Source organism: Lutjanus erythropterus, chromosome 11 (assembly GCF_056507025.1).
Source record: "Lutjanus erythropterus isolate fLutEry1 chromosome 11, fLutEry1.hap2, whole genome shotgun sequence".
Lineage (NCBI taxonomy): Eukaryota > Metazoa > Chordata > Actinopteri > Lutjaniformes > Lutjanidae > Lutjanus > Lutjanus erythropterus.
Genome location: NC_139327.1, coordinates 15,554,665 through 15,667,789, shown reverse-complemented (window position 1 = coordinate 15,667,789; position 113,125 = coordinate 15,554,665). Strand labels below are relative to the sequence as shown.

The 113,125-nt window shown below is 37.7% G+C and overlaps 3 protein-coding genes across 4 annotated transcripts; 1 reads left to right on the top strand and 2 right to left on the bottom strand.

Annotated features, from left to right (window-relative positions):
* Window positions 1-5,343: 5,343 nt before the first annotated feature.
* brwd3 (bromodomain and WD repeat domain containing 3) lies at window positions 5,344-27,082 on the bottom strand. Its single transcript, XM_084730931.1, has 40 exons — window positions 26,627-27,082; window positions 26,405-26,463; window positions 26,274-26,303; window positions 26,030-26,089; window positions 23,857-24,007; window positions 23,583-23,681; window positions 23,295-23,455; window positions 22,329-22,550; window positions 21,913-22,013; window positions 21,760-21,830; window positions 20,483-20,583; window positions 20,336-20,376; window positions 20,140-20,244; window positions 19,902-20,052; window positions 19,663-19,797; window positions 19,431-19,559; window positions 18,090-18,315; window positions 17,845-17,985; window positions 16,665-16,845; window positions 16,393-16,486; window positions 16,135-16,305; window positions 15,194-15,267; window positions 14,329-14,521; window positions 14,096-14,206; window positions 13,902-14,009; window positions 12,564-12,688; window positions 12,385-12,467; window positions 12,184-12,295; window positions 11,941-12,002; window positions 10,912-11,067; window positions 10,708-10,828; window positions 10,484-10,609; window positions 10,306-10,381; window positions 9,530-9,580; window positions 9,275-9,418; window positions 9,022-9,174; window positions 8,751-8,920; window positions 8,296-8,384; window positions 7,188-7,322; window positions 5,344-6,691 (listed from the first exon to the last, which is right to left on the bottom strand). The coding sequence occupies exons 1-40, from the start codon at window positions 26,658-26,660 to the stop codon at window positions 5,880-5,882; spliced, it is 5,364 nt and encodes a 1,787-aa protein (XP_084587057.1). The 5' UTR covers window positions 26,661-27,082; the 3' UTR covers window positions 5,344-5,879.
* Window positions 27,083-57,180: 30,098 nt separating this feature from the next.
* npas2 (neuronal PAS domain protein 2) lies at window positions 57,181-93,626 on the top strand. Of its 2 annotated transcripts, none has more exons than XM_084730930.1 (22): window positions 57,181-57,562; window positions 68,240-68,439; window positions 70,719-70,775; window positions 72,106-72,260; window positions 72,362-72,453; window positions 73,208-73,297; window positions 74,764-74,884; window positions 76,174-76,287; window positions 77,420-77,538; window positions 78,875-78,957; window positions 79,047-79,153; window positions 79,332-79,479; window positions 80,635-80,719; window positions 80,829-80,955; window positions 83,397-83,491; window positions 83,618-83,704; window positions 84,123-84,314; window positions 86,067-86,270; window positions 86,639-86,820; window positions 87,845-87,937; window positions 88,031-88,241; window positions 90,865-93,626. In XM_084730930.1, the coding sequence occupies exons 2-22, from the start codon at window positions 68,384-68,386 to the stop codon at window positions 91,084-91,086; spliced, it is 2,640 nt and encodes an 879-aa protein (XP_084587056.1). In that variant the 5' UTR covers window positions 57,181-57,562; window positions 68,240-68,383; the 3' UTR covers window positions 91,087-93,626. The 2 variants fall into 2 exon arrangements, with proteins under 2 accessions (XP_084587056.1, XP_084587055.1); XM_084730929.1 differs by having other exon boundaries at window positions 57,182-57,562; window positions 83,394-83,491.
* Window positions 93,627-98,890: 5,264 nt separating this feature from the next.
* radx (RPA1 related single stranded DNA binding protein) lies at window positions 98,891-107,885 on the bottom strand. Its single transcript, XM_084730928.1, has 15 exons — window positions 106,851-107,885; window positions 105,766-105,908; window positions 105,445-105,637; window positions 104,537-104,645; window positions 104,228-104,328; window positions 103,998-104,117; window positions 103,821-103,916; window positions 102,912-103,079; window positions 102,206-102,363; window positions 101,998-102,125; window positions 100,925-100,972; window positions 100,746-100,846; window positions 100,420-100,659; window positions 99,431-99,613; window positions 98,891-99,246 (listed from the first exon to the last, which is right to left on the bottom strand). Exons 1-15 carry the CDS (start codon window positions 107,440-107,442, stop codon window positions 99,110-99,112), a joined length of 2,517 nt encoding a protein of 838 aa, XP_084587054.1. The 5' UTR covers window positions 107,443-107,885; the 3' UTR covers window positions 98,891-99,109.
* Window positions 107,886-113,125: the final 5,240 nt, after the last annotated feature.

Sequence of the window (113,125 nt, the reverse complement as noted above, 5' to 3'; positions counted from 1 at the left end):
GAAAGGACCACGAGTTGCTTGATGAAACACTTCAGGTAACATACCATCACAAGGGACAGCAATGCTGGTGTTGATGATGTATGTTGTACAAGACGAGAGATGTAGTTCACTGAGCAGTTTCACACAAAACTTTCTTTTTACAAGACTTTCTTGTCTTGTAAAATTATATTTTAAATCACAGTTCAAATGGTATCAAAAAAAATATTTGTCTTTATCCACTGACCACAGTTCATATGACTTTGCCTCTCTATACAATGACTTCTACTTCACTACTTCACACAACCCCAAGTCAAAAAAATCTTAACTATCCCTTTAAAAGTGTAATTATGTAAATATTAACTGCACTGTATCATCTCCCCTCTACACACCCTTTTGGGAACCACTGTCTTTAGGGAGTGTTAGTCATTAATCATTTTTGACATAGTGGTCAAAGTTATAAAACAGGAACTGGGTCATATCTCCCTGAATTCACTCTCAATTTTATCAAATCAATTATCCTATTTTACGACAAGAAACAGCACAAGGATTTGCCTCTTGATGGCACCGGGAAGAAAGCTTTGGCTGTCTTGTTTTGAATGATATTTTATCCAGAGTAAACAGCTGAAAATGCAGAGAGCATGTTGAATTTTTTTTCCATATCCATCTTCAACAGGCTGTTTATGTGTATTACATGGTGACAGTTGTTTGTTGTAGTGGACGTAGTGAATGTCTGTTCTGTCGGGGTTTTTGCCTGCCATTGTGAGCCAAAATGTTCCTGCACTTTTAAATTATTCAAGCCGTCTACGATGCAGCCAGCAGTTATTGCACTCTGTCCCTGTGTGTTTGTTCACTGTGTATGCATAGCTACCGTACATGTACTCAGTATTTCAACATAAAAAAGACAATTTAAGCACAGGTTAGGACATGTGGGCTGTTCACACTAAATTTGAGACTGAAGCACAATGTAAATGCACATAGCTGTTGTTGAGTAATAATAAAGGTGTTTCTGACATGCTAAATATTGAAGACATCCAAAATACTGTGTGCAGTAGTGCCCTATGTAGCTTTGAGGTGATGTATCTATCTTGAGACTTTGGGTATGTTGTGTATCGTTAAGGAACTGTTTCACCAGTAGAGAAATTAAAATATTCCTGTTATGATATCTAGTTGCTCAGATTGTTGTGTTATTGTGGTAATAAATATAACACAACCTCTCTGTGTCTGGACTCCATTGATGGTCTGAGTTACAGTTTTATTTTCATTAACCTGCAAGGCTTACCATTTGTATAACTGTCTTTGTATGCATTTTTAGTTAAGTTGTGGAGTAAAATCACATCTTCAGGGCTACCTTGAGCAACCTCAAGTTTTACTAGATTGTATTTCATGATCAAATGTAGGTTTGTTGGTGGCACAGCAACATGATTGGCATGTGAAGTGCGCCAACCTTTTTTCAGGCATCTTTGAAGTTATCGGCAGTTGGGAGTTGATATGTATCTCTTTATACGGATGAATTGACCTAAGGGTATAATATTATTATTATTGTTTATTCATGTTAAATTTTAAGCCACTTTCAAAAGCAGTGGTTTTGTTACATTTTCTTGCTGATTCCTGCATCACAAGTTCACTTTCAGTCACTGCAGTTTGGTTTTGAAGAACTGCTGTTTTTTTTCAGCCAATCCAGTGTGGTTAAGAGTAATTATCATTAAAGGATCAGTGTGTAGGATTTAGTAGCGTCTAAAAGTGAGCTTGCAGATTACAACCAACTGAATGCTACTTGCCTCACACACTCCTTCCAGGAATGTAGGGGGAAGTACGGTGGCCATGAAACTTATGAAAAATGTGAAAAAGCCCTCTCCAAAGCCAGTGTTTGATTGGTTTGGCTACTCTGGGATACTGTAGAAACATGTCAGAGTAACAAAGTATATTCCAACTCGAGAATGAAGTGAAACACTGGACCTTTAAAAGTTTATTTAGACTTTCAAGTTAATTTGATTTATTTAGATGCAAGTGAGTAACAAATAGTGATATCCCGTTGTTTCAAGTATTAGAGGTCTAGTTCGAAGTAAATAAAAGAAAATGTTTTCATTTTTCCAGCTTTATTGCAAAGCCTGCATGCTTTGTCAGCCTGTCCACCCACCTACCTGCTGCTGTTCCTCCTCAATACTGACATACTATGAAAATATCCTGTTTTTATACACTGAGGACACTTGAAATATTGATTTAAGAGGAAAAAAGAAGTACTGATGGCTCTTATCACAGCATGATACATCCTAAACCTCAGCTTCACCTCTTTGTTTGGTATATTTGCACAAAGATGCTACATTATTTAGACAGCTGACTATTTGGACTTTTGTGAAAGTTTATAATCCCTAAAAACTTTATATACAAATGTAGATTTTACTGACTTTTCCAGCTGGGTATTCCACTGTTGATACACAATTATCTGATGAAAACTTGAAAACAGTCTTTACCAGACAATACTATTTCCTGCCCTAACCCAGAAACTGAAAATCTACACACTGCTATTCCTACGATTATGACACTTTAATAGTATCAGCACTGAAGATTTTATACAAAGTAGGTCTGATTTCAATTATTACTTAATACATATTCATAAACATGTCATTCAGTCACCTTTTCTTCATTTGTTCAAAACAACAGAATACACACACACACAACATACTCTGCTTTGCCCCCATTGCATCCTTTAAAGTGACCTTTATGTCTTTATATGCATTGATCCCTTTTAATTCCCATGATCCTCCAGCATCTCTGCAGTTTCTAGGTGTGGCAGAGCACGGTGCGTCACAGCTCAACCTTGTTTGTTCCTCGTCTGACTCACCCAGCTTTCAGTGCATTAATGCAGTTAGGGCAGTTGCAAATATTACAGTCAGGTTTACGACTTTACATCTTATCACAGTCGATAAGACAGTACCAGTGTTCTGTAACTCGTGAATCTTTTGCCTTCGGTGCATGTTTATGACCCGATCGTAAAGACCACAGAGATGACTCAGTCACAGTGCTGGTGAACAGCTCTTGAAGCTTTGTGCTGACAGGAATCATGAAATCAGCACAGAACAAGGCCACAATCATTTGGAGAAATCAATTTTTTTTTATTAAAAAAAGAAAACACATACAACCAAAACATTGTGTATAAAAGACAGTCACATATTCCACCTACAGTAGAATCTTATTGTTGTATTCATCATCAACTAATCTGATGTTTTGAGGCAAGACTAAGCCATCTATCATATGAAAATAAGATTCCAAAATATGAATCTTAGTCGTCTTCTCACGCTCAACCAGAATAATTCCAAGACACCAGTTAATGCTGCTGCGCGGAGCACCCAAGATGTTGATTTGTGTGTTTTGTGTTTTATCTCTGAGAACCTGACACTAACCACATTCTTAATCACAAAAACGAAAAAGGGAGAAAACAGAATAACCTCCGAGGCCTTTCTCTTGTGTCGGCGACCACACAGAGGCAGAATGATGAGGAGGTGGGTTTAGATTAGAGCACCCAGTGCTGAAATGAGAATTTGAGAGTCAACTTTCCTGGTTGCACATGCTTTGAAGTAAACATTACTGGTGCAACAAAACAGGATGCATCCATTTTGATGTAAATCCACAAGGAGATTATCAGAAACACTGCCAGGACTCAGTCATTATAAAACTAAACAGTGATTCTGATTGTAGTATATTATGGATAAACAATCAATGTGCAGTTGATATTCCCCAAAAAGAAAAAAAGGAGTCCAGAGATGGTCAGATACACAGGGGGGAAAAATGGCACAACAGACTATGATCCATGGTTGCTACCTTTGCTTTAGGCCATTAGAAAGCATGATTAAGATGGCCAGAACCAGATGTTCCTTGTTCAAAGTAAAAAAAAAATCTGAATAAATGTGTGCTGGCACAGTTTAAACATTCTAACACAAAAATCATGAGCAGTTTTGTCTTATTTCTCTTTCTCTAACATCTTTATTACTCAGCTGCCACGTAGAGTAGATAAATGTGCAAATATTTCATTTTCCTCATCACTATTAAACATACAAAATAGCTAAAAAGAAACCCAAGTATAATACAAATGGAAAAATAAATATTTCTGTGAAAGAGAGCTGACCAGGGACCTCCTTTGCTTTTGCACAATGCTGGGTGGAGAAAAAGGTGTGACAGGAGCAACCATGACTGGATGCAGGTCCGATCCATCAGGGAGTACAAATACAGGATGCAGTGGCTTTTTTACCCAAGAAAAGAAAAAAGAAAAATCACCCTTACCCTTAAAAAGAAAAAGAGCACCCATTTCTAACCAAATACCAGAATCAAAGAGCTGAAAAACAATCAACACCAACAAAAGGGAAGCAGGGAAAACATTTAACATTCACGTGGACGTCAAGTTGTCTGACAGGGGCTGCAGGAGCTGGGATATTACTATGGTACTGTACTCTACTGACTGAAGTTACTCTGATTCCTCTGTATTGCTAGTGCCCATACTACACAAAATCTGACTGATGCGAGCTCTGAAAACTAAGGCTTGTGGTTGTGAGGAAAAGACCGAGTACCAAAAGAAGTTGACATCGGTAACCTGTAAGTGATACTGCACACGGTTCACAGTGGTCATGACAGAACTATTGACCACTGAATGAATAGTTTAGTTAAAGGGACAGTTTGGATTATTTGATGTGGATTATATGAGGTACTTTTTGATAAATCAGTGTACTGGCTTACAGTAGGTGGCAGCCGACACGCTCCCAGTTAGGAGGAGAAGCAGAGAGGAGTGCCAGCATGGATGCTAAGCAATGTACTGCTGTGGACAGAGTCAGTAACAAAATGCCTTTTTGCTACTTAAAAGAAAAAATCAATATCAGTTAAATGTACATTATATTTAGAATATTGTGTGCTTTACTTTGCTGTCAGATGTTTGATGAGAAACTGCCATTATACAAGCCAAATATCACTCTCACCAAACCAACTAAACTCTATACAAAACAATGAGTTGCTCGTTTCCCACTGCTGTGATCTGTTACTTTGTTTTGCGTTATTGTGTGACTTCAATGAATCAAAACTATCATTTTAAAACAGAAAAGTCACATAATAGCGCAACAAACTCACACATCGAGGCAGTGGTAGACCAGCATCTCCTGTGTTCTGCAAGCCAAAATGACTGATATTGCTCATGGCGTTTGGTTGGTTGGACAGAGTGATGGACGATGGCTTGTATAACAGCGGCTTCCAGTCTGAAAAGACCATTTGGCACAAAGTAAAGCACTTAAATTGTTTTTTTTGGTGGCTACAATACCTTTTGTTGTTGACACTGTCCATAGCAGTATATTGTTAAGCTTCTGTGCTGGTGCATCTTCTCCTTACCACCTACTGCAGTTTTCACAGTGACTACATAAGTACTTCATACATCAAATATTACAAAATATCCCTTTAAATTACTCATTGATAAAATTCAACAGAGAAATAAAATATGAGCACCATTTTTTGGCATCTCCGCGTCCTTCTTTGGTGAGCAGGAGTAGGAAAAGTTGTGGGAGGGACAGAGAGGAGTGGGAAGGAGGAGTATAGTGTTTTAGTACTGGACGTGAAAAGCACAGGATGAGGACAAGGAGGAGAAGAAGAGCAGTGCCGCATCTCAAAGGTTCCTCCTCCAGCGAGCGGTAAGGCCGAGGTGAGTTAATTCAGTTGGAGAGGGTCCATGTTGAACAGTAGCTCAAGGAAACTCCTTGGCGACACATCGTGAGCACCAGCGATCAGTGTGAGAGTCATAAGCAGTCTCAGATAAAAAGAAAACCATATATATATATATTTTATATTTACACTTGTACAAAAAGAAAGAAAAAAATCCCTGAAGTTTTACTTGCGCTTGAAAGTTTTATTTTGAGGTTTGAGACGTGTCAGTGGCTCCAGCCCATGAGGTGGCTGACACGGGCTTTCTCCGTCATGCGACGTACCCGTCCTGAGCGGGACATACCCAGGTTGAGGGGGTCCTCCTTCGACCCCTGGCCGTCGTCCTCTGAGTCGTCCCTGTACAGAACTGTCCTGCGGCCCTGGTTGCGTGTGTTCACCCGCCGAGACTTGCACTGGCTGCCTCTTGGAGCGTTAGCTGCTGCTGCTGCTGCCACTGCTGCAGCTCTCTGCACCTCAGAGTCCTCCTCATCTTCATCCTCATCCTCATCCTCTTCCTCTTCCTCGGGTTCCTCCTCCTCCTCCTCTTCTTCTTCTTCTTCCTCCTCATCATCTCCCTCATCCTCTTCTTGTCTTACATCCACCTGTTGTTGTTGCTGCACCTCCTCCTCCTCCTCCTCCTCCTCTTCCTCTTCTTCTTCATCCTCATCCTCATCTTCCTCCTCCTCCTGTACTGGCAGCTGCACACGTGCTCTTTTAGGTCTCCGTGCCATGTCCTTGCCTCCTTTGTGTCTCCGTTTCCCTGAGGCCGCCACCTTACCCTTTGCTGAGAGGCGGACTGACAGGCAGGGGGCTTTGCTGTAGTCATGGTCTCCTCCTTCCACGTACTTCTCCACCTCAGAGTCGGAGCTGTTCTCGCTATCCGACGATGACGAGGAAGAGGAGGACGATGAGGTGGAGGAGGACTCAGACGAGGAGCTGTTGGATCCGGACCCCTCTTCATTGTCCTCGTCAGACTGCTGCGCTTCTCGTCTGTGTTGCTGCCTGGAGCCATTACTTAGATGCAAATTACGCTGGTGCCCTGAACGCAACAACAGAAGATGATGGTTTAATTTCTGCACAGTCATTTTAAAGTCACATTACAATGAAATGTGTTTATTAGGGATGTAACAATACCAAAAATTCAAGGTACGATAGTACCAAAATCAAAAGTTCACAAGACAATATTTATAGCAATATTAAAAAACACAAAAAATTAAAAATTAAAAAACATGTATTTTATAAATCTGATTTGTACAGCATTTTCTAAAAAACAAAAAACAACTTTTCCACTGCCTCTGCTTTCCTTCTTTAATGAAATAAAAGTAACCAGCCATGACCTCAACATGTGCAAAAAATTGGCAGGAATTGTCTCTGATAATGTAAGTTTGAATGATATATGTTGAATTTCAAAACAAAAACAATGCAGCAGTCTGTGGCAGTCCTTTCATAAGATAAAAATCTGAAATTTACCTTCAAAATTTTGCTACATCCCTATTGTTGATACATTTTGGTCAGAATGTTTTTGTTTGTGATACCTGATTTCTTCACTGGAGTTGCTTGGCTGCGAGTGACACGATGTCGTCCTTCATTTCTGCTCTCGTTACTCGTCCCTGAACTTGGGGAGGAAGGCTGGTCGTCCTCTTCCTCTGCTACACTGCTGCTTTGCTGACCTGAAGGAACAACACATGGCTGATTACTAATCAGGGCTGTAATCACATTACTTTTCACTGTTCATCAGTGGAATAATGCATTACATTTTATCACTGAAAAATGTTTTACTACCTCACACATACTGCATAATTACGGTTTGTGATAACATGCTGAAAGCTTTTGGGAAAAAAAAGTAGGGTGGTCTAGCGAAAAAAGTTGGGTAACAGTTTTAAGCACTAATAGAGAGCCATAATGCTCTATATCAATAATCAAAACATTATAAATCACTTTATAATAACTTAGCTAAAGGTCAAATATCATAATACTTGATAATTCCTCAAACTCTGACATTTATCCACTTTATTTAGAGCAAACAATGACCTTTTATAGCGACTTACAACCAGCTTGTAATGTATTATTTCTGCCTACACCTCAAGAATTCCACTGCTTTAGTTAAAGTATCCAGTGACCATTTAGAATAACTTATAATCACATTATAATGCATTATAGGAGTGATTATAATAATTATATAATGAGAATTATAACACTATGAACCTTGCCCTCACAAATGTGTCAGTGAATCACCAGCAATGATGAGGTATTACTTTTATACTTAACCTTTCAAGTCATCATAAAATGCTCTGTTATGATTATTGCTATAATGCATTATGAATAATGAGTGCTTGTAACTATAATTATACACTGCTATAAGCACAGTCTAATGCATTCTATGTACGTCTCTAATGCATTATAGACATGGGCATGATGGAAAGTGTTACCAAGCTGCGTCAACATTTGCCGAGCTAGAAAGACTTTTACAAAAGTAATGACAACATTTTTCTCACTGGGTGGGGTGAGAAAATTAATGCAATGGCACAAGAGATGATTTTTTTTTTTTACTTCACCAACACTGACACCAACAATAATTTTCAGCAGGAACTTGCACAACACAGAGACATAAAAACACATTGAGCTGCGACAGTGCAGTCATACCCTGATATGGTCTCTGAGAATGATTCCTGGTTGAGGTCTGGGATTTTTTTGGCTTTGACACCTTCCCTGACTTGTGCTTCCCTTTGGGACTAGATGTGTGGAAACAGAAAACACACAACATGTCAGAATAATCAACTACATTTACATTAACAGCTGGGTGACTGCAACTTTTTTCAGTTTAAACTTTAAGTGAAACTTGCAGGTTAGATTTTATGAAATATATACTTATCCTTGCCTGAACATGAACATTTTATAGGTTAATGCAGGATTTTTCATGTTTAGCAAGACGCAAGGGTACGGTATTTCTAAACCTGAATGTAAAACAGGAATCTAGTTTAATGCAGCACATGCGAGATATTTTCAGGAGCTGCAGACATCACCTGTACACTAGAATGAAAAGGATCATTTGATGATGTGGAGTGTCGAGTGTTAAGTTTGGGAATGAGGCTCAGTACCTGGGGGATGGACTAACAGGCGGGGAGCTGCCTCCGTTGTGCAATCTGTTCCTGTAGCTGAGTCTCTGACGAGCTCGCCGCTCATTCTGAACAGCTGACTTGTGGTCAGAGATGATGGAGATGATGTTTTTTTCAAAGAAGGCTGACAGGCTGAGAGTCATGGTGTAGATCTGTGGCAAAAAGAACAAGAATGTTACGATGAAACTAAGAGACTGTTACTTAGACTTAACTCAGCTGTGAAGTTTTTTTAATCTCAGGGATGTTACTTCACCTGTGATTTCTTGTTAGGTGTGTATGCTTTGGAGTTGCTGAAAATGAGGCGCACATCTTTGGCAAACTCCATCGGGTTTTCATAATTCCCTGCAACCAATGTCTCTGACACTGTACCCAAGTCCATGGGCGTGTCGATGATGTCACGATAGTCCTGAACAAAACAAAGAGAGGATAGAAGTTCATGTATTTCGAAAGGTGAGGCGTTTTAATGGTATCTCAAGTGTTTCCAGTGTTCTTCCAGGATGTTCTACCGGATACTCGAAGAGATCCACAGGCTGCCTGAATGGTTCTGAATCCGGTGAGGCAATCATTCGACGAAGCAGCTCTCGGCACTGACCTCGCCAAGCTTTCACATCCAAAACTACACCACGCTTCTTAGAATTTGGGTTGGCCCCCTGGCAGAGAGGAAAAGAAATCAACTAATGAACTGGAGAACTGCAGATGATTTTAGGTCTGCGATGGTCTAAGGTGGTTTGTTGTGGTACACTGGACACTGGGCCTCTTACCCGATGTCCTGTAGATGTTCCTGGAGTGTCAGAGTCCACATCCAAGTCAGCCTGCAGATGAAAACATATAAACCCAAATTACTATTTACAACAGAGCCGAAACAATCAGTCATTAATTGACTAGTTATCAACTATTAATTAAACTTTCCATTACATCCATTACCATTATCCATTACTCTTTTTGAGTCAAATTCTCTGATTTTGGCTTCTCAGATATGAATATCATCTGGTTTCTTAACTGTTCTATGACTGTGTTTACATGCACACCAATTTTCTACTATTATTCAGGACAATAATCTGAATTTGATACAGGTCATGTAAACTGCATTTTCCATTTAGATATTCTGAACTAGGCCTTATTCTGAATATTACCTTCTTTTTTTTTAAACTATTTTGAAGCAAAGAGGCAAAAGTAGTATGCATGGCTACATGTAAACAGGAATATTAATTTTCATTAGCCATGTAAATGGATTATTAGGAATACTGTTGTTTTCTGAATAAGGTCAAATAACAGAATATTTTGTGCACATAGTCTATGACAGTAAGATCTTTGGTCTTTGATTTTAAGTTGCCACCATGGGCTTTGAGAAACACTGATTTTCTGACATTTTATGGGCAAAACGACTAATATATTCATCTGGAAAATGACCAACAGATTAATTGATAATGAAAGTAATTGTTAGCTACAGTCCTAATTTACAGCAAAAGTAATAATCAAAAGAAAAAGCAGTAGCAGCTGAATGCACAAGACCACATTTTCACATCAACTGTCTCACCTCAGCTTCTCCTCCACTGCTGATCTCGGACTTCAGTTTGTGATACAGATCCAAGATGTCTGTGCAGCTCTGGTCCCTGAAGGAGACAGAGGGTTGAGGAATCAGACATGTGTGTAGGAGTATTGATCATTGTTACTCCAGTGCTGAATGAGGTGGCTGTAACTCTGTGGAGTCTCACCCAATGTAGTGCAGGAGAACGTCAGTCACCACCTTGGCAGTTGCTACAATGGGGCTCTGGGGTTCGTTGAAAGTGCGGGCGTTGTGTTCGATGTAACGCACCTCCCACATTAGCGCAGAGATCCGCCTGCAGCAGAGCAAAAAACGTCAAGCTCAGATATGAACACTTCGGCATCAGAACTTTGAATTTAAAGAGTGTGACTGAAGTCATGTGTGCTGCCTCACCTGTAGAAGCGGTTCTCAAGTCGTTTGCGGATGGTGCTGAGGTCAGTGGGATAGGCCACCACAGTGCAGTACAGAGGGTAGTCTCGCAGATTAACTGGTGATGCAAACGCCTTGGCTACCTCTGTGGATCAACAGAGAGGAGATCAAACATGTCAGACATGAATAAGGTCAGACTATTTCCGTAACAACCCTGCGGTGGCTCACCCAGTGTAAGAAGCTGATCGATGCCGTGGATAACTCTCTCACAGTCTTCGTCTCGTGTGTGAGCCCCCCATTCTCCTTCCTGAGGACTGTAAAGAAGAGCCTTCAGCTCCTCCTCTGCCACATCCACGCCGTCACCAACCTGTTCTGGTAATGCAGCTGATGAAGCCACAAAAAATGAAGCCATATTTATTAAAATGCTCAGAACATACATAAAGAAATAACTACAATGAATAACAAATAATTATCAGAAACAATCCTGATAAAATACATCTATTCTTCTACAATAATCTAATGTTTTTTTTAAAGAAATCAATCTCTCACATGAGGATGTAATAAAAAATAATGGTTTTTCATTTTTCACCATTCTACTGCTAAAATGAAAATGGTAGAATAAATCTGTACTGACAGAGGAAAATGTCATCAATGTGATTAATTTAATTGACAGCCTGTTACATTTTAAAATATAAATGGACAGCAAGCAACAAGTGGTTTGGTGTCAGATCCTGAGGTCTTGTAACAAAGTCTTTTGTGATACAGAAGGTTCCCAACTGTTCAACAATATTTAAATGGCCAAAATTATGAGTCTGAAACCTCTTTATGGAAGGTAAAGAAGTTTATTTCAGCAATGTGCGTCCACAGTGTTTTCATCCTACCAGATGGTGTAAATGCTTAACTAGTTTTGAAACATTTTAATGTATTGCTTGAATTGTTTACTTGAAATGTTAACTCACTGTGTCACCACTATGTCTAACTACTTTACCCTGTGTTGATATAAAATGAGCCCATGGATGTGAATAAGAAAGAATTAAATAAATTCAAGTTTTCTTTAAAATAAATTAAATGATGAAATGTATCACAATTAAATGCCAATTATAGAGTAAAATCTTATGACAAATATTTAAACTATAAGAAATCTTTTTACATTTTTCTCATTTTGTCTGTACAAAATCTAACAAACATCACATATAAAAAATATATAGCATGTGTTTATAAGCAGTAATATTAATATTCTCATATTAAAATACAGACCTTCCTCAGGAATAGGCTCCATGTCCCAGGGACTCATTTTCTCCCGCTCACCATTATCCCACCTGATGAAACAAGGAAAAAAAAACATTAGTTATTAAACCACCCTGTGTGGTCTGTGTGAAAAATTGGAAAAGAAGAACATGATATTAACAATCTACTCCAACATAATACACTGCTGATGCATTATGTTGGAGTAGAGGTACTCCTCCAGCAGCCACAAACACTGCAGAGATGCCGACGTACTTCACTGCATAGCACTGAAACAGGCTGTCTGGATACTCCAGCTGCAGAGGCTCCTGGTCCTCCACAGAGCCCAACCACCAGGCATCATCAATGATGCTGCGGAACCTCATACCTGAGGGGGGCAATATTAAGACAGGATCAAACATGAGTGAAGGGCTGCCCACAACAATGATCACGAACACATCACTCCTAGAGACTGACCTGGCTGCCAGTTGCGCTCTTTAGCCTCGTTGTAAAACTGCTGCAGCACCAGAAAATCAATGACATCAGGCATGTCATGGTACCTGTACAGAGTGGAAATGAAATAAGTAGTTAAATCCATTTGCTTAAATGCACATTCATCATCTTGCAAGCTACATATAATGTATAGAAATGCTCACTTTAAGGAGAAAGAGTCATTGGTCATCTTCCCTGAGACTGGATCCAAGAAAGCCAGTTTGAGGCAGCAGAGGGTGGGAGGTCCCACTTCATACTTAATTCCAACCACCTTCACAGATTCTTGGTCCTGAAGGAGCAGAAGAAAATCCATAAAAGGTAAGACTCAGGATGAATGAACAAGATGAACTGCTCTGAAAGAAAAATCAAAACAAGTTAAAGGCACGATTAGGAATTGGTGCTGATGTGACATGCGCAATACCGAACATGATTGACCAGCATCAAGTTGACAGATGAGGTAAGTAAATTTAGGCTTGTGTTGTGGTGGGTGCCAGCTGTTTGCTAGTTTTACTAGACTCCATATATTAACCACTCATTTGGCTAGTGTTGTTGACTGTTGGCACTGTAGGGGAGGTATAGAGAAGCAAGGCACTCTGGAACACACAGATCCCTTGGATATATCCCAGGTCGTTTTCACAGAAATCAGTCCACAGGCTTAACATGTTCAATAGAATTTGTTGTTGTGGTGATTAGTGTTGAATTCAGATTCAAGATTCTCTCTGTTCTCACATTTTTTTCCCCACAGAAACACCAATGGCTTGCATTTTTCCCTTTTCATACTGTTCTGCAACAACTGTTCAAGACACCAAAGACAACAGCTGTGTGGGAGATGCTACAAGCAGCAGCAGACCTAACACCAACTATCACTCTGACCTGATGATAGCACAAGATAAAAAGTCAGGGGATCACTAAAGTTACTACAATTCATCCTGAAGATGCTTGTACCAGATTTCATAACAATCAATCCAATAGCTGGAGAGACATGTTACTCACATGTCACATGCTAACCTTATAGTCCCACAAGAAGAAAAGATTTTTGGCAAATTTCATGGTAACCCATCCTGAAGCCGTTGAGATATTTCAGTCTGGATCAATGAGGTGAACAGACAGCCTGACAGATTGATATTGCCATCCCTAGATTAGTTAGGCTGGTAAGAGGCATTGTCCAAATTACAGTACATACTATATGTTGTGTGGAGGCACCTGTTCAACCTACTGAAGCTCACAAAGCTGTGTACAGTACTGTATAGCAATATTTACTAGTCTTTAACAATACAGATGCAAACTGTGTGGTTCAGCTGTGAACAGCAGTGCAGGTAGGACTGTGAAGACTGTGGCAGAAAGAATTTGCAGAGGGTTTAGAGCTAGACGTTGGCATGACCATTGGATTACCAGTTTCAGAAGGTTAAAAAACTGTCTGCTCCTGTTTTCAGACTCTCTGAACAGCTCATCTAGAGACCAGAACAAAACAATATTGGCTTGTAAACAACACTGCTCCTTACCCTGAGGTCGAGTCTGTTCCAGGGCTGTTTCTGAGGGTTGATGCTGTAGGCCTTGGCCCTGCGGACGGCCCGAACGTAGGCTTGATGGCCCTGTTTGAAGTAAATGAGCTGGAGGACGACAGGAGAACCATGATCATAAAAATGCATGCAATGTAAAGCATTTTTCTGTTTGATATTAGAGTGACACTGTTTACCTCATCTCCCATTTGTGGAACAAAAGGAGAACGGCGTGGGATGGTCTCCATTATCCATGATGGCGGCATCCACTCCTCCGCATCAAGTCCAGCCAGAGAGGATGTGGGTTTCTAAGTGTATACAATTTGTTGGTTAGGCTACAGTGCGCACATCGCTACAAGACAGCATTTGAAACCTGGAGCACAACTAATGTTTGAGTAGAGTAGAGAAGCTGCAGGCCACGTCCGCTCACCTGTTTGGCCTCCTTGGGCTTCTTCCCCCTCTCATTATCCTTCTTCTTGGTCTCCTTTGCCTTGTCATCACCTTCTTCCTCCTCGGAGCTGCTGTAGCCTTTGGGCTGTACAGGCCTCCTGGTTGAGCGCTTCGGTGGCTGAAGGTTGATACCAGCATCGGCCGTCCAATCTGAATATTCACTGGAAGAGTCACTGGAAATGAAAGGGGGTGCTGTTACTTGGGAGCTTATAATAGATAGATGCTTTATTGATCCAAAATTGGTAAATTCTTGTGTTGCTGCAGCAGGTGAACCAGACATTTCAAGGGAACAAGAAAATATATGTAAGCAAAAGATGACAGAAACATAAATCAATAGAAAAATAACACAAGTGACAAAATAAATTAAAGAATATCTCAAAACAGACAAGTAAAAGCCTTACTCAGTAACTGATCGACTGAATGTTTGTGTGCTCTTTCTTCAAGGGTCATGATGATGAGGTGTTTGTGATAGAGGCTCACCCATTTGACTCCCGCATCATGCTATCTGCTGGCCATGATGGCAACATTTACATGTGGGATCTGACCAAAGGAGCCAAGATCCGCAACTTCTTCAACATGGTAACTGTTTAACAGCAGGAATCATTGAACTTTACTCTGTTGATAATAGGATATGTATCAATAGAATATCTACATAATAGTAACCATAACCATAACCATATAAATAATATACTAGAATACACTATAAATACACACATACATATACATATACATATATACATATGTGTGTGTGTGTGTGTGTGTGTGTAAACAAAGGATAACATACTGAATAAATTATATGAGTTAGAACTACATCTTAAAAACACTGTTCAGTCAAAGATATTCACCTGGAGCTGCTTTCACTCTGCCACTGAGTTTCACCATCAGAGGAGGCCTCACTTTGCTCCGCCTGCTCCGCCGCCTGTCAACAAAAAGATGGAAAGCAACTTTACTATTAGAAATGGTCATCTGTGTTCATATCTGGCTTCATTACATTATTTCTATTTTCTAGTAGAATATAACCACAGCTAGTAAAAATGGCAGTTTTAGTAACTTTATAAAATAATGCATCTTTTTAATAGTACAAAGCTCTCTAAAATATACAGTGAAAATATCATTCAGAAAACAGTTCCAGTCCTCAATTGTGATTGGCTGAGCCACATCCAGAAGCTGTTGTAAAATACTCACACACACACCCACTGTGACTGCATTAAATCCGTATTAATTTGTTTCAAAATGTGAGATTTTGTGAATTTTGATTTACTGGGGAGGGGCTACACATGGATGAGTGGCTGTAAGAGAGGTGGAGGAGGAAGATAAAAAAGAAATGAGAAATACTAAAAATAATGGAGGAGCACTAAAATAATTGAACAATACAATTACAGGCAATATCCAGAAAAATTATCATTATTAATAATCACCCCAATCTTCAGATGTGCTTTCCACTGTCTGTAGGTTGCTTGGCAACAGTTCTGTTTAACAATGTTGCTTGGGTGAAGAATGATTATTTGTTATCAATAAATTATTCATTTTTTTGTTGCTGTGCGTTTATTTTCTGAAATCTTGCCAGGCAATTGTAGAAACCGTTTTATGAAAACAATAAGCCACATAAGGCTGTGATTTACAGCAGCGTTTTCTTTTTTGTTTGTTTGTTTTTTAAGAAGCTTATTGCTGTAATTACACATATCTGAGTTGCTGTAACTTTCAATTCAGACTATGACAAACTTTATTCAGGACTTTAAAAATCATCCCAAATGCTACACATGTAGAATAGAAAGACAGAACAAACCTCTCCATCACTGTCTGAATCATTCTGGCTCTCAGAGTTGCGGCGGTTGCTGGGATTTCGACTCCTGGTCCCAGGGCGGCGGACCTGAGCTGAGCGGGTCTGATAGGCGTGGTGCTGCTGCTTTTTCTTAGAGGGCCGCAAGGAGCGCAGGCGTGACGTCAGAGGATCGCTCTACAAAGTTTGGAAGGACGGGGGACCAAGATGAGAACAAGAATCTGCAGTGATAATACTTCTGACTTGTGAAAACAACGAGCAAACCTTGGGTGTGTTGACTACTGGCTTCTTCCTCCTCTCAGCGTTGTACAGAGAACATTCCAGGTCGCCTTTAGCTTGTCTGCACTCCTCCAGTACTCTAGTAACAAGACATTCGCAGATGTCACTTCAGGCGTTGGGAAACAACATTGTTCTCAATTTTCTCGACCGAACAACTAAACCATTAATTGAGAAAATGACAGACGGATTAATCTATAGTGAAAAAATAATTAGTTGCAGTCCTACTGCTCACTTTAGTGTCTTTACATCCAGCTCACCTGAAATTCCCTTGCGGCACTTCATTGACCACCACTCTGCGGCTCCAGGCCAGCAGGTCCCTCTCGGTGGCCACTTGACTCCGCAGGGCATTATGCTGCATCTGCCACACCCCGTCCACCTGCCCACTTCTGCGAGGTCCGGCAGCTGGAGAGGAGGCCACAACCTCTGCTCCATCATCAGCTAAAAATAAGAGTAAATTTGTTTGTTATGATATTATGTTTCTTGGACATATATTATTTTTTGCAACATGTAGCTGATAAAAATCTCATATCCACACAATGTTTGTGCTCATTATTTTATAATGAATCTCAGAATTTTACAGGGATAATTTAAAAGGATAGTTCGGGTTATTTGAAGTGGAGTTGCATGAGATAGTAGTCAGTCTATTGCATACAGTAGATGCTTATTGGCATGCTCCTGGTTTGGAGAAGTCGAGATTATTACAAGCACAGAAGCTTAGCGATGATTTGCTGTGCACAAGATCAGTAACAAAAGGTATCTCACCACTTAAAAATGGTGCACCCAAATAAATCAACATCGGTTTCATTGTGCACTATATTTTGAATCTTTTCACAGCTTTACTTTGTCATCAGGCAGACTTTTCTGACCAGAAACCGCCATAATACAAGCCAATATTGCTTTCTCCAAGGCAACCAGAGGGAAAACATTTTACCTCACAGGACACAGGCATAGCTGGACTACTGCTGCCTTGATCGTTTAGTTTGTTTGTCTTACTGTGTGAATCTCAACTAACCTGCTTAGTTTGGAGAGAGTAATAATTACATTACATAATGGCATTCTCCTGTTAGAGAAATACTCTCTCTATATGTACATATAAATAATATAAACTGATAATGGTGATATTATGGACCTATTTTAGGTGGCTAATATGCAAATATTTTGCCGCTGACCCTGTGCACAGCAGTTTATTACTTAGCTTCCATGTGAAGTGCCCTTCTGTGCTTCTCCAAACTGGGGTCAAGATGACCGCCATTTACTGGAGCTAATAAACTGACTGTAGGTAAGTACTCCATATAATCCCACTTCAAATAATCCAAACTATCTCTTTAAGGCACAGTGAACACACTATACAAACCAAAAAACATACTGTCATACTAAAAATCACACAGAAAAATCACTGTAAAATTATCTGCTGACATGAAGTAAAGGAAAACATACCCTCTGCCTGTTCAGCCTGCTGTTCTGCGTTCTGACGCTCATCCTGCTCATTCTGCAACTGTCTGATGAGATTGTCCAATAAGCTTTCTCTGTTGTCTGCTGTTTGTTGGCCAAGTACCTGCTCAACCAACTCTCCATCACCTGAGCAACAATAAAGGAGATTATGGGTTAAACTCTGTTACTTATGTTTCATTAAATTTCAAACTGTGCAAGCTTTTCCAAGGGTATGAGGGAAGGTATTTTACTGTTAGCCATGTATCCGAGCTGAGGTACAAGCTGCTCCTCATTGCAGTTCTCTCTTCCTGGCACCAGGCGCTGGTAGTGAGGAGGGTGAGGATTCCCATCGACATCCACCAGGAAGGGCGGAGGCATGAGGTGTGGGGCTTGCTGCGTCTGCTCGTCCAGCACGTAGTTATTAGAGTCACGGATAAGAGGTCGGTAGTCCGTGTGGAAGAACATCTGGTCAGGAATCTGCAGGGAATAAAGAGTACGTTTGTGTTGATAATAAGGTAAAAAGAGGTCAAATTTACTACTTGCTTGCCCCCTTGCACAGGGCAGACCAGGACACAAAAGTAATTTACAACAGGGAGCTTCATTATGATTATTAACAGCCTTCTCTTCACTATTTCAGAAGGATCCTTGCCTACACTTTGATTAAAATAGAGTGTGTAACCACAAATCAACCGTGCTGTCTAACTGGATTAATTTTAAATGTTGTTTCTTTAACCTCCTCAGGGCTTAGAACATTGATTGAAGCATATGGTGGCCATTTCCATGAGGCGCCATTATGCCTTAAGTTTTTGCAGCCATTTTTGGGTTGACAGATTTTGTGCATAATGTAACCACTTTTTGACTACTCGAGAGTTGATTTAAACAAACAAACAAACAAAAAATCCCCTCAAAATACCACATCAAGACACCAAGACCTTGAAGAACACAACTAAAAGTCAAAACCTTTGACATTTTGGATATTTCTGCAAGAATTGTGTTTTTCAGCAACTGGATGGTGAACACTTCTGTTGTTGGGATTGCTCAGAGACCTGCGTATTGTCAAAAAAATATGAGGACTAACATCATCACACTTGAAAGGAACCAGGCTGAGTGAAACCACACGAATCTTGGCCAAATTTATGATATTCTAACACAGTTTAAGGTATGCTGTATGCAGAAATATTGAAACAACAGGAAAAAATAACACATTTATATCCTGCAACTGTGTTGTTTTTGCCCCAAAACTTCACAGAATTTGTCCAAAGTGGGCATGTCTATAAAGGGGAGACTCTCGGGAACCAATTTTCATTCCGATATCAAAGAGGCAAAAGACTCTTCTGAAAATTACCATGCCGGTTTTTCCATTTGCCAAAATGCATCCTAACTTTAGAGCGTTATTAAGCCAACTTCCTGACAAGTTAGCATGACATGGCTAATGTCAATGAAATCCTTCAGTCTTGTAGCTTTGTAAGATACTCTTTAAAATGTTGACCAGGAACATGGACATCTCTGTGGAGTTAAAGAGGTTAAAAAAAAGGAATGGACAGTGAATATTATGGGTAGATATGTTTTAACCAACAGTTCTGTGCTGTTACCTTCTCATACGGTCTGCTGCAGCCGAAGCCAAAGATGAGCAAATGGCCATGTGAGTCAGTGCAGGCAAAATGTTGCCCATCAGCTGAGAACTTGCAGTCAAAAATAGCACCGTGGCCTTGCCCTTCAATCTGAAAACAAATATTTGAACATGAAGGCAATGATAGTGTAAAAAAAACAAAAAAAACATAACAGTACTGTTGATGTCAATGATTCCTGTTGTTAAACAGTTACCATGTTGAAGAAGTTGCGGATCTTGGCTCCTTTGGTCAGATCCCACATGTAAATGTTGCCATCATGGCCAGCAGATAGCATGATGCGGGAGTCAAATGGGTGAGCCTCTATCACAAACACCTCATCATCATGACCCTTGAAGAAAGAGCACACAAACATTCAGTCGATCAGTGCGTCTGTTTTATAGCTGTTTTATTCACTTTTTAATCTAAAGCTGCTGCACAGCCTCGGCCACTCACAGATAAAACATGCAGCAGCTGTCCAGTGGTTGCACTCCACACTTTGAGCAGGTAGTTTGACACTGCTGTAATGACGGTGCTATCTGCACGGTCCCAGGCCACCATGGTCACCACCAGCTTGGTTTTATCATCACCATTGGCAACAGCACTCCTGCAGGAGAAAAGCCATCAGACATGAAACACTGAAGCAGTTCACTGAGACAGAACTGGCATTGTGTGATGCTGTTTCCTCTCTTACCCAGGCAGCCTGGCAGCCATGTCTAAAGTGACGCTCTTCCACTCTTGTTGCTGGTAATGCCAGATCCTGGCTGTGCCGTCACGACTGCCACTCACAAACCTCAGGCTGGACACATACACACATTTAACTGTAAGAGGCTCGAAAACGACACATAAAATAGTGTGAAGTCTTTGTAAATCTCAGCAAACATACTCACCTGTCACTGTTATTGCTAAACTGGACGACGACAACTTTATCCTAAAAACAGAAAAAGAAGACATGTATTTAAGTTACAAAGACCTTGTTTAAATTACTTTTTAAGAGCAAAACAATAATAACGGAGCCACTGCATTTTGTTTCTTACCGTGTGAGCATCCATCTCAGAGACCTTCATTGGAGTTTCAGAACCAAGGTAGTAGACCCTGATCATATGATCAGTGCCACCTGTAGCCATGAACATCCCACCTATTCACAGCAAAAAGAATGAAACGTAAGAATAACAACAAGAACGCATTCATCATAAAGCAATATCAGTACATCAGTATCCTCTCATGTTTTTGATATCTGCCTCGTGAATCTTAAAACAAAAAAAAAATTATCACTTCGCAACAGATAATTTGGTGTTTTTAAAAAGTTGCAGTGTTCCCAATACATTCATTCTGGGGGGTCACCATAACCGCTCCCTGTGCATTATATATACAGCCTAATTTATAAATATTTGTAGGCAGTTATTGAGTCACTCAGTCACTTGAGTTTCCTCGTGTTCATTTGTTGAGGTTAGGGGTGGGTGATCTGGTCAAATCACCCACCATTACCATCTATTTAAACTTAATCATGATGCACAATCAATATTCTTTTTTTTATTTTTCTGACTCCACTGATTTGTTCATGTAGCACAGATCCACAGTGATCCAGTGAGATTATGTGAGGTTTGGAAACAAGTAATGCCTACCTTTGAAAATACTTCTAAAAAAACTTCAGTCTGACACCCTTTCACATCTTAAGACAATTTGTCAGACTAAGATTTTGCAAAGAGTGATGATCTTATTTACAAGCTATAGGATCCTGATACAAAGCTAATGCATGAGAGAAACTTATTAGCACTTTTACAAGTTCATATATAAAGAGGGATTTGAAAAGTTTCATTGTAACTGGACTCGCTCCCGTGCAGTCAAGACTTGCTATAATATTAAAAATGTCTGATTTTATCAAAGCGTCAAAATGGGAAAAAGACTGGTTTGAGTTTTATGACCACCTTACACCAAACGATTGCAACGATGGGGCCACATCTTGACTCCATCAAGACTCTCATTAATTTACTCAGACACTATAATTTGTCTGCAACAGAGAGATTGCATCCAAAGTTGTTAGGTGTAAGGCCAGCATAAAAGGACATTAAATATTATGAATTTAATGACTCTCCTGAAACACAGACTGTAGAAGCATAAAATAATCTGCCCATTGCCCACTCCTTGCTGAGGTAAGCTAATGTTGATGCATAACACTAGTTTAAATAGTACGTCAACACTGGAGGGGGGAAAAAACAAGCAAAGAGTTATCTTGTTAGCTGTCTGGATTTGGTTTGCTCTGAGCAACTACACCTGATAAATGAAATGTTACCACGCAGGGAAATACACTCACCACTACTGAATGAGGACGTGGAGACCTGGACTCCTGGACGTGACCGCTCAACAAACTTGACTGGTTGATCACTGAGGAAAAAGAGAAGCTGTCATTATTTCCACGAAAACAGCAACTTTAGCAAAGCTAGAAATGCCTCTTTCAAACGCTTACTTGAACTTCATGGTGATCGAGTGCCACTTCCAGAAACACACCATGCCGTCTGCACCGGTGGAGCCCAGGTACCGCGTCGTCCCTCTGACGGCAGGGCAAAACTGTGGGTAATAAGTCGGTGCTGGTTAGTCACAGGAAGGGAGTGATCAACATTTACCACAATTCTGCAGCAGCAGTAGTAGTCATCAGCTTTGTAAAAGCTGCTGTGGTGAAGTAAAGGGCAGATAATCTGAGCAATAACATTAATGTCAGTGAAAGCCTACGTTATGGTGTATGATCTGCGTAGTTTTATACTTCATGGTTTATTATAGGTGTGATAAAAAAATAACAATGAAAAAAATTTCATAAACAAAGTACTTCTTCTAAACAAAGCTTTCTGTTTACATATTTGTTTAATCCTTCACAATACAACTCACCTGTATGGATGTGATGGAGGCACCATGGGCCTGCAGGACAGTGATGGGTGCACAGGTGCGTAGGCACCACACTCTGATGGCTTTGTCACAGCTCGCTGAGGCCAGGAGAGTGTTCTCATGGTTGACGGCCATGTCACAGATCTCTGCTGAGTGGCCGCGGAGTGTTGCCAGGAGCCGGCCGTCATCTGTGGCCCAGATTTTCACCAGGCAGTCATCAGAACCCTGAAACATATATTACATTGGCCATAAAAAAAATGAAGACAGTTTCAAAGGAAAATGCTGGGACTGGAAAAGCTTGCTTTCATTAACACGTTTAATGTTGTCTATTAATCAGTAAAAATGAACCTACTAGACAATGTTTGATCATTGCAAACATCAGTTAGTTTGCTAATTATGTTACTTGTCTAGCTATACACAAATTTGGAGTCTTCTGAAATGTATTTATGAAATAGATTCTGAACTATAGTAAAAAATTAATTTGTCACATAAGTGTGCTTCCCTGACAGAACTTCAGACACTGATCTACTTCCCGTACTTCAACCCTGCCAAAGGAAAGATATCCAATTAGCATTTTATCTTTTGTGTCACTTGAAGAGCTGCTTTACTGGGACTCAACAGATGGAAACTAGAGCTGAAACAATTAGTTGTTTAATCAACCAAAAGAAAACTAGTTGCTAAATATTCTGATAATCAGTTCACTGTTTCAGTATTTATGAAGCAAAAATTATGCTGGCTCCAGATTCCTAAATACAGGGATGTCACTTTGGGCTCTAGGAGACTGTTTTTATCATTTTTCACACAGTTTTTGACATTTTACTGATGAATCAATTAATCATAAAAATAATCTGCAGACTAATCGATGATGAAAATAAGTGTTAGTTACAGTCCTACTGGAAACAACACGAATGAGATACTACAAATAAAGCATTGTTGCAATAATCATCTGTTCCAGAAATCATCACTCACCGTAAATATCCGACGGCCGGTGCGGTCGAAAGCTACACAGTAGACTGAGGAGAGGTGGCCAAGGATACGCTTGTGTATCTTCATGTGTTGGTAAGAGGAAGACGGCAGGGCCTGGCTGAAGCGAGCTGTGCCTGTGGCCTGGCGAGCACCCATGATGGACACTTGATAAAAACACACACAAAAAGAATTAGTGGAAGTAACAAACTGCTAAAGCAGACTTAACGGAATTGATATAAGAACTTTGGGTCCTTTTAATTGGCATAAATCAAAATAAAAAGCTTTACCCACCAACACTGGGAGCATGTCCATTGCTGACTGGAGGTTCTGGTGGACGTCCTCGGTGGAGTGCAGCTACAGCTGAGCCACTGCATACTTTGTGGCTACAACCTAAAGTACACAAATAGTGAATTCAAAATGTTAGCGATAATAATGAATGATTATTGATTTGGACATGGATCTACTGTCAACAAACCATACAAACATAATAAATATATAAATGACAACAATATTCATCCATAAAACAAAAGCAAAGAGCTATGGTGGATGTGAGGGAAATGCTCACTTTTGGTGGTACGGAGCAAGGACTGTCGCCCCAGACCCAGAAGTGTCTGGACTCCAGGAACACTAGGTGGGATCTCCTTCTCGATGAGCGGACCTATGCGCTGGCAGACATGGAGCAGATAGTCTGCAGGAATGTGCTGGTTCAAATTCACCTGCAGGAGACACAGACAGCTGTATAACTATGCTGTTTACGTGGCATTTAAATGCAAACTATGTAATTTCTACCAGTAAGAGTCTCTCTCACATTAAAATTCTAACACAATATGTAGTTTGAGGATGAAACAAAGTAGTGCAGGGTTTGTCATCCTCATTGCTATACAACCATCATTGCCAATGAAAAGCTATCTGACATGCCTTGTGCAGAAATTATGTTCACAGATGAAGTAATGTACTAAAGTTTTATTCATTTTATTCATTCACTGATGTAACCTGTTTTCCTGGGCGCCATGAACTGGTGATCAAATAAATCGTACCATTACCTTAAATAAAATTACAGACTTCTCTGGGTTAATCAATTGTCAAATTAATCACCAACTATTTAGATAATCAATTAACTAGTTTGAGTTTTTTTTTTTTGGTTTCTTTACTCCTCTATGACAGATAACTGAATATCATTGCGTTGTGGGCAAAAAAAGACATTTTAAGACATCATTTTAGGACATCACTTTGGGTTTTGGGAAACTGATCAACATTGTTCACCAATCTATGGATTAACCGACAATGAAAATAATCATTAGTTGCAGCCCAATAAAATTCATGATATAATCTTTTTTTTTTTTTTTTTTTTTTTTTTTTTTTAAAACATTATAATGCAGAAATGTTACATATTATGCCTTTGAAATCATCAAAACATTATCATCTCAGTTACATTTTCAAAAGTTGCAAAAAACTATAAAGTTTAACAAAATTAAAGGACCTCTAGGTTTGTTAAATAGATTAAACAGCTGGTGCTTATTACAACAAACTCTACAATCATCTAACAGACCAATACTATATTTGTGAGCCTGATACCAATAGATTTTTTAGAGTTTTTAAAATCTAAAAATGACAAAATTATCAATTTTTTGTGACAATTACGTATACCAATTGGGCCATTTTATATGTGGAAAAACTTTCTACATAACCACAAACAGATCTTAGGCATTTGTGTACTCAAATTTCTTGTTATCAGTCAGTATGCAGACATATGCACACACACAGATAACAATATATCAGTAATAAGCTAATACTGTCCCATATGCTGGCCCCACCATGTAGCTCTATTTAAAAGTCATATTTATTTTCCCTTAAAGGGAAAAAACTGTCCATGACAGCCATATATAGTTTAAATATTTTCACATTTTCACTAAGTGTCTGGTTTCTTTGCATCTATATGTAGCCTCCTCTTATGTTAACCTTAACATTCTAGCTGGCATCTCAACTGGTTTCTATTCACTCTTTAATAATCTTTATTTCGTTTAAGATATCAGACTGCAATGCAACATTCTCAAAGGACTGATTTAAACTAGACACTATAATAAAAAAAAATACACCTCTGGAGACTTTCTGCAAGTAAAGTTAGTCATAATGTTAGTGAAAAACTTCATATTCACAAACTTAAATTTATTACTTATAATTTTCAGCTGTGTAGGATCACACAAACATTTAGCTATCAACGCCTTCAAAATGTAAACTATTGTTTTTGTTTCTCTCTTCCTGTTTATATTTACAATTAGCATGGTTTTGTATTGTAGCGAGATGAAAAACAAACGAGAGAAAAAGGGAGGGAGAGGGAAAGAAAGAGGAGGGGCAGATAAGCTCATGGCCAATCAAAACCCTGTCTTACAATTCTTCCTGTTCTCTCGAAAACAAAACAGAGATTTCATTGGCTCTAACAGAAGACTGGCAGTTCTCCGGATCGGGTTCAGCCTATCACCACACACTCCTGCCCCCATTCTCCTCCCATTAGCCCACACAATAGCAAAGCCTCTACAGATAGATATTCACCAATAGGCCTATACTGTTATAAATGTTTAAATGTGTTTCTGATAGATAAAGATTCATTATTACCGCGTCTAATCTGGATGGCTAATTACATTAAAAATATAGACATCCGCTGAGGCGCAACAGTCGATTAATAAAGAAGTTACACGCTTCATTTGATTAAAAAGTTAATTATGACAATTCACACTCACCCAGTCTTGGAAGGTCCGTTTGTATTTCTTCCCGTCCCAACTCCATCGTTCAGGGACCAACTAAAGTTAAAAAACAAGCTGTTAGAGATGACACAAAATTGCCCGTCTCGCCCCGGCTCGGGAACATGCTGCTCAGACTAACACCAGCAAAAATTACTGAAAAGTTACCCAACAAGCGGACAGAAAGGCAATATTACGGAAACCACACACGAGAATAAACACAGAATGGTCCAGCTGAACCTACCTCATACTCCTCCAGCTCCTCAATCAGAATCTAACAACAGACACACACAGTTAGCGTTAGCTGCTAGCACTTGCTACTTAGACGATTTATAACGGTTATGAGTTAATATCTTGGTTTTCGCAAGATGTTACCTGTGCTGATTTTTTACAAGGTCCTGACTGCAGAAATCTGGCAATGAGGTAATACAGTTCTGAAAATAATAGAGAGGTGTGTTAGCTTAACCGATCTTAGTACTGAGCCTAATGGTAGCTAGCTTTGGGTTGCCATCGGTTACTTATCGCTAGCTCGCTGCTAAGCTAACTATGTAAATGCAAAATATTTTGTGGCGAATCAAAGGGACTCCCAGCACTCACCAGCTTCGGTTTGTGAACACTGTTCTCTTGCCATCACTTGATAAGACAGGCGACATTAAGACAAACTGATGTTTTAGCTTGCTCGTTAGCCGCCGGCTAGCTAACAGTAGCTAGGTGTGCGTAGCTAAAACAGGCTAGTGAATGGCCTCCTCCTTTCTCAAGTTGTTCCCAGACCACCTGGTGCTTTGTGTTAGCGCCCTCCAGTGAAACAACGCAATACTGGACGGTTTGTTTTCTTTATCCGAAACGAATAGATATAATTAATATTTGAATATTCAAGCGTAAAATTTCAAGTGCAACAATTTTAGACATTAGGGTTCATTTCCAGTTAAATGGTCAGATATTTATATTTCACTGTAATTTCATATATCTATAAACGCCTTCATTATAGTCTGCATTTATTTTAAAATTACACTTTTATCAATCAGTTCTCACACAAAACTGTTTTCTTTCAACAATTTTATAGCATATAGTCAAAGTTTTTAGATTCAGTCACATTTATATTTATTTATTTAAAAAAGGCTTCATTGTATAATTATTTGTGTATTTTTATAACTGTTCATTTATTTCATAATTAGACTGCAATCATGATTTATTATTGCTATTATTTATTTGCACAGGCAATTTTATAAGCATATCACATTTAAGTCCCCTGCTAGACCTGTTATTGCTCTTTTTTTTAAGGCCTATTATATATTTTCAGTTGGATGTTATATAAAATAATCTCTGCATTTAATTCTGTGTGCACTAGAAGTGAAACACCTCCTGATGTGTGAGTATAGGTTTTCTGTGTTGACCGTGTGCAGGTGTTTTTAATACATGTTTAACATCTTAACATTTCTTTTGTGTTGCTGTTTCTCACTAAGAAGACGTGTTTAAAGAAAAGGCTATGTCACATTATTCCAAGGGGCATACATGAGGGGTCTATTTGACGTGTGTATTTTCTTTCTTGTAAGGCCTCCTTGGCCGAGAAGAAATTGAGAACCACTGCAAGGTTTACAACATGTGTACACCATGTTGCTGTCATATACGTAGCCTAAATACATACATAATCAGTATATATATCAAGTTGAAATTGTTTGGGAAATCTTACTCATATAACATATTGGCTCATTTTCTATTATACAAAAAAAATGCTTTCTTGCTGGGGTAGTATTTGGAGACCATCACTTTAAGGTTACCATCTGTGTTTCATTTTGGAAGAGGCCTCCTTGACCTTCATGGTAACAAAGAAAAGCTGCAGGTTATATTGTACTGTGGTAGATCACAAATTTTCAAGCTAACAGCGGGAGCCAAAAGAAGTTTTATCTAAAAGAGTGAGCCTTTCTGCTTATGACATATGGGGAATTTAACATCATGGACCTCCTATATTTTAGATTAATTTTTATTCTACCTTACGATTCTAATAAAAAGATGTAGGAACATTTTTACAGTTTTTGTTAGATTGTTGGATATTTACTGAAATATGCTTATATAAATGCAGTTACAAAAAACAATGTAATGTTTGCTTTACAATAAAACATTATTTTTGCACACTGTCTAAGTGGAGATTTCCTCATTTTTGGCAGCTTCTTTGTTCATTTTCAAGGCAACACAAATTAATTACAGAAACAATGTTTTTTATTCGCTAGAATTGAAAAGTACACACAAATGAGCTGATTATCTTACTACTGATATATTTAAATGGCATAAAACGCGTCCACAATGTGTCAGTGTGATACCACAGTGTTGTTGGAGCCTGCACACTCAAAAACCCATCAATTCCTTGAAAATTGCAACCTGACAGACTAAAAATAATGGAATAAACTACATTTGCCATTTTTTCACAAACATTCATTTGCTTAAAGTCATGGAAATCTTGAGAACATGTCTGAGTCTCGACTAACAACAAAGGTGATGTCACTAGCTAGTTGGAAAACCCAAAGTAAATGTCTAACGATTCATGCTTTTTTTTCTTATCTGATAATGATGCAAAAATGAGGTAAGAAAGTCTGCATACTAAGGTTGTCAGTAGTGGGAGTGTAAAACAATACAATATCAGTAAATTACAGTATTGAAAGTACAACAGATATTAATTTTTTTTTCCTAAGTTTTGTTTCAAGTCCTTAGTTCAGTCTTTATTGTCCTGTCTGAAACGGCTTGCAGCAAAAACCAGACAGTGTTCAGTGACTTTTTCTGTACCAGCACTGTTTACAGGTTGTTTTGTTATGTCTTTTTTTTTTTTTCTTTTATATCGTAGTATTGTATCAAAGTTTAAAATCCTGGTATTGTGACAACTCTTCCACAAAATCTTCTTTTAACCTGTTTTAAGCATGTATTACTGTGGTCCACAAAGGAAGTGCATGACCTGCAGATTGATTATTATTGGTTTTGTGTATTGTAGTTGCACGCACACACATTCAGCATAAGCAGCAGGTACAGTATATGTTCACTTTGACACTGTATGAACTGGCTGTGTGTTGACTCCTTGATAAAACTTGACGTATGAAATTGGACCAGTGATTCTCATTCTTTTTGAATGAGAGGTGTTGTAATATACCGATCATGGCAATGAACACAATGTTTTTGATATATGAAATATTGATAATAATGTACATATTGTCTTGTGCATTTTTTCTTTATCAGTTCACTGTCAGTTAAGTATAGTTGCACTTTTTGTATGCATTTGTACAGTTATGGTTCCAAAGGTGTTTTCTGAGTCTAAGTCATTTGCCAAAAAGAGACAAAACACACAATAAAAATATTTGTCATGAATTTTTTTGGCAATAATAATCATGTAATAAAAATCTGATATCATGACAGCCTTAGTATGAATAAAAACAATCCTGCAATATTCAGTCTCTCCAGGAAGTGGCGATGTTGTGATCGCAACAATTCATACAAATTCAGCCAATCTCTGTGAATCCTGCACAACCTTGCAATTGTGTCCAAACACCTCAACTTTTTTTGCAAATTTGACCAATCATTGTAGCTTCTTGCAGGTTCCACCAATCAAAGCAGTCCCCATGTGCAAACATCATACGTGAAGATGTATCAGTAAACCCACTTAATATTTTATTATTGAGCATATTTTTTAAGTTTTGTCACAAGTACTGAAAACACAATGTTTGTCATTGTTATTGACATTTATCAATGCTCTGTGCTCTTTTATATTTTATAATTTTGTGCTTGCTCTTTTGACTGATTTTGAGATAGAAAAAGATTTAGCTTCTTTGTGGAAAACTCCCCAGGGTCACTTCTTCATTTATAAATGAATTACGCAACATAACAGAGTGTGGTTCTGTTCTCTCTTGAGCAAATTGTCTTTAATTTTTAATTAATTAAACAATAAAAACTGCACCCTTTTTCAGTTTTCACTTGCTCCTGCAATGTCATTGCAAAAATACTTAAGAATATTGCAACATGTGTCACAGTTTTTTAGAAAAGCTGCTGTGACACCAGGGCCAAAACAATCCTCCAAAAAAGTGTGCAGAAGCCTGGAGGGACTGAATTTTGGGCATAAAGGATTTGACATCTCAACTTGGGTGTTTTTTCATATCTAACTACTCCAAAATAATTTTTCAATATTTTATGACCTCTGTATCTGAGCTGTTGTCGCAATAGTGTCTCTGCAGAAACTTGTAAGTTGGCTTCTCATATTACAGATGTTTTGTTGATAAAAGATCACAGATGTCCCAATTGACCCAACAGAAATATCTTCATTTTCAGAGCTGCCCTGCCTCACCTGTTCTCATTACTGATTGGAGTTTCACACATACCCACACAACACTGAACTCACACTCTATACAAACATATTACATAGTATTTCAAGCTGAAATGAGTGCAAGACCTCTGGGTGTGAGTCTACTCAATCTGACACAGAGTGCAGCCGTCAGACCTCCTGGAAGGCTTTCTGAATCACATGTGTAAGGTTGAAATGGTATTTCCATCTGCTTGCCTGCCAAGCTGTGACAAGTTATGAGATACTCTTATGTCAGAACATACGAAAGCATCTGAGCAATGCAGAAATGGAAAGTGTAATCAACAATTCAGGCAGCTGCCAGAGGTGTGAACATATTACTGGTAACAGACTTGATTTAGCTCACACAGTGTCACCTGGTCTTGATCTGGTACATGAATAGAGTTTACAGAGAAAGGGGGAAACTGTTAGATGTAAATACTAACAACATTTGGGCCCTTTTTTGATTGAAAAGGCCCCTCAAGGGCTTGCTGTTAAATAACTATCAACAGCCCTTTAAAACAAACAAACAAACAAACAAACAAAAAAATGTTTATTGAACTTTTTACAAAGCAGAAAAAATAGACAATCACCTGACATAATAAACAAACAGAAAATACAGACAACCAATGTAACACAAAATTAGACAAATCAACCTGTAATTAAACAAAAATAAAAGTAATTTTAAATGAATTTCAAAAAGAAGTCAGAGTCCAGTGAGCTGTCCTTATGTCTGGAAAGCCTAATGTACTTTAGATACTTATAGTTTATACTATAGGTATTCAAAGAAATCAGCCAACCCCTTTTGATTTAAAGAACACTTTAAAGGACCAGTCTGTAGGAATTAGTGGCATCTAGAGGAGATATTGCAGATTGCAAACACCTATGCTGCGTTGGAAGGAGTTAGTTTGCCTTCACCCACTTTGGTGTAAACAAACAGTATGTATCTTTTCTGACGCACTGCTCAGCGCTTGTCATGTCACTTTACTGAGTGTCTCCTTTCTGGTTGGAGACATGTAACCATGGTAACCAGCGCCACCAGTGAGCGAATTTGAGAACATCTATAAGACCTACAAAAGTGAAACTTTACATATGTTTTAACACACATGTTATTGATGTTACATCTGAGGTGCCTTGGTCATGTCCACTTCTGTCTGTTATGTTCTTGTTGTTGTCGTCATTACTGTGTTGCATTGTGGGATATTTTTGTCAGTATAGTGTCCATTGCTTGCATACTGTAGTAGTATTAACCTTGCGTACTTCTGGTTTCATACTAAAGTTTCGTACATACAAAACACAAAATCTCACCATGCTGTTTTAGCTACTAAATAGCATGTTGTAATGTAATTTTGGATGCAGCACTATAGTCTCACCCTCCCCTTCCGAGCATGTAAGAGAACTTGTGGTGGCTGCAAAACTCACAAAAATACACAAGGCTGTAATTGGAACCAATGCTTAGTTTGTCCACTTTGTCTACTCTAGAAACACAGTGATTCAACATGCCATCCTCCATGGAAGAGAACCTGTGCCTGGTGTAGCTATGAATGTCTTATTTGAAGGTATAGAAAACACAGTGATTCTTATTTTTTAGGTGAATGTAAACTAATGAAAACACAATTATGATTATGACTTTACAGTATATTCCATTTCTGCCATATTCTTCCAATGGATCCCTGTAAATCCGATTGACCCAAGGGTGGTGCTATAGCTGTGATTTGTTGGATTTTTATTTTTATTTATTTATTCTGGTATTGTTTAAGTATGCAGACATAGCAGGTGCATGTCTACGAATTCCAAAAGGTCCAACCCGTCTCTGTGTGTCTCCATCACCATGTGGAAGTAACTCCTATTCTCAAACGCCTCCAGCACTTTGACTATGTTGCATAAGTGCATATGTTGTTGTCCTTACATTCAAAAATAAGTCATAATGTCTGTCCCCTTGAAACTGGACTGTCACATCTCACCAGTGCATTTGTCTCTACTTTCATTTTCAGAATTACTCTTATGAGCACAGATCCACATAGACCAGCTGATGATGTGCAGTGCAATAGCGTCTAAAGCATGACTCAGAGAGCAAAAGCCATGAGTCACACAAATCATAGCACATCAGTGTAGCCTACTGTACATGTATGGAGACATATTCACTGCTTTTATAACCTGTTGATACTTTGCATTAACAGGCAATTAGAATAAAGGCTTTTTAATAGAGCTTTGGAGTGCATTACCTTCATTTACTGTCCATTTAAAGGGCACCTTTAAAGCCCTATCGCGACCACTACACACACGCACATGCTCACATAACTTTATTTAGTATATAGTCCAGTGGGCGGGACTCTGAGTGTGGACGCACTCTGCCTGCTGAAAACTCTTCATTCAGCCTTCATCTGTGTGTGTGGAGAGGACACGTTTTGATCAGCGCTCAGTCAAACGCGAACGTAAAATGTGAGGTGTGTGTGGGCTGGATCAGGATCTCCCCCTCAACAGGCTGTAACCCCAATATATCATTTCAAAGAGCCGGCGGTGCTGTCTCATCTCTGGGCAACTTTTTTTGGAATATAGGACATCGTTGTTTTCGGTCGGTTAAAGCCCTTGTTTTTTCCACATGCTTCGGCTCGGACTCGTCTGACCCTTATTCCGCAGAATAAGGTAAGTTTACAGCTTTTACGTTAACGGCGCTAACGATTCGGTCCGCTCGTTAACTTGAAACGTCACGGTTGTTACCATAGATACGTTCTATATCCATGAATGTTAGAATTCTAGCTTAATGTTAGCTAACATCAGCGGCTGGAAAATAAGAAGCTCTGGAGCACGTATGAAAGGAGAACAGGCTCTTATTTTGTTTTAGTTTAGTTCTAGTCTTTACTGAGCTTCATTTGCTTTACAGTGCTGCTGTACATAAAATTGACAGAACATATTTTTTCAACACTAGTTAAAGCATGGAGGCAGTTAGTGTTGCTCCGTGTTGTAGCTACAATCAAAATAAGATTTAAAGGATTGTTAACATATAGCACATGTTCATTCAGTTTAAGCAATAAGCATCTTTGCAAGGGATGATAAGAACTGATTGATTAATCAGTCGTGAAAGATTTGGTTGATTAAGTAAAATTGAATGGAACTATTATAAAATAAAAATCTGAACTTTGACAGATTATTTTTATGAGCGTGCTCCACATCTTATCCGATATTCATATGTATGCCTTTACATCTTTGTATGTTTCACAGGCTGTCAGGGAATATGCATGTAGAAATAGAGCTTTGATTTAGCAGGAAAAGTATGCATTTGGTATTGTTTGGTGTAAGCAAAATCATTTAAAAAAATAACCATTATGTTACCAATGATCGATCAGGGAGAGTGCTTAGAATTTGCAACCCCAATCTCTGCAAATTGAGCATATTATCAGAGAATTACATGTGCTGTGGTCTAAATACTGTTATATCTAAGGTTGTTACAAATCTAGTTTAATGTTAGCTAACATTAATTGTCAAAAAACTAGAGGCTCTTTGTAGCATGAAAGAAAAAAGGCTCATAGTTTCTTTTCTCAACATCTTTACAGTATTGCCAGACAGAAGTTGACAAAACATATTTTTTCAACTAACACGGAGGCAGTGAGTCGGTCTTCATGGTTTAGTCAAAATTAAAATAAGATTTACATGAGTGTTAGCTACATCTCCATAACATATCATTTAATTACATATTCTCTGGTATTATTATATAGTATATACTCTGTGTGAAGCTGTGTGACATTAATTGACACTTCACCCTGTCATCTAATGAAGCACTGTTGAACTGTAGCCTAAATGATAAAGCTTTGTGTTGTTGTCATAGAAACAAGCTGTTGGTTTGGAGGTTCATTTGGGAAATTAAAACACATTGTAAGAGTTGAGGAGAATGAAGTATAAGTCTGATCGACTGTGGTATAAATGTAATAAAGTGATTCAGAGGGTGTGCTTGTGCAAGAAGAGACAAATAGGCTTCTTCATCTTAGTGAGAGATGGTGAATTATGTGATTGGACAGAACACCAATTTCACAGAAGTTTGACGGATGCAAAGTGGTGGCAACTGTGTAATTTTGTTGAGGGACCTGATGCAAAGCATAAGCCCATGTTGTAGTTAAAAGGAGCCAATGTCTTGTGAATCATGCCAGTGTTCAATTGTCCAGTGATTATTCTGCGTCTTCTTCCACTCATGTTGAGGCTTGAGCCATTTTGCCAGCTTGCTGCGTCAGAGCTGAGGTTGGCCCAGCAGACATGAATAGTGATGAGGATGTGTACTGACAGCTGAGTGGGACAGGATGGGCTGTTCCATGACTGATTGAACTGGGGTGTTCACTGCACCATATGCTCCTTTTTACATCATGCTGCTAAACATTTGGGCCAGCCTCATGATTCGTGCTATCCTCTTCTCCCTTCAGCTAATTTTTTCATCACTAAATGCAACAATCTGAATTCATACTGTGGGCTAGATAAACTGGTGTATTCCATTTTGGAGTAAGGTCTTCCCGTATGGAAACGGGTCAGGAGTCAATTAAGGTCCTTATTCCTTCTGTACTATGGCTGCTGCCACCTACTGGCTGCTGTCTCACTGTATGGAAGGAGGCCCACCTCTGCCACTTGTAAAATCATGAGGTACAAAATTAAGGCAAATTTATTGAACTGCAGACATAACTAATCTTTTTTTGATGAAATTTTGATACATAAATTTTCTTAAGGCCATGTAGATAAACAACAGCCAGTGACATGCAACCAGAAAGTCAATCAATCAGCCTACAGTACAGTCCAGAATCTGTGTGGTCGCACTGTATTACCAGTGTCATCATTAAATCTGTCGAGCACAGTAATTATGCATCAACCGTTTCACTAGTTATGCACTTTCCGTGCAGTCAGACAGTGTGGGTGTGGGAGCTTCATGTTAACCTAGAAACTCAGAGGAATGGCTTGAGGGTATCCGGTTGACAGGTTTAACAGTTCACAGTGCCGTCCACCTGATGCATTGACTGTCATTGAGTGGGATGTACAGAGAGGAAGGGGGAAACACGGAAAAGGTATTGTCTCTGTGCCACTCAGTAATCCTGGCAGGCAGTGGAGATATAGAGGGGTAATGTTTCAGTGGGAAGTTCTAGTAACCATTGTTAGAGATTTTTTGCCTTTTCAATCTTCATCCTTCTTCTTTGTGCCATTTGCTTTTATTTGTCATTGTTTTTATTCCTACTCTTCTCCGTTTCCTCTGTTATCAGTTTACAGCATTTTATTTCACCTTTAAGAGTAAACTGAAACAGAGGCCTTGTGGAGATTTCCTTTTCTTAGACAGAACTGTGATCATTAGTATTCTGGTTTTGCTCAAACAGTGCTGTGTCTTGGTTTTTGCGTCTCTTCGCTAAAAGTATGCGGTGGTGAAGGTTAGTTAACTGATGACACACAGCCTCGTCTCTGATGTTACAGAGCATGTTGTGGGGAAAGTAGGTTACTGGGCCATGTCCTGCAAGCTTAAACTGAACGCTAGTCTGAATATTGCTAGAGCTGCTTAGTGTGACTGGGCATGCACAAATGGTGTAGGTCTGTGCAACAGCAATGGGATCATTGGCTACCGTCTGTCTCTTTAAGAAAACAGAGTGGCGCTCCACATAGAATGAATGTTGAATGTACAACCCATGTTGATTCATCACCAACACACATGAAATGGAGTGAAATCTGACAACAGGTTGACTAACGTCAGAGGTTGCAAATTACTAAGCCCTACTTACCTTCAGCGTCAGAGATCTCTTATCCCTTTGTGTGTGAGAAACCCTTTTTTAGTATTTACAGTGTGTTAATATTTATGTTTTACTTACTCATTTTGAGACAATGGTTTGTCTTCTTTTAGAAATAGGAATTAAATGCTGGTGTTACTGAAGCCGAAGAGACATGTGGCTAAATGCTATATTGTCTTGAGGAAATCCAAGAAATGAAGTTTGAAGTTTGTCTTTATTTCAGACTTTTGGAATCAGGTGCAAGAGTTAGTTTTATGGGCACTCTCATGTGTCTTGTGCATGGATACCTTTGTACTTGCTTCCGGTGTGTTACCTATAGCCTATATGGTTATTGTTGTTATTTTACACTTGGCTATAACAATTTCCCCCAGTTTCCCCTGGGAATGACAAACTTGATCCTTTGGCATATCCTATCACAGTGTTTTGCTTTGTTTTTTTTAATAATCTGCTGTCTTTCATAGGCCTTGTTTAATTAAAAAAATGCCTTGTGAAATAATGTGAAACCTTTCTTTATCCAGGTTAGTTCCACAGAGATCAGTCCTGTACATGCACAGTACGTGACATAACATCAGAGGCATGCTTAGCTAGAAAGAGGAACAGTGAAAACATTTCATAGAAGGTAATAAAATAGAACAAGCTGAGAGAGATGGGAAACAGACATTCTGACTATATTAGACAAGCATTTAAAGTATTTGTAATTTCCATCAAAACCAGACTAGAGTTCCTTGCTCCTTAACAACCTAACAATAGTTTCTGATTTTTGAAGTGTTTTGAATGCCCCCCGTCCAACCAGTAGAGACAGTTAGCACTTTCTCAAGGCAAGCAAGTCCTTGAATACTTTGCTTTGCATGAGTGATTGTGAGACAGACTTTGACATTTGTAATGAGTAATGTTAAATGGCCCCAGTGAGTAGGATTTAGTGACATCTAGTTATGAGTTTGCAGATAGCAACCCACTGAATACCCCTCACCTCACCCACCCATTCCAAGCATGTAGGATAAGGCTGGGTATCAGTACTCCATAAGTTTAAGGTATTGACTGAAATATCCCTGCACCAAAACTTCTCCAGTAAAACAATGCCTGCATTTCAATCTTTTTTGTACCCAGATCAAGAAAAAAATTACTATTTGTATGGTTTTGCTTGTAGCTAATCCCTGCAAGCCTAATTTGATTTAGTCTGACTTGTCATCAGCCTATTACCATCGCAGCTGCAACCCATGCAGTCTGAGGTGTGGTGAATTTGAGTGTGGTGTATATGATGGAGTTGGCGGTTCAGCATGCCAAGATGCCACCAAAAGGTTCAAAAGTATGGTTATACTACATACCTGTGGCATCTGACAAAAATAAATGCATAAAATGCGAAAGGATTACTTTCAGGAATTTGATAGGTGTTGAATGAAGTACCAGTATTGCTATCAGTATCACTTTAAGGGTACTAATTGTAATATTTTGAATGTTATGATATACGATACAATATACTACATACGTAAGGTGGCTGCAGGACTCACAAAAAAAATCATCTAAAACAATATTGCCAAATGCAAACTGTCTGTTGTGGTTATTATTGTCATCATTAGGTTATTTTATCATCTACATGTATACACCTCTCTCTGGAGCATACATTCAGCTGACCATATTTGGTGGTGTATTAATGAAAAAAATAATTTCTCATCTTGTTTGACTGGAGTTATAATTTCTCATTGCACTGTCTGTGCATTCTCTGTCCACCAAATCTCCTTGTGTTTATAATAGCCAATTCTCAATAATTATTTTACCCCAACTTGTAAACTGTGTTTACTTGATGCTTATTTTTACTAACCAAATAGCCAACATACAGTTTGCCTGTATGTACAGTCTCTACAATTTGACAAGAAAAGATGGTGAAACAGTGATGAAAGTGTAAACCAAGAAACAACAAAGTAGAGGTTATATGTATATTTGCATTGTAAGACATAAAGCAATCCAAGGGATAACATTTTAAAGTTAAGAGCACTCATTTCCAACAGGGCCGCAAGATCTTAAAAGACAAAACTCAAGACATGCAACACAAAACTAAACAATAAAATCCTGACATCCAAAATTACATTACCACAAATAAAATAAGAAACACCCACATCAAAACACACGAACATTCTGAGGGCCGAAGTAAAAATGTAATTGAAAATTTCATTAGAAATCTGTGACTCTATTCCATAAAAAGTCCTGACGTGACTTCTGTAAGCCCCTCTTGTTTTTTTTTTTTACAGCTTGATGTGGAACGGAAAGCTTTTCCATGACATGGCAACAGTGTTAGAAAAGGAGCTCCTGACAACATTATTTAACTCAGAGCACTTCAGATGAACTCACACTGACAAAAAGTATAATAGTGATATACTATTAATTATATCATTGCATTGCATCATGAGTGTAAATTCGATGAATTTAACATAGAGGCCAGAATAAAATCTATTGATATTTCAATCATGTACTCTGCGAGTCCAAGTCTGTCATTTCAATCGAGCTTTTAGAACAAGAAATGCTAAAAAATAAAATTAAAGTTGTTGAACAGGTGCTTAAGAATGATGGTTATGCTTTTAGCTGAAATCACTTATGTTGTTTAGTAGGACTGCAACCAACAATATCAATTCATCTTTTGAATTTTTTTTGTCATTCTGTTTAATTTATTATCGTTATATTTGTTTATTTCTTAAATGCCAGTGTATACTGAAAAATGCTGTTTACAATCTCCCAGTCAAATGTGACATCTTCAAATTGCTTGTTTTGTCTGACCAACAGTCATAAACCCAAGAAAGATTCATTTACGCTAAAGTTTCTCCCATTTTTCTTCAATATAAAGGCCAACCCACAAACCATATACATAAATTAAGGTATTGCTCCAGCCTTGTTATATTCAGGTCCAGTATTTTTGATTCAGTCTCTTGCAGCCCTTCTTATGCTACATTTTGCTCTATACCAAAAGTGTGATAGAGCAGTGGGCGAGCATTTACCTCCTTTATTGTTAGAGAACTTATTCTTCTCTGCTGGAAGCAACAGTCTCCATTTATCTTAAGATGAATACAAGACATTATGTACCTCTTGAAATGACAGAATATTAAATGCACAATCAATGGAGCAACACAGTAATTAATGAATTACAATGGAATGAGTGTAATGAGTGCTTGCAGACTTATTTATTTTTATACTCATTTCTTTCCAGATCCTCTGTTGTTGGGTTGTTGTCATTATTATGATTTATTGCTATTATATGGTGGCTGCTGTACTATGCACTATATCTGCTACTTGAATGTATTGGTTCCCTACCTGGGGTCCCTAAGGGGGGCTTCAAAAGTCACAGGGGGTCCCCAGGGGTTTGATTGCTCTGAAGTTGTCAAAGTTCGATTTGTACATGCAACCCAAAATCACAAAATAAATGTAAAAAAAATTACTAAAATCTGTATACAAAACTATTTAAAAAGGTAAATTTTTTAACTAAGAGTAGGCTACTTAGTAGGCCACACCTCTGTGATATCTCAGTGACAATGTGCCATTATTACTCTTTGGGTAAGGATGAGCGTGTATAAGGCTACTCTGTTCGGTTGTTAAAAGAAAAAATGTTACACGTTTACTAGAAAAGTGACATTTACAAGGTAAAAGTTCTGACAGTTATAAACATTTATGTGACTTAATTGATCATGGTAATTAATGTGCATTGTCCTTTCTTAAATAAAAGAAACATAAACATAAACAACCATTCTGCAAGCTCAAGAAATTTAAATTAAGTATCAATAAGCAAAACACATTTTTGGTGGAGGGAGACTTTAAATGTTTTATAGTGCTAATGTTATAAATGGGCTGTGTTTTACATCTAAATTACATCTAAAAAAAAACCCATCAAAAATAGCTAATGAAGCTTTTATGAATATTAAATATATTGTTTTAACTCCATCTATATGTTAATGATGGTGGTGTGGTGGAGGTAATGGTGTTGAAACACTACAGCATTTACAGTATAAAGGAGACACCATACTCTGTGATTAAGAAATGTTGACCATCTTTGTTGAATCAAATCTGTGCAACTGACAAAGCCAATAATATCTTGCATAATGTAGCCATAACATTTAGAAGTGTCCTGGATTGTGGGCTTGTCCTGCCATGTCATACAGTTCTTGAACAGTGAATGTGCTTTTTGGAAGCACTGAGAGAAGAAAATGACCTCAAGAAAAATGCTGATTATTAACATCAAACTTGGATGTTCTTTTTTCTCCATATTGCCCTATACTGATGCCTGCCGCGGTGAACTTGGCACAATTTGTCCAGTGGACCTACAGTATGTTGCACATGACTCTTGAGACTATGCCTGGTATTCATGTCACCCTCTTTAACCTTGTAACTATGACAGACAAAATGTTCAGCTCCAGTTATATAACTGCCTCTACAGACGTCATCGTCCTTGCTGCTGTCGCTGATCTCTTGCTCCAAAGCACACAGTCATTGTCCTCCGTAGCTTCAGGCTCGGATCCACTGGGGCATGATTAAGACATTTAACTGCTTGTTGAAAAAAAAAAAAAAACAGTTTCCTTCTTCCAGCTCTAAGACTTTTGACATTATGTGAATTTGCTTTCCCTCTTTTTAGTCGTTGCATGAAATGAGATAAGAATCTGAACATTATGTGTGGAACCCTTTCAAAGACACTACAGTATTACACTAGGATCTCTATTAGAATTTATGTTGGTGACCTGAAATTTTATGAGTTGCTTTTAAGGTGTCTCATCTATATTATGAGGCTCATTACCAGGTGAAATTAATTCGCTATAGCTGCAGAGTAATTTCTTTCTCTCATCTCTGATTCAATGCTTTTTTGGAAACTATTTTATAACGCTGAATCACACAACAGGTTCAGCTTTTCCACTTGCGTTCATGACACAAGGTCACTTTTAAGAATCGGGTGTGGCTGCGCTTTGTATTTCAGATGAAGGGAAACAAAAATTGTTTCACAATAAGAGCAAGCCCGGCCCCTATGTGTGTGTGACCTAGATGTGATTCAGAACTTCGGCTCAGGGTGTTGGCTGCATGTGCATTACAACGCGGTTTGTTCTGGTGGAGTAAAGCACACAACACAGCACAAGAGCACAAACGAGCACGTCAGGTCTGATGCTGAAAAGAAAAGAGCTCTCCCGGATAGATTTCTCATTCCTTTGGTGTTCAGCAGGTCATACCCACTCTGTGATGTCAAGAGGCCAAACCTGATGATCAGTCCAGGGCAGATGTCAGAGCTCACTCACCACTGTGATAATAACTGAGCTTCACTTTAAGGTTAGCTCCAGAAAACATCAACACAAACCTGAATTTTTAGCTAAGACATACTGTTACTAGGGGTGTAAATGACAAGTTTGATCCCAATATGATATTATATAGATTCTTTGGACAACCATACAATATTTGCTGAAATCACAGTTTGCTGTGATACAGTTGTGATACTTTTTTTAAATTTTATTTGAGATGATATCACATGCTCATTTAACACAGTCAGTTTAAAATAAAGCTGCCTCCCCTTTCTTTTCTGATTTTGGATCATAGAAAAAACAACACACAAATAATTGTGAATAATTTTAAGTGATAGGGATGTTAATCATTAATCAACTAATCGCTGATGAGAATTTTTTGAAAAATGTATTAATTGATAATTATTTTGTCAGGTGCAGGCAATTATTGAATAAAGAACCTTAAACTCACAATGAGAAAAGAAAGGGAAAAAAATAAAATGAGGAAAAACATGTAGTGTAGTGTGTCTTAATTAATAATAATTTGATTATTAGCATTTTCAACAAGTTAAGAAAAATCCAAAATTTGCAACCCTAATATCCAGTTAAGTGCAGTAAAGTAGAAGTAAAGACCATTTCACAAAAAATTTAAAATCCACCCTGCATGCGTGCTTTTTTTGCCTATTATTGACGAAACAGAGCAGCTAATATTGGCCTAGAAAGAGCAGAAAGTTAGCAACAGGTTTGTCGTGTTTCCCGAATACTTTATCTCGAACATCATTGTTTGCATTTATTCCAGAGAAGGAATGAGTCAGTCTTCTTGGCTGCTTGCCATTATTGGCCTGGCGTTAGCACTGAATATTTTAGAAACCATTATATAGACATGTATTTCAAAATAAATCTTAAAGGTGATGATATGGATTGATGTTTCCACTTTGCATCACTGATGTTGGATGATCATTAAATTGGTATATCAGTCCAGACTGATGGGTCTTTACGCCCTGAACTGATAGCACAACCTAGATGCTCTGGCATGTACCACATAGTTAACAAGTTTCCAGATTCCCTGGGATTTCTGTGATTTATATTCAACTTCTGTTGCTGTATTTTGAGTATTTTGTTGATGTTGAATAAACTCCGATACTTTCTGGAAATCTGGGAGTCTGAGGAGTCTGAGGACTCAGAGGTCAGGGTCTTTCACAGAGCTGGAAGTGATATAAGGGTTTGCTCAAGGACACTTTAGCAGGGGCAAATGAATAATGCATGATTATCACAGAGAAGCATGATTTCTACACTCAATACCACTGCCAATCTGCTCCCCCTGTTAGTATGAGCTGTTATCCTGAATAATGTGTAATGTGCACACCGTTTCACTCACAGAGATTGTGATCTTTTTAAGCATCCAAATTAGCTGTATTTCACTGTACTTTAATCGGGCATGAAGCATAAATCCAGTGTGTCAACAGGCCTGTGTGATTATTTTTTCCACACGAATAATGATCCAGCCTTTTATCATTAAAAATGCAGATGTTATTAACCCACTTTCGTCTAAAGCCGTCTATTGTGATTATATGTGAACTAATTTTTTTTTCGTTAACCGGCCCTCAGGTGAAAAAAGATGCCATCTACAGCTGATTCTGTGTCCTGAGGCTCAACTGAAATGTGATTACCTTAAGAATAAATGAAAAATGTCAGTAATGTCTGTTCTTTCAGTGAAAAACATCTACAGTACTTAGGTTTTGGATTCTGGCCAGTTTACTGAATGTATATTTGGTCATAATGTAATTCAGTATGCACCTATTTGTTTACCTGATTCCTGAAAGAGATGAATGCGTCTTTTTACAAGCTGCTTTCCTCTAAAGAGAAATCTAACAAGAGCGATTTGGGTGCTTTCAGTAGGGAAGCATTGGAAACATGGACGGCAGTGTTTCATAACAAGGAAAATGAAATAGCAATAGATAGGAATGGAGACATAAGGTCATTTTTTCCATGGACCGCTTGTGAAAGGCTACTTCACTTCAGAGTCTGCGCATAAAAGCGTGGCTGGTTGTGATTTTAAAAACATTGACTGATGAATTCATAATGATGATATTATTCCAGTTATCAGCTCAAAATGTTTCTCTGTGAGGCACTGAAAATAAAAGAATCAGTACCCTTCCACAGCCAGGAATTTCATCAAAGATGTAACCTCTGATCTGAGCTTGAGACAGCGGTACAAAGAAAGAGCTGCATTGCCCTTTCCACCCATGGCCTAGAATTGTGACCCACATATTTGCTCACACACTGCCTTAGGTAATTGCATCTTTTCCTGAGCAGCAGCAGACAATAACAGGCCTGGAATAATTTGGTGATTCATTTAGAATTGTTGAAAGAATATAATTATGAGGAAATTTGAGAGAAGATCTACCTGGTGAAAAGGATGTTTGTTTTATATGTGGTGCTTTCTCATTGAAAGGATGCGGCCACCCACAGTGAGCCTGCTGTGTGGTGAATGTGTAATTACAAGGCACTGTGGGTGAAGCATCACCAAAATCATTGACAAATGTTGTTGTATAAGCATCAAAAGTAAACATAGACTATGTGAAAGAAACCTACATAAAATGTACAGTTCGTCTGATAGAATGAACTCTGACGCTGAACATACTAGGACTAATTGATCTTTGTTAGTTATTAAGTTGTATGAATTTTGTCTGGAGAATGTCATCACATCAGAGCCCAGAAAAGATGTCTTCACATAACCAAATTACCTAATTTGTAAATGTTGTATCAATGTTGTGTCAATGCTTTTCTCACCTGCTAATTTACTTAAAGCAAAATTTTCATTTAAATATATTTCTGTTAGTAAAGTTCCAAGATTTACAGGGATTTACTGGCAGAATATTGCAGAAATTGAATATAACATTCATATGTATGTTTTAGTGTATAATCAGCTGAAAATAAGAATTGTTGTGTTTTTGTTACCTTAGAATGTGGTGTTTATATCTACAGAGGGTGCTGGTCCTCTTCTGCAGAGATCGCCTGACCTCTTTATTAAAGTGACAACAGTTTGTTTGGCTGCACTTTAAAAAGATGCACTGGAGCTGCATCTATTATCAATTAATCGGTCAGTTATTTTCTTGATTAATTGATTATTTGTTTGGTCCGTAAATGTGAGAAAATGGTGAAAAATGATGATCAGTGTTTCCCAAAACTGAAGGTGATGTCCTCAAATGTCTTGTTTTGTCCACAAATCAAAAATGATTCAGTTTACTGTGAGTAAAGAAACAAAAAAATATTAATATTTAAGAAACGGAAGTCAGACTTTTTTTCCCCTTAAAAAAGTATGACTCAAAAATCATTTAAATTATCAAAATATCAATTGTCAAAATAGTTGGCAACACACTGAGAAATGTATTGCTTCAATTGACTACATTTACTATCAACATTGACTGGACATCCACATGAAAAGTGCAGAAGTTTAAGGATTGTAACTTTAACTTTTCATTCATTCATCGTCTGCAACCACTTATTCTTTAAGGGTCATGGGGAGCCTATCCCAGCTGATACTGGGCGAGAGGCTGGGTACATCCTGGATAAGTGGGCAGGTTATCGCAGGGCTGACACAGAGACAGACAACCATTCACGCTCACATTCATATCTATGGGCAATTTAGGGTTACCAATTAACCAATAATGCTGTGGGAGGAAGCTCGGCCCGGCCCGGCTCCAGTCACAAACTCCCCAGACCCCCAGCCAGCTTGGAGATTCGAACTCAGGACCTTCTTGCTGTGAGGCAGCAGTGCTAAGCAATGCACCAACATGCCGCCTGCACGTAACTTTAACTTATTAATAGATTAATTGAAAAGTAATTTTTGATTAACTACTTGATCATTTGAGTTATAATTTTGGCACAACAGAGTATAATACAAGTACTTGTTGTTTGTTTAAGTGCAGTTATGGAGAGCATGGGGAAAGGAAGGGCATGTGCTTTTTCCTGAGAGCACAGCAGGTGAGGATGTGTTAAACTGCACAGTGACAGGATTGTCCAGCGGGTAGAGCTCAGGGAGTGCAAGAGTTCAGCTGTTGCCCGCGGGAGGATTAGAGTGAAGCTGCTGTTTGGTTCAGATGGACAACGCATGTGGGAAAGCACTGCTGAGGAGGGGCACGACGATTATTTTCTTTGCCGACTGGTGCCTTTTTCCATTGACCACTCAATAGAAGAAAATGTCGTTAAAAGCGAGAATGTCCAAAAAAGTCCTTTCTGTGATTTTTTTTTTTCTGCCAATGTTCTTCCTCTGCTGTTGGATGAGGTCTGAAGTTGTAGCCAGTGCTGCTCCATCTACACTAAATTACATGAAATGTCCTTGACCACCTCGAACATTGTGTAACTTCAAACAGGCTGATAGTGGGAATGGACTGAAGAATGGTTATGTAAAAATGAGATGCCATTTCCTGTAATAAAGTGATTTTCTTCACTTGCTGCAAGAAGAACATCTGCTGCTGATGTGATGCTCTTACCTTTCTGATTGGGGATCTTTCAAACGTTTGAAGCATTCTTCAACAATGTCAGTCTTTTCACTCTAAGTTTTTATTAGGGGTGCAAAGAGACATTATTATTTGTGTCTGTATCTGTTTAACCAACAAATACATCCGGCTCTGTATCTGTATAACTGTTGGATAGAAGATCAGAAGTGGTTTATTCCAGAAGTCATGTTAAATTAGGTTGTATGTTGTATTTTCTAACTTGCTATACATTGGAAATTCAATTGTTGTGCCTACAAAGCATCAAATTAGTAAATATAATAATTATTTAAATGTTGGCATATAATTAATTATGACATATATTTTCATATCCCCACAATTTCCATCAATCTCTATCTCTATTTTCATTTTTAGAAAAACTAAGTTTTAAGAACTGTTTGAAACCCACCACCACCTCCCCTTTAACTGGTGGATAGTGAAAAAAAACAGAAACCTGTAAAAAAAGAGTTTTATGAATCAAAAGATTCTGCTTTGCATTTGAAATAGAATCTGCAAGTATATAGAAATGTCCTTCAGCTGAAGGAAATACTCTTGCTGCATTAAATCAATGATTGATAAAGGTAAATGCAACCTTTTTTAAAACTCTGCCAGAAGAAATATCTGTTTCCGTTGCATTATTTCTGCTTTCCTGAACAATGTATTTAGATTCAGGTGCATCCCTATTTTTTATTCTTTACTTATTATTGCTAGTCATCTAAAATATGGCCTTACCCTACTTCACCTATGCATGGCCTACGAGACTGTAAACCGTGAATTATTTTATTTATTCTGCTTTGAAGTATTAATATTTTCATATTTCATATTTCCCCTGCTGCATTTTCTGCATCGATTTTATTAATGTTATTTGACACATTCTTTACATATTTAATATTATTTATTATTGCAAGAAAAACAGGGAATTATTACTTCAAAGCTGAAACAGTAAGTCATTTATTTAGCCCATTTTTTATCCCAGTAATATATCATGTATCACTGCTGTGTACAATGTGTTGGAAAGGTTTATGTTGCTATTATGAGGAATTAAAACAAACAGTGAGAAAAGGTTGCCTGCCACTTTATTAATATTCATCAGCCTAACATCAGCCTAATATGCGTGTATGAAAAATCTTCTCGACCTGAAGAAAATGGAAACCAGTGGCTTTATGGACGTAGCTGCCTTGGTTGGGGGAAAGTAGACACCACACATTGTTACCATGGGAACACAGAGCGAACAGCAGTGCCACAGTCTAATTAATGACAGTCAGTGCTTCAGCAGAGAGCCATGATGACATCATCAATACCAGTATCACAGATGTAGCTACAGGGAGTATGGCATAATGCCTGAGTGATTATGAGAATAATCCAGTTTTTCACTGATGTAAAGGCAAACCGTCTGGACAAAGGTACAGGATGTAAAGCTCCCGACACGGAGCATTCATTATGTAGTGAGGCCTGCTTATGAACACTAAATGTCATCTCATCATCCAATAGCATGACCTACATAAAAGCGCAGAACTAATCTCTATGTAGGCGGATGGTGAATAATGCAGTAAAATGTGGGAGATCTTTATGAATCTTAGATGTCTCACACTTGTTTGTCGCTGGCATAGCAACAATTTAGTTTAGAGAGATTTTATATCATCATCACTCCGGCATTATTCAATATTCGCTTTCTTGTCATTTTTTTGGTATCATATCATGTATACAGTGTGTAAACTACCATATGACTGAGTAGACTGATTTTTAGATGTTTTTTGAAGATTGTTTAATTAAAACAGCCTTTCATCAGTTGACTTATATTGACATTAATTATCCTAATATGTCACATAACAGTAGCATCTAATCCTGTATTAATATGTCATTAAACCTTGACTTATTAAAGGTAGAGATGGGAAATTATAAGATTTTATTGATACCAATGCCATTATCGATTCTACTTATTGGGCTGATTCTTTGTTGATCCACTTATTGATATATACACTGGTTTCAGCGTTAATGCAACTGTAATGTTATCTTGTTCTTTGAACACAGAAGAAAAAAGTTTCACCTTATTGTTGGTATTTCCACCTTTATTTGCAATTATTATTTATATGTGTTACAGCTAGCAGCTAGCATTGTTGTGTTCTTTCACCGTAAAATGCAGCTACGCTTTAGACTGTTTCTTCGTCTCTGTCTTGACTACTTCCTGTTGCAAGTTTTCAACGTAGACACATGAGTTTGATGTTATTGTTTTGCAATGCACACCTGTCAGAAAAACATGATGGCATCAATAAAAGCCACACGATTCCAATGGATTGGACAATTTGGAAACGGTTCTCAAATGGATCCAGTTCTCATTTCCCCATCCCTAATTAGAAGATAGCCCATGACTTTAGAGTGTTACTTTGCATCAGTTGTTCTCAAACTCGGGGGTGGGCCGCCTTGAAATGAAGTGAAACTAAGTTGAATGAATATGAATTGCCAGTAGAAGTTTTGGAAGCACTGCTGTAGAGGTACAGCATCTAAGGTGAGATATTGCTAACGAGATTCCATAGCTATGAATTTGAGGCTGCACTAAAGCACAGCACTGATTAGAGGTAAATGCTAATGTCAGCATGCTAACATGCTCACAATGGCAATGCTAACATGCTGATGATTACTAACACAAAGTACAGCTGAGGATGGTGGGAATGCCATTAGTTTAACAAGCATTTGTATCATTTTGAACTGATGACAGTGATAGATGAAGAGTATTTTTTGCACGTCACTGTGTATTGATAACTGTGACAATTTATCCTGAGAGGGACATTAATGTCGATACCCAATTTCATGGCAATTCATCCAGTATACTTATTTTGACATTTCACTATAAGTCATAATTATGAACCTCATGGCAGTGCTAGAGTAAAAGCCAGGGGATCTAAATGTCTGAGAACCATGACCAAGTATGGACCAAAGTTGCGGACCAGCTGACCAACCAATAGACCAACACTGGCATATTTAGAGCCATGCCACTTGTGCAGCAAAAATACAGTCAGAGCACTGCAAACCACAACGTGTGCCTATAGTAGAGCAGAATGTCACATTCTCATGAAATAGTGTTCTTTAGATTTGCTCTATTTGTGCAAAGAAAGTCATTTGTCATGTACAGACATTTCTTCAGGTAGGTAGGTTGTTAGTAGGGAGTCTTTGTACTTTAAGTGTTGATGTGAGAGTTTCAGAAATCATCAAGCCATTAAAGAACATGAATTCCTCTGTGGCAAGCTAAGCATCAATGTATTATTGGAGCTTGTGATAAAAAGAACTTATAGGGAACACGGAAACTATTAAGAGAAAATGGAAACTTGTTACAGTTACTTTGCAAGTGCTATTTGTAAGGAATCTTAAAATGTAGCGCTCTGTTAAGAAAAAATGCCTCAATCACTTCTTTTCTTCACTTCCTTCCCATCCCTTTAATATCTTTGGATGTACAGCAATCGCAGACAAGAGAGGTTGGTAAATACTGTTTACTAGCTGTATCAAATGCCTTGTATAAAAACCTGTATTACTTTTGCGTTTTTAGCTCTTGTTAACTCCAGTATTCATTTCAGCTTTTTGTTTTCCAGAGCTGATAGCAATGTAAACCAAGTTAGATCTTGCTATCTGACTTCTTTCCTCATGCATTCTTAAATCTGACTCCAGTCCCACTCCTGGGATGGAACCAGTTCAAATCATGGTACAGTTTGTACAAGAGTTTGCTTGCTTCTAGGTTTTTAGAATATTTAAACCCTACTTGTTTTTTTTTCTAGTAGATTCAACAAAATGCACTTTAATAACTGCATTTTGTGTAAAGATAGAGTCACAGGAGGCAAGCACAAGAATTAATTCTTACTTCTTGCTATTTCACAGTAACCTCAACTTTCAATGGGTTTTGTATTGACCTTGTTATTGCTGCATTCAGATATGGATTTGTAGTTATCAGAACTCAAGGGAATGAACTGTGGGGTTGGAGGAATTTTCTGAGAATAATGAAACCATTAGGGTCCATTATAATCCAAACACAAGTGCAATTTAAATAAGAGAATAAATTGAGCTAAATGAAAACTTTTAACTGCGCACGGGTTTCCAGCACAAAAAATACAATATATTTTAATGTAAATAGAAAAGAAAAATCGGTGGTTGCTTTCAAATCTGATTTCTTTGGAAGGGTAGCTGACTGAAATATAAAGGACGACTATTATTTACTTACAATCAACATTTAAATCTGAAACCATGTTTTTCACAAGACATATAACAAGGACACAACTTGTTGCTTTGGGTGAGCCCTGTTAGTAGTGTGTAACACGTTTGACACTAATTGCAGGCTAACTAACATGCACAGGCATTAATTTCATACTCATACTTACATCTATTCACGAGGGCAGCAACACCATTCCTAGTGATTGAATGGAATATTTTAGTTTCCAGTCGAGGTTCACACAGGCCGACAGCATTGCAGTGTCTTTGTGTGGGTTGAGTCACACATACCATATAATTGATGTTTGATTCTTCCTAATTTGGAAGCTGGTGGTCACTGTTTTGTAGGTCGGCTGTAATAGGCAGGCCAACTGCTGCCTGATTAGCTGAGCTGTATCTGCTGTGACCTGATCAGTTACATTTCAAGAACACCTATAAGTTACCATAGTTACTGACAAAAATATTGTATATTTGCAATTTGACTTTGACCAGACCGACCTGCAAGCTGAGTTTCTGCCATCCACCTGACTTTCATGTCTTTTTGACCTGAGAGAAACTGGAACAGGCAGCGTGATCTCACAGTTGGAGCTCCACACAGAAAAGGACCAGTGTTGGGAATTATTGAATATGGCCAATGGAGTGGGGGGCCTCAGTGGTGCCTGGAGGCCCCTGCAGTGTTTGGTCTGGCTAAACTGTAACATGCTTGAAAAATTCAACCAATACACAGCAGTAGAGATGTAACAATATATAAAATATCTTTTATATTACATTGTTAATTATTTTATTTTATTATTTTTTATTTTATTTTATAAAATCACTGCTACTGACTGCTGCATTGTTTTTGTTTTGCAATTGTGCATACATAATTCAAAGATAATTCATGGCAGTTTCCTCCACATGCTTAGGTCATAGCTGGCTAATGTTATTTTATTTTATTTTATTTTATTTAAGAAGGAAAGCTAAGTTAAAAGAAAAACTTTTTTTTTAACTCAGGAGAAAAAACATTGCTTCCATGAAGTTGTCATAAGTAAGTATGCACTACTTCTAAGACTAAGAATGATAATGCTGTAATAACAGTACTAAGTCAATATACCTGGTGGCCTTTCACAATGTCTACTTATGTCAGACATACTATTAGTTGGTAAGAATGAAAACCCTCTGATTGGTGATGCTAATTAGGAAAAACTAATTTTATATAAACAAATAATGCTGTACATATTTATTACTTTAAAAAAAAAAATTTTTTTCAACTTGCCATTTTCTATGTATTTTAATATCACAGTGAAAATCATATCAAGGACTTTTTATTGTGGTATTATTGTACCTTGAGTTTTTGGTATTGTTACATACCTACACAGAAGTGGAGCTATGATTTTCTACTCTATGTGATTTACTGTTATTTTGTTCATAACAACTCCAACATAATTAATAGCATAGTCTACTTTTGCTTCCATATATGAAGCATATTATGGTTGCTTGATTAGAAGTTCAGCAGACACCCTACTTGATCAACCATCACATTTATGTAAACTGAGTGCAGGTCTAAGCACACTTCAAAAGTTTGCTGTCATAGACTGTTTGCAAGAAATGCCTCAGTCTGTGTTGTGGAGCAGCCACAGTGAGGAGTGGTAAGGCTGGAAATACAGAAGTCGCCATGCCAATGATTCAAGGAGGTACAAGTCACTGTGGGACCAGAGAGACTGGCTGTGCTGCTGTGGCTCCATGTCTCACAAGTGGGTTAGAATAGCATCATACTGGTACCACATCATAAGCCCAATCACTCATCAAAACCTGGACTACTATAACAGCTGTAGTCTGAATCAGCTGTGGGGAAAGTGTGACTCATTACATGTAGATGGCCACTGAGACGAGTGGTCTGCAAATGTAGTGTTGCTACAACTGTCTCGAGCTCACGGACGTCTTGAGGGAAATCTTAATCATAAAGTGTTGAATATAGATGGCTGGAAGGCATGGAGGCAGCCATAAGGTTGGCCCTGACTTTGAAATCACACACAGACCATTTTCTTTTTTTAAAAGTAATGTTGGAAAAAACTGCAGGGACCAAAACAAGATAAAGATTCTTGTGCCCCTTGTGTGGCTCAGGTTGAATTGTAGAGACAATATTTAATATTTAGTTATATTATATCGTGCAACTTTTGTTTTTTGCTTGTGCTTGAAGGGGATACAGAATAATTCAATATTTAAAGTGATTTGCTTAAAATATTCAAAGAGCTTCAGGGTGTACTCACAGGCCAACGCTCACCCCCTCTATTATGAGAAGCTCAACTTGTCTAATTAGGAGCATTCACATACGATTTTCTGATGTCATAGACTGACTTGTCAATACAGTCGAGTCTTATGTGCTCTCTTGTCTCTGATAAACTGCCTTTTATCACAAGACCGTCATCATTAGGGCAACTCCTCTATGCAACCTAAACATCCAGTATTGAATGGAAAACATGATGTGAGATTATGTAAGAGAAGACGGTATCAAAGTAGGAGCTACAAAAAGTGTCTTGTAACACACAGCACTGAGGCTTTAAAAGTCAAAGAGCCTGACAGAAGTTTATATTTCTTATCAGAAGTCTGTCAAACATCACTAAGTCGATGCAGGCCAGAGGGGAAAAATCGTTTAGTGTGATTATCAAGCTTTACAAACAGCTTATCAGCTGGTGTCCTCATGGATCAGTGTCACAAGAGTCGTAGCATGTACAGTAACTGTGCTGTTCTTGGTTCAAATCGCATTGTTGCACATCAACCCCCACACTCAGTGCTTTCTAGACATGCTAGGGGTGTGGCTCCGTGGATTGCAATGTAGGTCTGATCGGTCGGCTCAACACTTACAAATATCTGAACAACTATTACTGGATGGGATTGCCTTGAAACTGTCATTTGACATTTATGGTCCGCAGAGAATGACCAGACTTTTCTCCTAGCACAACCACATGGTTTACATTTAACGTAATGATCAACTTCACTGACATATACAACCATACAAAATACAATTATACAGACAGATTCAGTCTCTGCTTTTCACGTGGCCAACTATTAGGAGCGATGGGCAGCCGCTGTGCAGCGCCCATGAAGTGTGGCCATGAAGTTTCATACAGGCATTTTTCTGGATGACTTTGATTCCTTGACTTATAGCACCACCATCAAGTCGAAATTTTAATTTGTTTATGACAAAATGCGTTCAAAACTAGTGACATTCTGATAAGTCTCCATTAAACTGTTTATTCCTAATTAGCAAATATTGGGGACATAGTTAACAATAAACCTGCTAAACATCACCATGTTAGCATTGTCATAGCGAGCATGTGGCAACATTAGAATTTACTGAAAAAGATAACATGGCAAAAAGTAATACAAAACAAAAGCAACTCCATTCTCTAGTTGATAAAAATCATTCAAAGGTTAAAGATATAATTCAGATTATTTGACATGTGCTTGTATGAGGTACTTATCAATAGTAAATGTATAACCTACAGTAGATGCGGGTTGATATGCCCCCAGTTAGGAGAAGCAGAGAGGCAACAACACGGAACTGAAGCAATGTACTGCTGTGGACAGATTCAGCAATAAAAGCAATTTTAGCCACTTAGAAAATGTTCACCTAAAGAAAATCGGGTACGTGTACGCTATATTTAGAATATTTTCATCTCTTAACCTTCTTGTCAGACAGCTTTTTTTCCAACTGCAAACTGACATTATAAAAGCCAAACATCACTTCTCCAACTGCATAGGAGAAAACTGGGATTTTATCTAGTAGAACACAGGAGTTGTTGGTCTACTGATGCCTCGATCTGTTAGTTTGTTTGTGACATTGTGTGACTCCAGGTTGTTAAAAAGCATAGTTCAGAATCATCAAAGTAACACAATAACACAACAAACAAACAGATTGAGGCCACTGTAGGCAAGCAACTTCTGTGTTCTGGTAAAACTACTGACTTTGGCTGGATTGCACAGTGATATTTGGGTAGTGCACTTAAACTGATACTGATTGTATTTAGGATAACCTTTTTAAAGTGGATAAAATTCCTTTTGTCGCTGGCCCTGTCCACAGCAGTACACTGCTTAGCTTCCTATACTGGTACTCCTGCTGCTTCTCCCAACAGGAGGCGTGCTGACTGCCATCTACTGTAGGTAATACACTAATTATTGAAACTATCCCTTTAAGAAAACATGAAAGGGACACTCTAGAACCAGTGTTTGGTTTGTCTGTTTTGGGCTAGTGTAGAAAAATGGCAGTGCAACATGGCAGCCTCCGATGCACCCTCTGTAGATTTAAAGGGCTTATATATATATATATATATATAGATATATATATATATTGCAATGAAAACACTTATTTTCAGGTGAATATACACTGAAACATTTCTGCCACATTCAGCCAATAAAACTTGCAAACTGTACCTTTAATAAAATTTTAATATAATTCAAATAGTGGTTTGTTCAGTTATTTATGAACAATACACAAACATTTCACAGCTTCAACATGGCTTACCAGTGTCAGCTAGTGTGAGAAGGCCCATCTGTTTTTCTAAGAAGCACACTAGACTTCATTCAGACTGTGAAGAGGCAGCCACAGGTCACATTTTTAACAGCTAACTTTCCAAGATTACCATTGCTTCTGTTCAGATTTTGTTCTTTAATCAGCAAAAACACAAACTCACATTAAGTCTGTCATAAAAATATCAAAATTGCATTGAACATTTACCATTTACTTACTGACAATCAGTTGCCACAGTTGAATCACAGCTATAATCAGTAGTAGTGATTTCCTGTATTCACACCAAACAAAACTGTGTGAATCACATTCAGAATCTCTCTGCTTCAGTTGTTTGCTGTGTGGACTCTGTGGAGAACGCACAATTAGATTAACCGTGGAATGATTAACACACTGATCATTATAACAATCAAACACTGATAGGGTTGTTTTTGAGTCTAAAGTTTCACCTCATTCTTATCATTGTGAAAGAGTGCCTTAACATAAACAGATTGTCTTAAATGCTCACTTTCAGCTATTTTCATGTTTTAAAAGTTCTCAGCACCTGGATATGTGTCTGCATATGTGGCGATTCGTGTGATCGTTTGACAGAAGCAAAACATTTGGAGCCGGTCCATCGTGAGCCCTTGAAATTAGTCATGCAGACTGCTGACCCACATTTGGGACTTCAGCTGAGGGAAAAGGCAACCAGGAAGTTGTAAAAAAATAACAACATAGGAAGTGGGGAAGTACTTGAGGGGAAAAACAAAAGCCTTCAGCTTCTTGTTTTGCTTATGGGTTGGGGTGTCATCTTTTTGTATGGCCTAGGTTTTTTTTCCCCCAGACTTAAATAAATGTTTTTTTTTAAAACTTATAAACAGGGTCAGAAAGGGTAGTCTGCTCTGTCTTGCTGGCAGGGAGGAGACACCATTTACATTCACCTCCTGTGCATGTGAATTGTATGTAAGCCCATTTCTGCCACGAATAGAAAAAATATCCCCATGGTAATTCATAATTTGAAATCATGAGATAAGAATGATACTAGATAGATTTATTTGGCATTATACAACAAGACAGAATAGCAAGATTTAGATGTATTGTAGTTCCCTCTTTGCTACTCATAAAAATACAAAATATTAAAACTATATACAGGAGATTGGTTGAAGAGATAACAATAAAACGAACTTTTTTACATGTTGGAGTGCTGAGGATGAGTTCAGCAGTTGTTGGGCTTGAGGGAAGAAGCTGTGCTGTATTCAGGCACTAAGGCAGCAGATACTTGCCTGGTGGCAACAGGTTAAACAGGCTGTGGCTGCAGGGGTATTTCAGAATTATGTATTTTTATCTTGCAATATGTCTTTTTGTCTTATAATTGTGATTTTTTTTAGCTCATAATTTTTACCTTCCTTACTTCCTACTTACTTCCTTTCTAACTTTTTTAAAAATGTCATTTCTGATGGTTCATAATACATATAATGGGTCTGACTTTTTATCTTATAATGTTAATTCTTTATCTTAACTCTGACTTTTTATCTTATGATTAAAAGTATGATGTCATAATTTTTTTATCTTTTATCTTTTTATCTCATGATGATGACTAAGCATGGAGACATTTTTTCCTTTTCGTGTCAGAAATGGGCCTCTGTAGATTTGCCTTCATATTGCAGACTGACAGTAACTGAGGCCCAGTCCTCATCAATGAATGCATGAATGTTTTCTTTTTCTTTTTGGATAGATTTTGACCTATAGTCTAATAGATAAAAATGATTACTTTTTTATTGCATAATTGTCTTTTTATTTCATAATAGTGGCTTATCATGATTTTTCTCATATAATTGACTTTTAAATTTTTAATTAGCCTTTTGACTCATAACTAATAATTGACTTTTATTTTGTAATTTTGACTAATTTATGTCTTTTATCTCATGTTTTTCTTCATTTTATCTTGTATTTCTGACTTTTTAACTCATAACTCTTCCCTTTAACCCATAATTTCTACTTTTTATCTGATAATTGACTTTTTACTTTCACAATTCTGATTTTTATGTCATAATTTACTTTTATCTAATTCTTTCGATGTTTCACCTTGTAATAGTGACATTTTATCTCTTTATTTTGACTTTTAATCTAATAATTACTTTTTAAACTTGTAATTCTGATTATGTAAGAAATATTTTTGATTTTTAGCTGAAAATTCTGACTTTTTATGTCATTATTTTGACTTTTTTTTAAAATCCCATAATCATGACTTACATGGGATTTTTTTCTCTTTGCGTAGAATAGCCTTAATACTGCAGACTGACAGTAACCTGAGAGCCAGTCAATGTACATTTTTCTTACTTACAGACATAACCTAATAGATTAAAGGCAACTTGTCATGCTCCCATGGCCAAGTGGTATTAGGCTTCACTTCAGACCGTACCATTCACAAATCCACACCTAGAGGAGTAAACTGCGCTACAAACACACATTTGCACACTGACAGTCGTCAAAATGACATTTAGTCGAGTACTCTTTTGCATTAAACACGTGTTAAAGATTACAATATCCCCCCTCCTCCTCGTCCTCCTCGTCCTCCCAGGTCACTACAGGTTTCTTTCGGTTGTGTTGCACACACACACACACACACACACACACACACGCAGCCTACTGACTGCTTATGCTGCTGCCGTCGTTAGCCGAGTATTGAGCTACCAGCTGACCTACTTTCTCTGCTCTCAGCCACTCGGTCCTGTTTACAAGCCACTGCCAGCGGAGGATGTGGAGTACAGTGCCTGGAAAATAGACGGACAACCAGCAAATACCGCGAATGGGGGAATGTGGTCGTGTGTCGGCGATAAATTAGGACTTGCAAAGCCACAGACGGGCTCACTGGCGATTAATAACAGCACGTTATTAACTTAAGGCGTTGTTATGCAATTTAACGCTTTCGGGGCTCTCAGACGCAGCTAGTTGCGCTCGGCTGCTATGCTGTAGTTCAAAAAGAAAATGACAGGACTGATTAAAGTTAAACGTGGATTTTCATTCCTGCTGGAGACCCGCTGTTGTCAAGGTACGTGAGATTTAATTTGAAGCTTTCAGTTTTTGCGCCCGTGTTGCCGTATCGCTTCTCGCTCGCACTGTTTATAACATCAAAGTTCACGAGCGGCCTCTTTCCAATTGAAAGAAGAGGTGGCCGACCGCATGATTAGCCCCCTTTCCGAGCCCGAGGTCATGATTTTCTCAGAGAGCCAGACTGTGTAGGCTGAAGGTGTATTTTTCTGTCAAATAAGCAGCGTTTCACAGAGCCAGCAGCGGCGGCAGCAGCGCTCTTGAATGCTGCTTACATGTTTTCAGCTCGCAGTCATCAAGTGCCCTGGATACAAGGTTGAAATAACCTATTTTTTTCCTCGTTGGACTGCTGATGACACTCATGGCAAAACACTGAGAGGATTTTCGTCATTGTCTCCTCTTTAAGACGTCACATACAAAATGTTAAATGTCACATTGGAAAAAAAAAAAAAAAAAGAAAATCATTGAATAATTTCTAAGAGGGCTTAGGTCAAGCTGATGTTACCCAACCTGGCAGCTTTAACTCTACTGGAGTTCACACTTTGCTGATTAAACCCACTGTTTTCTTGTTGTTCACAAGGCTTTTTTGGGCTTCTTGTTTTCAGTTGGTTTACTTGTGGACATGGAGGGGAGCGATTTCCTCTGTTTGAGCCCGGGATGAAGTGTGGCTTAATTACTTATTTACCATGCACATACAAACTGGGAGGTATGGGGTCATTGAGTGCACTCATTGCACTTCCCACAGTTTTTTTCATTTGTAGGTGTGTAACCCGTAGAAGTGCTTCCTGTTTCCCTTCTCACTTAAGAGGAGCTGAAATAACAACAGAAAACCGAGACTTATATCTTGAAATGACCAGCAGATACATGTAAGATCATATAGATGTCGGTTTTAATGAGGTTATTAGTTTTATATTATAACATTTAATCATAATAAACTACCCTATGGGTGTAAATAACACCAAAAAGTATCTTAGTTACAAATTCTTCACATTTATCAAAATAAAATACAAAATACTGGTATGAGAAAATGTGTAAAATACAAGCAATTGGTCATTTGGAAATACAAAAATAGATTCTATATAAACTGATATCACATTTTAGGCTTTTAGTAGTATCAATATGGGTCTGATCTTAAAGAAGCAATATGTAAGGATTTTAGTTTAAAACATGCTAAACTTAAGGCTATATTATGTAAGATTTTCATATTAAAATGTCTAAAATGCTAAACATGGATTTTATTGAGTTGTGTACTTACCCGACTAACCCTAGCCATATCCCAAATATTTCCAACAAAGTTCAACCCAGAGAAATCTATAATTTATTCAACATAACAGTGCATTTTCTGCTAGCCTAGCTGCTATACCTTCTGGGAAAACACAGCATTTGTCGGATACATCAGACAGTGAGGACTGAAGTTGGCATTACTAAACGTAATGTGAATGAAACTTTGATACCGGCTCGTCTATGAACATGATTTCTCCCTCAGTCGTGTCTGATAAATTTTCATCAGCTGCTGTGGTTGTTTGACGGTGTACAACTCCCATGATCCCATGCTACTTCATGACATCATTAAAACACATCTTTGGTTACTGTTTTAATGTAAGAGAGACCCCTAGCAGCATTTCAAAGGCATCTATGTTAAAGTGGAGTCTGTGTTGAGTATTTTAAGTATAATATACATATATATGTATAGAAAAATACAAATGAAAAAATACTCAAAAGTAATTAGATATTTTAAATTTACTGAATTCATCCCATCTCTGCTTATGGGGAAATGGAGGATAATAGAGTTAAGGGTAATTCTGTTCAAATATTTCAGTTTAAAGCAACCAGCATGTTAAAACAAACCTTTCCAGATTGACTGAAACTAAGCTTGTCCAGGCCCAGTTAATGTTTACCTGACAGCTTGAGCTGTCGGCTCAAAACCAGATGCAGGTGGAGGTGGTCAGGCAATGTAAACTTTTACACAAGCAGACAGTAGCAGCCACATTACCCCCAGACTCTATGGCTGGATTAGCAAGTAGCTTACATTCATCTATCAGCAGCACAGGGGCAGCAAAATCACTGTGAGCTGTCTGTCTGTAGGGTGGCCACAGGTCCTTCAAAAGTCTTAAAATGTCTGAAATTTACATTTACTGACAAAAGCCCTCACAAAGTATTAAATAGTCTTAAATTCTGTTTGGAAAGGTCTTAAATACTTGTTTAAAATTCAGTTCAACAGTTGAATTCAAATTCCTTTGAGAGGTTTTCTTTAGGTTTTTGCGAATTTAAACTGGACAAATGTTCTTTAACTTAGCCAGTTATGCACCCCTATTTTGCTTTACTATAATTGATACAAAGTGATAGCTGTTGCTAGCTAGTTGCTGTAACTTCAGAGCAAACACAGGATACGTCAGAGAGTGAGGAAGGAAGCTGGGAAAAGTTACTGAATGTAGCATAAAAAAAACCCCAAACTAATATTACCTCGTTGATGAACACGATTTCTGCCTGAGTCACGTCAGATAGATTTTTGTCAGCTGTGGTGGAAGTTTAACAGTGAAGATGACACCTGCCATGATCCCCACACTACTTAATTACATCATCAAATTACTTTTATTATTTTAATGAGAAAGAGATCCCTAGTGTTTAAATGTAATTTAACAGTGGCATTAAAAAGTCTTAAATATATATAATAATATAATATATAATATATATAAGTCTTACATATAAGCTGCTGATACATGTAGACACCACGATCTTGAATATCAGGTGAAACATTAGCATATATATATAAATCCTGTAGAAATTTTAATTGTGGTATTTTGGGGAATAGACTTTCAGTAGCACTTTCAATTTTTTTTAACAAGTCATGACTAATAGCTGCATAATTGTTGCTGTTTAATTCATCACGGAGGGATGTGGTAAACGTACAGTCAACAACAACACTAACGTGTTATGGTGAGGATAAACATTCATTCATTGTGAGCTTTTAGTCTGGGGACTTGTGTTTGGTCCAGCAGCCGTTGATTTGTTTTTGTTTTGTTTTTGTACCTGTGTATCAGTCATGAATATTGCTTCGCTAAATGATTTATTAATCATTAATTAAGCCATTACTTACAAACTATCTAGTTTAAAATCTTCAATGACCTATTTGTAATAAAGACCAGCAGAAAAAGGTGTATTTGAACCACTTTATTAATCAAGGCACACAAGTAATAGGTAAAAAAAAAAAAAAAGACAGAAAAAGTGCCATAGCTGACCTGTCCTTTTTCCTTTTTTATCAACAACTTCCTCCCTGTCTTATTTTCTCACTACATGCTGTTTCTGTTGTTGTGCCACATGTCGATGGTGCAATTAATCAACACAATTGGCTGTTTGCACTCCTAGCACACTCTATTATCAAGGGATATGATTGGCTGTTTGGGAGCCAGGGTGTATTTGTTATGTGTTTTCATGGCAGTTTGAAACTATTGAACATGTAGTTGAACAATTTTCTTATTGCTCTTGACGAAGTGTCTATTTCCAGTACATATCACTATTGTTTTATTGCTCAGGACTATGCTCTAAAGTTTGTTGTTGTGCATTTTTATGGTTTTGATAATCAGACACGGCCTGTAGCTCACGTTCAAAGTTTCTGTTTTGAAATGTCATGCTGGCCTGGTGATATTGGGTGTGTTTCAACTTTTTTTTTTTTTTTTTTTACCAATGATCTATCAGTGGTATGAGTCACTTGTACTGAACATTTTTGTTTTGATGATGAAAGTGTAGGAAACATCGATATGGAGCCTATATTGACATATATATTGTGATAATGGAACATCAATTGAGAAACTGTTTATGGTCTTACATGTTTTTGGTTGATCCGGCAGATTAAACGCCACACAAATCCGGTTGCTTCACCACACTGATGCACAAATCCAGTATTGCCATAAAACAGTCCTACTCTTTCATTTGCAACACTGCCCGTAATGGCCTAATATGGGCAGAGATATTGCAGGGATCACTACCATGTCATCAATGGTTGACAAATGTATTTATTCTCACTGTAATAACAACTCTAGTCTGTTGAATTATTCATGAAATGATTGATAGACTGGGTCTTTGTAAATGTAAGGCAATTGTGTAAGTCTTCATTCTAATTTGTGAGTTGTAGAATGAATCGAAAGCTGGATGATTATGCAGTTTCTGTCCTGTATGATGTAAATCAAAAAAAGTAGACTTTCTTTGGTATTTGGGCTTTCAGTAGATTAAAGATAAACTGCACTTATGACTGACCCAGTATAGTACACTATCTACGCTAAAACAATTCAAAGCATTATGAGATAAAACGTCTTGGTTTTGCTCTTATCTGCTTCACGATTTTGAAATGACCGACAGATTTTAGGGCAGACAAAAATATCTTTGGTCGTCTGTATGTAATGCTCAGTATGGGCATCAGATGAAATGCACATTTACAATATGCACATGCAATCAATATGGGAAAAGTGTTATTTACATCTGTGTCAGAAAATCATTGCAGCTGCAATCCTTACATGCTGCAGCTGACAGGCATGCCAGCCGCACCTCAGTTACTGACGTCAAACAGGTATTTTGTCTTTGACAGCTACACGGGAATATCTGCTGTCCGCATCTCTCATCTGTACTTGGGCCATTTAGGAGCCATTATTATTGTATAAGTTACTGATGGTAACAAATACAACCTGTTTGTTAGTGAGCTGTAATCCATCGTTAACTAAGTGCCACACACGGGTGCAGATAATCTGTAAATGTGGATCTGTCAGGTGACATGATCTGTGGTGTTGTAGTAGATCAGATAGTTTTCATTTTGATTTAAAACTATTACACTCAATTCAAAGACAACGAACAAGGGCTTTGCAGAGGAGTTACACCTGCTCACTTTTTTCTCATCAAAGAAATCAGTGGATTTCAATGACAGCATTAGGGAGTAAAAAAAAAAATCTACAAATCAGCTGATATTTTATGTACAGAATATAAAATATGAAAACATAAACATGTTTTTGCTATGATCCCTCAAATGTGCTTATAAAACAAATGTGTGTGCAGTTTAACAATAAACATTATTGTTCTGAATGACATCAGGGCAGTTAAACCATAAACTTTAAACTCAAATCGAGCAATATACATATATATATATATATACTGCAAGAAAACCATATAGGAATTTAGTGGAATCAACTAATCTTTACTATACAGGTTTTATTTATTCAGGTTGAATAAACGTAGAATTTCTGGTATTTATTTTCAGATCACTTCTCAACTAAGAAAATTCTTTTAATTAAAAATATTTTTAATGATGAGTTAAATGTAAAAAGAAATGCAATTTGTTTGTAATGTCTGTCAGTGTGACTGAAGAGTTGTTGGTTCAACTTAATATCTTAAGCTTACAACTGAATTACTGTCAAGTTTATTTGACTAGAAAAGTTTAAGTAAGTCTAAGTATCTATATATCTATCTTATTCAAATGTATATAAAATTCTGTCTATATCTTTTGTTAAAAGAAGTTTTCAGCATATATGCTAATACTGTTATAGACCAATATAACTTTTAAAATCTGCTGGATGTTCAGGGTTGTAACACAGGATGCAAACTTTTAACAGTGTGATGCCCTTTGCCTCCAGAAACCTTGTGAGTACAGTGAAATTAAATATACAAACAAACAACATTATATCCCATAAGAGGCTGCAGGGTGAGGTGTGAGGTTCAGGTGTTTTTCCTCCATTAAACTTTAAAATGAAACCTACACTCTTTCATGAGAAACACTGAGTTTCCCCTTTGGAAGGTTGCGCACAATAAGGTAGAGTAGTAATAATCTCCGTCCTTTTTACAGGCTGTTTACACACAGGTTGGTCATGAACTTGAACTTCAGCGTCCTGACTCGACTGTCATGAGTTCAGGTTGCTAGTCAAAGGCTTTAAATACCAGAGGGCACAAGTGTAACTAGACTCTGGTGTTTTTTAGCTGTTAACCTTGCAAGGTGTGGTTTAACCTCAATACATTCAAAGAATGCAGGCTGATATGTGAGGTGTCACTTTACATAGCTTTGCATAGGGAAGACATATACGTTAAAGCTGCATAAAGGGATTTCTGATGCACCTGAAAGTGCATATTTGTTATTTAACAAAGAGACATATTCACAATAAGTTAAATTATCAGTGTTAATTTGTTTTATATTGCTTTTATGGAGCAAATCACAGGGATGTTGCGCTAACAGCAGTGGTCACTTCCAAGATATGTAAAACAGGCAAATTTGTTTACTTGTCATTTTCAGCTGTAACTATAATGTTGTGTAGTTAAACACAGTGATCTTACCTATATCTGACATTTTTGCTGTGCTTAACTTATGCACAGTGTTGTGTCTTTGATAAACCAAACCTTTCCAACAGCAACATCTCACCGCCAGTCGGGGTAACTGCTTTAAACTCAAGCTGTCATTTTCTTTAGTCTGTGACCCAGCAGGTGCATTAGTCTCATGTTAGTGAAGGGATAAATCACACAATTTAGATTAATGAGATACACTTTGAAAAACGAAAATACTCAATATGTTGCTGCCGTTAAATCACATGTACCTGACGCAGGGGTTTTCTGCCTGGAGTTAATTGCAAACAAACATTGTGATTCGTTCTATAGGAGACAAAATTCACATTTTACAACAGTAGTTTGGCAGCACTGCAGCAGAGCAGAAGTTATGTTTCTGATCATGCAGGAGTGTTTCCCTCAGCGATGACAAATTTTTTCTTGCTGAACATTAAAGAATGTCAGGATCAATTTGGGAAGCATTAAAATTGTAATGGCCCAATTAAATAATAGCTTGAATTTTACTGTAACAATTGAGAATTTTAATCATTGGCAGTTCAGCCTCTGTGCTTCGGTTATTAAGTTTCTCCCTACTGCTTTTCCTGCTTTCTTTTCTCATGTGTTTGTGTTGGTGTGGGCTGTGGACTGGGGAGGAAAGGAGTTGATTTTGGTTTGTTTACATTAATTAAGACTCTAATGCAGTTGTTCTCAAATTCTTTGGCATGCCCCCCTTCAGAAGAAAAAGTTAACGCCCCACAACCCACAATTTTTTTTTATCAATCATTAACAATGATAGAGGAAGCAACAAATAAAAAAGGATCTAAGTTTTTTTTTTGTGAAACAAAGGTGAACATGATAGCATCAGCTAACTCTTGTTTGTTTATTTTCTCTACCTAAATCATATTCATTAAACTTCGTTTCACTCCATACTGCTCTACTGCCCTACGGTGAAGGAGAGTTTCCACTGGTTTGAATTGTTAAGTCATTCCTGCCTTCTTTGAATCAACTAAACCTGAATGTTGTGTGACAACATGCATCAATGAGAGTTAATGTGATTACAGAGGACAAGGACGTCTCACTCTTAATTGTAACATCTAATAGATTTATTTTATTATTTCCACAACTGAAGTAAAGTTTCGTGAAATACTGGGAGCATGGAGACAACAGAAGAGTTTAACGAGTCTCATTCCCAGGACATTAAATACCGGGTTGGGTTGAGTTGGTTAAACGTCCCAAACACAACAAAATGATGAGAAAATAAGAAGGTATGGGCAGAGGGTGTGGTCTGCACAGGCACTGCCGCACACTAATGGTGGGTCACGGTTGATGATTGAGAGGGAATGTTTTTGTGTACATCTATGCATTGTTTCTTGGTAAGATCCTGTGTAATTTGTCTTTAAGATATGGTCAAGGTTAAAACACTTGTTTAAAATGAAGTTAAGGCTGTATTCATGGTTCAGAATTGCTGATTTAAAGTACAGAAGGGGACGGGATGTGAAACTGTGTCTTCTGTATTTATGTCCATACGTGCTACTTCCTGTATTGGAACTAAATGCTGTCAGTCAAAAGTAAATCAGTATCTTTGGCGAAACCCAACACAATAAAAGTCCGTCAGTAATGTATCCCATCTGAACAACAGAGAAAGTGTGAATCAACATAATGTATATGTTTGAGTTACAGATGAATGAAACAGCCAAAAAGAAATCGTAATTTAATAATTAAATATGCCAGCTGAACAGGATTTTTGGATCCTGGAGGGATTTTCTACTGTGAAGCAGTCACATCAAGCGTGGAGAGTAAAGAGTTTGTGATAAAGCACAAAAAAGGCGAGTGAATCATCAAACAGTGATGCGACTATCTATTGAATCAAAAGTAAGAACATGAACATGTGAACATAACAGAACTGTGAGCAGCAGTGCTTAAAGCAGCCTTTAGATTTTACATGAATTAGCCTTTGATCAAAGCATGAGTGACATGCTTTTAGCTTGACAGTGTTGTCTTTTCGCACGCAAACTTTTTCACAGTTTTCACATCCTACGTATAATGGTTTTAAATCAAGACAAAAATGTGTAGGATACGTTACTTTTTTCTTTAAAGTAAAATATGTATTGACTGGGATCAATCCATAGACATTATCAGCTGTTACATGGGGAGAAATACGACAGAGTAAGAATGTTTTTCAGCAAGACATGGGTGTTTACTCATCCATCCATCCATACATCCATCAGCTATACCCACTTATCTTTGAGGGTTGCGCTGGAGGCTGGGGCCAATCCCAGCTGACATTAGGCGAGGTGTCAGGGGTTGGGGTGGCAGGGTGCATCCGGCAGGTATGCAGTTAATCACGTGGTTGACACACAGAGACAGACAACCATTCAAACTTACACTCACATAATCTTACATTTTTTCAAGTGGCAGTGTTGGTGAGCAAGTGGTCTGTGGTTTAAGTCATCTTGGCTGATGATCATCAACTTCTGTGGTGCTTAAAGACCAGCTACGTACTGTTATCACGTAACTTTGTTAAATAATCAATTCTGATTGGTCATTTATTTTAACGTCTGTTGTTTCTTATTAGCAGACCATTGCTAAGGACACAGTTCTGATCATGGACTACATAAGTAAAATAATTTTTACATTCATATTTTTTTTAAACTATGGATTTTTAAGCAAGTAGCTGTGCAATATGAAGGATAATGTACAATGAGTAGGGTCATTATTGCAAAATAAACTGCTCAGGGTGATTGGAGATGACACTAACCTATTTTGCAATAATGGTACACTCACTGTACTTTATCCCTTATATTGTTTCCACATGATATAATAATATATAATATTGGAAGTTGAGCTAAAATATGATTCCAATAATAATATATGTCAATTTCAGCATTAGATGTTTCTCCTTTGAATTACAAAAGGGCGTAAGAGTTTCAGTCATGTCAGACTAGTTTGAATTAGAGCACAGAATACAGACATTTAAGGTTTGTTTGTTTTTTGCTTTGAGTAAGTAATTATTTGGGCTTTCCCCATACCACTCTTAAATTTCCATGAAAATATTCCCCCTCACATTGAATGGGTCTCGTCTTAATTGAAAATGACGGAAAATGCAATAACTGGTAGTTTCCCCTGTGGCGCCTTATGTACATCACTCTGTGTACACGTGGAATAAAGACAAGCCCACGAAAACAAAAACACTGTCTGATTTCACATTACCCACCAACTGTAATAATAACTTGGATATATTGGATATATAATGTAAAATATTTCCAGACCAGAAGACCGCAAACTAATTTTAATCAAGGTTAAAGGAAAGTTGTGTGTGTAGTTTTCCTACTGGAAAATAATGACTCTTTGTTATTGTGACTGTTTCAGACCGAGATGATGTATGTTCTGTTAACCACATAAAGAAAACAACATACATTTTGAAGTGTAGAATATATGCAGATGATTTGTTAATATCTGTAATTGAATACAGCTGTGTGTTGCGCCTGTGAGTTCTGAGTTTGGTTTATAACCGAGGTGTCTGCTCCATGTTGTTTAAGCTTGTCTTATACAGAGGATGTGAAGGAGGTGGTGTCTGTTCTACACTCTCTTTTTTTCTGCTGGGTTATCAAAAGACGTTTCTGCTTCAGACATTTTTCTAGGTCAGGGGAGCTCCTCCTGTGTAAAAACACTTCTTTAGTGATGAAGCACTGTACCCAGGTATTAACTGAAGACTATTCATGCACTTTACATTGTATTATTAATGGTTATTCTCCAAACACATTAAGGGTATTTTTAAACCTGGGCCCTATTTTATTTTTATTATTTTTACATATTTTGGGGTCTAAATGATGAATAGGTACAAGAAGTTATGGAACTGGTCTAGTAGATCACCTCAGCCAGCAGCCGCAAAATGAGCTGCAATGGCTGCAACGTAGTCTTTAGCCAAATGTGGCTATCGAAGTACATCCACTGCAAGTGCTTATTTTTACCACTGACAGCCTCAGACTGTTATTCTGGATGTCTGGATGTTGGTTGAGATCCTTTTTGTTTGACTAAAAACAGCTGATATATTGCTGTCCTCAAAGCCACCAGACAAAAACCAGGAAGTTTTAGTGGTCGAGCGATATGGGTTTCTATGGCTGATGCTGACATCTCAAGAACAGGGCAGCCCATGACTGATATGTAATACTGATGTCAACACAGATTACAGTATGTCCAAAGCAATATCATTCAACTACATTATTCTATACATTATATCATTAAATTTGCTCTCATTAAGGAATGGGGAAACGTGATAACATTTAGAAAAGACGATGGATGATCGTCCTGTATTTTCCTCTGGGCAGGTCCTCCAAAATGCCCACTTCCACGTTGCTGTAATCGGTTTTGTCTTCCTTCACAGGTTTTGGCGTTTTTTTGGTGGAGTTGAGGAGGTGGCGGGCGGCTGATCCGCGGTAGGTTTTTTCCACAAGAGTGTTCAGACGAGGTCAGTGCGGATGGGACTTATAAGACTTCAGAAAGGGCCTGGTTGGGAAAGGGAGTGAGTATGGACAACCTTTCTGACTTCGGTGGCCCCTGTCCATCCACCCGCAGGGAATGGGAGTGAGTATCACAACAGCTTAAATTTACTGTGTGGTCTGTTTTGTGTCTCTGCTTCACATACGGTATTTTGTGCAAATAGTTCAACATTTGAATTATTGATAATAAAGATGTTGCATTGAAGGGTGATAGAAACTGTGCTCTAACACAAATATTTTTTTCTTGGATAATTCCAGTTTGACATGACATGGTAGCGAAGTTTTCAACATGGAGGAATTTCACTTTGCTATTTAAATTTTAAACATTTTTTCTATGGATTATAAGCACTAATGGGTAAATAGTTAATTATTAGTCCTTGATCAAAGCTTTATTTAATTATTTTTAGGTGTAAGTATGAAGTGTGAAGACAAATATTTTCATTTATTTAAGACACCTCTCATCTCACATAATTTAGCCATAAATTTATCATACTGAATAATGCAACTGGCTTTTTTGGATAGCTGATAATGTAGACAATATGTTGAAAACAATGAAAGTAATACAGTTTTTGTCATTTTCCTCTTAAAAGGCCAGAGTTTCTCTTTTTCCTCTTTCTCTACCACTGCTCTATATCTCAACAGATCAATGACATTTTTTTCATTCATTAGTTGTGCGCCATCAGAACTGTATCCAAAAATCTCCACTCATAATATTCTTTTCATAGCTGTTGAACAATAGTTCAGTGTGTTGCGCAGATTTATTATTACTCCTGTGAAGTAAATGGTGGTAATAAAAAAGGGAGCTGAGCTGCTAGTCAGAAAGTCTGAAAAGATGTTTTTCAGTCAAATTTCCTGACAAAGTTACAGTTGGAAATGGATGAGAATGTGGGTCGACTAATTAAGGAATAAGATGATCGGAGACAGGTATATTTAAAACGACTTCCAAGAAAATTCAGCTGGATCAGATTTTTACAGGAATTTTGCATTTAGTGAACTTTTCCATAGTGTTTAATTGACAGTATATAATACTTCAAGGCAAAAGGGAGAAAATTAAATAAACATGACTGTGAAGCACATTTTTAAAATGCATTTAGGATATTTGAGCTCTGAGTAATTGAAGAAATCTTGTATGGAAAACCTCCCAGTTTTAAGCTATACCTATACAAGAAAATATATCCACATCCTTTATATTTCACTTCCTCACTGCTCTCTTCTTTTTTTTCCTGTAGTTTTTATGATGTGCTGTATCTTTATAAAGGTTTTATACAGTACAGTTCATGTATGAGTGTAGCATTTCCTGCTTGATTCATGTTCTGGACACAGCGATAGCCTGCTAGCCTGTAGTGGTGCCATATTGTCATTGCTATCATATGATCAAACCCCATTACTGATAAATGTTTTCCAATTCAATTTGCCTCAGATGCCTCAAGGGTCTTTACAGTCAACCTTTGATTCAGATAAGGAAAACTTCCCCCCAAAAAACAGGGAAAATAATTAAAGAAATTTCAGTCATATAGTAGCTGTACATATCGTACGTACTACCATGTTAGATGTTACCTTATTACAATGTATAAATAACAAAACAGGCATTCTATCGCAATCTGTAAGTGAAAAATTTACAGAACTGTGTGCAGGCCTAAATCTCAGACCTTAACCAGAAGCTTTATTTTGGCTTTATATTTGATCGTTAACTCACCAGACTAATGCCACACTTTCTCTTTCCCTTTTCTTCTTCTCTACTTGCACATAGATGTAGGCAGTTGTCACCATGGGAGACAGAAAGAGAGAAATTTCTTAATAGATTAAATTAGAAGATAACTAAACCTGTCCAGAGCCTGAAGTGGTACACAGCAAAACACTCTGAACCAGACCCGAACAGGACCTGACAAAGTCAAGGGTTTGGTTTGCAGAAGTCTGGTGGAACGCCATTAATTAATTGCCATTTATGAACCTGTTATAGTAATAAAAGTCCACATATCCCGTCAAACCTCAGATAGTAAACGTTTACTCGTAATAATGTGTAAAAAGATAACACTGGCTCCTGGCTAAGCTCTCCCTCTGATCTGTGACAGAACAGAAGTTGTCTCTTATACAAGTGACCGTAAACGTGATTTGACTTGTTTACCTTGCCATATTTCTTGTTATTATTAAAGCTGTGTGAGCCTGAATGTGCAGCGTAAACCACAAATGGAGTGGGACGTTTATATGCCACAGTGACCTGAAAAATATGGCAGAAAAACAAGGCACTTGAACTGGGTTACTGGGTTATTTGAACAGAATCATGGCATTAAATGGATGTAGACAGTGGGATCACGGTTCATCTCTGTTAAACTACACTTACCTTGTTACCCCTCTGTTTTCCAGCACCAACAGCTGCGTGGAGGATTTAATGGATGAAGATGAGAAAGACAGGGCAAAAAGGTACTGGGTCATGTGTATGTTTATGTTTGTGTTTGATTGTCTGTCAGTTTGGACTTGTGTCTGTTTGTATATACAGTACATTATATGTATATGTTAGTGTTTTAATATATGTATGTTTAAAGTTGAGGTTCTAATGATAAAAATCTTATTAAATAATATAATTATTAGTTCTAAAGCATCTGGATTACACTTAATTTAGTTATTAATTTAGTTATAGGGCAATATAATGGCTAAATTGCCTACATCTTTACAGTAGTGGTAATTTCCTTGCTGTGGTGGTGCACTACTGATAAATAAATACAGACAAAATGTTGCATGTGCAGTGTACAGCATGGACATTTTAACTCATGTAGTTACAGCTTTACCAAATGAATATGTCTCTCTCAGTTCCTTCAGTGATGGGAATGGCAAACCTGTGTCTTTGGTGGTAGTCAATCATTTAAAAAGAAATGTGAAGCTGTTGTTATTACGTTAAAGTTGAGAATAAAGTCTGTAGAAATTGAAGGCCATATGAGCAAAACAGAGTTCAGGCAAAAATGCATAAGTGATAATTACTTTTTGTCACCTCTGCTCCTTTCATCTAATTCTTATTTCTTCTAATATAATGTAATATTCTACTCATATGACATATTTTATATTTTTAATACAAGAGTTCAACTTTTTTTAATGATTGCTGACATTAATGCTGTGGAAGCTGTGTCTAATCTCTGCAATTTAAATTTATACCAGTTCTTCCTAAATGTCTGCTCTTACCCCTTTGATGAAATGTGTCATTTGTCAAATTAAATTTCCATTTGCACAAACCTTCAACCCACTAAAATGTAGGCCTGCAACTAAGTATTTTCATAATCGATTAATCTGCCAATTATCTTAATGTCTAATTACTTAATTGTTTAGTCTATAATATGTCCAAAATTGTGAATAATGCTCGTGGGTAACTTGATAGCAAAGAGTTGCTTAGACATGGAGCAACATTAGCATTCATTTGGAGCTATGGTTTTAGATATAAATTGAATATTCCAAAAAGTAAATCTGATATTCACTTTTTAATTTTACTCACAGATAAGAACAAACTCAGGCTTTGCAACTTTTCAGGACTTTGCTGCTGTTATTCTCATTTTTTTGTGTCTCCCTGTTCGATCATCTATTGTGAACTGTCTTTATTCTTCTGTCTGTCTGCGAATAAACGTGTCCTTGTCTCAGCCAGCTTTTGTTTAGAAGAGGAATATGCAGTCTGAACAAGATGAGTGAAAGAATGAATGTTGATTGGCTGAGCCTCCACCTGTATTTCCACTGGAATATAATTGTTCTCATGTGTTGACCGCTGAAGGGCATCTCGGAATAAATCGGAGAAGAAAAGACGAGACCAATTCAATGTGCTCATCAAGGAGCTATGCACCATGCTGCAGGGTCAGGGCCATCCACGCAAGATGGACAAGTCCACCATATTGCAGAGAACTATTGATTTCCTGCAGAAACAGAAAGGTAGGAAAATGTAACACGTGTATTCTTGAAAAAAATTAATACACTTCTTCTCATTTTGTGTCATGTAATAGACATAATCCTTGTCCTTGTTTTTTTTTCAGACATCACTGCACAGAATGAAACTTGTGATGTGAGACAGGACTGGAAGCCGTCGTTCCTCAGTAACGAGGAGTTCACTCAGCTAATGCTGGAGGTAAAGCTCAGGAGGAAGTGGTTTTTAGAACAGTAGAAGTCGATTGAGCTCTGACAATGACTGATATTGATAATAAAAAGTAAGGAAACATTCTCCCTAAAATGCCCATGGAGAGCTGGGGAGGATGACATGATGACAATTCAATTTTCAGCAGAAAAATATTTTCACCGTTGCTGGAAATGTTGGAACTGTGGCAGGAGTAGAGGAGGCTAAGATCCAGAGTTGTTATAATTTTGTACTTTTCATTAGTTTTTTTATTTATTTATTTTTTGGGTCAATAGTGGATAGCATGGTTTAATTAATTTACTTGTTACTGTTTAAAAATCTTTAGTTGTAGTTTAATTTTTAATAAGCTTTTCTCGGGGCAGCATAAATTAAAAAGCTCAGAATGTGCATTACGACACGAACAACACTTTGTGAAGGCAGTTGACTCACAGTCATGTGGAGTGTCAATAAACATAAACAAGCAATAAACAAACAGTGCCTCCTCATGATTGACGAAGACAAAAACTAAAGACATTCCTCTATGTTTTATTTTACTTAAGTTTTTCTTTTTCTTTTAGTTCTTTTAGTTAGTTAATTCACACTAAGTTGTAGTTTTCAGTTGAGTTTTAATCCACTATAATAACCCTAACAACAGCACATCAGCAGCACATGTCAATATAATTGTATATTGCATTTAACTACTACAGATGATGATGATATTTAAATAGTAAAAGTGTACATTTTCATTCACACCCTCCTCTTCTTCCAGGCCCTAGATGGTTTCTTGGTAGCATTAACTACAGATGGCAACATCATATACGTATCTGACAGTGTGTCTTCACTCATTGGCCATTTACCGGTAAGTGAGAAAGCTTCAGTCAGTTACTTTTATTCTCTAGCACTGACTATTCTCTGACTCTCTGTTGTTTTGTTGTTGTGCTTTGTCTTTATTTTTTTTATTATTTATTTATTCAGCTGCAGGCTCAGTCTCATCCAAACATCCAAATGTCAAACATCCAATGTTTATCTGGCTGAGGCATCGTGCCTCTTGAGTATAAATGCCGCTTTATTAGAAACAGACCAATTACATTTTTATTGGCCAATATTTGAGCTGCTCTGATAAAATAAGTTCTGTAATTCACCTGATCTGATGCGGGACATATTATTTATTTATTATTTTTTTTATGTTCGTTTCATTTTTGTTCCCAAAACACAAAATGGTAGTTTGAGTATCACATAGATATTTCAGTTAACAGCTCTTAGCTTCTTTCATGGTAATGAATAAAAATAAACAACAACAACAATAATAATAATAATAATAATAATAATAATAATAATAATAATAATAATAATAATAATAATAATGATAATAATAATGAAGTTCAGAAATATGCACTGGAGATATCCTTCAGTATGTAATGATTATGTCACCTGTAATGCTGTTTTGGTAACACTTGATTTGAAGAGGTGTACAGACTAACATGTTGCCATCATAACATTGATATATATCTGTGGATATATGTGGTTGATTTTGACATTGGCTGTCAGAAGACCATTTTATAACTCTGTCATTATAACTGTTTTTTTTCCTGATCTTAACAACAGTGGTACATTTTCCATGTATTTATTCATGACACTGTTAGAAAAGCATTTGAAAGTGTAATAACACTTAATGACATCTTTATGACCACCACACCACTTTACTTGAGGTAAATACATTTGCTAAATTTGTGACACTATTATAATGGTCTTATGACACCCAATGTTAAAACCCACCACATATGACAGTTTATTAATGTAACTCTAACCCTAACACATAAAGCTAAGTAGTTTCTTGAAGTTTGATAATAAGCCCTGCTATGGCATGTTTATGACAAGTTATGTTTTCCCAGTTAATGTAAAGTTCTCATAACAAAACAAGACAATGTCAGCTTTTCCTTAAAAATACATAACTGACCGAATGACACTTAATTACAACAGCCATTATAAAGCATTTGACAATGTAATAACAGTTAATGACATGTTAACAGTTAATAACAAGTCCAAAATATACCAATGTAGTTGAGGCCAAGGAAATCATCCATGACACTATTATAATAATGTGATGGCCAGCCAACTCAAACAATGACAACATTGCATTTAAGATGACATAAATAACCAAATGAAACTTTCATGTCCATGGCTGATGTTATGATGTGGTTATGATGGTGTGATGTCAGTCTTATGAACACCCCTTCAAATAAAGTGTCTCCATTATTTCTCCTCCAACATTGTTTGGTATTCCCACAAAAGACTGACCATTGTACATCTCTGCTTTTGTACCAGTCAGATATGGTGGACCAAAATATCTTGAATTTCCTCCCGGAGCGGGAGCACGGGGAGGTGTATAAGCTGCTATCATCCCACATGCTGATGACTGACCCCATTGCTGCTGACTTCCTTGACAGTGAGTATCCTACTGGGCGGCCTCTCTGCACGTCTGGCCTCTGTCTGTCTCTGTCTCCCATATCAAGAGGTCAAAAGTTCAGTATGTGGGAGAAGTACAGTATAGACATCTATTCTGTGTAATGTCTTAGTCTGATGTACAAAAACAACACTTGACTCCTGATATCAGTCTTTTCCAAGCATGTTTATGTCACAGAACGTCTCCAGAGATCACTCTGACACTGAGAACATCACTCTTTATATATAGAGCAGGTTGCTGAATTGGGATCTGAAGATTATTGGATTGCTGATTAGTGTGTATCTATGATTAGCCTTTTAGCTAATAATAGGAGCTAGCTTAGTATCATAGTTAAGACTTTAAATCACTGCTCTGTTAGCACAGTAATCCAAAGCAATGTAGTATCTGGGGCTCAAGACACTGACCTTAATCCTGTGTCACTATTGGGCTTTTCGGAGGAAGAGGGATGGTGAGTCGCTAGTGTCTCGCTCTGTCCTTAGCCTAAATAGCAAACTGTCACACAGCCACGTCTGAAGTGATCTCCAGACAATGTCTTGGGCACATTTCAAAAGAGACGTCCATCTTCTGTCCTGCTTATGTGAAAGGTGTTTTAAGCAAAATGACTCCCTTGCTGTGCAAATTATGCTGAATCATCTCACACAAGATGCAGTTTTCAAATTTGCCAGCTTTCTTTAGCCATTGGCTGTCCATCCAAAACTTTTTTGATTTTGAGCTTTTATGCAACTGTTAGCTTGTTATGCACACCTCCACTGTTGGCGGGAAATTCAGAAGTCTTGTCAGGGTCAGAGTTTTCCATTAGTAAGTTTCTCCTTCAGAGAGTTCATGTTACAGAGCGACTAAAGCTCTGAGTTCATTTGTTATGCCGTCAAAGCATGAATCTGCTACTTTGACTCTTCCACTGGATGTAAGAAATGTATTAATGACTGAATTACAATATTACATAACATGATCCCATAACCCTTTATTGATGTGAACCCTTTCTTTCTCCTCCGCCTATCTGAATACTTAATAGTGAACATTATGTATTGTCAGATCTATTGAAGCATGATGAATACAAGATTTCATATAAGTTGTTCTCTTTTCTGTACTGTGAAAGTTACACCATAGATCTTTGCAGACAGCAGATCTGTAGCTGCTGCATTCTTAGTCTCTTTCAAAACCTGATCAGGAACATTATTAAGAACTGAGACAATTAATTATAAAAAATACACATGTGCTGTATTAAATGAATAGCCTGTTAGCCTTGAAAATAAAATCTGTCTGTCTTTCAGGTGAGGCACATATTGAATTTTGCTGTCATCTAGCCAGAGGTAACATTGATCCAAAGGAGCCGCCTGTATATGAGTATGTCAAGTTTGTTGGAGATTTCAAGTTTCATAACAATGGTAAGGAATCACACAGTTCTGTCAAGTGTCTAACTTTTCTGCATTTAGTAAATAGTGTTGTTAAAGTCCATGAATCCCTTTGCTTTAACAGTAATTTGATGCCACTGGAAACCCAAATCAAAATATCCTTCTGTTTATGTAATTTAGGGTTTTGTGTACATAATTGTAAGCATCTAAAATTAGAAATTAGTTTTAAGGCTATAACGTAACATTTCTCCATTGAAATGAGAAAATGCTAGATATATGTTATATGTTTTGTTGAGCTGTGTGATCAGATTATTCCAAATGTTTCCACCAACCTTCAAACCCAGAGAAATCCATAATTTATTCAAGGTAACAGTACATTTTCTGCTAGCTAGCTGCTATATGAAAAAACACAAGATTCCTCGGACACATCAGAGAGTAAGAAGTCGGCTAACAGGACTAAATGTACCATGAATAAAACTTCAGTATTACCATCCATGAACATGATTTCTGCCTGACTCATATCAGATTTTAGCAGAATATAGTAGCAGAACTTACATACTGTAAATTTAATTAATAATAATTATATGCAACAAATCCTCTCTGCTCCTGTATAATCTGCCTGTTTGAGCCAGACTCCTTTGACAAAAACAGTCATTTTACCTCACAAAATACAGAAGTTGTTGGTCCACCACTGCCTCAAATTGGAGATAGTAATGCTTGTTTGTATCCAAACAAAAACAAAAACAAAATCAAAATCTGCCTTCCCTACACAGTCTTAATAAATTGTCTAAACAGCAAAATGAGCTGTTTTTTGAACAAAGTTTTCTAAAACGTTATGAAAATATTAAAACATATAATTTGTTTTTTATTTCTATTTTTCTCTTTAACCAGTTCTTATCAATCAGTCAAAGAGGAAAGTACACTGACATCTCAAACGTGTTATAAATGATAAATAAATCACCTTGTATTCTTAACTTTTAAATTTACTCATAATACACTCCACTTTGATATTGTAAATACACTTTTACTATTTCAAGCCAAATTTCCAGAGGCTTTAACAACCTGAATGGGGAAAAATAACATAACAGAAAGCAGTTACTTTTCTTTGGATAAAATTAAGATTAAAACCAAAACAAAAGCATGTACCTTGTCTTCTGTCACACAGTGCCTACATCTTCTTGTAACGGGCTTGAGTTGACGTTACCAAGAAGTCTGCAGTCATCGCTGGAGGAGCAGGTCTGCCTCATTGCTACTGTACGATTAGTCACTCCACAGTTTCTAAAGGTGAGACCTTATAACTTTTTTGTGTTGTGTGACGTCAGTAGTTTCAAAGGAATAAACCATCAAAGGAATAAATCATGGCATGAGAGGGATTTAGTCAGAGATCTCACATCGTGTCAAGCACTCTCTAGAGATTTTTTGTGGCACACTGTGTACTTTCCAAATGGTTACATCATTACGGTCCCAAAGGTGCTTTAGGAGCTGAAGTCTCAACACTTGGCAAGTTATTGAAGTAAATGCAAGTCATGTCACATAAGGGTTAGGGTGTGACCTTTTTCTACAAAGAAGCAAAGGGAAGTCCAAAGAATGAAGTGTTTAGAAATGTTTTTCTTTCTTCTTCAGAGGCACATTCAGATCTTTTCATTATGATTTTTTTAACTAGTGCCTTTTTTCTGCCTTAAAAATGTGCTCGAGCTCTGAGAGTAAATGAACCAGATCTATTGGACAGGCTTCAACTCTCCCCCTACTATTCCAAAACGTAAAAGACACTGATTACACTGATTTGCCAGATGGAATGACTGTTAACAGTAAAGTCTGGACCATATGGCATGGAATATTTTTCCCCCGGATACTGAGACACAAAACAAAACTAGTGCAAATCATGGTTTTAATCTGCAGTTTGTGAACTCTTTTTTTTCACAATTTCTCCCACAGTCTACTTGCCGTTTTCATGAGGTTGTCTTCACGATATACTTTATTGTTCGAGGTTGTAGCTCTCAGACAATATTCGGATCATGGAAACTGTTGTGGCTGTGATGCACACAAAAATAAGTATAAGATGACTGCATGTAAACAAAATTGTTAGCCACTGTTATTAAATGCTACATGCTAATGCATGTTCAAGCAGCAAAGCTTAAAGGGATAGTTCAGGTCTTTTAAAGTGGAGTTGTATAAGGTACTTATCTATAGTCAGTGTATTAAGTACAGTGGATGGTTGACACACCCCTAGTGTGGAGAAGCAGCTAAGCAATGTACCGCTGTGGACAGGGACATAAGCAAAACGTATTTTAGCCACCTGAAAAAAGGCCCATCTAAAAAATAAACAGTTTAAGTGTATGCTTTATTTAGAATATGTTCACTGCTTTACCTTGCCATCAGATAGACATTTCTGAGACAAAACAGCCCTTATAAAAGCCAAATATTGCTCTCTCTCCAAACCAACCAGACTCCATTGGTGAAATCAGTTATTTTGCTTCATACCTGTAGTTAATACACTGACTATCGATAAATGCCTCATACAGCCCTACTTCAAATAATCTGAACTATCAAACAGTAACTTTTAAGATATGTTTTATGTGATTTTGTCTTTCTCACTCTGTTTATTATTTATTATTGTTAGGATCTGTGCAATGTGGAAGATCCTTGTGATGAATTCACGTCCAGACACAGCCTTGAATGGAAGTTCTTGTTTTTAGATCACAGGTAAAATGTTTTTTGTGATTCCTTCTCTTTTCAATCAGCTGTGTGGAGTTTGTCTTTCAACATGTTTATCATCTTCTTCTTTATTTCAGAGCTTCGCCAATTATCGGATACTTACCCTTTGAGGTTCTTGGAACTTCTGGTTATGATTACTATCATGTGGATGACTTGGAGCTTATCGCTCAGTGTCATAAGCAGCGTGAGTAACTCTGTCTTCTCTGTCTGTTCCTTCTCTCTGTCAACTGCTCTCACATCCAGAAATCCATCACTGTAAAATAGGTCACAGTTATATCCATTCTTCCACTGCACCAGTGCACAGAAAAAGCCTTGACCTGTGACACCTGAACACAGCACTGATGTTCTTTTTCTCTCTTTAGTGATGCAGTTTGGAAAGGGTAAATCGTGCTACTATCGCTTCCTGACCAAAGGTCAGCAGTGGATTTGGTTGCAGACTCACTACTACATCACCTACCACCAGTGGAACTCTAAACCTGAGTTTATCGTCTGCACTCACACTGTTGTCAGGTAAGACTGGTTGTTGTACCTTGGTTGCTCTTAACATCTGCAAAGGCAGGGCTGTGTCCCAGGAGGTATTACTCATCAGTCCCCATACTTTTAAGTAAAATATATGACATCAAACCAGATACAAGGTCCTTAGTAAATTTGTGTTACATGAAACCTGTGTAATTTGGGAACGTATAAGTCCTATATATGACAGTAAATCCACATATATGTACCTAGATTATGGTTTGGTCAGTAATAGATTCACAGCCATGTTGGTGCTGAGAAGAACAGGATTACAAACTGAATGCTGACAATTAAAATGTCACTCATTCAAATCAACCGATTAGAAACTAAATTAACACTATTCTTACAAGCTTAGCCTATATCTTTAGCAACAATAACCATGAACACTTGCAAGTTCAGTTGCGTTATTTACATTCAGTACCGCCCTCTTGATTGATGACCTGCCAAAAAAACCACCTATATGAGCTGGGCAGCAATTAGTGAAACCAAAATCTTGCAAACATTGTATAAAAAACTGTAAAGAGTGTGCACACCATGTGTGCTGTGTCCTTACCGTGGTGACCTGGATCTGAATCCTGAAATGTAAAGAAAACATTACTTGCAATACCCACACTAATAAAAAAAAACATACATAATGGTTACTCATAGTTATGTTGTATGAGCAAAATGCAAAATGCCACTTTCATGAATAAATCATAGTATGAGACATGACATACATAGAAAACAAACATTTACTGTTGGAGGTAATTTCTTTTCCATATGGGCTATCTTGGCAAAACAAACCCATCATGTAAAAGTGCCAGATTTTCATCTGCAGTCCCTGGGAGGTTGATGGCATATAAAAAAAATCTTAAAAGATAACAGACAAAATGACATAAGCACAAACAAGAGCAGATTGATGGCATTTTAAAAAACTTAAAAAAATACATATAAGGACACATAAACACATTCAGAAAGAACATATGGTCAAATAGTAAAACAATAACATAACCATATAATCAAAAACATTCAAGAAAACATAGTATACAAAAGCACATCAGCACAGACAAAAGCATAAATAAATCGGAAAGCAATGACATGACCACTAGTCTAGATTGTGACCACATAAAATTTAAATGAAGTTTAAATGAGTTCTTTCTTGTTGTTGTTCAGTTATGCTGAAGTGCGAGCTGAAAGGAGGAGAGCGTTTGGCTTTGAAGAGCTGTCTCCACCAGAGATAGCTCCCTCTTCAGTGAAGGTAAGACTTCACTGCCCTTCTGCACAAAACATGTAAAGTTTACAGGGTCAGCCTTTTTTTAATGGCTTCAGATCTGGCCCTCGTTGCTGAACATTCCTCTGTGTTCCAGGCTCAGGAGCTGTACTTGGACATCTGCTCCACACTGGACCCTCCGCGGGACAGAAACAGTGGTGCACGTTCGGTCTCCTCCCACAGCTCCCGGAAGTCCTCCCACACAGCGCTGTCGGACTCTGCATGTGAGTCATCCTCTGCTCCCTAAAGTGCTAACTCACTCAACTGCAGGTCAATACGTACAGAATATGTACAGCACCTGTGTGGCTGCTAGAGCTGCTGTGTGATTTAGATGCAGTGGGAAAAAAATGGGACTTTCTCTTCACTTTCCAAGGCAAAAAATGATGTGACTCATGGCTTTATTCACTGCCGCAACAGGCTTTAATTGGGTCAAAATAATTAAGATGGTAGATCATCCTTTTTTTAAATTTAGAATTAAATTGAGAAAGATCTGAAAATACTTTGTGATCAGAGTTAAAACGTCTGTAACTTCTCAGACCAGGAGTCAATAAAACACCTACCTTAATATATGTGGGTGACGATGCATCTATGACGAAATGTTTCCAAGGCTTACTTTAGCCTGCCCCTGTTTGTTTTAGCCTCCAGTCTCTGTGACTTTAGCTGCTCTTCCACCCACCGTCTAATGTACTGAAACACTTAACTTCCATCTGCATCTGTTTAGGAACAATACACGGTGACAGATTCATTACAGCTGCTGTTCATAAACAGAGCTGCTGTCTTCTCTGAACCCACACACATACTGTATATATGCACCTCCATTATTTTCAAAGACATATTCATAAAGCTGCGTCTGTCAGAAATGTAGTCACTGGATGATTTTTCTTTGCTTCTTCAATTTGCGTCGGCTACGATGAAAAAGCATCCGCTGCATGTATCACAGTTTGTGGGTTTAAGTCAGAGGCAGAATGAGGTGGCAATCAAGGGCTCATGAATCAGCAGAACTGTTATACAACCAGAGGAGAAACGCATTTCATAAGTTGTTCTGACTTTACCTCAGAAGGGCTTTAGTTTCACAAATTCTCTATTTCTCAAATAATCACATTTTTTTTGGTAAAGTTAGATAAATTTAAAGGGGAACTCGAGTTTACGTGTCGATGTTTAGATCCTGGGGGGTACCGCTGCATACGTGTAAGTAGAAGTATAAAAAGGCTTTTGTGACTCCAGAGGGAGCTGAAGTCTCATAAGTTTCCTCAAGTGATGTCACTGGTCAGTGTTAGTTGGAGCTGAAGACACAAGTTTGAAAATGAAGAAAATCTGGGGGTGTGGAGTTTGAAAGAAGCGAACTTACCAGAGCTCTGTAGCCCTTAGCTTGAGGCTAACAGACTCAAGGATACATTAGCAGCTACTAGCATAACGCATCTGAATCTCTTCTGCAGCATCGATTTCAATACTGTTATACATGTGTGTTACATATCTTTAAATGTGCAGCATTGTAGAATTGTGATACTGAATTAGGGGAGTACTCTTTTGAAGGTACAAAGTGTTTAGGAGGATCTATTGGCAGAAATGGAATATAGTATGTTTTCAAAAGTGTGTAATCACCTGAAAAAAGAATTGTGTTTTTGTTACCTTAGAATGAGTTGTTTATATCTACAGAGGATGTGGGTCCTCTTCTACGGAGGCTGCCATGTTGCATCACCATTTCTACAGTAACCCAGAATGTACAAACCAAATGCTGGCTGTAGACATGGCCTTTTGTGATTTTTTGTGAATTTAGCAGAGACTGTAGGTTCTTTTATGGAAGAAGTGAGACAAGGTGTTCGCAATTTGCAGGCTCAGACGCCACTAAATTCTACACACTGGCCTTTAAATCAGTGTGGTGCCATTCTGCCAAAAGACAACAACTTTGAGGTTTTTGGTCTTAAAGAACATTTTAAAATAACTGTGTAAGGTTTTCTTTTTCTTTTTCTTTTTTTACGGAATGTAACTATGAAGATGAAGCAGAAAAAATGCTACACAACATTAAGATGGTGGACCATTAACAACTGAAACAACCACGTAGGCCATTTAATGCATTAAATATCAGCTAAAAATCACATAGGTTTTTGTAACAGAGGCCTCATACTTTTTGTATGATTGTTGTATATAAATCTTTATGGAAAAGAGCACAAAGACTGAACTGTCCTTGACTGCCTTACCTTTGAATGAAAGACAACATTGACTGTAAACAAAAATATAGAATCAATGACTTTTTATAACTTGAAAGAAAACAGAGGAGTTTGAGAGCCCTGGGTCTTGCCTGCAGTCCTCTTCTCAGGCAGTAGGTCGTGTTGTGCCCTTGTAACTGTGTCTATGAAAAGATCCACAGTGGGAGGCTTTGAAGATTTTCTTTATTTGTAGCCAAAAAATGTTAAAAAGAGAAAGATCGCTTTTACTTTTACTGCAGCGACCACTGATGACTGACAGATAAAAGGATCTTCAGTATAAGAAACTGTATCCCACTCGTGAAATGAGTCAAACATCAAGACTTTGTATCTTGCCTTTGTTGTAGTTATCAGCTGTCATTTGACAAAGAAAAACAGTGATAATGATCTAACTGAGCCAGTCCTCAGTCTAGCTTTACCAAAGAGTGTTTAGAGGTGACCTGTTGTCTCCTCTGCAGCAGCTAACTCCTACACAGAGGCCTGCACACCATCATGGCAGTCTGCTTCCATTGGGACAGAGAAGACATCTGCCAGACTCCAACCCAGTGGTTCAAAGGTCAGTTCAAACTATGTTTACATGTCTGTCTGTCTTTGCAGATAAAACGGTCAGAATGGGAAACAACTGCACAAAGTTGACACGGTATCACAGATTGTGCTAAAACTTTTTCATTTTCCCCTTTAGAATTTGGCACAAAGACAAAATTCCTTTGACCTCGTTCCCCAAATGAGCCTCCCCCTTTCTCCTACCTGCAGCAAGCACTCCGCAATGGTTAGTGTTTAGACTTCTTCTCCTGCCTTTTGCCTTCCTCTTGTCTGTTTGTGTACAATATCTTATTGTTATGACTGTTGCTGTGTTTATGTCATCTGTTGCTTGTGCCTACAGCGCCTCCAGGCCTAGTTATACGATAGTGTTATAAAACCAAATGAGACAGAAAGAAAAGGTATTTAAATAAGGTTATATCAGAAATGTGCTTTTTGTCGTAGCGTTCCACACTTTGCTTGTATGTCTGTAAAGAAATCACTCCTCCGTACCAGTTTTGACCTATTTTACAGAAAAAGTGGGAAGCTCGATGTGCTTTCACCATCACAAGAATAAACCATTAGATGACTCAGCTGATTATCTCTCCTCATACACTACATCTGCAGTAGGAAAAAAGATTTTTTTTTTTTTGATCATGTCTTTCCAGCAACAGCAAACGCAGCAGCAGCAGCCGTCGTCGTCGTCGTCCATGTATCAGCTGCAGCAGCCTCAGCTCTGTGTAATGAACCAACTGAAGGAGCAGCTGGAGGAGAGGACGCGCATTCTGCAAGCAGACATTAAGACGCAGCAGCAGGAGCTGCACGACATTAAGGAGAAGCTTCATCTCGCTAATCTTCAGGTAACAAAAGAAAATTCTTTAAAGTAAATGTGAGTATTATTCACAGCGCTTGAAAACAAAAGACAGGAGGTGTTACTTTATGCTTCGGGAAAAACACTGAATTTCATTTAAAACAAACAAACGACAACAACAAAACAGGTAGCCACAGACATATCAGCTGTTAAGGAAAGTCAGCATCAAAGCTTGTGTTATCTAACCTCTCACAGTGATGGTGGAATGGCCCCACCAAGAGGCCAACACAAACCTGTTCAGCCACAAGTTTTCTGACCACAACATGAGTCACACAACATGCGCAGAGAAGAAACTATGGGAGTGTTTGTGTAATAGTACTATTTGTATAACAACTTGTCAAATGTCTGTAAGTTTCTTTGTCCCTACAAAATATGCAAAATAACATTTAAGTTTTTTTTTTTGTAGTTTTTCTATTTTATAGTCACTGACGCTACTTTCACTAATGTGATGGAATCAAGATAATAATAATAATAATAACAACAATTGGAACATATCTCAAAATAATGACATAGAATCTCAAAATAATCAGAACCTTGGTAACACTTTATTTGAAGAGGTGTGTCGTTAAACACCGGTCATGAACATTAAGGAGTCTTTATAAATGTTCATGGCTGTTTATTTGTCATTTAAGTATCATTTGGTCAATTCAATCATTTTTAGTACAAAGTTGACATTGTTGAGATGTCTTTGTTATGGCAACTTGACATTAACCAAGACAAATATGTCTTTGTTATGACACCTGCCTGTCATGAGACCATTATTAGTGTGTTATGAATGTTTTCCTTGACCTCAAGTAAAGTGGTATATTTTGGGACTTGTCATTAAGATTTATTACTTTGTCAAATGCTTTTGTAAAGGTCTCATGAATAATTTCCAAGCTAACTGAGCTAACTAGCTAATACCAGCTACAGATAACAGCAGACAGCTGTTAGCCTACTTTAGCAACAAGTAAACTAACTAACCGTGGTCTGTCCATCAGGTAACCTTGTAAGCTAAATCACACTCATACTGCACTCCGTCATCAAACTGGCCTTATAACATTTAATGACATCTTTATGGAAAGTCCAGATGGTACCAGTTTACCTGAAATTCAGGAAATGATTCATGAATCTGTTACAAAAGCATTTGACAGTGTAATAAAACTTAATGACATCTTTATGACAGGTCCAAAATGCATGACTTTAGTTGAGGTCAAGGAGAATATTCATGACTCAGTTATAATAGTCTCATGACAGCTTGTGTCAAAACCTACTACAGTTTAATGTACTGGTAAAACATAAAGCCACACAGTTTCTTTAAGTTTGTGTGTCAATGTCAATGTCAAGTTGTCATGACAAAGACATTTTTTGTCTCGAATAATGTCAAGTTGTCATAACATAGACATATCAAATAATGAAATAACATAATTGACCGAATGACTCCTAATAACAGCAGTCATAGACATTTATAAAGACTCCATTTCATGACAGGTGTTGACATGGTTATGACAGAGTCATGACAAAACTTAAAGAAACTGTATACCTTTATGATGAGTCATAACCATGTCAAAAAATGATTTGGATACTAACTCACTATTTCAAGAGAAAAAAAATATTATAATGAGAAAGTTTCTCATTAACTTGACTTATGGGATCTTTTTTCATCACAATGGTGATAAGAAAATTTTCAAGAAAAAACTAAAATGTGTTTTTTGTTTTAAATGAAGGAAGTATTAATATTTTCTGTTTATGTGTGTATAAGATGTTGTTACAGCAGCCTATCCACAATGACTTTGGCCAGGCCCAGCAGCAGCCCCAGCAGCAGGGCTCAGGCAGGCCGTCCCAGCAGAGCCAGTCAGGGGTGATCAGGCAGCTCTCGGGCCATCCTAAACCGCCGTCCTGCGGGGCCCACGGTTCGTCTCCTCACTCACTCCTGAGAGAGAGCAGCTCGCCCTCATCATCACAGGTACAGAGCTGTCTGAGTGAAACTGTTAGAAAACTGTACAGCAAAACAGCTGGGTGGAAGCTCTCCTCAAATGTTAAGAGGACGATATTGAATCAGTCATTAGCAGCTAACGACACATAGCCCACTTCAGTGCTCACAGCACAGCAGGAGGCAGATTCAGCGGTTAATAGCAGTCAATTATTTAAAGACAGAAACATTACAGCAACAGGTGGTAGCTTTGTGTTCAGTTTCTTATGCTGCTTGTAGTTTGTGCTTGTTGGAACTGCAGCAAAAAGACCTCATTATTGACATATTAGATGTTTATTTGATTTGATTGGTGTGTTTTACAGTTTTTACATGATGTGTGTATTTCCTTCATTTCATTGTAGGTCCAGCAGAGGATTGCGCGGAGCGGGCAGTCAGCAGTGAGTGTTCCCGTGCAGACCAACACGAGTCTGACGATGCCCCTGTACAGCAACCCCATGATGTTCTCCCAGACCAACACGAGGTCTCTGCAGGACGCAAACCAAAGACACACAGACAACGAGTTCAGCCAAGATGGACAACTACGGTGAGAGCCCTGAAAGAAAGGCCTTTTACAGACTGCCAGGCCAAATCTGTTTTACTGGCACATCCAGATTTTATCCAGGTGGTTTTAAATGTGGTTTGGTTCTCAATTTGGACACTCGAATCAGATTTCCAAGTGTTTTTTACATCGCTCACAATGCAAAACACAATGATGTCAAATTCAGAGTCATGGAAGTACATCAGAGCAGCTGGACGTATGTCTTGAATGAGAACATGGTATCGAGAGTGTGTCAAAAATGAAACTTGTTTATTGGTGCACCACTTGTGTCTGTTCTGCTATTTTTCTTCTGTTTCACATGGATTCCTGCAAATGTATTAGCAGCATTAGGAAGAGCCAGAGAAACCTGACTTTTTCCACATAATATCTGTTTTTTGTCAGGATATATTAACAATTTCAGCAAATATGACAAAAAGTTATTTTAAGTGATCTACTGAACCTTAAAGTATGTTATTTAGTCTATTGTTGCGGTATGGTTAGAGTTAGACACCAAAAATGCTTAAAGTAAGGTCAGATCATGGTTTGGATTAAAATAAGTATGTTAATTCTGCAAGTTAAGTTTATTGTTTATTGTACATAGGATGCTGACAGGGTAGCGACTATTCTTCCTGGGGTCCACATATAAAACACATACAACACGACACAGGACGACAAAGACATAGACTGTAGAACCAGTTGTGCTGGGACTTTTGTATATGAGGTAGAATTACTGTACGATGCTGTACACAACCATAGCTCCAATGTGTATCAGCCACCTCTTTTGGCGAGTTTGTTTGGGGCAACTGGGGTTTTCTGCACTGCGACTTGACAGCGCAGTCGTGTCCTTATTGGAAAGCTGTGTCACCAGCACATGTAGCCACTGACACCTGTATAGATTGGGCAGCAGGCAGTCTGTCTTAAAGATTTAATTTGAGAAACAAATTCGATTTTTCTGCAGTCTGAACAAAGCCAAAGAGTTTTTTCACAGTACAGATTGAGTTCTCCCATTGACGTATTTTATTTCCTGCAGCATGCTCCTCAACCAGCCAATGCAGACGCTGGTTCCCACTAGCAGTGTCACCTCGCAGCCTTCTCAGTGCAACATGGGCCTCTCCCAAACTATGTGAGTACTGTTTAATTAGACTACACATGCACACACCAGTCTGTTTGTGTTGTCTCGTATCGTGCCTGACTTCTTCTCGTGTCCTCCACACAGATACACGTTGGAACAGCAGATCATCACCCCTCCGTTCTCGATGCAACAGGTCAACTGCAACGCCGTCCTCGTGCCCTCTCCGGTCTTCACGTCCCCCATAATGATCCCACACAACACTTTCATCACAAACCAGTCACAGTCAGCCTACCACGCTCAGCCTCAGGCTTCTCAGCACTCCCTGCAGCTACAGCAGCCGCAGCAGTTCTTTCAGGTACCACGACCATCTGCTGTGTTGTGATGCAGCAGGATTTCATACTTCTCATTGTAATTACCCAAGTCTTTATATTTACTGATTTATGAAAATTTAATGCATGAATCTGAATCTGAATCCCTAGTTACCACAGCAACAAGCTGCTGTGTAATTCCCACAGGCTGTTAACCAAGAGAGGTGTTTTATTTTCAATCCCTTGTAAACCTCTGCTCTGTAACAAAGCTGTGAAATTCATTTGGTCAGATTTTTAAATTGTGTTTTACCAGACTTGTTTATCATCTTTGTCCAGAAGGGACAGTCACCAGCAGTTAAAAAAAAAACAAGCATAGATAAATAGTCTGGTGGAAAAACACAGTTCATAAGTAGCTTACCTAAATCCCTCGACATGCCAAAGAGAATATTACATCAGTTCATTCAAAGGGTCACACTGTGGAGTCACTTCAGATATCATAGATACTGCAGTTTCTGAGGGTTAATAGCTGCTAAAATACTTCCTCCAGTCCAGCTGTGGATCACAGATCTAACCTATGCATTACATTACATACATTATGTAATGTATTGTATTATGTATTGAAAATAAAACACCTCTCTTGGTTAACAGCCTTTGGGTATTACACAGTAGCTTGTTACTGTGGTAACTAGGGATTCAGAAGTACACCTAGAGAGAATCATACATGACTGATGAAACTGAAGCATTTAATATAGCTCATATATATGCTCACCATTTATTTCTTCACTTCAAAAGTACACAAACACAAACTCAGAAATTACTAGTAGTGCTGAGTAGACGAGCGAACAAGAAGAAACTACGGTGGCAACGAAACTCGCAAAAAAAACGGGAAAGTGTGTATCTAGAGCCAGGAGGAGGACCGCTCCCTCTGTAGATATAAACAGTTCTAAGGTAACAAAAACACAATGATTCTTATTTTCAGGCGATTATACACTAATGAAAATATAGTTATGAATATTATATTCCATTTCTGCCAACAGATCCCCCTAAATCTTACACCCTGGACTTTTAAAAGTCATGTAGAGATAACCCATAATATAACAACCCAACCTGTTCCACTAATGGAGGAAACAAAAACGTTGTGGTGTAGAGGCCCTTCAGCAGCCACAGAGCTGCTGCCTGAGCCCATTTCACGTATTTAGTGACAGTGGTAATAAAACATTTAATAGCTCTTGGAGAGCAACTGGAATGCTTGATAAACAGAGAGCACTGTTTGTTATGTTTTGGCAATTTCACTCCTAATGTGTGATTTGAGCTCTGTAAAACATATTGTTCCATTATTTTTTTCTATGTCAAGGGGAAGCTTTAAACCAAATATCAATAACTCTGGAGAGGGTCTTGCTTTATTAAAGAGGAAAAAAGACAATTATTTTGCTTTAACTTATCATTCTGAAGTAAATGTTGATTATACAGTGTAATGGCTGTGGAATAATGACACTATCCATGTTTAGATTGGTTCCCTATAAGCCTCACTTTCACTATGAAAAATCTATTTGCCACCAGGCACAATTTTCCCAGGAAATGGATGTCCTCATTATGGACTAAACCAAACTCTCACTTTTCTCTTAATGTCTCCCCCTGCTCCACCTCACTTGTTTTTGCAAGGGAAAATGTTACTTAAACTATGTTATTACTATTACCATGCACATTATTACAATGGCTTTTGCCTGTTCCTAAATTCAATATGAAATTTATCTGTTCAGTGAACATGCTTCTTTCTTCTCTCATATTTCTAAAGTGGTGAAAAGTGATCACTGTTCTTACAAAGTAATATTCCCGCTGAATTTGACCATTTCTCATCAGTAATGTAATGGTTATAATCACGTTTTGTATCACAAATAATATCTAAATTATGGTCCATGTTGAAATTATGCTAGGCGTTTGTTTACAACCCTCTTGCTATGTTGATACTCTGAGACAGCACTCATGTATACACTGTTTGTCAAGGATTAGGTTGGCAAAAATATTTCACAGGTATACGCTTTGTGATAAGAGTACCACTTTACAACAATACTACCCTTATAAATAGTTAATATTTATATTGTAAACACTTTAGAAATTATTAATAAACAATTGTAAGCAAGTTATAACAGTTTTCATACATCACTGTGGGCTCATTATTTGACAAGATCCAGTTACTGTTTTCTACTGGAAGAAGGGAGTCTTATTGTAAAGTGTAAAATGGTGCATCCTGAAAATGTCAAGGTAAACAAAATTGCCAAAGCCTTAAAGTATGAATCTGGTACATGTAACATTTGATATGACAATTTGATGCCAAATGAAACTTTCTGACTATTAAGATATGTAGATGATGGTTAAATGCAGTAACGTAAAACAAATATCTGACAGGTATAAATGTTGGACAATAGACAAGACAAAGTAAACTAAGTATGCAATGAGATCTGAGGTTTAACTGTACAGACAAGAAGGTCACTATTGCCCATTTATCTCATGTGTTCTAACAGCTTATTAATGATTAATAAAGTGTTTACAACTCAATTTATAACCTAATTAAAAACATGTGAAAGGTTACTCTTAGTGTAAAGTGGTATGAAGATGGGGGTTCTGCCAGCTGACCAGGGTACATTCATATTTTCTTTTGTTCTTTTGTAGATGACTCAAGGACTTGTACACAGTGGATCTACTCCCACATTCTTACACACGGCTAATGTCCCGCAGCAAAGCACTGTGGGATACATCCAGCAGCAGCCGCAAACACAGCAAGTGCCACAAGCACAGCAGCAACAGGCGCAACAGCAGCAACAAAGGCAATACCAACATTCCCAAAACCAGACTGGCAGCGTTTCAGACTTCCGAAATATGCTGACTCGGTAGCGCTGTGGACTGTGTTAGAGCGCCGAGATCTCCCCTCCGTGTTGTCCGTGTAGGCGGCAGCACGTCGTGGCATTTGGAAGTCAAACTTGACGTCAAAAGTTCTGCAGCGGGAATGCTTGAGAGTGAAAAATTGCTTCTTGTGACCTTAACTTTTGATGTGAAGCTGCCCATGCAGAGGACGCCGGTGTGCACATCACCGGAGTGGAAACCACAAGTGGAGGCTGTGCTGGCCTGACATCACCGGCGAGGACCTGAGGAGAACCTGAGGAGGTGCTGGACCTTCATCAGCGGCCCGCGTCGCACTCAGGCGTCAATCGGTCAAACTGCCGGAACAAGTGGATTATCAAAACTCTCAAGAAGATAAAGAGAGTTTTCTTCTAAGTGTCTGTTTGCACTTTGGTACCACCCCCCGACACAAAAGTAGAATATTTATCTCTGCCCATGAATTAATATTCTATTTTCCTCAGTGACAATGGCTTAAAGGGATAGTTTGGATTATTTAACGTGGGGTTTTATGAGGTACGTACCAATAGTTAGCTACACTAGATGGCAGTCTGCACGCCATCCGTAATAAACAGCAGAGAGGGGCAACAGCGCAGAAGCTAAGCAATGACCTGCTGTGGATGGGGTCAGCAACAAAAGGTATTTTAGCCACTTAAAAACAGTCTGCCTTAAAAAATCAGTTCAACTGTACGCTATATTTAGAATATTTTCACTGATTTACTTTGCTGTCAGACAGCCTTTTCTGATGAGAAATGCTGTTACATCTGTTATATAAGCCAAATATGACTCTCTCCAAACCAACCAAACTGCATAGGCAAAATCAGTAACTTTGTCTCACAGAAAACAGGAGTTGCTGGGCTCTTGCTGTCTCGATCTGTTAGTCTGTTTGTGTTATTGTGTGACTTTGGTAAATCCAATCTATCCTTTTAAAACACCAAAGTCACACAATAACACAAGTAAACTAATGGATTGAGGCAGCGAGGTAAAATTGTAAAAGGTAAAATTACTGATTTCTCCTATGGAGTTTGGTTGGTTTGAAAAGAATAATATTGTCCTTATACAGATGACAAAGTAAAGCGCTAAAAATACCCTAAAAATATTGTTTACACTTAAACTGATGATGATTTTCTTTAGGTTAACCTGTTTAAAGTTGCTAAAATACCTCGTGTTGCTGACCCTGTCCACAGCAGTCCTAGTTCGAGCCTTGATTCTGCTGCTTCTTCAAAGTGGGGGTGTGCCAACAGCCAACATAAGTACCTCAGAAAACCCCACTTTAAATAACCCTAACTGTCCTTAGGTGAGATTTCTTATACCTATAGTTCATCACCCCTGGTCAGATTTTCAGCCCCAGAGAAAATGTTTCATTTCATAAAGGGATTTGTGTACATCAAAGTGTATTTCAGTTCATCAGACGTCGCCCCTATTTGTCCCTAAAACAATTAACTTGCAGGTTTTTTTCATGGCAAGTAACAAGAAGAGGGGCTTTTATTGTGAAACACGCAGCGTTGAGAGGACCGTCATATCCAAAAGTCAGGTTTGATAAGAGTTTATAACATCCTACACTGGGAAGCTGGAGGGGGTTATTCTCCAATTCTTAGAAAGGTCTATCTAGATTTTTAAAGCCTCAATCTGGGACTGAGGAAGAGGTGCTACAACTAAGACAACACAGCTCTGCTGAGCTCTGCAGCACAAGTCCTTAGGTGATAGACAAGTTAGCAGAGGGGGAAAATTTTGTGCCTTTAACTGTGGTATGCCCACGGTTCAGTCTGATGGTTTCGTCTGATTACGGCTTTAAAAATCCAGCTCAGGTCCATTTGGAATACAAAGTTCTATTTTCATAGGTCATAATTTATTATTTTCCACATCAGATTTAAACAAAAGACATCTAGATTTGTAATGGATTATATTACAAATATATATTGGATGCTTTTTGCAACCTTTACATCAGTGAGTCCAAATTCTTTTTCTGTAATGATAGGATATTATAAGATTCATATAACTATTTACTGAAACCCTAATGAAATAATTACATGTTTATTTATTGCACATAAATTTGAAAAATTTATGGGATGAGGAACTAGTTTTATACACAAAAGTTCTAATTGATTTTATGTGTTCATTGAGACATTGAAAGGTCAACACCGGTCTTAATGTCTTACCCTGCCTGGGTTAATGGTTTAATGGTTTAATGGTTTAGCTGTGTGTGGTTCACACAAGTTTCCTGTACACAAGACAACAAACTCCTACAGAGGCGTAGGCTCAGTGATTTGAATTATCTTGGAAACAGTGAGAAATGATTCGCTAACTGGATATTCGTGAACAGTATTAGAATAATAATACATTGATTGGTAACAATTAAGAATACATTGCTTCCTAAAAAAAAGCTAAAATATGTTTAGCAAATATTTTTTAATTGTCCCTGAAAATATATTAACCTCCTATGAATTATTGTTTAAAATATCTTACAGCTGAATTGATGACAAAAACACTATATTTGACATTTTATTTTAAGTATTAAACATTGGTTGCTCATGGAAGTTTCTCACTTTCTTCGCAGAGTCAGTCCTGTTAGTATTTCAAGATGTTACAGTCTTGTTCTTTTCATTCTGTAGCTTTCTGAATGACAATCTTTGGAGTCCGTCGTATTTTTGAGAGACACTGTTCTATGTTAGTTTAGTGAAGCAAATCTTGCCGCAATATGTGCAACTGCTAATCAATTCATGTAACGCCCCTCCTCCTAATACAGTCAAACTGAATATAAAGTATGTGTGTAAGTATTATGTGTTCTTTAAATTGATTGTTTAGATTTTTTGAAGTGGGGTTGTATGAGGTACTTATCCATAGTCAGTGTATTATCAAGTAAATGGTGGTAGACAGTTTGGGGAATCACTTTAGTATTAATTTAGAATATTTCAGGCAGCCTTTTCTGACGGGAAACCACCGTTACATACCGCAAATATCGCTCTCTCCACCCCAACCAGACTCCATTGGCAAAATAGTCATTTTACCTTGCAGAAGGCAGGAACTGCTGGTCTGTTGCTGCCTCGATCTGTTAGTTTATTTGTGTTACTGTGTGACCTCTGGTCAAATTCATCAAAGTCACAATATAACACAAACAAACTAACAGATTGAGGCAGCTGTAGATCAGCAACTCCTGTGTTCTGCAAGGTAAAATAACTTAAATGACAGTTTCCTGTTGGAAAAGGCTCTCTGACAGCAAGGTTACAGTAATTCTAAATACTGTCTACAGCAGTGCAGTCCTGAGCTGGTGGAGTGTTGACCGCCATCTACTGTGGGTAATACACTGACTACGGATAAATCCCTCATACAACCCCACCTCAAACAACCTGAACTCTCCCTTTACACACAGCGTCGGCCGATAATGGCGTGAAGGGAAGAGAGGAGTGTGATGATGATGAAGCCAGATTAGCGGTTGACAATATCAAGGAAGAAAACAAACTAAAGAGCATAAGTGTGCATCTCTCTTTTGTTAATGACAATCAGAGGCAACTTGTAACTGTACAGAAGCTGTCTGTGCCAGAGTCTGACTTTATTATTTAAATTCAAACATCATTTATCTTTAAATTTGTTCCTGGGTGACAAGAGTTGTTCCCAGCAGGCAAAACTCAGTGTTTCCTGAGATTCTCACTATGGAACTTGTGCCACACTTGATGATGAGAAGCCCTTCATGCTCAGTATGACAGTTTGGTCTCAGCCACCTCAGTCAGCTGTACACTTTGAAGCTAGCTACGTCACAGTCCCTTTCAAGACTGGTGCTGTTCACAGTGGAAGACAGAACACTTTCAACATGTACATTCAGTGCCGTTTTACACTTTCCTATGTGCAATGTCAATTTGAAAAAGAAGAATGTTAATTTATACTGTTTTAAATGTTTCAGAACAGATGTACGATGTATATAGAGGTGTATAATAAGCCATTGTACCATGTAAATTATATGGAAGTATTTTTTTAATGAAAATGTCCTAACATTCCTTCAGCCGTTGATATCAGCAGTATCTTTTTTTTTTTTTTTTAAAAAAGGTACAAGAAGAGTCCAGTCAAGAGTATGATTATAATGACTAACACAGGACTTTGTCTGCATGGGAATCACTGAAACATAACAAGACACATGAAACTCTGGAGTAAAGGGGTCACATGTTCACTATGATTTTGAACAAAAAAAAAAAAAAAAAAAAAAAAGAGTAAATGAAGAATCTGAATCGTTATGTAAGTGTCACGCAGAATTTCAGACACTTTTAACAGGGTTTCTACAGGTTTTAACAAGCTAAATTTAAGACCATTATGGATGCAATTTGGTACCTATTATATGTTCATACTCGCAAAACAAGGATGTTAGTTAATCTCTAGTTAAAGGAGTAATATGTAACATGTGGACATTTAAAAATGAGTACTGCAGTCCAGATAGCGAGAATAGTGAAACTACAGACTGTATATTAAAGAGGTTGAAATTCCATTAAACATACATTCTGTGGTTGAAACGAGTTGTTTCCCCTTGTCCTCGTCTCCCTGAACATTATAATTTGACAATGACAGGCAAGGATGAGTTTGACACTTTAAGTTGTTTGTAACTGTAAATTGTCTGTCAATGTAAAGCTGAGTCTGCTATCGTGAAAACAAAAAACACACTGATCCAAAAATACACACTCTGTGGTTGGAGTTCAGTGACTGCCTGCCAGACTCCATTAAATATTGCTAAATTTAACTGAGGACTCTGAGGACATATCATTGTCATTTTATGATTTATTACTGTAAATATATTACATATTTCTCCTTTAATTAAATAATATTAATTAATCTCTTAATGAATTATGCTAATCCAAATTGCATTTAATGTAAGACATCTTGTCCTTTCCACACTTGAAGGTCATTAGTGGTTATTGTTCCATTTTAGTTGTTTTGTTTTGATTAATTCTTCCCAAAAAGACATTTAAAAGTGACACTGAAGTAAATGGAACTTTATAATAATACGATCGATTTTTATCACCTGTCGAGATTGAATCCAAGACATTTTAAGGACTTAAAATCAGATGATTGGATGTTAGACTTTGTAAGGACCTGTGGAAACCCTGTTTAAGGTTCACATCAGGGTGCAGGAACGGCTGCCCAGCTGTGTCGTCACTGCAAGCGACAACACAGCTGAGTTCTTTAATTAAAGGACATTCAGCCAAAACACACTGAACCTGCAAAAAGTAATTTTCCTTCTTTCTTCACTTAACAGGTTTCAGTTTTTTTTAGCTTTTAAGAAAAAGTGCAATTGTACATCATCATCAAAATCTATATTTTTAAATGGCTGAGGGAAGTCTCAGTCTCCCTTGTTTTATTTCTTTACATCCACATTTGGTGTAGCAACAGTAAAGTAAGAGCCCACATCAGTTCAGCTCAGCCAGCAACTCAGAGGTGCCATAGATGACTATATTTTTACTTTCCTTCATTATTTCATGTTCTGAAAGACATTTTTGAAAATTTTGAACTTCGCAGAGTATCAGTCTTTCCATTATGGTTGTTTCCCGTTGAAGAAATCATTCGGAGATTTCAGTCCATGTTTGTCTAGACAACACCTGTTATCACACTGTTATTTGCCTTGCAAAGGTGGTTGAGGGAAATTCTACTCATTAAACTCGACTGAGTGAATCATCTTGCTATAGTTATGCATTGTGTTCCAGATGTGGGTTAAGGACAAATCACCTCATTCTGCACCAGATGTTTGGATGTGAGATGATTTTTTAGGTGTGTATTGCTTCACAGAAGTTATTGTAAATAATCCATCTGTTCAGTTGGTACTGTTTTTCTTTCTACTTGCTCTCTCCCCCACAGTAGCTGCTGCACCTTTTTTTTTCTTTCTGTCTTCATCTTTCAGAATGCTTTTCTTCTTCTTCATTGGGTTTTTTCATTGAGTGTTTTTGAAGGCATGTGATTTGAATCACATTTAACTTGTACTTTTCTGATCTGTAAAATAATGACTGACACCTTAAATGTGTGAGTGGGCAGTCAGATCAATGCTTTCTGTGTAAGATTTGCCAGGAGATGAACAAAATAAACCTGGTGGTTCACAGCCATTTCTGCAGTTTCAGTGCAGAAACAAACATTGAATATATTGTATAATAGAATGTAAAAAAAAGTTTAGACTATATAGTTGTTTATTTTATATGTCCAATAGATTACATATGTATGTTACATGATTTTAAAATTAAAGTAATTTTGTAACAGATAATGAAGTGTCTTATTAGAGGAGATGAGGCTGTTTTATTGCGTTCAAGTTGGTGTTGCACAGTCACAGTTGTATGGCTTGTTTTCTTTCTGTATTTACCATCAAAATAAGCTTTAAAAATATCGTTAATATTGTTTTAAAAGAAATTAACAAATTAAGTTTACATTCTAAAATATCTTGATATTAATTATGTTATATTGAATTATTTATAAATCAACCTGGATATTGTGAAATATATGAAAATAAATATTTTTAAACATATGTATTGTTACTCTGAGCAAAATGTTTATAGAGAAAATTATTTATGTACAAGATTGTTTCTCAACTGTGTGTTCTTATGCAAAAAAAATGTATTTTTACATCAGAAAGCCAGGCTAGTATTAATCTATGAAAAAGACTCAGCAGGTCACTGGACATGGAAGAAAAAGGTTTCACTTAGTCTTTTTAACACCCCCTCGGACAATAAAACAGTTTCCCACTTCATGCTTAACAGCTAATTGAATTCTGCTTTATTCAAGTTGGCTAATGATCAGATTTAGGATGGAACATTACTTGGGGAGGAGGTCCTACATGAGCCACTGTCACACCTCCCTGTAATTTGATTTTCACTCTGCTTCATTTGTTTGCAGCTGTCCAAAATACCAATAGTTTCTCATCACTGTTAGTCAACAATGATAATTTCCTGGTTAGAGGAGTTCAGTCTGGCAGTATTTAGTTAACCGTCACTATTTGTAGCTTAAGCCACTGTCAGCCAACTTGGGTGTCTTGACTCCCACTAGGGGTCACTAAAGCTTCACAGCCTTCTGTAGAGACAGAGACTATTTATCCTGAGGGAAATTTAAGGGGTGTGAGACAACTTAAAAAATATATAGTTGGTCTATATCTCAGCATTTCATTCATTTATGTGAAGAAAACAACTTTAAAGTGTTAGTTTAAAGTTTAGATTATTATTTAGGATCCATCCATCCATTTTCTGTAACCGCAGGGGGCTGGAGCCTATCCCAGCTGACACTGGGCGAGAGGCAAGTTGCCAGTTCATCGCAGGGCTGACACATTGAGACAGACAACCACTCACACTCACATTCACACCTACGGGCAATTTAGAGTCACCAGTTAACCTAGCATGCATGTCTTTGGACTGTGGGAGGAAGCTGGAGAACCCAGAGACACGAGGAGAACATGCCTAGCCAGCTGGGGGATTCGAACTCAGGACCTTCTTGCTGTGCCGCCATTATTTAGGAAAGAAACTTAAAAACCTCACAGGATCATGGCATAGTGAAGATGTGAACACAAGCTCTATTTACAGAGCTTCACTCTGTCTGGTTTAACTGCGTTCTCTTCTGATGCAGGTCGAGGATGTTTAGCAAAGAGCTAACGGAACAAAGCTTCAGGGAGAAGAACAGAAACCTATTAAGTATTAAGTGGTCTCCTTAGGTGAAAGGTTGGGAACCACTGGCCTAAGCAACATCTGTCAGTCAGTGAATACATTACTGAATTCTTATGATAATGAAATACATAATTTGATGTATTCCGGCATTTTAATTGATCATAAAACATTTCCTCTCTTCAAAATTAAAAAAATGTAAAAATATTTATTAAAGTATTTACTGACATTTACTGTACATGTGAAACAGGTAAGCAGAGCATTTACAAATATCAAACTGATGTTTGGTCTAAAACTAATTAAGTTGTCTTTCTATCAAAAGTAGCTGTATAATAACATGATCAATGTTTGCTGATAATAATTACAACATATTCTCACTGAACTGAGCACTTGTTCCTTTGTACCTCCTAGTCAAGAGAAACCTCAGTCACTCTGTACACCTTACTGATCAGGACTTCCACCTGATCTCCACCCAGATGACAAAGATCCAAGATGCACACAACATGTGTGTCCTCCAGCACACTGGCAGTCACCAGGATGTCCTCTGCAAGACAAACATTTCACATTGTAGACTCACGGTCAAACATTGTTAACAGGATTTCTGCAGATTTACATTGATCCTAGATTTGATGATTTGATGAGATTTTCTTACCCTCAGGTTTACATAAACATATGAAATTATTGTTAAAATACAAAAATGTGAAATTCTATCCTGAGTGAATGGCTACCTGGCCTAGGAAATGTCTCTTCACTGTGGTTGGCTGTGTCACTTAGAGGACAGAGGAAGCCCGAAGAAAGGCAAGACAGCATTGTGTTGTCATGGGGATCCTGAGGTAGACCCACGGCTCTGGGCTCGTTTGAGCTCATGACAGGAAAATACGCAGCATCAACAGCTATCTGCTTGTTTATACCTGTCAAAAAGATAAAAAGAAGAAAATTGGAAACTGATTTTAATGGTCGTCATCACTGTTCTTTGTCACCACTCTAACAACATAAAAACATAGGTCATTTAGCGACTGTGTGCCAGCTCATGGGGTTATAGAGACAGACTGCAATGTGTCATACTCTGAAAACCACCACCACCAGAGGGAAAAATGATATGTGTGCAACCAAAAGCTGAAATGCCAATAAAATGACAGAAGCTACCTAAAAACATTAGATTTCAGCATTTCAAAGGACAATTTGAAAATACAATAGATGGCATCAAAAAAAGTTTAATGAGACAGACCTTAACAATTCAGAATTATTTGATTGATGGTGTTTTCTAAATGTGACGCAGATGTCTGACTGTGCAGCTTGGTTTCCGATGACAGCAAGCGTCAACCTTAGTGTCACTCATCGATGACGTAAAAGTAATATGATAAAAATGGAAAAGCTACACTTATTAAGGACGTAAGGATTAAGTTATTCATGAGAAAAAGAAGGCCAAGGCCCACATCCTCTGAGTAATTCAGGCAGAATAATAAAGTAGGAAATGAGGATGTTCTGACACACTGGTTGGACAACAGGCTGCAAAGCAGGAATTAATTTTTTGTGCATCACAGATTTGAGTAATCCTTACTACTGGGTTTGTAACACTTTTTAAGAGTAACATTCAAGCATTTTCCAAGAACTCTTAAGGTATCTAAAACAATAACCTTGAAAACATACTGGTTATAATGAAGCGATTTCCAAACTTTCAAGACTTTGTACAAAGCCTGTTAGTGTAAAACTTTACCTAATATTGTTACTTGGTAGTATCCTGGACAAACCACAGGTTGGAGCGTATCAATGCTTTGCTCTGGTGCCCAACGCGTTGGCTGCAGGTTACTCCGCTGCAGGAGAATGTCCTTTTCATCAAACGTGAACCTCCGAGAGACGCTGTCCTCATACAGACCACCTTGAAACAAATGTTCAGAAACTTCTTGTCGCTGCTTCGGCCAACTGTTGCTTTCCCAGGATAATACATCAGAGTCTGCTGAAAGCAAAGACATGAGTGTGACAGAAGAGTGTATCAGAACACATATGGTTCACTGCTGTAAAACTGTAGCTCCAGTAATGCACCTTGAAGTTGTTGGCGACATTCCACATGCTGAGCCTCAGATTCAGAGTCATTCTCTTCTTCCTGCTCCCGTGCTTCCTCTATAGTTTTAGGTCCAGTCGACCTGTTGGAGCAGAGACAAATGAGCTCAGAGTGGTTCAGATGGGCTACTGATCAAGACCGCCAGCCGAATCTGCAGTACCTTTTTGCTGGTAAGCTTCCATGATCCAAGGAGGACTGCATAGCATCTCTGGAAAACATGTTGATTTGATAGGTTTCATTAAATGAATTAAATGTACAACTCTGGTAGATGGAATGTGCTCATACAAGCCACAAATGTACACTTAAAGTTTGGATTATTTGAAGTGGGGTTGTATAAGCTAGTTGTTGATGCAGAAGATATTGGTCAACGCACCCCGAGTTTGGAGAAGAAAACCAGAGTTCCAGCACAGAAACTAAGCAATTAACTGTTGTGGACAGGGTCGGCAACAAAAGGTATTTTAGCCACTTAAAAACGGTCCATCTACAAATAAATCTACATCAGTTTAAGTGTATGCTTTGTTTAGAATATTTTAACCGCTTGACCTTACCATCAGACAGCCTTTTCTGATGGGGAACCACCATTATATAATTTAAATATTGCTCTCTCCAATCCAACCGAACGCCATAGGTGAAATCAGTCATTTTATTTGTAGAACACAGGAGTTGCTGGTCTACCACTGCCTCAATCTGCTAGTGTGTTTGTGTTGTTTTGTGATTCACATGAATCCGAACTATCCTTTTAAAACGCAGAAGTCACACAATAACACAAACAAAGTACCAGACTGAAGCAGTGGTAGACCAGTAACTCCCATGTTCTGAGAGTTAAAGGTACTGATTTTGCTTGTGTAATTTGTTTGGCTTGGAGAGAGCGATATTTGGCTCATATAATGACATTTACCTTCAGAAAAGACTGTCTGATGTCAAAGTAAAGCAGTGACGATATTCTAAATATAGTGTACGCTTTAACTAATATAGAGTTTTTAGGTGGACCTTTTTTATATGGCTAAAATACATTTTGTTGCTGACTGTGTCCACAGCAAATCCTTGCTTAGCTTTAGTGCTGGTACTCCTCTCTGCTCTTCAATCTGGGGGCATGTGAACCGCCATCCACTGCAGCTGATACTATGACTATAAATATGTAACTCATATAACCCCACATAACATTATATGAGCTATTCCTTTAATGATACAATATCAACTTCTAAAATCTGATAGTAAGATGTCAAATCATACTTCATCTGAATTCCTCTTTTCCTCCTGCTTGCTGAGGTTTTGTCAGCAGAGGGAGATGACGACTGCTCAGCTGTTGAGGGATGACTGTGTGTGTCTGCTACAGCTTGTTCAGTAGAAACACTTGGCACCTGCAGGAAACATGCTGTTTCATTTTACAGTTTCAATGGTTACTACTCTTAGAAGGATGTTATGAAATAATGCCTATTACCTCTCTCTGTTCTGTTTGTTGGGGCCCTGTGGTCTTTGGGCTTTTCATGTAGCACACTGCTGTGATCTGTCCTTGAATGGCCAGTTTCTTATGTTCCCTGTACTGCAAGGTCTCTAACTCTTTCTTCAAGTCGGCCACAGCAACCAGAGGAGCCTGAGCTGAGGATGGAGAATAAGGGATTTAAAATAATAAAAGTCTACTCAAACTATTAAAACCAAATCACTTTCACTGTAGAATTATACATTCAGGGTATACTGTACTCTACTTTACAGACCAAACTGTTCCTCTTATGGGTGGCTCGAAAGAATAGTTTTTTTTTAAAATTCAAATAAAATATATAAAGATGAACTTTCTGCAACTATGAGTCACCATACAGAAGGCGCAGGTGTGCAGTACAAATGATTTATCTGGACTGAACAATACGCTGTGTCTTGTGGTAGAACTGCATGCTGACCCAGATTTTATTGGATTCGTTCCACCCACAAGAGAACTCAGTGAATCTCATTATGGTTCAGTGCTGAACCGGAGGTCATCATTTCATGCCCTGAAATTATTAAAAATGTGAGCTGGACTTTTTCTGAGACTAATCGGCACATTCTGACATGAAACTGTCGTACAGTGAGAGGCCAAAACACCTACAGCATGTGAATATGTTCTAAAAACTACAGAACAGGTTCAAATGAACCATTCTGTGTTTTTCCCTCACCTGAAGTATCTGCAGTTGACTGGGTATATTTCTGTGGGGGGCGAGGGTAGCAATAATGACCACCAACAGCAGTCTTCTGAAGGACAATGTTGTCCTTCAGAGTTTTAGTCCACTGGATGAAGCTCTTCACTTTGGGGTCACTCACATATGGCTGACCTTTGTGGTAGCCTGTTGAGACAGATAATATACAGTTCACTTCCAAATGCAGTGGAGTAAAGGTACTGGTATTGGTACTGGTATAGTTGCTTTTTAAATGATACCCAGCTGTGACCTGCAGTGACCAATACTGTCACCAAACTGGAGCTGCAATGATTAGTCAAATAAGCGATTAGTTGATCAAAAGAAAATTAACTGACAACTATTTTGATGATACAGAGTTTCTGCAGGTTTCAACAAGTTATTTTATTACTTTTCAAGACTATTATGAATCTAATTTGTGACCTACTAAAAAAGTACATAGTATTCCAGCAGGATCAATACAAATTTTACCCAAAAACGCATTTAAGTGAAAGGCTTATGTGCAATTGTAAAAAGAAATGTTAAATTAATCATCCAATCAATTTTTAAGACTCACCATACTTGTATTTAGGACATTTTAAGGCCTAAAATTCAGATTACTGGACTTTTAGACTCTTGAAGGACCCTTTGTCACTTTGACATTATGATAGTAAACGAAGAGTCTTTGGATTTTAGACTGTTGGCTGAACAAAAGAAGCAATTTGAACATTTCACTCTGGGCTCTGGGAAATTGTAATGAGCATTTTTCACAATTCTTGGACATTTGATAGACTAAATGTTGTGAAAATAATTGGCAGATTAATTTAAAATGAAAGTAAAGATTAGTTGCAGCCCCACACCACATATACTGTTTGTAAATGATCAGCTACTTCTTATTAGATCTGTGCGAACCTGTGATGAAGGTCTCTGTCTCGAAGCTGCTTGTGAGGTAGGGCATCGAGCCTTCCACTTTACAAACTCTCATCTGAGTGCACACCAGGTAGGTCACTGTGGAGGAGATGATAATACAGTAAACAAACCAAATGTGGCAGCAGAGCTGTCAGACAGGAGCTGGTGGAGTTGACTTACTTGGGCAAATACGATTGAAGATTTCTGGTTGAGAAGAGGAAAAAACCTCCAGGATAAAAGGGGCATCAGATGTCCCATCTACTGCGTGGATCCAGCGATACGTCCAGTATTTTTCTGGACCTGAAAGGTGAACATGGTCAATCACCAATAACTTAATTTAAATGAAAAAGGAAGGCAGCAGATTTACTTCAGTTAAATCTAGTTCATAGAAAAATATGAACATTTCTTACCCTTGTTCCCTTTACTCTTGACTCTTTCAACACGACCAACAAATGTTACCAGACAAATGACGTCACATGCAGAATTGTTGGATAAGTTTTCAAACTCTGACCTGTAAGATACACACACGACATGAAGCAGGTATTGAACAAACTTGAAATCATTATAATATATGGCTCAACAAGGAAATGCTATCTAAAAAGAATCTTAATCAGTATATCTTTTGTATAAACCACAACAGTAAATAAAAATAGAAGAGCGAGCACACCTCAAATACCAGTTAATGACAGACAAAAGTCAAACTGTAATCATTTCATTACCTGGTGATGAACTGGTAGGAAACTTCAGGCAGTCCCCACTGAGGCAGTACACTCTTTGGTGAGATCACAGTGATGACTGAAGCTGGCTTGCGAGGGTTCAGGCAGATCTCTTAGAAAAATCATGTGTAGACATTACATTAGTTTAAGCTAAGGGTATACTGTCCCTCATTAGCCCACTCAGACAACCCGAAAAATAGATCAACACAAAATGTTTTATAACTTTTTATAACATGAAAAAAATTACTTTTGTTTTCTTGAGATTTTTTGCTTTTATGGAAACTCTGTTCATGTTAAATCGTTTTTAACTGAATGTAAAAACTACAAAATCCTGCACCTGAAAAAAGCCAGTGAGTTGTTTGACTGACGGGTGGAAATCCATACAACATTGTATTGTAATTTTTTTTGTGGCAATATTGTATAAACACACGGACACTAAGTATCCTTTTTTTATTATATAAATTCAGAATATTGCAAATGTGAATTAAACTTTTTGGTACTGGTAAAGCAACTGGTTTTTCAGTCCACCAGATGGTGCTGAGGTTTTTTTCAGGTGAAGTCAGCAGGATTGGGAGGTTTTTATGACATTGTTGGTTAGTCTGTCTGCTTGACAAAGTTTTCCTTTGAGGACATAATTTGCAGTTGAAAAAAAGCAAAGAAAAATTGTGCAATATATGTTATCACAATACTCAGCATATCACAAATCACAAAACCTCTGGTGATTCCCTGCAATTTTATTTAAATATCTGAGAGCTGGACAGACATGTTTCTACCATAAGTCAATGCCAGTGTCTGGTCGAATATCATGACATTTGTGCAACTTTTTCAGACAAGATAAGAAAAATACTACACAGAAAGCTTTTGTAATGAACTTCAAAATGCAAGACTGCGGTCAGTAGTGGTGTACATACCTACAGAGTTAAAGGTCTTCATTCTGTGATGGTCCATTTGTGGGTGTGACCGGTTGGAGTAACTCTGCTTCAAGGTGTAATTCTGGAGGTACAGCACGGTGCCCACATTCAGCTTCTGGTAAAACTCTGGACAAAGTTCATTCCAAAGCACGAGAGACATTGTCCCACTCTGGTCAGCAACTTCAAAGTATGCCTGAAATATGACAAAGCATGAGGTGAAAACAAGTAGACTACACTGTCACAACAAATATGAAGAAATATCAAGTGAGATCCTGTTCTCACATCTTGTTACCGAAATACGAAATTTAAGCTCAAACTCACCTGGTAGGGGTATTCAATCCTGAGCCCAAACTTCCCATAATACCGTAATCTGGATTTGTGTATTATCTTCACTAGGAGAGGGAGAGGTTTCCATGTGTTTCTAAAGGATGACTCCAGACTACAAAGAAGAGTAATCTTGGACACTGTTGAACAGAAGACATTGTGAACAACACTGTAATTTAGTGGCCAGAGGTCATGCAAAGCAAATATAAAATCAATTTTGCAAGGGAGACGATATAGCTGGACTGGAGCACCAATGCATATATTTCAGTCAGCAACTGTGTTTCCACTCTGTACAGTTTAAACTGTAAATTATTTCACCAAGTTCTATACTCAAAATCTCTCAATAATTTGAAATAGCATCATGTCCTTTGTGATGTCAGTGTTTTCACTAATGCAAAACAAACCAATGCTGCAATATACACCTGTGTCTGGGAGACTGTTGCTAACTTTGGTTGATGCAAGACGGCATGAATTTTCAAACCGCAGTAACCACAAAGTGTTATCGCAATAATTAAAATTTGAAATTATAATACTAATCACCAGGAATTTTATTGCTGTTTACCTTGATGATTTTATCCCCATCTGCGATATATGGGTAAAACTCAAATATCACAATATTTTTGACCAAATACCTTTTTCAATATTGCAACACTACTGTATTGGTGCTTTCACAAAACATCAACACAACCAGATTTTTGATAAATAATCATCAGTAATATGGATATGATGACTAAGTGAGTAAAGGAAAATCATAGAACAGCTAGAACTGTCTGGTGAGTTCAGAAAATGACATCCATTTACTATAATGCAGCCTTTAAAGCCAGAAAAAGACAACACTTAGGCCTGTGTGGTATCACAATGTAATGATAACCACAATCTAAGATAATATCTATTTTCATAGGGAATATCAATATAATATCAATATATTGCCCATCCCAAGGTGAAACATATTGTAATGTTTACCTTGGTCAGTTTGGTCAAGCTCTGTAGCTGAAAAACAAAATAGTCAAGTCCACCTCAGTGGTGTAAATGTAATCAGTGTATATAGATCAATGTGTACCAGAAGGCTCATAGAATCTCACCGTCCAGCACTGTGTCAGATGACGGAGACCCTGTGGTCCACATGTCTCCCTCTGGGTCATCATTGTTCCACAGAGACAGGTAATGTTTCCGGCTCACCTGCAGAGGAACATCACTCTGCAACACCACACTCCTCTCCATGCCATGTTTGACCAGCATGGGCAGGGAACTTACATCTTTCACACGGGACAGGACAGCAGACCTCTCTGCACCACACCTGAACTTTTCAATGCATATATAACCGTGTCCCAGTCTCCTCTCGTTGTAAACAAAAGAGCACTGTGTAATGCTGATGTCAGCCCCAGTCCTCAGGGTGTTTGTGTGCACCAGGTGATTTAAACTGGGGTGAACAAAGCATTTGGCCCTCCACACTCCGTCAGTGACCGTCACATCGTAGCTGTAGCTGTCCAGCTGCTGCTGACCCTCGATCTGCTCAGTTAAATATTTCTGAAGAGCAATGACAGCGACAGGAGACACATCACCAGTCTGCAGTTTGAGACACTGTGTAGAGGACAACCGCTCCAATGTCCTCTGGAGAAAAGACACCTGAGAGAGACCAGTCCCCACCGAAGAACAAGACGAGTTATCTTCCATTGTGGACAGTTAATCCAGCTAGTTAATTGCTAGACAGCCGCTGTGTCGCAATCTAAACTTATCTCATGTTAGCTTGTCGGCTAACTAACTTCTTCCTGCTAGAATTAGCAACAGTAACGTTTTCCTACACGCTTCAATGAGAAAAACTGTTGATACCCGAAAGAAAACGTTACGTAGACCTATCCTATTAGCCAGTTTACCGCACAAGACCGAACATTTCTCGGTGTTTTGACAGGATACATCGGTAACCGTTAACATTAACGTTACAAACAACGCGGGTGCTTTTTGATTGCGTCACCGTTTGCCTTGAACAACAAGAAGTGTGAAAAGAGAAAGAAACTCACGTCTAACGTTGGTAGGTTAAACTTTATTGTTTAACGCTAAGTCAGACTTAAAAACTAGCCGCCTATCTTCACAGTAAATTCTTTTTAAATTCCGCGCTGAATCGGACTTGAACTAACCTGACGTCATCAACGCGACGACGGTGCACATACATATTTTTATAATAATAATAATAATAACAATACTACTACTGCTACTAATAATAATAACAATGAAACTAGTTGCATTCAGTTACATATATTAATAAGGGTTGGATTAAAAGGTCGGGTCAGCGCCGTACAATAAGATGTATATTATACGCATAATATTATGTATATATTATATACTATGTTATATATATCCTGTAGGGTTAATGACTGGAGAACCCGAAGTGCGAAGGAGCTGTTGTCTACACGTTTAACAATTAATCTAAGCAGCATAAATCCAGACAGTAGAACAAAATAAAGACCAAAACAAACCCAAATAGAAAAAAAAGATACTACTACTACTACTACTACTACTACTACTACTACTAATAATAATAATAATAATAATAATAATAAGTAAATAAATTATAAGTAATAAGTACATATATATATATATGTATGTATACAATTCCCTAAAATGAAAATATAATTTGATGAAAACTGGCATTCTTTGTTTTGCAAAATATCATATTCAAAAACAGGTATTACATTCTCTGTCACCAAACACTTGTATTCTTTCTCAAATTATTATTATTCTTTTTACAATATTATAGCTTTTACACTATTATTGTTATTATTGTTAGATATTTGCTTTTTCTATCATTCTCTGAAGTGCTGTGTAATGTGGGATGTAAAATGTATGGACTACATAAGAGTATACACTGTATATTAAAAAAAGAACTTAAATGCACTTGAACATATTAAATTTAAAAATATGCAAGTGGCTTGGGGACAAACAATATATGTACTTTATATCTAATTATATGGACAGTATATATTGTATGTACATTGAAGTAACAAATTATACATGTGGTTAAAACAGAGGTATATTTAAAGATAACCAATCAAAAGGTATATATAAAATATATTTATACATTGAATTAGCGGAAAGTTGTTTTGAATATAAGTTTTTCACATATTAGTTGAGGAGAGATCCATTATACTTGGTTGAGTGGAAATTTGTATCTTGTACTTCTTCATAAAAAGTTTTCTTTAAAATATATTCATACATTTTACAAATAAGTTTCCATTATAGTAATTGAGTGCAGATTGATGCCTTGCTCTTCTTGCAGTTGTCCAGCAGATGGTGCTCCTTCATTCTACGCTCCATCCATCAGACGTCCATCCTCGCCCACATCAGAGCCCGCCCCTTTCTGCGTACCGCATTAAGGGGTCATTGTCTACTTATGCACCCGTATTAAGTCAAATTTGTGTGTCTGAAGACGACAGAAAATAAGCACTTAACATGTCCATTTGTTGGGTACTGCATCCTCATCAGTTTCTGAAGAGAACATACTTAATTGAATGTGGTGTGTTCGCCCACTAGATGGAGGTATCAGAGCATAAATGGCATAAATTATTCAACTTGTGTCCTTTCATTTCATGAACAGACTGATAAATCACAGTTTTCTTATGATTGAGACTGAATGACATACACACATATGGGCTGTTAACCTTCTGTGTAGGAAAGAACCTGTAGAGGATTTAGAGTACATGTGAGCAGAGTGCCAGTACATGAACCTGAGTGAGGAGCACACTGTAACCACTGATATATTGTAGGGGTTCCCAGACCTTTCCATCCCAAGGTTCCCCTGATGGCATTAGCTTAGGACCAGGGAATGTTTTTGTAAGGTGAGACTACTATGACAAAAGGGGGGGCCTGGGGTACCTGGCCTCCCCAGGGCCCTAAGCAAAGTTCTGCTGAGGGGTTCTCTGAACTGACTGGAGAGCCACATAAACCCTTTGCCACACAGTCACACCCCAGTGCTTCCACTACAATCCCTCCTCCTTTCAAACTGTTTGCTCCATCTGTCGGTCAAAGAATAATTAGATCTATAGAGAACAAAATGAGGTACAACCCCCCCAATATTTATTGAATAGATTATTTTGCATAGAATTCATAAGAGAAGTCAATATTGACGTTAAAATAAATAAGAAATTTCAGGATATATAAAATGTAGAAAACACAAGAACATGGCAAAAACACTGCTGCACAAAAACCACTGCCTGGTAATTGGTCACTTAATTGATTTTAAATTCCATATTTAATCAATCCATCCTGCATTAGTTCAGAGTTGTAATCAGTGGTGCTTCACTACATCCCAGAGGCAAATACTGTACTTTTTAATCCACAAAGCTGAAAAAAGGCTGTTTTCTGACTTTATAGAGATACATGGTTCTCACAGGACAGTGACGCTACAGACATCTGATAATCTTATAGACCATGGTGCACTGCTGTAGATTAAACTTAATCAATGCAGTGGAACTATACAACTCATTAGCAGGGATGTCCAGCCCACAGGAGAAGCCAAATGTAGCTTCTTACTGTAATTATACAGCAAAACAGAGGTGTAGCTTCATAGGGTAGGGGTGGGTGTGTGGGGTGTGTGGAGAGGGCAGGGATTATTTCATATTCATGAATCCTTGAATACTAAATTTAGCCAAGGTGTAGAGCTATATGTAGGTATTTGAACTACTTTTACAAAAAAACATCAGAGGCAATTTATTACTTAATGCATTTCTTAAGTCTATTAATTTCTGATAATTGACATCTTATCAGCCATTACTCCTTAAATAAGCAATATTACACTGTAACAAGAATGCTGTAAAATTAACAGTAACTTACTGGCAGCAATTAGTTGGTAAGTTGTTGTAAACACATTTCACAGTATGATTACTGTAAATCTAATTACAGTACCACAGTAATGTAATTGTTATTACAGTAGTAATCCGTATACTGTACGTATACTGTATTTTTTATCACAACACTAATTCAGCAACTATAAAAGGCATCACTGTATTAATGTTAATACTATAAATTAATAACTATAGAATAATTACATACTTTAAAATGAAGACACTTTTAATCACAAAAAAAAAAAAAATCAATTAATTCATTGAACGTTTGATACTTAAATATGTTAAAAAAAACATTTTAAAAGGTTTTAGTTTGGTTGTTTCACATTGATCAGTGTTCAAATTAATGCTGAATGTTCTCTGTGTGAGTAAGTGTCTGTTTGTGAGTCATACAGCTGTGCATACTCTGATTATGGCCACTTTTTTCTGACTGTGACAAACTGTTGGCTATTTGGTTTGTTTACATCACAGAGCAGAAAAGGCTGTGTGTCACAAACTGCTGTAAAAACCCCAGACATTTGCTGTTTACATATCCAAAGACTGCTCCTAAAACCAGAATAATACCAGCATATTCCATATGTCTTAATCAGAATATCCAACCAGAATAGCAACATGCATTGCAACTCCCACTGTATGTTTACATTTTAGTACTGTTTATTTGTGTATATACAGTATTTTCTATATTGTCAGATATTTTATTTTTATACATTAATAACTGTATAATAATTACATACTGTAAAATTAAGACACTTTGTTAATCACAAAACGTATGTAATCAATACATTCAACTTTTAAACACAAACACACACAAAAAAAACTTTTTAAAGTGTTTTAGTTTGGTCGTTTCATATTAATCAGAGTTTAAATTCATGCCGAATGTTCTCTGAATGACTGGTGTCTGTTGGTGAGTCATACAGCTGTGTACACTCTGATAAGGCCCTCTTTTTTCTGACAAAATAGTATTTTTTTTTTTCAAAGATTTCCACTGGTGGCACAGATGTTTGAGCCTGCGAACTCAGCCTCCCTCTTTTATTAATTACCTTCTTGAAAAGCACTGCAATATTTGCGCATATCTAAAAACATGTTGATATTACATGTTTAAGTAATGTTTGAAAGTAGGTGTGTTTCTTCATCCAATCACAAATGTCATATTTTCTTTTTTGCAAGTATCTCTGTCCCAGTCCTGCAAAGTGTTAGCTCTTTGGTTTGTTTACAGCACAGAGCAGAAGAGGTTGTGCATCAAAAACTGCTGTAAAAATCTATCTAATCTGTAAAAATATGCTGTGTACATACATACATTCATTCTCACTTCTGTCAGACACAGTCACAGAGCAGCCCTGGACGTGTCTGTAAGCAGAACACAGACAGACAGACAGACAGACTGCAGCACAGCTAACATCAGACAGACAGAGGGAGGAACATCAACTTTACGTTACTGTGAATGAATGATTTTGAACTTGGAGAGGAGCTTCATCCTCTCATCAAAGTTGTTAATACTGACACCAGCTTTGACACGAGGGAGAGGCAGGGCCCTTGCGTACTCGCAGGGTACTATTATATACTATACCTACGCAACTTGCGTAGCGTGTGTATAGGGCCTCTGCAGCAGGATCAAGGAGAACAAAGAGGGACCTCTGCTGTCCTGATGAAGTCACTGCAAACCAACCTATTCACAGTTAGGAAGGGAGTCTTCTAACTTTTTCTTTAAGCATAGTGTATGGTCAAAAGTATGTCCATATGTTTGTTAAGGGACATCTTAATACTACAGCACACAATGATATTTCAATATTGAATTGTGAAATTTGAGGCAGCAGCTTTGGGAAGACTAGTCTGTACAGAGCTGGTCTGTACAGAGTTGCAACCTCAACCCCATTCAACAGCTTTGGGATGAACTTAAACGCAGACCGTAGCCAGACCTTATCACCAAACATCAGTAGTTGACCTCTGGGCTCTGATGGCTGAATTATAGAGCATTCCTGCATTCTGGATTAAAAAAAAAATCTTGTAATGCCCAAGGTTTTGAAGTGAAATCAATCATCAGCTGCAACATTTTGTGCTGTGCAGTTAATTCACCAAGTTGCAACATGTCTGCTAGATGTTCACATTAATCTGTGCCGCTTACACAATGAATGTTAGTTGGCAAAAAAGATGTATCCCACAGTTATTCATAGTGCTGACCTCTTCAAAAATATCAACGTTCCAACTTCCTAAGAGTGAGTCCACTGTCACAGTACTGTCATTTCCTTCACTGAAGCGACATAATTTAACCCTGGCAGTATTACATTTTACAGACTGCATGGAGTTCAATTGTTGAGTCATGCTCACTTCAGCCATATTTAGCATTACACACTTACATTTATTAAAATACTCAATAGCCACCCCAAGATGTAATAATAATAATATTAATATTATTTAATAACAACAACAACAGCGATAATGATAATAACAATAATTATAATAATGATGATGATAACATTATGCACACAGCATAGATCCCTTGTATCTTGTACAGTTTAAAA

What these genes read in the sequence shown, in the direction of transcription:
- npas2 (XM_084730929.1), top strand. Translation starts at nt 68,384, where the DNA reads ATGGACAACCTTTCTGACTTCGGTGGCCCCTGTCCATCCACCCGCAGG. An exon ending in TCCACCCGCAGGGAATGGGA is followed by an intron (nt 68,440 to 70,718) that starts GTGAGTATCACA and finishes TCTGTTTTCCAG; the next exon opens with CACCAACAGCTGCGTGGAGG. An exon ending in GCAGCAAGCACTCCGCAATG is followed by an intron (nt 83,705 to 84,122) that starts GTTAGTGTTTAG and finishes ATGTCTTTCCAG; the next exon opens with CAACAGCAAACGCAGCAGCA.
- brwd3 (XM_084730931.1), bottom strand. Translation starts at nt 26,660, where the DNA reads ATGGCAAGAGAACAGTGTTCACAAACCGAAGCTG. An exon ending in AGCCCAAGGAGGCCAAACAG is followed by an intron (nt 14,207 to 14,328) that starts GTGAGCGGACGT and finishes GTATACACTTAG; the next exon opens with AAACCCACATCCTCTCTGGC. An exon ending in CCTGTTAGTCCATCCCCCAG is followed by an intron (nt 8,385 to 8,750) that starts GTACTGAGCCTC and finishes CCACACATCTAG; the next exon opens with TCCCAAAGGGAAGCACAAGT.
- radx (XM_084730928.1), bottom strand. Translation starts at nt 107,442, where the DNA reads ATGGAAGATAACTCGTCTTGTTCTTCGGTGGGGACTGGTCTCTCTCAG. An exon ending in TCCTACCAGTTCATCACCAG is followed by an intron (nt 104,329 to 104,536) that starts GTAATGAAATGA and finishes TGTATCTTACAG; the next exon opens with GTCAGAGTTTGAAAACTTAT. An exon ending in AAAAGAGGAATTCAGATGAA is followed by an intron (nt 100,973 to 101,997) that starts GTATGATTTGAC and finishes CATGTTTTCCAG; the next exon opens with AGATGCTATGCAGTCCTCCT.